The sequence below is a fragment of the Thunnus albacares genome, chromosome 3 (genome assembly GCF_914725855.1).
Source record: "Thunnus albacares chromosome 3, fThuAlb1.1, whole genome shotgun sequence".
In the NCBI taxonomy this organism is placed as follows: domain Eukaryota; kingdom Metazoa; phylum Chordata; class Actinopteri; order Scombriformes; family Scombridae; genus Thunnus; species Thunnus albacares.
In genome coordinates, this window is record NC_058108.1 from 5,448,295 (window position 1) to 5,592,473 (window position 144,179).

At 39.4% G+C, this 144,179-nt stretch overlaps 6 protein-coding genes and 1 long non-coding RNA gene across 12 annotated transcripts; 2 read left to right on the forward strand and 5 right to left on the reverse strand.

Moving 5' to 3' along the window:
• Nucleotides 1-3,875: 3,875 nt before the first annotated feature.
• Nucleotides 3,876-26,371, forward strand: cplx2l (complexin 2, like). The gene is made up of 4 exons (XM_044345963.1): nucleotides 3,876-4,142; nucleotides 5,615-5,699; nucleotides 21,151-21,329; nucleotides 24,623-26,371. The coding sequence occupies exons 2-4, from the start codon at nucleotides 5,669-5,671 to the stop codon at nucleotides 24,812-24,814; spliced, it is 402 nt and encodes a 133-aa protein (XP_044201898.1). The 5' UTR covers nucleotides 3,876-4,142; nucleotides 5,615-5,668; the 3' UTR covers nucleotides 24,815-26,371.
• Nucleotides 26,372-27,721: 1,350 nt separating this feature from the next.
• tmod1 (tropomodulin 1) lies at nucleotides 27,722-50,987 on the reverse strand. 2 transcript variants are annotated; one of them, XM_044345961.1, is made up of 13 exons: nucleotides 50,655-50,987; nucleotides 45,476-45,554; nucleotides 45,194-45,240; nucleotides 44,586-44,722; nucleotides 40,228-40,384; nucleotides 37,911-38,027; nucleotides 35,701-35,790; nucleotides 34,087-34,217; nucleotides 33,601-33,708; nucleotides 32,929-33,072; nucleotides 32,207-32,351; nucleotides 31,015-31,114; nucleotides 27,722-29,816 (listed from the first exon to the last, which is right to left on the reverse strand). In XM_044345961.1, exons 4-13 carry the CDS (start codon nucleotides 44,706-44,708, stop codon nucleotides 29,798-29,800), a joined length of 1,134 nt encoding a protein of 377 aa, XP_044201896.1. In that variant the 5' UTR covers nucleotides 44,709-44,722; nucleotides 45,194-45,240; nucleotides 45,476-45,554; nucleotides 50,655-50,987; the 3' UTR covers nucleotides 27,722-29,797. The 2 variants fall into 2 exon arrangements, with proteins under 2 accessions (XP_044201896.1, XP_044201897.1); XM_044345962.1 differs by lacking the exon at nucleotides 31,015-31,114 and having other exon boundaries at nucleotides 50,655-50,983.
• Nucleotides 46,074-50,387, forward strand: LOC122978896. The gene is made up of 2 exons (XR_006402767.1): nucleotides 46,074-46,366; nucleotides 46,942-50,387. It is a non-coding gene; the product is annotated as an uncharacterized LOC122978896 (long non-coding RNA).
• Nucleotides 50,988-52,240: 1,253 nt separating the features above from the next.
• On the reverse strand, nucleotides 52,241-66,272 carry tdrd7a (tudor domain containing 7 a). 3 transcript variants are annotated; one of them, XM_044346332.1, is made up of 22 exons: nucleotides 66,010-66,272; nucleotides 64,573-64,791; nucleotides 63,825-63,969; nucleotides 63,347-63,461; nucleotides 63,166-63,258; nucleotides 62,689-62,744; nucleotides 62,380-62,420; nucleotides 62,098-62,268; nucleotides 60,855-61,634; nucleotides 60,397-60,593; nucleotides 60,110-60,299; nucleotides 59,571-59,682; nucleotides 59,164-59,375; nucleotides 58,725-58,859; nucleotides 58,128-58,211; nucleotides 57,544-57,678; nucleotides 57,281-57,391; nucleotides 56,979-57,141; nucleotides 56,643-56,809; nucleotides 56,088-56,281; nucleotides 55,570-55,730; nucleotides 52,241-53,281 (listed from the first exon to the last, which is right to left on the reverse strand). In XM_044346332.1, the coding sequence occupies exons 2-22, from the start codon at nucleotides 64,774-64,776 to the stop codon at nucleotides 53,049-53,051; spliced, it is 3,699 nt and encodes a 1,232-aa protein (XP_044202267.1). In that variant the 5' UTR covers nucleotides 64,777-64,791; nucleotides 66,010-66,272; the 3' UTR covers nucleotides 52,241-53,048. The 3 variants fall into 3 exon arrangements, with proteins under 3 accessions (XP_044202267.1, XP_044202265.1, XP_044202266.1); XM_044346330.1 differs by having other exon boundaries at nucleotides 62,689-62,747; XM_044346331.1 differs by lacking the exon at nucleotides 66,010-66,272 and adding an exon at nucleotides 65,474-65,904 and having other exon boundaries at nucleotides 62,689-62,747.
• A 201-nt stretch (nucleotides 66,273-66,473) lies between these two features.
• stra6l (STRA6-like) lies at nucleotides 66,474-75,758 on the reverse strand. The gene is made up of 18 exons (XM_044346333.1): nucleotides 75,610-75,758; nucleotides 75,142-75,214; nucleotides 74,389-74,489; nucleotides 74,064-74,194; nucleotides 73,816-73,936; nucleotides 73,672-73,717; nucleotides 73,340-73,465; nucleotides 72,916-72,986; nucleotides 72,308-72,416; nucleotides 72,050-72,203; nucleotides 71,885-71,960; nucleotides 71,672-71,753; nucleotides 70,422-70,470; nucleotides 69,734-69,851; nucleotides 69,501-69,620; nucleotides 68,912-69,075; nucleotides 68,040-68,183; nucleotides 66,474-67,868 (listed from the first exon to the last, which is right to left on the reverse strand). Exons 1-18 carry the CDS (start codon nucleotides 75,648-75,650, stop codon nucleotides 67,627-67,629), a joined length of 1,968 nt encoding a protein of 655 aa, XP_044202268.1. The 5' UTR covers nucleotides 75,651-75,758; the 3' UTR covers nucleotides 66,474-67,626.
• Nucleotides 75,759-76,255: 497 nt separating this feature from the next.
• Nucleotides 76,256-78,252, reverse strand: spink4 (serine peptidase inhibitor, Kazal type 4). The gene is made up of 4 exons (XM_044346372.1): nucleotides 78,117-78,252; nucleotides 77,455-77,486; nucleotides 77,162-77,274; nucleotides 76,256-76,441 (listed from the first exon to the last, which is right to left on the reverse strand). Exons 1-4 carry the CDS (start codon nucleotides 78,166-78,168, stop codon nucleotides 76,396-76,398), a joined length of 243 nt encoding a protein of 80 aa, XP_044202307.1. The 5' UTR covers nucleotides 78,169-78,252; the 3' UTR covers nucleotides 76,256-76,395.
• A 215-nt stretch (nucleotides 78,253-78,467) lies between these two features.
• On the reverse strand, nucleotides 78,468-121,056 carry LOC122978897 (phospholipid-transporting ATPase ABCA1-like). 3 transcript variants are annotated; one of them, XM_044345965.1, is made up of 49 exons: nucleotides 120,864-121,056; nucleotides 115,871-115,979; nucleotides 114,440-114,533; nucleotides 112,885-113,026; nucleotides 112,496-112,614; nucleotides 107,694-107,815; nucleotides 105,214-105,405; nucleotides 103,202-103,291; nucleotides 97,113-97,356; nucleotides 96,807-96,946; nucleotides 96,598-96,714; nucleotides 94,970-95,164; nucleotides 92,965-93,173; nucleotides 92,671-92,847; nucleotides 92,354-92,576; nucleotides 91,891-92,112; nucleotides 91,481-91,685; nucleotides 91,141-91,254; nucleotides 90,847-91,021; nucleotides 90,585-90,716; nucleotides 90,296-90,435; nucleotides 90,030-90,167; nucleotides 89,677-89,906; nucleotides 89,383-89,455; nucleotides 89,086-89,288; nucleotides 88,850-88,901; nucleotides 88,600-88,713; nucleotides 88,169-88,317; nucleotides 87,915-88,039; nucleotides 87,334-87,432; nucleotides 86,949-87,138; nucleotides 86,730-86,824; nucleotides 86,601-86,633; nucleotides 86,386-86,491; nucleotides 85,977-86,051; nucleotides 85,143-85,312; nucleotides 84,856-85,033; nucleotides 84,613-84,728; nucleotides 84,374-84,518; nucleotides 84,135-84,258; nucleotides 83,900-84,029; nucleotides 83,451-83,634; nucleotides 83,165-83,271; nucleotides 82,802-82,943; nucleotides 82,464-82,598; nucleotides 82,220-82,323; nucleotides 82,010-82,102; nucleotides 81,477-81,720; nucleotides 78,468-81,377 (listed from the first exon to the last, which is right to left on the reverse strand). In XM_044345965.1, exons 2-49 carry the CDS (start codon nucleotides 115,934-115,936, stop codon nucleotides 81,234-81,236), a joined length of 6,816 nt encoding a protein of 2,271 aa, XP_044201900.1. In that variant the 5' UTR covers nucleotides 115,937-115,979; nucleotides 120,864-121,056; the 3' UTR covers nucleotides 78,468-81,233. The 3 variants fall into 3 exon arrangements, with proteins under 3 accessions (XP_044201900.1, XP_044201901.1, XP_044201899.1); XM_044345966.1 differs by having other exon boundaries at nucleotides 88,609-88,713; nucleotides 120,864-121,047; XM_044345964.1 differs by lacking the exon at nucleotides 120,864-121,056 and adding an exon at nucleotides 116,488-116,537.
• Nucleotides 121,057-144,179: the final 23,123 nt, after the last annotated feature.

Genomic DNA, 144,179 nt, shown 5'->3' on the forward strand with positions numbered 1-144,179 from the left:
AATAAGATTAAAAATACCTGAAATATCACTGACAATATAAGCATACAGATGTACAGATCCAGCAGATAGGTCTAATGTTAAGCTTCTAATGGCAGGTAACTATGAATGAATGCACTCAAAAGGATGCTGCAGGATTTCAAAAGGCTATTCACTGGGGATCTACTGATGCAGATACCTAAATTGCTGCCTTTTGCTACATCCTGCCTGAAGAAATGGCACAGCGGCACTAAGTTGCTGTCCTGTGACATAATCTTGCTTTCATTTGACTGCAGCTGTGCCAAAAGGCAGAAGTTCAGCACCCAAATTCTTTGCTGTATTTCATGTACAGTTGCTCTTTGCTGCGGGGTAACAGCTTCACCCGATCAGATGCAGGAAAAGTATTTCCACAGTGATCGTATGCACACATAGAAGCTGATGTATTCTGTATGTTATCAAACTGTTTATCAAATATACCTCTATATATATATTTTATTTTTTTCTTAATACTGATGGTACAATTTATAAGATGTGATTGTGCACTGGTAGCCATCATACTGTTTTCATACTGTTCCTGCTCTTGGCTGAACGTTTGTAGCTGCAAAATATGATGCTTATAATTTTCCAGTGCATGCGCATGTATTTTACGTCAAAGAATATTATGTATTTACTTCAAAATATTCAAAATAACTAAGTGGAAGAGCAAGAAAAACAGCACTGGAGCAGTGTTTTCATGTGACAGCAGCACTATGTTAATTTGCCCTTTTTTGAATGGCATGCAGTCCCCGTGGAGCTCTGCTATACATATTTTGGGAATGAAATGCTAATGAAGTTTTCAAATGGCATTCATTGTATTTTTGTGTGTTTAATAGGTTGCCACAGTGTATTCACAGTTTTCTCAGTCAAAAGTCAGGCATAGATTGGTAACTTTTTTCTCATTTGGCACATACTGTCGTCGTGGTGACTCATTACCTGGACACAGACCACACGCTGATATGTTGAGAATTAAGGAAAATACAACTATTTGAACTCCTGATGTGAGAGTAACAAAGACTCAACCAACAACAATAAAGTAAACATTACTTTACAGAAATAGACTTAACAGTGGCAGGTGCTAGATGACCACCTGGCTGTTTGCATATTGTGTTATTAAAAGTTCAAAGTGTCAACAGAAGCCAAGAATAAAATGCATGCACCCCTATTGAAGTACTTCAATAAATGTATGTGCGTGATATTCTTGGTATCTTGTGCATTGCTACTGAGATGCTTACTGTTACGTTAGATTTATGACAATAAAAGGTGTGAGGATAAGCTAGTGTTTCCCACAAAGGTTACAGTTAAGTCTCATGCTCTGCCTTGAAACAATATTACAGTGGGTATGCATCAGGAGCAAAAGAGCTCACGGTATGATCCTGAAACCAAGAGACTGTAAATCATCGGTACATGAAAAAACAAACAAAACTACACTGCTGTAGTGATGGTGGACAGTCAGAGGACAACAAGTATGTGTGTGTGTGTGTGTGTGTGTGTGTGTGAGCGTTTCTAGGCTATAAACAACGTGATGGATGCTCGTGACGGAGTTTGTTGACTGGACACAGCCTCCAACGTCTTGATTAATTGATGGGAGCTACAGCATGGCCTCGGTCCTCTGTGTGCTCTTTGAATATCTGCCCCACCAAGTGTGTTAAGCGTGGAAATGTTACTGGGAGGGAGAAAAGCAAGGACGTTTTAAGCACTTGCAGGGTCAGAAAAGGCTTATTTTAGAGCTGAAGGTTTAGGCTCACACAGTTAGCCATGTTTGTCCTCTGTCTGCTTGTGTTACTCTGCTTCTGCTGGATGCATAAATAGGTGATTGTTTATCGTATCAGGACTTTATTACTGTGATTTAAACATATTTTTTTGTTATTTTATGCCTCATTTCAAATGGTAATGATAATATTTTACTCACTGAGTGTATTGCTGACATCTGGACAAAGCAGCGACAAGAGGAATTTCACCAAAAATGTGTTATAACTGTTTGTTGGCAGGCTACACCTTCAATTAATCCAAAATCTAACAGTTTAAGCCAGACTTCAGTGTTCACCTTTATTTTCTCTTTCAAATATATAATAAATCTAAGAGCTTTTTGCCACCTCTGTGGTTGCCTGATCACTTGCCCCACTGGATTTCTAGCAATGCCACCACTGTAGATTCCAGTAGTTCACTTGTAATATTTCAATATAACTGATATGAACAACAAATTTAAAAAAAAAAAAAAAAATCTGTGACAAAAGATGGTGCATTCATTTATTAGAACAAGGAATAAGGGGGGAAAATCTAATATTGATTTCAGTGAGTGCTGCTGCAGAGTCTCTTCCATTGTGCCAAGGAAATATTTACAAGGAAACATTGAGACAGGCGACAACAGCTTGACTAGGACTTGATTTTACCTTCCAGATACTTGATCATTGTCCTCATGATGTCATTCATTTATGTTAAGAATTATCCTTGTGATTGCAGTTGTCGATACAAAAACAAAATAAAGGTCTTGCATGAATCAAACAGAGGAGTAGAAGAAAAATGTGAATGAAATGATGAAAAACAAGGCACGTGTCAGCTACTCTCTGGAGTTTTTTTTCCAATCACTTGTTAAAGCCCCAGAAATCAATATCTTTATATTAATAATGCATCATATGACTGCTTAAAAGGAGTCACGTGTAATAATAAACCCACAGAGAATGATCACATGACTCTGCAGTTCCTTTTTAGCTCTTTGTTTTGGTTTAGCGCTTCAACTTTACTATTTTAGTTCATTCTCACCGCTCTCATCAACCTCATTTCCAGATGCAGCAGACAGCTGTTTTCAGTGAAAAGTAAGTGAGTAAGTTGATTTATATTACACCTTTTTAGCAATATGCAAAGTTAACTAACTAGCTGGTGAACATGTTGGCGTATTTAGCCACTAAACAGCCAGATATTTCCCTCAGAGAAGTTGGTGGAGACCAAAACGGAACTAAAAAGATGGCGAATATTGTACTTACATCAGGTGGCCAGAAACACGACTTCAAATGAATGCTAACGTTGCTCTGTGTCTGCTGGATGTGTAAAGTGTTTGCTAACACGTTTTACTTATTTTGTCATAATTCCGTTAGGGCTGCATTATTGATTAATCTGTTGATTATTTTCTCAATTAATGGAATAGCTTTGGTCTAGAAAATGTCAGAAAGTCGTGAAAAATGTTGATCACTGTCTCTCGAAGCCTAAGATGACGCCCTCAAATGTCTTCTTTTGTCCCGACCAACAGTCTGGAACCAAAGAATTTGGACATTTTGTTCTTAAAGAATGACTGGCGATTAATTTAATTGTCAACAACTCAGCGGTTGATCGACTAATCGTTGCAGCTCTAAATTTCATAGGGTGACATAATGTCAATGTTGTGTTTACTTGTTCTTGTTCTGCTGCCCCCAAGTGGCCAAAACAATCTAATACTGCTCCTCTAAATTTCCACATATCAGGGCATTTTATCATCATAATACTTCATGTTTATTGTGAAGACTTCAGTTTAGGGCATGTTTTCAAGTGTCTTTTTGTGACACCATTCTTTAATGCAACAATTCCTTTTACTCCATGATAAATTTGTCCTTTTGGGAAACAATAAAAGCAAGATTTGAATTAAGGAGCAAATGAATTAAGAACTGTGAGGACATGAAGACAAATCTTATGAAAATGCTGATTAGATGTTTTTTCTTGCAGGTTGTCTTGACTACAAGCAGTTGTCTTATAGTGCACACTTGAATCAAGTAGAAGAAACCTTTTTAATGTTCCCTTTTAAACTCAGCAATATAGCTTTTCTGTTGAATCGGTGAAAATGAAACAGCATCTTCACTTGGGTGGTATTAAAATCATGTGCTCCCTCCCTTCCTCTCCCCCTTTCTCCCTCTGCATGCTCTCATCTCGTCCTGCAGGAATAGACTCTCTTCCTCCGCCGCTGCAGCCTGACTCTGACACAACCGGCATGTCTGCAAACTGAGAGCCGCACATTGAGACGGACAGAGAGGCAATATCCCTGCTTTCAGACGCACAACTTGTCTTCTCTCTCCCAGCTGAAGGAAAATTAGCAAGGGGGGTTTTAAAACTGCATCGAGGCTTTTTGGAGAGCTGAAGACACGGAGGAGGATCAAAAGAAGGTAAACGATGTCCGATCAACCAAAGAAAGGGAATGTTGGTGTGTGGCTTTACAGCACGGGACAGGATGGGGAGGATGTTCGTGCACTTGGTAAAAGATGCTGATCGCAGCCTGCTGTGTATATTATGTATTATCTTCTATATATATGTGTGTGTGTGTGTGTTGCAAGCGTGTGTGTGTGCAGAAATAAAATGAACAGGATACTGTAATTGTGCCGAAATGCCGCGTCGCACCAAAGGAGCTGAGAGTTGATACTGTAAAGGGTTCATGTGAGGAGAAAGTGATGCTGATGCTGCTGCAGACGATGATGATGAAGAGGAAGGAAACCAGGAAATGATTTAAAGACGCTCGGCTGCCGCAGATTCGACTTTGGGCGAATGAAAATGACCCGGGGAAGGAGCAGCAATGTAATAATGAGTGCAGCAAGTTTTCAAGGGTATTTTTTTCCCCGCTAGGCTGTACTGCAATGGCAGAGGGATGGTGGAAAATGCAGCAAAACTACCCTTGGGGTTGTTATGGGGTAAAAAAAAAAAAAAAAAAGATGGTTAAAAATAATCTTAAAGTGAAGTAAGGTTCAAATTCAAATTCGGACTTGAGCTTCGCAACTCCCACAGAAATATCACTGGGATATTATAATATCTAACAAAGAACATTTTAAAATTATCATAAAGTATCCATAAGTCTATGAACTTACTATGTGGAGCACAAAATTATAGCAGCAATGTTACAGAAAATGCAATTTTCAATATAAATATCCTATTTGACAGTCCTGAGTCACTCTCAATCCCAAGAGAAATACTATTTGACTATTATAGTGACAATAAAATGTCCCATAGATGCACTGTGGGACCTTGAATTCATAGCATCGTTAAATATTCCCCCTTGTGTGAGGCCCCCGTACTGACACAAACCACTTGCTCATATTTGACCCTTCATCTTTGACCCTGTCTCTGTTCGTCCTTTTATTCTGGGAGTTATTTCCATGAGGATACATCAAAGGCAGCCGAGCAGCGTCAGCACAATTCCACACAAGATGGAGCGTGGTTGTAAATCGAGGGCGCAGGTGCCTCGACAAAACTCAGGATACAGTGTTTTAGTGAAGGGTAAAGCCATCTTAACCCAGTTTTGCTACCTTTTTTGTTCTCGAGTATAAAGTTTGTCACATTTTGAGGAGGTTTAGGGAGCCGATTCATTCTGCACAGGCATTAGAGTATTATTATATGTGAAGGTATTGTATTTTAGTGAAAACAAGCACAAATATTTACTTTTCTTTAAAATATTGGTGGTTATTTGCATGTTGAGGATCCTCGGAGGTTGTTCATCCTTTCTTGTCCGCATCGAGCCTCATCATCATCATCATCCCCCCCCATCCCATCAAACTCTTGTATATGAAACCCACTGGAGTGAATCTGCATGTCCTAACAGTGGTATTCTTGCTGTCATAGCTTGTGTATTCTGTCCCCCCGGCTGCAGGTCTGTCCCTGATAACGTGACGACTGAAGGAAGAGAACACAGAACTGCTTCATCATGAATTTTGTAATGAAAGCTGCGCTGGGAGGTGAGTAGCCTGCCGGGCTAGGGGTTGATTTAACAGCACTGCAGTGTAAAGGATTTAGAGGGATGCTCAGCAGCAGCAGCAGCAGCAGCAGCAGCAGTGGTACAGTACTAGTACTGGCCTGTAAGTTATGGGGACACTGGGGCTGTGATAATCCATCTTGCGCCAAACTGCTGACTTCAAACAACAGCTACGCATTCCCTCTCTCTTTCTTTCTGCATCTAGCTTTTAAAAACCTCTCAGGGCAGGGCATGACTTATTAAAAAATTACATCCTGTTGGCCAAGTCCTTTACAATGTCAGACTGTGCCAACTTGATGATCAGCGTGACAGAAACCTATTTGTGAATTTGTTCTTTATTTCTGCTTTTGTAGAAAAAAAAGTGTCTTTGTTTGACTAGTGATTCCCTAAAAGTCTCTGTAAATGAGGACCGCTGCAGATGAAATAGGACAGCAGCAGCAGGAGTAGTAGTCACATAGTAATAGTGTATCTATCAAGTGAAAACCTCGCATCTCCAAAATGTCACCTTCTCGGGACAGCAGCAGCTTTACTTTTAGCTTGATCCACATGCATTTTTCAGCTCGCCCAATGGAATTTGAAAGAGGATCTAAGCGCAAGGAGGGTTGAATTTTCCTCTCATTATGATGTGATAATGTGAAGATCCCAGAAATATGAGTAATGAGGTTTTCACATGACTTCAGGCAGATTATGCTTTTCAATCCAACTGTTGGCGTCTTTTGAGGCAAGAGAGATAGAGAAGGGCTATTTTGCCAAGAACTATGACTTAACGTTTTTTCCATGAGACTTCTGTCCTTTAAAGCCTTCAGGTATTATCCTTTAGAATATTATCTTAGCTATTATTTGCCCCCTAATTAGTCCTCATTATAGCCCTGTAATTCATCCTTCTCGTCAGCTAGGGCTTCAAGGGGAATGGCAGGAAAGTGGCACCAGTAGTTTTAATGCGGCCGCTGCACACATGCTGGTCAGTCGTGTATGATGCTGAGCTGCTGTCATCTGGGTTACGGAGGTGTTATGCAGTTACAGTTGGGATGAGGAGTTGCTCCTGCTCCTCATTGGGATGCAGAGAATGCCAGCGCTGCCTCACTCTGCATAGCTGCCGTGCCTCGAGTCTGCGCTATGAATTCTTAAATCAACTGCATTGCATTGGATGCTGGCTTTACTCTGCGGGCAGCACTCTGCCTGCGGACTTTGGGAATAGATTTGACAGTGTGGGTGTTTGCCTGTGTGTGTGTGTGTGCGTGTGTGTGTGCGTGTGTATTTGCACTCTGTGTGCTGGGGAGATGTTTTATAGATACGGTAAAGGACAGAGTATGTGTTTACTGCATCTCCAGGCAAGATGAATTATGGAGGCTGCAGAGAACTACTTCAGGGTATAGAGATTTGTGCGCATGAGAGAAAAGTAATAGAGAGGATGGAGGCAAGAAAGAAAAAGTTTAGCAGTGAATGTGTTTCTTACAATCAGTGTGTATGCCTATCTGAGGGTGATTATTCTGCTGTTTGTGCATTTCGACTGTAGTTTGAGCTGTCTTTGGCTCTGGTCCATGTTTACTGACTGAAACACAGTGGCCTCTTTCCACAGAAATGTCTGCAGAAATGCTGACAGTGCACTGAACTACTACAGCTCCCTGTGGGGGGGGGGGGGGGAATCAGATAATGAAACAAACCAATTAGCCAGATAATCAATCAGCAAAGCTATCAATCTAACAGTCACAGCCTGTCAGTCAATACATCAATATTAGTGAAATATTCTTCAATCAATTAAATTACATTATGTGGCGTCCCTATGGATTAGTGGTGTAAGATGCGCAACATGTAATCATAATGTCCCAGGTTTGATTCTGGCCGGGGACCTGTCATCCTTCACTTTCCCTTCCCACATTCCCTGTCTGGCTTTTATGTTAACTATCACAGTATGGCAAAAAGTTCATTTTAATATATGATTTGCTTGTTTCAAACTGGCAAAGCAATTTAGGGACTTTTCATTAGCACATCTGCTGATGAAGATCACATGATATGATAGAAAGCTCCAGAACAGCTACTAAATGGACCTTGTCCCGCCTGTTTCAAAGATCAATAATTAAAGAAATAGTTATAAATTTTGAGAGATAGGCTTATCCGCTTTCTTGCCCAGAGTGGAAACGAGGAGAAACAGCTAACTCGGCTCTGTCCAAAGGTAACAAACTCCGCCTACCGGCAATAAAGCTAATTAATTAATATGTTTTTATCTTCTTTGCTTAATCTGTACAAAAAGCAAAGTAAGCTAAATTAACCATCTCCTGGCTATAGCCTCATCTTTAATGTACAGAAGGAGAGTCAAAAAATATTCTCATGTAACTCGAGGCAAGGAAGAGAAACAAGAATATTTTCATAAAAATGTTGAACAATTACTTTAATCTTTGAATCTCAGTTATTTAAAGTGCTTTTGAAAAACACGTTTTGAAAATTTACATCTCCAGACCACTCAAAAAAATAATTCATACAACGTGCAAAGTCAAGTACATTACTGAGAGAGACTGAATAACTCAGTAAAAACAAAAGTCTGACAAAATATTTCAGAACCTACGAACAGACAGATTTTGGTGCATTGATCAGCTTTGGGCCACATTCCCGTGTTACATGTGTTACACTTGTAACTCTAAAACAGACAGATCTTATGGCCTGTTGTTACCTTGCTATTTTCCATCCTATGATTGTTTTGTTCCAGTTTTGATTTTCCACATTGTCAGTAACAAATACTTTGCTGAGTACATTAGGTGATGACTGTGTGGATGAGAGTCTCTGTGAAAGAGAAGATGCTGCCAGTGCATTAACAAATCCTCCAAGGCTTCTTTGATTACAGATACTTGCATGAAAAACAGAGCAATGTTGAACTGTGATGATTAAGCAGGACTCAGATCCAGAGCCATATCATCTGCAGAGACGGGGGAGTTCGTTGGGTCTACTCCTCTGCGGTAGTTCATAGTCTCATAGTTCATAGTCTTGTTGTATTGTGATACTGGTATTGTTGTGTTGTCATGACAATACAACAAAGTAACTGGCAGGTAGATAAAACAACTGTAGCACTCTATATTTATCGGTATTTAAACAACTGAAAAGCATTGAATATACCGTTTATATGCATTTATATGTAAATAAATGCATGTCAAAAATAATTTAAAAAATATGCAACAATAATAATAATAAACTTTACTTGCATAGCACCTTTCATACATGAAATGCAGCTCATGGTACTTCCCATAAGGACTAAAAAAAACAATAAAACCGAGTAAAAAATAAATAAATGAAATAAAATAAAATATTAATAAAATATTTCAGTGAGATTCAAAAAGTTAACTAGTCTCAAGAGCAATATTAAAAAGGTAGATCATAAGATGTTTCTTAAAGGTATATTATGCAGGATTTGTCGGTTGGTGTTTGTAAACACAGCATTCAAAGTTGGCCCCTCCTCCTCTCAGTGGTGGTCGAGCAAGCTAGAGAGTGAATGAAGAGAGCGAGCAGTGCTGGCGAGATCAAACCTGTGAATCAGGGAAATAAAACGTTATTTTCTGATTGTTTCATGGCGGTTATGTTCTAAAGTAGAAATAAACATGGCCACACATCCGCGCAACCCTGTTGGAAGGTGCCGCATTGTGCGAATGCAGAGCTTCATCCTTCATCCTCTCTGCTCTGCGTGTGTGTAGCTCAGCCCCACCCCTGGTCAAACAGACACACAGACCTGCAGCTCTTTATGACACAGAGACAGAAAGCAGATCAGAGCAGCGGAGAGAGACGGAGACAGCGATGTTACCTGGTCACTAAGCTATTAGTCCTGACCTCACACCTGCGCGCTCCCTTATTGTCTGGGAGCTACACACTCACTGCCCCCCAAGGTTGATGCCCGGAAATGTCCCGAACACAGCAAAATAAGAAAAAAATAAGAAAATAGAGGCACAGGGCAGGGTCTCTGCAGATAAATGTTCCACCACACACTTGTGGGTCATAAGCGATGATTAAGAGGGATTATTTTTGTATGAGTCTATACTTAGTTTTTTGGGGGTTTTTTTTGGAAAATCCTGCATAGTATACCTTTAAATAAATCTGATCTTAGCTGTTTGATTGCAAACTCATGAACCTGCTGGTGGTGGCCATAGGCAAACTATTCTTGGTGCAATATATGGCAAAATGGCTCCTGGACTGTATGCCATCCTGGACCAAAACTTCAGCAAATACATTTAAATGGACATCTTAAAATAAAGTTCCAAAATGCAATGCTGTATAAGAGAAAATAGACCTATGTCAACTTCCTACTAATGAACAGAATATTGTATATTGTATATATAGAGAACTGCTCCAATTGGATGTGTGAGGATCAGATATGTAAAGCAAAAACAAAGGTGTCTTAAACTTGTACTAGTTGTGACCTGAGGCTCTGTGAGCTCAGGACTGTAACCGTGTAGAAGATAGAAAGATAGTCGTGCCTATTTACATTCTTAATCCACACATACTAAACAGTAAGATAAGGGGAACTTCCCTGGACCTTCTTCTTGTATAGACACTATTATTGTAGAGCAGTGGGCATGGAGGAAGTCCAATCCTTGACGAACCTTTCACACTACATCCCAAGAATATTGTTGAAATCAACGGGGAATTCAGAATGGTCGGATAGAAGAGCTCCCTGTTTTTTTTCCATAGCTGCCATTTGTACTTTGTGTTTTGAATGCGAAATATTTTTTGTGCACTTGACGAAGCTTTTTCTGAATTACCCCTAGCACTTTTATACACTTAACATTTTGACCAAAAGGCTAATTTTGTCTCCATAGATGTGATATTTAGGTATCGCTTTATTTTACAGGTTCTTTAATTTTATGCTAATTTCCTGGAAATTTTGCAGGTATTTAATGATTAATTTTTAGGACATTTTACAGAGAGAGTGGTGCACTTTGGTACAAATTAAAAGAAAAAAAACAGAAGAAAGTTGGTTTAGTTGGCAAGTGCTAATTCATTATATTTGGGCTCATATGTAATTATTATTGCAAAACTTAAAACTCTGTAATACTCAGGTATACTACCAAATTACATAACCCTTTCAAAGAAATCAAGGAATTAACTGTGGCACATCAGCTACTTTTAGGAAAAGTATTGAAAAAACCCAATATGCAAATATATCATTTGACATATTATACAATATAATGAGTAGGTACTTACCAACTAAACCAACTTGACATTTTTGTTTCAGTTTTTTATTATCATTTGTACCACCCTCTCAGTAAAATGTCACAACTACAAGAACATTTGTGTATAATTAAGGGACCTGAAATAAAGCGTCACCAATATTTATACCCCAGAATTTTCTCCATGTGATTCATTTTCTGCGATTGTGTGAAAAAGAAATGAAATATCGATGCACCTTTCTATCCTCATTAACAATTCGACTTTTGGTTTGAACAACAGGCATAACGAGCAATACCTCACTAATTGGCCTTTTGTAATAAATCCTATCCAGCCCACAAAAACAGAGGGATTTAGGCTATTAACTGCTGATACAACTAACAACTCTTTTATAGAGTGTGTAGACACAAACTAATATCGAGCAATGTCAACTTGTTGATAAAGTAGTTCTGTACCACTGACTCCCTAGATCACAGTTTGTGAGTCACCAATGTAGCTCACAGGTTCCTAAAATATGGAAGTTGCACTTCATCCTACAGTTCAAGATTGTTAATCATTTAAGCGCTGTTGTTATTTGGGAGCTATGAAACAGGCTCTCGTACGCTTTTTCTCCCAACCTTCAATCCAAGAACCATTGTGGTTTCCTTATGCATTGATTGCTTATGCTTCTGAGTGCTTCAGTGCTGACTCGGCACTTCCCAACTCCCAAAAGTTGAAGTTAATTTGACAGAAAAGGGGGTTGATATGTGAGGTAGACATTAGCCCCAAGGTATGATGCTCAATCACACCCCGCAGGCAAGAGTTTAATTGTCAAATTAGCAAACATTTAACATTTTTATTAAATTTCATTAACACTTGCGTGGCTTGCCAAGGTAAAAATCTGTACAGGCTCTGCTAGAGGAATATAGAGGTTTTTTAGGACATCAATTTGAGACATATGTGTTATCACAGGATAAATATATGCCAAGAAGTCAGTCTGTTTCTGCTTGCATTTATACAGTATTTTACATTTCTGTAGCTCTGTGTCTAGTCTTGGACGGATCTAAAGCACCAAAAAGGAGGATGACTTTTATTGCAATGCCTGAAGCGAAGGTGTTCAAAGGAAATTAGATTTTAACTTTGAGAAACTCTAGTATCAAGAGTTCCACCGCTGTGAGATTAAGACTATCAATCATTTTTTAAAATCTTTATTATAGCAATTATATTCGTGCATCACATTTAATGCTACAGTAATACTGTAAGTATATCTCCAGTCAAGTCAGTTAATTTTATTTATATCGAACATTCCATACAATGTAAGCTCAATGTGCTTTACACACAACAAATATGAACAAAATAAAATAAATCATGAATATATATTTAAATACATATATGTGAAAAAAACATAAACTCAAAATAATTCATCCCCTGCCCACCCACACAAACATACCCACTCACACATACCTGAAGAGAGTAAGTGAGTGAGAGAGAGAGAGAGACAGAGAACAGGTAGGTCCTAAGCTTGCTTTTAAAAGACGACATAGTTGTGACACATCTTATATCATCAGGCACTTTGTTTCAAAAAGTCTCCCATTATTTAGTCATTGAAAAGCTTTTAATATGAAGCAGTAGGAAATGTTGGGTTTGCATCAGTGGTAACTTAATGCCACTCTGATCCCTTGGCAGGCTTCTGGAAAGCTGACCAATCAGAACGGATGAGCTCATCATAAGGGGGGCCTTAAAAAGACAGGAGCTAAAACTGCCTGTTAGAGACAGAGGCTGAACTGAGGGGCTGCATAAAGGGCCAGTATAAGATAAATAAGGAGTTTTTTGATCTGTGAATCATGCAAAGCTACTCTCGTAGAATCCAAAAATAAAATTATGCTGGAAGTGAGCATAATAGGCCCCTTAATAGCTTATGACAGTGAGTGGTCTAGTCTGACCAAAGCTTTGTGACAGACTCAAAGGAAAAACAAAACATATTTAATTTTTAATCCTTTTGGAGGCTACATTGACAACAGAACCTCCCCATACAAACCCATGCCAATGTTTCTTTTCTTTTTTTTCATTTTGCAAAATGATGCAAAAATGATGCGCTTGTAAAAGGAGTTTTTGAAAAGCTTGTCACTGCTGCAGCATGCAGAGGATGAAAGGCAGGAAAGACAAGTGAACTAGAGTACACCCCACCATGCTGGATGTTCAGTGTCCTTTATTTTAATAGCAATAACTGCTTCATGGATTACATAGCAAACAAGCTAAAATTACTTTGTCATGATACTGTACTGCATGGCAGCTGACCGCCCAAAGCATAGCTGTTGAGTCTTCATGACAAGACACTAAAGGATAAAGCCCAGGAAAAAATCAAAATCACTTCTTTAATATGTGTACCTCACTGAGTGGAAGTCATTTCAATCATTTTTATGTAAGGTAAGATAAGGCCAAGCATTGTTGTGTGTTACCCTGATGGAATGAAAGAAACATTACATTTCATAATGAGACTGACAGATAAACTGTATTTAATGTATTCAAAGTGTATCAGATTGACACATCACTAATAAATACCCACTAGCACACAAAATTTGTATTAATCCGTGGCTGAAAATATTCCCCAACAGATGCAACAAATGTCCCAACTACTTTTTAAGGTACCTTCTTTTTAATTGGCTTATGTTCTGCAATGTATTTGTTCTTAGATCTTTCTTAAAAGCTGAGGAGAATCAGTTCATATTGTAAGTTAAACATGACATACTACTGTTCTTGCTAAAATCATACACCTTGTCACCTTGTCATATAACAAAGGTATAACCATTATTTTCTTACATGCAACAACTACAGTTCCCATGTCTTTTGATATACTTGTGTCCAAAACAAAAATTTAAATTCTTTAACCTAACCTCATTATATATTTGATTATATGTCAACCTGTAACAAAGTGTCGACAAGCATACTATTAATGCCCATTAATGGATGGCATGTTCAGTGGTTAAGTGTAACGAAGCAGTGTGATTTGAGGCGAAATGAAAACAGGAGACACCTTGAGATGTTCTTCCCTCACCTCGTCTCCTCAAAGTACAGATAATCACATTTAGCAGCACTCTAACATGATTGGCTGAGGGAATCAGGTCTTCATTGCATATGCACACACGCACGCGCACAGACACGCACGCTTCCCCATCTTCTCCTTGTGTGTTGCTTTAGCAAATCATATTTAATTCATCAAATTGACCTTCAGCTCCTTCCAGAGTGCACAGGATGTGTGTATATATGTGTGTGTTTGACAGTATGTCCAGATGCTATAAACTCTGTAAAATACTGCATCCAACCATCAAAGTCACGAGTGTCGAGAGAGAGCGAGAGAGAGAAAGAGAAAGAGAGGGACAAAGAGCTCTTTGTAACCAGGTTTCTATGATCTTTTTTAGAAATGTTTTCCTTTCAAAATATATAAACTAGCCGCAGGTACTTGAGTGTAGATGATACTGGAAGCAAAATAATATTATCTTATTACGTTTTGCATCTGATAAACACATACTGAATGCCCACTTTTAATTTTTAGTAGCACTGTACTGAACTACTGTACTTGTTTTATATCATAGTAAACTGAATTTCAAGTTTTGATTGTTGGAATTGTTGGACAAAACAAGACATTTAACAACGTCATCATGGACTCTAGGATATAAATGGCCATTTTCACACCTGGGAACACTGAATGTGCTCTGTAACTTTGATGGCAATCTGCCCATTGGGAAATTTTGACCTGACGGTGGAGCTACAAGAGGCAAAAGTTTAGATGGGTCATTGAAATAATTTGAGATCATCAAGGACCAGAATTATCGATACCAAACAGTGCTCTGGATCATGATGTTGCACAAACTATCCAAGAGACATCAATCCTTAAACTCCACCACTAGCAATGCAAAAATGAACAAGACTATATTAAATGACTTACTGTATTAAGATGTACATTGCAGCACTATCGACTTACAGTCAGAAAAATCTGACGAAAACATGCAGCCCATTCCACAAACTGGTACTGAGACCTCATCAGAGCAATCACAAGCGCTGATGGCTGCCAGGTCATTATGCATTTTAAACTGATGGCAGAGCCTGAGACACACAGCGGCTCTTCCGAGCTGCCCTGACAGAAGCTCCCTCCCCTGAGCGCTCTGTGGACAGTTTAGACAGACTGTAACTTATCATTAAGGTGTCAGCGTAAAGCCCTGGACTACAAGAACAAGAAACGTCTGACTGGTTTGACGACAGTGACAGATATTGAACAACTTATTGCCTCCGCGAGGCAGGCGCTGTCAAAAATAGGGTGTCCTGACGGATATAACGCTATGACAGAATGCTGAGAATTTTCCTTGACCAAATGCCAGCAACCATATTCTGCAGCAGCGGTAAATCACAACCTTTTATGCTGGAATATTAGGGTTAATGCATGATTACTCCCACCCTGTTGGTTATCTTTATTAAATATTTATATATACATATCTTCCCCATGTCATTGGTAAAATCATGCCACTTGCTACTCAAATTATGTGCAGATCAGAAGACAGGTTGTTCAGTCTCATCGGATTCAAATCCAAGACAGAAGTTTTCACCACATCCATGATGAAGCTGCGGTGTTCAGATGATAATATCATCTTTGTCCGGTCAGAACCAGATCTGTAGAAGGGATTGATTTGTTAGCATTTTATTGAATCTTTATTTAGCATTGAATCCACTTTTCAGATCCAAATCATTTCAAATCCATCATCAAATCAAATTAGGTTTAGCTTTCAACATGTTCAGGTAATTGCCCTATAAACAACATAGGTGAGATATGATACAAAAATATTCAGTTTAGTTATTAAATGGATCAACAGCTACTGTAACTTTAAACTATAAGAAATTAGCTATTGAGAGTCAAATGTTACTTAAAGAAGATTCTGGCATAAAAACTTCCAAATATAAGCTAAGAGCAGGTGGCAGTTTGACAACCTATATTTCTTAAATTGTGGGTCAAGAGAGCAAGTTTGCATTGGTGAACTTAAGCCCCAGTGTGAAATAAAGCCGTCTCACTCTGACTCCTGCTTTATACATCGTGCAAAGCTGCTCCACCTGAGGGAAATTATAGCTGACTCAAAGCACAACTGCCACCAATTAGCGAATAAAGAGGCAGCAGAACAACAGTGAGCATGCCTTCTCCTCCTTTCCTTCCAGGCCCCCCCCCCCCCCCCCCCCCCCCCCCCCCCCCCGTCCGCTGTAAAAATAAACTGCGTTGAGACAACGGTTTTTGTCCCGAAGGCCAAACCTAGATCTTTATACTCATCCGCTTTCCCACCACACTTTGGATTTAGAGAGGGATTTGCCTGAGAACCTTGAGTGGGAAAAGAAAAGATAAGTACTGTTTATCTGATGCTGTCAAAGGTTCAAGCACTGGGAGAGTTAGCTAAGGTTAGTCTCCTTTTCCCGCTTTCCCTCAAGACTTTGGATTTAACAAAGATTTAGCAGAGAATTTTTAGAAGGAAAGGATTATAAAGATGACACCTTTTATCTAAACTGAAGAAAGTATCGAGAAAAGAATCATCGTATAACTTTATCTCTGCCAGAAAAGTTTGAAGGAGATCAAATTTTAAAAAATATACTTGCACCGGCTTTGCATGATGAAAAATTGCTCTGTGCTCTACTAAATGCTTCTTTGTCTTCATCGATGTCGATTCATCTGTTGTAATGTGGATTATATAAAAATGATGAAAGCAGGCTAAAGGCCAACCTGTCAGCTTTCCATTAAGCTTCTATTAGCTTATATATTGAATGTTGCACAGACTCTTGCAAAAACGTTATACAGAATGAAGGGTTAAAGTGTAGAGACACTTAAATCAAAACACTCAAACATAGCTCGACACAGTTTATGTGATGCCTGACAGTTTAATAGAATTATTCTGGCTTGACAGGACATTGCTGTATCTCTCGCAAATGGCACACAAAGCAAGAGCCGGGATCATGGCTCAATATAACAGGGTTTTGTCACCCAGGATCCTTTTTTGTTTCTTTTTTTTTTTTTTTATATCCGAACAAAGACAATTTGAATGTGCTAATAAGATTTTGTGAAACCAGACTAAGTTTGTTTTGGTTTGGCTTACCGTCGTCAAAAGAAGTACTGTGGGGCTTTCTTTGTGTCGTTGTAAGGGAATTATTTGACAATGAGGCAAAGCTGCTCTACTTAGAGGATTCAATAGCAGTGCTTACATGAGCGCTATTGCAGATATTCAGGTACTGGGCTCATACGCTGATCCTGAATACTGTTTGCAGTATCCAAGGTAAGCTCTTAAACTTGCTCTGAGAAATCTAGATAAGTGTGGGATATTCTGACATTAGCAAGGATACTACCACATGTAAACATGTCATCAAGTTAAACTCAGTGTTTTGATGGTATGATATGTGCATCAATGTATACCACTACTCATTTGCAAATAGGAATTCTTAATGGTTCCAGTTTTATTTCCTGTTGCAGTGTTTACTAATGTCAGTGGCTGATGCACTGTAATTAAGACAAAATGGCGTCTCTAGAGTATGTATGCATGCAGGGCAAGTGGCGATTAAAGTTGCATACAAACAGTCTGGAGTAACACTTTAACTGAGATATGAACTGCTAGCGCAAACACTGTTTGCATGTAAATGTTAGCCATTAACGCAAAGTCACACCAGATATTTTGCATCCATAATATGCATCCACACATGCTTATACACATGAAGAGTAATTGCTCAACCATACTAGAACTCATGCATGTATGCCTAAAATGGAACTAAGCAATTATTTATACCCTTATGTTCATATAGGGACACTTACCGTATATGCACTTTAGCTCCATTTCTCCCCCTTCACACACTTGTAAGAAGCAGAGATAGCGTATCATGACTGGGCAGCCTACTTAAGCCTTCTTGGTGCTATTTGGCTGATACAGCAACACCTTAGTTTACTTTGGATTTCTCTGTCTTTCTCTTTGTATTTCTGTCTAATCTGTCTGTCTCTTTCATTTAATTCCAAGCTCATTAATGTGATTGATCTATTGTTATTTTTAGATTGAGTTCTCATCTTTGATGCTGAGTCCTGAATGCTGTGGTGTGCACTGTAATTCCCCCTACACCTGTCCATCAAACAATGTGTGAACAGCACTGATGTGTTGATGAAGTTTACATGTCATAACTATGGATGAACAGTATTTAAAGTATTAGTTAATTTAGGGAAATATGCTTATTCACTTTCTCGCCGAGACTGAGATGAGAAGATTGATACCACTCTCATCTGTATGCTAAATATGAAGCTACCACCTGCAGCCAGTTTAGCTTAGCTTAGATTAGCTCAGCACAAAAACTCACATACAAAAAACTGTAAACAGGGTAAACAGCTAGCCTGGTTCTGTCTGAAGGTAACAAAATCTACCAGAAGTTACTGCACTCATCCAAGAAATAGTATATTGTTTTTCACATTTTGATTAGTTTAGCTTTATAGATACTTGCGGGCTAGCTGTTTCCCCCTGTTTCCAGTCTTTATGCTAAGCTAAGCTAATCGGCTGCTGTTTCCAGCTTTTTATTTATGGACAGCAGCATCGATCTTCTCATTTAACTTTTGGCAAGGAACTGAACCAGCCTTTTTTCCCAAAAGGTCCAATTTGCTTTTAAAGATTTTTCATGCCTACTAATAACTAGATTAAACAGATTTTGTTCTCTGCTCGGGTCTCTTATAGAAAAAATACATAGAATTGAATGCAGTCATAAATACCCATTTTACACATTTAAACAAGATTGAGATGATGAGCTTGTAGCTGTAGAAATCACTGAAAAGCGTCTCACTCTCTTTTCATAGACTGCAGTTTTATTATTTCCCTTCTTTTTCTCCTTTGTTGCTCATGCACTCATCCCTTCACACTTCATCTTTTTCTGCCTGTCCTCTGCCTCTCCGGTCTTTTATCTCAGCATTTTGGTGCAGTTCGTTTTTTATTATGCTGATGATTCAAAATATTAACAATACCGGGGGCAGCTGCAGAGCACAATGTCTTTCTTTCTTTCTTGGTTGCTTGCTTTCATTCTCTCCTCAGATGCCCTTTGCCTGCCTCTCATCTCTTCCCTCCTCTCCCCCCTTTCTTTCTCTGCCCTTAATTCTTCTCTTTTTTTTTCACCACTCTTGCCTTTACACCCAATTTCTTCTCCACCTTCTCTTTCCCCTCCCTTCAATTTGTCATTCTTCTCGTTGCTCCCTCCATTTTTTTCCTCCCCTCCATCTTTTTAGCTGTCACGCTCTCTCCCTCTCTCTCTGGTCCCACAGAAACTGCTGGGTAATCCCACTAACTGGAACAGCTCAGCTAATTGGATTCAATAGTTTCTGACAGATTCTCTCCCTCTCCTCACGCTCTCCTTGTTTTCTAAATATGTCTTGTTTTGTCACGATATTCAGCAGTATACAGACTCCCTATCTCCCCTGTCTTTCTTTCTTCTTTTTGTTTTTTCCCTCCTCTTTCCTACTTATCTTTTCCAGTCTTTCCCCCCAAATCCTTTAGACCACACCGCCTTTTCTCTTGGTCTTTTTATTTTCTGTTGATGCTTGTTGACAGGTTTTCCTCTTTTCTCTTGTTGTTTTTTTTTCAACACTCAGCATTTTTGTGCTTCGGCATCATGAGGCATTATTTAATGGGATGTATAACTCCTACGGGGACAGTAAGACACACTCCAGGGCTTGTGCCTTGTGGTAAAATAAGCAAAACTCATATTCATACTATGAACTGTGCTTTCTCTCACATCTCGCTCGTTCTTTCTTCCTTCGTCTTGCATTATACTGATTATGCAGCAAGTCTGAAACAGTAAGTCCTGTTCGGTCTGATTATTTTAAATTAGATGCTGATAGTTGGATGCACAGTTACAGCCTGATCCACAGTTCCTTGATGTCGGGGAAGTGGGGACTATTCCTCCCGCTACAGGGCCACCAAAGCTAGTTGTTGTTCTGGTAATCGGGGGTTTTTTTATGACCTGAGAAGGAGTTTACATTCTACAATTACACACAAAACACGATTTCTTTGAGGCTGCATGGCGTAGAGTCAATATTCTTAGAGGTGACTGTTTTTAGGCCAAAAGAAACTGGAATGAGAAGACTTAGACCTTCATATAGGAAGATGCGATTTACAGAAAATATATTTAACAGTTAAATGAATATATAAAATGTGGAAAAATAACGTATTAAGACAATTTTACTGATTTTTTTTTGTTGGGTCGCTGGTATGGTTCTTAATGAGGATTGCACTGCACGAGGAAATTTGGGCTTGTGACTTCAGTATTTCTAAAATCCCTGCTCTAGAAAGCACTGCTTTTCAGGTATGAGTGAAAGGAGCAGCATTAGACCAGTTCATTTCCCAACCATGCTGCTGGTGCTTTACCGGTATGTATGGAGTGTCTCCAATCAGGCTGCAAACAGGGTGGAGACACAGTCAACAACTCAACTGGTCAGTCAGATATTTATGTTTGACACCAGTGACAGAGGCCACTTCTTATTTGACTGCTTATAGGCTCAGTGGGAATATAATTAACGTTAATTTAGAGCATTGAAAAATAATCTAAATCCAACTAAGTACAAATAATACAAACAGAAAATATATTGTATCGTATTACATTACACGTTTCATCTTTTATAATTGAAAAAACTGAAAAAACTGAAACTAATATGTAATATGTAATAAGACTAGAGAACAGAACACATAACATAAATACACACATTTGCAGCCATGATCAAGAGTTAAACAACTTACTGAACCAGTAAATTGACAAGCTGGAATATGTAGCTCATGAGAAAAGGCTGGTATGTTAAAACACATCGTCCATACTCTCTGAAATAAACCACAAAAAAAACGTCTGCCTGATGGTCTAATTGCTATTTCAAAGGTTTCCCCGCCATGACAGGAATACATTTCCACAGGAATAATAAAACTGGAAAGAAAGAAATTGGTCAAAGTAACTGGATTTTGACACAAAATAACAGCTATTGGTAGCTTTCTTCTTTTCTTTATGTCTCTCTAAGGCTTCACCTGAGGAGCTGTCTCTATTTTTGTCAGTCCCAGGAGTTAATTTACCTCTCTGCCTTGATTCTCTGTCACAATTTTTTTCTCTCACTGTCCAACAGACTAATCTGGTAATTTGACATCTCAATCCTGTAGAGGCCTGCTAGAGCTGTCATGGTGTCTCATGTCTTCCTTTATTTGCCTGACTGTCTGTTTCTCTCTCTCTCTCTCTCTCTCTCTCTCTTTTTTGCTCTCTCCCACTCTTTCTCTCTGTCTCAGGAGGCCCTCCTGATGTAGGCAAGATGCTGGGTGGGGAGGAGAAGGAGGAGGACCCAGATGCAGCAAAGAAGGAGGAAGAGCGACAGGAGGCGCTGAGGCAGCAGGAGGAGGAGAGGAAGGCCAAATATGCCAAGATGGAGGCTGAGAGAGAAAGTATGAGACAAGGCATCAGGGATAAGGTATAGTGACAATGACAGACAACTCACTGACTAACTAAAGTACCAAGTCTTTTATCCAACAAAATCAGTCATAGGAGATGAAGGTGGTGAATAAAAACGATGACTATAACACTAATATAAAGAAAAGTGAGACTGAAACAGTGAATCCTATCAGAAAATATCAAGCGCTATAGAAACAAAGAAGACGATGGCTCTGTATGGATTCAATCTCTGTTTACTATAGTGCACTACATTTACCCACTGCTACGTTTATTTGTAGTGCCCTCAAAAATTCCCACAATGGAACAAAAGTAAACTAGACTGAAATGACATTGGCTGTGACAACACAGCAGGTTAACAGCGACAGCAAAGGCAGTTAGAGCTGACAGCTGTGTAAGGCTGTAACTAGACACAGTGGTGCTATGAGTTTTATTATTTCCTATGATTTTAACTACCATTTCTTTGTATCCATTTAATTAGGTTTGTGTATGCAAAGTTATTTTATAACAATTTCATTTTTCATTTAAAAGACATTTCAAATGAAAAATAGAATACTGATGCTTAGCAGGTGTAATGTTTACCATGTTCACCATCTTATTTTGCGTGTTAGCAAGCCATGAGTGATGAGTATGTCATTAATTTTGTAGTATTAATTCTGACCTAATGATGGCACTAGATGAAAGGCATTCCCAAAGTCATTACAATTCATCCTGAGGGAGACATGAATGTGTGTGTACCAAATTTCATGGCAATCCACCCGATACTAATTTGGCCCGGACCAAAGTGGCAAACATCCATAGAGCCATACGGTACTAGCATGGCTAAAGAGAAACAATCCAGATCTGCTACCACAGGTGTACCAGCAAATACGTTTTTGTTACTACTGATGCTTTCAGCAGGAAAATCTTCTTTGATGATTTTTGGATGCTGTCCTCTCTTCTGTTGTCAGCTCAGCTTCTAAAGGCGTCACATCTCGGCTGCCAGAGAAACTCTTTTTTTTTAACAGAACTGTGATGGAAATAGACTATTATGACACTATTTTTTGTTTGCTTTATGTTTCATGTTTTCTTTTAGGCTATTTTTAACTTTCTGAGATGATAAAATACATCAGTGGAGGATCGAGGAAAGAGCTGTACAGAAATAAGAGAAAAATAAAGCAGTTGAGGAACAAAATGAGGAGCCATGATTAATAACAATCAATTAGAATTTTTAGACAGTAATAAATATATTCAGAAATAGCACTGGCCATTGTGCAGGTTTATACATCGTACACTTTTATGCATTTGTATTTCTGTCTTACATAAATGTTTGCGTCCTGCATTAGTTTTATGTGCATTTCATTTTCTAATTTGAGCTCAGCTGTCACTAGCGTTAGCTCATTTTCATTCAGTGTTTGCTTTAAGTTCTCTTCTCGACAGACGTCAGCGTGTGGGGTGTGCTGTGATGGTAATGGCTGCAGTGTAACCACCTCACTGCAGAGGTAGTGTGAAAGACAGGCAGTCTGTGGGTGGGGCAGGTCTGAGGGGAAAACTGTGAATCAGCGGGATGAAAAGCAGCACTGTTCTCCTGGCTCCTCACCTCCTCCTCTATTCTTCTTAAGTTGTCCCAGAGGAGGACAAAGAGCAAGGAACAACTCCCAAAGTGCTTGTTACCAAAAGGTTTCTGTCATTTTCCTCCACAGTTTTATCATGTCGTGCCAGATACCGCCATAAATGTTCATATTACTTTATGCATGTCATACGTCAGCAAAGATGATGAAGCAAATAGTGTCATGATTGTAAAGTAGTTTTGTCTCGATGACGTTGGTAGGTTGACAAATATAATGGTGCAAACTGACAAACCTAATAATTTTCAATAACAAAGTTTGGAGAATGATGTTAGTGTTTCACAGCATACCCTCATACAAACTGAGATAAATATTAATTAAAAACATTATGGATTTCAATCCGTAAAATTTTCTTTTGCTTGCTGTAATAACTTTTTGAATTAAGGTTAAGTTTTGGTTCAAACAGTTTTCAAAGCTGATTTTTGCTCTGTGACGCAACAATAATTTTTTGACATGCACTGTCATGGTGTTAACTCTCAAGAGATTTACTCTGTTTTTAAGATATTCCAAAATATTACTCTGCTCAAACACACAGAAATAAATGAACTGACTCAGAAAGGGACAGATAGAGAGAATGGGATGAATAATGTTCAATTTGCCCCATATTTACAAGTTACAAGCAGACCTGATTACAACTCAGTTCTTGATAGTGATGGGCAAGAATGAACGAACAAATCTTTTTGAACGAATCTTTTTAGTGTCCAGTATGTACCGGGTCAGCCTGTCGAACATGCCAAGTGCTCATGAATCCCACTCATACCGCCCACACCCACTCACTGTTATCGTAGGGTACTTTTCACACTGCCTGCTACGGTGGTGCAGTCACTCAAAACATGAATGAGCACCAATGAATGAGCGGGAATCATTGTCTTGAACGACAACGTCAGCGAGTGACTCGAGTCGAGACAGCCTGGCAGCCACTCACTGAACGAGATCAAATGAACCGTTCTCTGGGACTAGGACGTATGAGTGAACGAGAAACGATTTAATTGGGCTCGAGTCGAGACAGACGGCAGGTTAAATTGAACGAGACTGAACAAACTGCTGCTCTCTCAAACTAGGAGGTCTGCTACCTGCCCCTCAAAAAGACCGACAGATCATTGGTCACATCACATTTCTGTAACATCGTATTGAGCTTATATAGCCTACCTACATACAAGTGGTATACTGAATCAATGCATTTAAATTAATATTATTTATTTTTCTTTATTAATGTAAACTTATACATGATGACTGGTAATGCACTGGCATTAGCTGCACTAACTGTCGAATGCGCATGTACTATAACTGAGTGTCACGGAGAAACTGACAGCACATTTTGCAAAGACGTACTAAAACTCGAAAGGTTCGATAAATTTACACGTATGAACTCGAAGGAACCGATGCTTTGAAAAGAATCCGTCCATTACTAGTTCTTAAAGCTGCAACAGTTGATTTTCTGGCCACTTGGCAGCTGCTGATTGAAGGAAGCATGAAGGACCTCTTCTCCACAACTTTCATTAGATTCAATGGGGCACCATTTTGAAATACTGTATCCACCTGTCTTGTACAGCTATGAAAAACACCTTTGACATAAGATTTTCTTGATATTTGTGTCATTCTAGTGTGATGTGTTTTCCTTTACCTGATTTTTCTTTGCATTGTTTGCCCCGCTTAACTTTCAGAGCAACAGTTTCAACACATGTATATTTCTGTGTTTGACCACCAGTATGGCTTGAAAAAGCGCGAGGAGGCCGAAGCTGAGGCAGCAGCCGCTGCGGAGGAGCCTGCAGCCGGCAGCTTGACTCGACCTAAGAAGGCCGTGCCACCCGGCTGCGGTGATGAGGAGGAAGAGGAAAGCATCATGGACACAGTGATGAAATACCTGCCAGGCCCACTGCAAGACATGCTAAAGAAGTAGTTTAGCTTGCTGGCTAATGCTAATGTTATCTAGCTTAGTTCGTAGGCTAAATTCACGAGGTTGGCCTAAAGCAGGTTTTTTTTCACATGCAAGTACATAAAATGAAGTTAAATACAGTGTTTTGGTGTTCAGACAAAACAAATTAGGTTATGATGTGACATAGGTGGGGAAATTAATAAGATATGAACCAGCAATGTGAATTGCAGCCTGTAGACTAAGCTAGGCTGACCCAATGGCCAGGTAAACGTTAGCGTGGCTCATGTTAAAGTTAGCTATGTTACACTAATGAAGCTAACAGCAAGCAGAGGGGCTAAAGAAACAATGTTAGATGGTTTATCCTCATAATCTGAGAAGTTTTAAACTCCTTTTTCTCTCCTCTGCGATAGCTGCAGAGCTCTCTCGCAGCACTAAAAAAAAAACAATCTCCTAGTCCACCATGCTGTTCACTCAATTTGTATATAAATAAATGAATACATAACAGGCCTCAAGGTGGGCAAACAATCATAAAATATTATATGAAATTATTATACTAACTGTGTGTCTGTCTCTAATAATAATAAAAACATGTGATAACTTGATAAGCCATATTTTAAAAAGGAAATTTAAAGACTTGTGTGCTCCTAAAGCTACTGTTTTGTGTTCGACTGTGTCTAAAATTTATGTAAAACTCTTTTGCACAGTGTTACACATTCTCTGTTAAACCTATTGTCTATCTCCCCTACACACTCCCTAAATGCTCGACATCGAAGTGTGACAACATCCATGTAGTGTAGTGTTAAAAAAATGTTTCTATTCCCCTGTTCAGTGCGTCCGACCTCCTTCTTACAGTATGTGTTGCATGCCATTTGTCTAGAAAAGTCTGTTGTGTGAATATGTACAAACCCACCCTCCCTGTGTTCTTTATCATGCAAAAAATATTAAGGCAATAAATCCTAAGTTTGAGTGTGTTTTCACTATCATGTTGATATAACCGTTAATAATATCAGTAATTAAAAATGATACTGTATGTATGCATTGAGGACATTTAATTTACAGGTTTGCAGGGTTTTCTTTTTTTTATTATTATTGTTGTTGTTGTTTTATTGAAGAATGACCGTGTAGCAGTTCAGACAACAGCCAAAACCTTAAGCTTTTAGCCATAAAACCAGAGTCTACATTATATATACAGTAGTATTACTATCAGGGTGTACTGCCAGGGAGAGAATACTGAATGAATCTGTACGAATAAACAAAAATATGTACTGGTGATTATCTATTAAGCAGTATTAACTTGAAAGTAAATGACAAGTCTGGATTTTGCATCATGTGAAGATATATGAGAAAGAGACCAACTTCTCTCTATACACACATACACACCCACACACACACACACACACATACTGAAGTGACTACTACGACGTGAAATGATGCTTGATTTTGTTCTACTTATTGGTGGTTTAGATGTGAGAATGAGCTGCTGGGGACAACAAAGAATGCCATGAGCAATAAAGGATAATCATGTATGTTTGTGCTTGAGATTCAATAAAAATTTAAAACCTTGTTCACAGACATCAAAAATGTGTTGCCGTCTTTCTCGGGGACGTGGGGTCAAAAAGGACACGAAATAAGCAGGTGAAATTTTGTGACTTCATTCACTCAATGAATGCCTTGAGTCTGCTATCGGCTTTCGTTTTGTCACAGTTCAAGAAGCACGGGTGTAAACAATAAAATGAATGGTGGCTGAATTCCATTTAGCTGCTTTGCCTTCAAGCCCCACATATTAGTGATTTAAGTTACCTGTTTTTTCATGAAACTGTCGTACTAGAATAATCAAAATAGCAGGAACAAGTGTACTCAATATTCATTAAACTGTAATGCTCTTGATACGTCATAGAAGTAGTAGGTTAACTTTTGAGACTGAATGGTAGTAAACTGTATGTGTTCCTCATTTTTGCAGTGAGGTCCCTTCGCACCAAAGAAAATACTGTAACAATAAAATTCCTCACATTTAAAAAAGCAAAATTAAATCGACGCAGTGCAGACAGCTAGCTAAAAATATTTTGTGTGACAAATGCAAGCCTTAGCATGACTGCAGTGATATTATCAAAGGACATGGTACTGAATATGTGAATGTTCCAAAAAAACCTAAAAGAAAAAAACTAAAAGAAAATTCACTTTCATTGAGGAAAACAAACCGTTAATAATGTTGAACGGACTCGGAGTCTCTTCTGAAATGCTGCACTGCAGTGTGATGACTCAAATTGTGACACTCCATTGATTTTCCCGCCTTACAATCACAAACCCTACATCGCTGCTGCATTTTCAACTCTTTGCTTCCATGTATTTTTTTGTTTTTCTGGCCGACACCAGGCACCATCATGTGTCTTCTCAGACTGATTATAGAGTCAAAATGTGGTACCTCTGCATACATTTTCACACAGTGAATCAGCTGACAACTCATTTTTTTTCCATTGAGAATAATACACAGAATATTGTGAGTAGACTTCTGTCTAATAAAATCTGTACACAGAACTGAAGAGGAGGAGTGAATCTGAACAATGGAGGATAAAACCCAATGAAGCACAGTTGTTAGTCTGAAGAGGGCAGTGTAAGGACACGCAGACAGTTCAACTGAACTGACTTGGTGTATTTCTTCCATTTAGCCACAGAGCGCCACTGTTGTCTACATATGAGAAAACGTACTCTGCAAATCCAGCCAAATGTAATAAAGTCTAAGCAGGAGGACATTGTGGACATGTTATTTTCAAGCTTCATTTATTTCATAAACAAAAAAATTCAACCAAAAAAGTAAACTATCTAACAAAACACAGAGTCAAGCGCTAAAATAAAACTAATCAGAAAACGGCAGAACCGGACAGAAATTGACACACACAGGCTGAGTGGCAGAGTCCTCTTTTTCCTTTAGCACTCAAGTATTCATTGTTTTACAAATGTTTACATCCATAATTACCATCTGATGAACAACATCCACAGCATAAAGCGGTGATAAGGAAACATGGACGGCACAGTAGGATCAGTTTCAGTCTGCAACTGGTAGTTTATCTATTCTTTTAGCAGGACCCATTTCTTCTTGAGCCATTAAAAAGTAACGAGTGCAGACCATTTCCTTTGATTTTTACTGGAGCTGTTTTATTTTAAGGCACAAACACATCTAGCTCTACTTCCTGGTTACATAGCAGCTAACTCTTCTTTATCTCATTGTGCTGTTAATCTTAAATTTAGAGGAAATCCCATTAAAATGCTGCAAAATACACAGCAGTGTTTTTCCTTACCAACATATAGTTTGGATGCTGGTAAAAAAGGACATAAACATGGCAACAGTTTGGTGGCACAGCGTTTAAGTTGTATTCACAGACATAATGTTTTGCCTACGATGAGAAGAACATTTGAATGCTCAGGATCAAAGTGTAATACCACATCTCGGATGTTCAGTGGTAGATTTAAGACCCGTCACAGCTAAACATGTTTAACAAGCATTTTTTTTGAAACCTGCAAACAGTGTTAACATTGCTTCATTTAAATAAAACGGATCGGTATGATCTGAAAAGCTGTAAAGACATTCGAGGTTTCCTGCGTTTTTTTTTTTTAAATCTGTGTCTAACATCCGTTACTGAAATACACCAAACCTGGATTGAGGTTAATGTGAACCTGTAATAATCCGTGACGACAGTACCAACCCTCTCATATTAAACCACACATTTTTAGCTCCAGTAAATAAAAATAAACAAAACACAAACAATCAACAAACCAGACCTGGTTGAAAGTGTAACAGAAGTCCATTAAAACACTTTGGGTGATTGCAGCCTGACTTACAGACTAGAAAATAAATTCTATATAACAGGACGGTGTTTGCAGGCCACAGTGGAGAGGCACACGTACTGTACAGGCATCCATTTGACTTTAGATGTTTTAAATGCAAACACACATAGAGACAGGCGATGTAAATGCTGGATACTGTAACAGTATAAAGTGTAATTAGAGTGTGCATTTACATTTACAGCAACATTTATACACAAATTATTACAATATCCAGCAAATCAATCCAGGTGATGTGAAGTCTTTGAATGGCTTGTGACTCTTTCCCAGGTCTGTCACAAATAAATATATTCTATATATATATAGTGACAAGTCTCACAGTAGCCAGGTTTATAAATCTATCAACATATTACTGAACAATTTGAATGATCTAAAAGGACAGTTAGTTACTAAAATACTGTTTAGACCCAACAAAAATAACATTATACATCAGATTTTCACAGCCGGGTGAAAATCCAACATTATGGTATCCCTCATAGGTTTATATAATATCTATCAAATTGAAATGGGATATTGGCTTTGGTGTTTACTGGTCGGAGATACCTTGTATGTCCACCTTGGAGCGACATTTGGGGAACGACAGTAACGACAGCACAACTCATTTACAGCACAATAATAATAATAATAATAATTAGAATTCATTCAAACACAACAATAGAAACAGGGATTGCCAAAAGTGGCCCTTTTAGCTACTCAGATCTGAAACCCTCCTTCAAAACCAGCCCTGCAGCCCCTTTTTATTAAGGACTCTAGACAGTTAAGGAGATATTAAAGGATTCAAGATGACAAAGGAAGCATTTGTTGTCCCAGCCTTCAAACATCAGAGCACAAAAACACTTGTTCTAATCTCACCAGTTTATATGGACACTGCCGATTAATCCTGTTTGATCCTTTAACATCTACTCAAAAAAAGTCTAGGAAGTAGACAGAGTTCAGAGATTTCCTCCAAACCCCTGACAATTGAGTCTGGCATGGTTGCATGTCAGAGACGATGTGTGAGGTCTTCTGGATAGGCCGTCGGAGGGCGTGAGGCTGAAGAGGGTTACCAGACCGGGGGGGGGGGTTTGGAGAGATGGTGGGGATTCGAAGGGGTGGGGGGGACGGAGGGTTGAGGGTAGCCCTGGTTTCTACACATTCGTCCGACACTTGGGGAAGATGGGTCCTCCCTCAAGCCTTCTCTTTCTTACTGTAGATGGAGAGGAGGAGAAGAAGAGAAAAAAAACAAAAGATAAGAGAGATGAAAGGAGGAGAGGGAGGGAGATTTTTTTTGCTTTTTGTTTTGACTTTAACTTTTACTCCTACAACTATTACTTGTTATCATCATCATCTAAAGCAGAGCAAAGTTAGCCTGCCTTATTTGCTTTGCATGAAGCAGGAAGAGAGGAAACTGAAAAAGGGTAAAAGGTTTCAAAAAAGCAAAATGATAACTTCTCTTCAAACGGCTGCAGAAGCGAGTGTTTTTTGCAAAACATTCCCCTTGAGGGAGAAAAAACAGCCAAGACGCTAAGATGCTGTTTCAAAGAGGAAAGGAGAGGAAAGAAGGTTGAAAGCAGAATTCCTCCAGATAATGCAGCAGAGGTAAAAACAAAACAAAAGCACCAGACCAGGAGAAAAGAAAGATCCGACAAGTGAAAAAAGGCAGAGGAGAAAGAAAGACGATGTGGCCAAAGAATAGAATAATACAACAGAGGATTACTGTTGGGAGAATGTTGGAGAAAACAACAGAGATAGACCATTAAGGTTTCTGCAGCTTCACAGTACAGACAAAGATGAAAATTGCTATTGCAAGCAAAAAGGAGCAGTTTCATCCCATCCAATCAGACAGAAAGGGTATTAAGTGATTGAGTGGATGCTGTTGTCCAGTGAGATACTGATTCACTGTCTTGCTCAGGGGACGTAGAGTTCATACCTGTGCAATTTCTTAGTCAAGTTTACTTTCATTATTTTACTTATGTTGAGCATAAGTTGACTGCTCACTGATTTTTTTAAATAGTGGACATTCCTGTTTCCTCGTTTCTGGTCCAGTATGTTTCCTTTTCAGGCAGAGGTTCTTAACACTCTTATATGTTAAGAACTTGTGGCAACAATACAGTATACTCTGAGTATAGTTGGGGTTGAAGAGCAACAACAGCTGCATTTAGGAGGCACTGGCAGTGGCCTTTGAACACCAGAGACAACTAGAGAAAGAGAAGAAAGGAAAGTGATGAAAGGTGCTGTGGAGAAGCAACAGAAACTCTCAGAGGAAGATGACAGGAGGTGGCAGCGGCTCCGGTGGTCTGGAAAAGAATCAGGAGATGTTGGCAGCAGAAAGGCAAGGCTGAGCGGTCAAACAGTGCTGTGTTTGTGTTTCAGTTGTTCGTTTGTTTTTTTTTTGTTTTTTTTACTTAGTCTTGCACTTGAACTTTTTCCCGAAGGCCCTCTCCAGCTCAGGAACAGACAGAGTGAGGGTGAAGGAGCCGTCGGACTCTGATCTTACAACTCGAGCTTGAAGACGACAGGGGAGGAAAACGTTATGACAGGATTATGATGTGCATACTAAACTTCAAGTGGTGGTTTGGAGCATAATACAAGACTATAAAATCATTAGAAACAATATCCATAATCCAAACCCAGATGTAGACATAATTCTGTAACCCTAATCTTTAATCCTCCAAAATGACATTGATTCAAACATTTAAACAACTTAAAAATTAAAATGAAACTTTGTTTAAGACAAACAAAAAAAGCACTGACATTATCTGACATGAGACCAGCGCGCTGCTAAAGTTGTTTGTTGCAACTTGATCTCAGATCTCCTTAAAAGATGTAACATTCACTGACCACCTCTCTTTTTATCTCTGAACTTAGTCCGTCAAGCTACAAGTATGAACAATAAAACTTTTCAGTGTGAGGCAATTACACAGCCCTGAAATATTAACTAACAATATTAACAAATGTTAACTTTATGAAGCCTGTAAGGTTTCGTTTATAGTGAGAGGAGTCGATTTTATGGTAACTTGATGGTGTTTTTGTGGTTTTGCTGTATTTGGTTGTGTTAGAAACAAATGAAAGTTTCAAATGAAATTAATTCATCAAAATAATTGGTGCATAGAAAGAAACATTTCTTCCACCAGCACTATTGAGTCCTCTCTCATGCACGCACTCTTTTCTTGGTACTGATGTCATGACTTAGGAAGGCGGTGTTTTGATTGGCTGGAGCTTTCTGGCCGTACTACTGAGTTACCGGCTCATGATATCACCGATTCTTCTATTTGAGTCTGATTAAAAGTAGAACGCAAGAAGATATAGTGAAGATTAAAGTGTCAGCGCTGACGCACATAACTACTAACACCACCAAATGCAATACTACTGTGTACGAGTTACGTAATCGACTGAAGAATTGTGACAGACATCCAATACAGTATGCACTTGAAATGTTATCGTGAACTTTTGTCATGTTCCCGATTAAGTTTCTCAGAACAGATATAAAAATACATGTCTGTGACTCAAAGCTGTATCTTTGCTAAAATACATGTGGATATGTGTGTGTGTGTGTGTGTGTGTGTGTGTGTGTGTGTGTGTGTGTGTGTAGCCCACCAAGGTCGTTGTTGTTCATCATGGCGTTGGAGCCTCGGAGGCGTGGGCCCTGCTGGGTGAAATGGTAGCCAAACTTCAACAGCGTGGTGTTTTTCTCCAGCATGCTGGCTATCTCCATCTCCACCTTGTTGCCTAACGGCTGGCTCTGGAGACGAGAAGACGCGGAGAGAAGAAGTGGGTTTGGTGTGAAAGCGATATGAGCGTTAAGAGGAAAGGAAGGATGGAGAAACGAAGACAGAGGAGATGAGGAGGAGAGGAAGAAGCTGGAGACACTTTCTTTTCCTCTCTACAAACTGAATAACAGTGCCGCTACGGATATATTGGTGATTGCTGTGGCAACAGAGAATGACGTAGCGGGGATTAAAATGCTGTTTGATTGTCAGTTTTATACCATTTCAATTAATCAATCAAATAATTAGTCAGGCGGTCAAGCCGAAGGGTGAAGGAAGTCAGGAAAAAGAAAAGGGGGCAAGGATGAGAGGAAGTTGAACCAATGACTAAGCAGTGAGTCACGCTTGTACGACCACGCAGTATGACACATCACAATGCAATCTGGGAGCATTAGACTGAAGTGGCAGAGATGGCCTGTGTACACAACCTGACACACACACACACACACACACACACACGAGATCAGAGAGTCTATGTGTGTACTCTATCCAAAGTCAGAAAGCAATTAATGATGTATGTTTGAAAGTGTTTTATGGTGTGTGAGTTGGTACCTGATTGTCTATCTTGAGCTCCTGTAGTGTGGTGTTATTCTGCAGTGACTCTATGAGGGCCAGGATTCCAGTGCCTGTGATGAAGTTGGACTCGACATTCAGACTCTTCAGCGTTGTGTTCACCTTCAGCATCTCTGCCAGGGCCTGAGGAAAAAAAAAAAAAAACACTTCCTGTATGTTGAATTCGCTCATTGCTTTGCAGCCATTTGCAGCAAAATACTACCACTGGTTGCCAAAGTGAGCAATACCATAAAGTTTCTCTGTGAGAGTCACTGATGCACATTTCTTAATAAGATATTTCAAATTCATTATCAAATAAACTTTGCTGCATATCTTGATAAAAATATGTGATGAGTAATCTCAAGTAATCTCAGCTCAATGTTAAGTGACTGAAAGTTCATAAAAATGTAGAAAATAAACCCTGGGTTTAAATTTTGTCAAACTTACTGATTAAAAGGTCAAGAATTAATCTATGTTTTATCTCTTGTGTTGGAAAGGTTATGAAAATAATACTAGCTCTGTCCTAGTCAGACCATAGAGTTTTTGTGTAAAAAGGGACATAAAACCAATATGTTAAACTGCCAAATACATTTATGAAACATGGTCCATGTCTGAAAAGAGCCACTCATTAATAAAACTGTACATTTTAACTCCTCCTGAAATGTAACTTACGAATGCTACGGGGTCGTTGCTTCTGGTTCCTACGATACTGAACCTCTCCACCACAGTGTTCTTCATCAGAGCCTCAGCGTACGCCTTTAGAGTCGGGATGGGGATATTCTGCGTGTAGGAAAACATCATCAGTAAACGTCTTGTGTTTTGGCCTTTAACGCGAGATTACACTTTTATGTTGATGAAGATTGCTTCAGGTTTTTTGTGTTTTCATTCGAGAAGATTTTGCTTATAATAGTTAAAAGGAGCTTATGTCACTTATGCTGAACAGCGGTTGCTGACAACAATAATATAACAAAATCTACAAAAACAATTGGATAATAAAAGTAATAGTAAAAAACAGCCTCTTCAAATTTGTCTAAAAATGTAATTAGACATGGTAAAAGACATGATGGATGAATTAAGGAATAAATGTTTAATGATTAAATACAGAACTTTGCTGTAAAATAGGCTGACCGCGTCAAAAACACACACACACGCCCTTACCCTGATGTTGTTGAGGTTGACCTCCACCAGGTCGGGGTCGTTCCTCTTCACTCTCATCAGAGTGTCCTCTACGTCAGTGGAGTTGGGCTCCTCATCAGGGACTGGTTTATACTGGGTGCACTGGATCACACCTACCATACATTAACAGAGCACACACTCATATATATGTACAATACATTTAATCTAATCAGATTAATCCTACTGTGGGAACAACAATCATTAAAACATGTGTAGTCTTTCCCCCAATTGACACATTTATTGATAGAGTTTAAGACTGCCAACTTCTAAATCTGCTTCATAAAACACTGTAACAGTATTATCTTGCTTAACAAAGCAAGCAGTTTATAGTATTAATGGATGTACAATATTTTCCCACAGTCAGTGATCATGATGAATATTGCTCTAGGTTAGAGGGCTCTGACAGTTCAAAAGTGCACTTTCTCAATCTCCAGAGAAGCATGTCATCCTTTAACTGAAGAGAAAACATCCAAATCACTAAATCATTATATTTTTAAAACTATGCATATAATCTAATACAGGTTTTTATTTGTTTATGACAATAAAAAACTTTTATCAAGGACTTGAAATTTGCTCACATATAATAGGTAATTCATCACAGTGAATGCAGCACAGACCTTTTAATTAATCTGCATACAGTATGTATAGTACGCAGTTTACTCTGATTACTTGGATTACAGAAATCAAGTTTCAGGTCCCCTTTATATTTATTTTGTGGTCATATATGTAGTGAAATGAAGATAAAACGGTACAAGATACGATACTTTGGTAATAGAAGATCTAAAACACACACAAACACACAGTACTTCAGGCTTACTGGAGAAATAAATGTGTGTTTCATGTCAGATAACAAATGGGGTTGTCTGTCTGTCAGATAACTTAAAGTTATCTGACAATAAAGTCAGCTTGGTCAAACTTTTGGGTCAGTACACATAATTTATGTCTATGGTGAGAAATGTGATAAACATCAATATTAGGAAACTAAATTCCTTCTGTTGAATTAACCAATTTGCAGTATTTAATGCTGTATGTGATGAAGGAGAAGCTCTCACTGTTGGCTTACAAGTCTTTATCGTCTTCAAGCACAACAAGGCTCAAACAATGACAGAAAAAAGATTAACTTTAGCTCCTTGTCTAAACACTTTTTTTTTTACACACTGTCCTGTATATCAGTACTGAAAACAAAACAGTTTCAGCAGGTGTTCAGTGTCTGTCGCTACAGAGCTGGAAGAGAATCTATAGGATAAAGTAACCAGAGTTATTTACTTACTGAGGGTTCAGTTTTAACGTGTGTAGCTGTGTTTGTGCGTGCATGGAAAGAAAAAAAAAAAGACAGATTATCTTTGGTAAAATAAACCAACATTCTGCCAACATGAGATCATTTCACTTGACTCTGATCCAACTTGCTTCAACATTTTTCTAGAATGAGGTGATATTTTCTTAAAACTGGTTGAGTGATCTGCTGTATTTCAGGGTCCTGTTACTTATTTTTTTGTAAATTCCTGGAACAAATGTACTGTAGCTTTGTGTGTTATTTCTCTAAATCACAACTCAAACAGAAGTTTTAGTGCGTGTGTGTGTGTGTGTTTTACGTACTGTTGAGGCCTTGCTTGTTGACTATGGTACTGCTGGCCAAAGCTTCATAGTACTGCTGGTTGCTCATCAGGGTGTGCATACCCAGGATGGCTGGAAGACAGCGAGAGGACAAAATGAAGATGGAAAGAACGGAGGGAATGAACGGCGGGTCAGAGGAGGAAAGAAAAAGATGGACATTGAAATGAAAGCAAAGAGAAACAAGAATCACACACACAGTCAAATACAAATGAAAAATTATACATATGTCTTTTTTCAGCCATTCGGTGGACCACCATGCTAATACAGACGGGACAAAGACAGAATCACAAGCAAGTCGAGCTTGGTTTCAGATAGCTGAGCACAGCTGAGCCGTCTTTTGGATGATGCTATATCATCACTATAAAAGGATGTGAAGGTATTGGAATCCAACCCATCAGTGACTTAAAAATCCCTTATGTCCCTGCAGCGGTAAATCTGAAATATGTTTTTTTGACTGAGCAGTTACTCTTTGTACTCGCTATAAAAGCAGCGATTTACAGAGTATTATCACCTCGTCTAGTTGTCAGAGAGACCGAGAGCATGAGAATAAACTGTGTTTGCAAAGACATAAACAGTACGGGAACACAGGCTACCAAGCTGCTCTCAAGTGAAGAAGGGGAGATATGTCACCTTCAACAACAGCAGGGACTCGTGCTCCTAAAATATGCCTCGTTTTCAAACTTCTAGAAGCAGCAACAATGTTTGACAATGCATTTCTGCCATGATAACGCAGGTAGTAGAGTGATGTGGATACAAAGGTTAACACTAAATGTGAAATAAAAGAAAATACCTGAGTAGATAGGGGGTTTTGCTGTCAACACAATTTACTGTAATAAACCTGATTCTGCATTATTGAGAGGTTAAACAAGTTAATTAAGCAAGTTTCATTTATTAAAGTAAAGCTATTCATACATCATTCAAAAGTATTTGTGATTCTTTTATATTTTAAGAAAAAAAATGTCGGCAAAGGTCAAAGGTCAATAAAATCTCTCAACAGCATCTTCAATAATCTTTATAATATATCTTTTAGGGCTGCAACTAATCATTCTTTTCATTATCGATTAATCGATTGATTATTTTCTCGATTACTTGATTAATCGTTTAACATTAATCGAAATGTTAAAAAATACACAACATCACTATTTCTCAGAGGCCACAGTGATGTCTTCAAATTCAAAGCTCAAATATATTCAGTTTGACACAGAAAGGTTTAAAATTCTCATATTTTAGAGGCTGCAAATAGCAAATATTTCACAGTTCTGCTTTAAAAAAAAAGATTAAAACGATTATTTGATTATTAAAATAGTTGCTGATTAATTTCCTGGCGAGTGATTAATTGATTAATCTACTACTCTAAACTGTTGCAGCTCTAATATGTTTTCAGCAACAGATGGAAAGGTTCTATTTCAATTAACCGAGCAATCATTTTTTTTCTCACACAGCTTGGACACAGTTTGGACATGCAGCAAATATTTTGCCACAGTAGTGACATTTTGCATGCATTTAACCGAATTGATGAAAATTCCCGCGTAACGTATCAACAGTTACAGACATCCAACAATCTGACTGCGAGTCAAGCTGCACGGTTTTTGCTAAATGTCTGTTTATAACACGAGACAACAACATCGAACATGACAAAAGACCAGAATTGTTCCATGCAAACACTGTGTGCAGTCTACAGATACCCCGGGTGGTGTTCAGTTAACAGACAGAGGGATCCAGCAGAGATGCAGGAGGTGGAGGAGGAGATGGAGGGATGGAAGGGAAGGGTGGAGGGAAGATGGAAGGAGCACTAGAGGAAATGAAGAAGAGTTAGATTGAGGAAAAGATGATTAACAAGGGCTGGTGATGGTGTTTAAACTGATTAGTGAGAGGAGAGCGTCTGCAGAGGATGAGGATGAAGACTAATCTCTCCAGGATGTGTGAGTGAGTGTGCCTGATTTTTTTTCTGTTTAGTTTCAGAAAACAAGTTAATCTGCGTTTTAAAATATATCGATTAGTTCAAAATGAGATGAAAAGATATCAGTGAAATCTGATGTGAGGGAACATAAAATCCAGGTAAAAAGCAGTTTAAACTGATCTCCAGCTTTACAAAAAAAAATCAGTATATTGTTGGTGAAAACTGAAACAATCTGAAGACAATAAGTATTATGCATACAGTGCATGTGACTGTGAGATGTGTGTTACTATACCTGCGATATCACAGAGTTCGGCATCAGTAGCACTAGCCAGCGCTTCTTCTAGCTCCGGCTCTAGAGTCACATTCTCCATAATAGGGTCCACCATCTTTTTAGGCACAAAGGCTTTCCCTATAAAAAATGATATGAAGATATATTTAATATACAAAAATACAGAACAAGTACTACCACCATGACAACTAACTCCTACTAACACTGTAGTAAACCGAGGTCTAACATTTTGTATAGATTGCAATGTATTTGCTGAGGATAATTGGTGTTACTTTGGAATTTGTGAATTAAAGGCCCTCAAACAGGTGTCTTCACTTACATAATTAGACCTTCTTATGTTAATCATCCCTCATCTGTACACCTACAGAGTCCAGAGAGAAGGTCTAAACAGCCAGAAGAGTGAAAACACCTGTGTGGGAGGGTAATGGGTGTGTAAGGCCAGTGGTGGAAAGTAACTAAGTACATTAACTTAAGTGCTTTACTTAAGTACTATTTTGAAGTACTTGTACTTTACTTGAGTATTTCCATGTTATGCTACTTTATACTTTCACTCCACTAGATTTCAGAGGGCAATATTATACTTCCTACTTCACTATATACAAAGATTAATCATTGTTCATCTATTGTGCGTTTTAATAATGTTTCACTACATTAAAAAAAATCGTAATAAAAAAACTGTTTTATGTTACATTTTCGAACATATCAAAACAGAATAAATAAGCAATAAATATCAAAATCACTGTATTGAAAACTGTTTAATATGCAGGTATTCGCAGCTGACATGACAACTCACTGTTGCTGGTTGTCATAGTAACAAAATATGCTTTCTGACTCAGGAGTTTTGCAGGAGCTCAGCAGTCAAAAAAAAAACGAATTTGAGCCGACTGACAAAACTGCTGCTTAACAGACGGATATCTGTCATTGTCTGTGCGTTCACTGTGGTGTTACACGTTCACACATTCATTCATTCATTTGTGTTATGTGGCTCTCTGATCACTGGTATAAAACAAGACAAGAGACGTCCTGTCAGTGGAGTCAGACCTTGTTTATTTATTTTTTGTCTTGAAGACTACATCTTCATTATAAGCTAACTTTAATTATTAATTATAACCATTTATTTGTAAATCTGCACAGCATCTGTTGGCTTTTATTCTGAGTGACTGAGAATGAGCCTATATTATTTAACTTCATATTGATCAAATATAGCCTGATATTATATCATAATATATTATATTATACTATACTGTTATATGAAACTGTTAAAACCGGTTATATTATGTTGGGTGGCTTGGGGTGCCATGACAAAAAATTTCCTTTCAAGGGGTGCCGTGGTCTAAAAAAAGGTTGGGAACCACCTTCACATCAAACCTGGCTACAGGCTGCCTGCCATCACTATGACTGATTGACTGTGAAGGCTCAGATGTGTGTCTGACAAGTGAAAGTGAACCTGTTTCATGCCCTACAATGGAGAACGCTGGAGTGGACTTTGTCTGAGAGAGCGGAGGGTGAGCAACAAATAGAAAACACAGACTGGCTGCCAGTGGAGTGATGACAGAAAGCTTTGAACAGAGAACAGAGAGTCCGCTCTGCTCACATGGTCCAGTTTGCAGCTAACTGGGTGTTCCACACCAAGAACTGGAAGTTTAGATGCCTTGCTCATTGGGGGGGGAGGAGAGGCAATAACACCAGCACAGAAGACTATGACGAAAGTGACAACAGGGAGACCTTCTAGAGTTTCACATAGACATGTCTGGTATCTCTCACCATCCATCACACACCTCCGTGTCCTCACTCAACTGGTGCTAGTGAGCTGACAGGCCTCCCAAGGGTGGTCTTGTGGAACAAACCACCCTGTAGGAAATAATAAAAATCCTCCAGCTCATGGATACCTGAGGTTTACGATGCAGGCCTCTGAATTATAGGGCATCGTGAGACGCCATGTTTTAGGTGTGTGGCTGTGTTTATGCTGAGATTAATTTGAGAAGTAATTTGAATCTTCTCCCGTGTTTGTGGCTTATTTAAACAGACAGAATTTTCTATATGTTTCTATATGTCTCTATATGTTTACAGATTTTTTTTCCCGTAACATCTACAAAATTGGAGATTCAATCCTCTGTTCAACTCAAATCTCAGATAACTCAGTTATCTTTAATATTAACAGAAAGAATAGTGTTGACCTCTGATGTTCTTGTTATCTGTTTATTTGATAAAAATCTGTGTTTTCAACCAGCAAGAGCCAACTTTCTATCTAATTATGTTTACTATGAGAAGACAACCAGATTATTTACATTAATACTTTACTGGAAGCTCTGGTTCTTACCTCTCTTCTCCCCAGTGAAGGGCACCAAGTCTTCTCTGTCAGGATGTTCTTTGGCCTGTTTCTCCAGATGAGCCAGCAGGTTGTCCCTCTGAAACGTTCCTGTTGGAGCTTTCTTGGTCTGGTCCTTCTGCCGCATCCCAGCTGGCAACAATGCATTCTACACAATACAGGAATTTACATAATTTAAAAGATTGGCACTGCATATTGGAGAAATAACCCATCATTTTAAACCTTGATACCTCCGATATGTGTTGAGGATTGCTGTGGTTTCTTGTTTTGTTTTAGCCAGCGTTGCTCAGCAGTGGATGCAACGTCGATCTATTTACCACTTTGGTCCAGTTTGAAATATTTCTACAATCATTGGATGGATGAAATTTTGCACAGACATAAATGGTCTCCACAGGATGACTCATACTGACTTTGGTGATCCTCTGACTTTTCATTTAGTGCCACCAGCAGGTCAAAACTATAATTTGTCCAACACTTTGGTTTACAACCAAAATATCTAAAAACTAATCACAAAGCCTGCTAGCATGCTAAACTAGGATGATGAGTCAACATTATACCTGCTAAACATCAGCATGTTAGCATTGTGAGCTGTGAGCATGTAAGGATGCTGACATTAGCATTTAGCTCAAAACTGCTGTTATGCTGCTAAATGCAGCCTCACAGAGCTGCTAGCGTAGCTGTAGACTCATAGTCTTCTTCCAACTTGTCCCATCTCCTTCTTCCTAATAGAACCTCGCAGTACTGAATCAGGTTTAGATTTGTAACTGGTATTAATGTTGGAGGAAAGGTGACCCTTAAGAGACACCCTTGTTCTTATTGGGCAATGACAGAAAAAAATGCATCAACTGTGTTAGTATTAATGCAAATATGGAAGAGATATAGCGATGTGGGTATCTTTGCTCTGGTTAATATAACTCCCACATCAGCCCCTATCTCTACTCCAGCACAACACAGGACCAAGAAATCTCCCAGAGCTTTGCTGCTCACCATGTTATTTTCAACCTAAAGCAACATTCAAAACCGAGCTCTTAGAAGTGCTACTTATAGCTTCATATCTAATCTGTCCTCTCAGCACTTTAGAAGCCTCTCTCTCCTTTCTGTCTCACTCACTTTCTCTCTTTCCTCTATTATTCACCTGCCTTCCGCCCCTCTCGTTTAATGCTTCCAAAGTATAAGATTATCAAAGTAGTGACAACTTTCATAAATATACCAAACTGTTTACACAGTCGGACCGAATTTACATTGAATATCTTCGGACATAAAGAAAAATAATCTCTCTCCCTCTCTCACACAGCTTTTCCAGTAGTGGTTCATAAATGTTCACGTGATCAACAGTAGTATTTATAGGAAAGCTGGGAGTATATCTCACCATCACTGCCGAGCTTTTTATGTCTAACAGTTATATCAGCTGTAGATAACACACCTCTTACACTTGGTTATTTTTAACAGTATGAAACTCTGGCTTTCGCTCCTGTCTTCTCTAACTTCCCTCTTTACTTTTGCTTGTCATCCCACTCCTCTACCTCATTTGGTATCTCCCATTCTTCCTCTCAGCTGCCACAGCATGTATCTAAGAGCACATACTGTATGTATTATGCACATGTACTATACATATCTCTATGGACACAAGAATGAGATGCAGGGGCTAACTTCTAAGTAATAAATGAGTAAAAATGGGCATTTTCATTTTAAACCTGCACTAGCTGTTTTTTTTTTGGCCACTTGGGGGCAGCAGAAACAAGCTGTTGACACAACATTCACATATCACCTTATAAAGTTGCTTATATGTACAGCCAACAGATACGGAGCAACAGTAGCATTCAGCTGGAGTTGTGTTTCTGGTTACCTGACGAATAAATCTAATCACTCTTGTTTTAGCTCTATCTTGATTTTCACCACTCCCTGACGAAAATATCTGACTCCTTAGCAGCTAAATGCTCCAGTAAGTTCACTAGCTAGTTGCTGACTGTTTCTATTCAGCGTATAGTGGGTTTATCAGAGCGTTTTTGCCTTAAAACAGCTGCCTGCTATGTCTACAAAAAACTATGACGAGAGCGGTAAGAGTGAACAAAAACAGTAGAGTTGCAGGCCGTAAACAATGAGCCCAAAGATGCTAAAATGCTCTGTAGAGCTGAGAGGAACTGCAGAGTCAGGTCAGTTCTCCGTAAATTTATCTTTACAGGTGACCTGTTTCACATTACACATAGTCATTTGACCCCTTGTTCATATATAAACATTGATTAGTGCAGCATGGTTGAGTGAAAAATGAAAAAACTCAATTGAGGATGAACCTTTTGTGATTTGAAAACTGGTTCTAGTCATGTAAAGTATATGTGATTTGTGTGAAAAGGGTAAAAAAACATGCAAAATCACTAGTACAGCCTTAGTGGTTGTGTCCATAACTCAACACATTTCCAGATTAAAAAGGATGTTACAACAGGAGATATTGTATAAATTTCAGCCACATAGACGTGACTGTGGTATCTCAGAAGAAGTAAACAATATGAACCAGTTCAAATTGCAGTGTGTAAATATATGACGGTGAAGCTGTATGAACTCAAAAAACACAAAATGTTCCCCAGATTGATGACTTATCTCTCTTGAATCAGAGAACAGCTGGTGGACATGTTGTTTTTCTGTCAGACATTATGAGGCTTTCTCTGTGACTTACTGGAACTGATGTGCGCAGCCTTGCTGGGAAGGTTACCGTGTTTCCCTAACTAATTCAGCACTTTACTGTTGGGTAACAGGTTACCCTCATAAACAGGCACAAACATGGTAAGCACACACACACACTGCCTCTTGCTGTTTCTTCTGTTTACATCATGGAGTCCCTCAGGTCACTCAGTGCTGACATTAGTCACCATATCACACAAACACACACACACACACACAAAGGGCCCAGCACATAATACCCTTCCAGTCATCCCCTTGGCATTGAGGGGAAATCCAGTCACTTTATGAGCAGTTAAGACATTCGTCAGAAAGCTATTACAGCTGCTGTCACCACCTCCACCCAAGATACATCACTGACGCCAGAAGCTGGTGATGGATGCATCAAACGCAGGAATAAACATATAAAGAAACAACTGAAACTAAACACGAGTATAACTGATGCACTGTGCCTACTACAGCACAATGACTAACAATATGATACATCGAGTCCCGTAGACTGCACTTAATACAAGAGAAATACTGTAAATGATAAGGAAGATGGCGTTTAAACTGTAGCATGATAGGACCAATTCAGTCACATTAAAGTTATTTTCACCAATTTAATTTTACTTTAGTGCACAGACTAAGTAAATTCATGAAGTAACCATGGAGATTTACAGTATCACTGTCCTCTAAGGTGATTTATCTATTTTAAACATGGTCAAAGTTCCAAAACTTGAGGTGAACGTATGTAAAAATGCTCCCTGCAAGTCAAAAGCCCAAGCTTCAGCCTGCTTTGAAGGTTTCGTTTGCAAAGTTACCTCTGCTTCCTCCTCATAATGACATCAGATTGTTTGTACATGACCCCAAACGGCCGTCTGTTCTATAGTCTTTGTTGCTAAGGTTGTTCACGTTGTCCGCTTGCCTATTACGAATTCAGGTTCGAACATGTACAGATATATTTGAGAAGTTTCCATTTTGAGTAATCTATTACTACTGTTTGTTTACGTAGCTGTCAGAAGTGGAATCTGGCCAATCAGAACAGAGTGGGCTCATCAGGAGGCGGGCCTTAAAGAGACAGGAGCTAAAACTGCCTGTTTCAGACAGAGGCTGAACTGAGGGGCTGCACGAAGGACCAGTATAAGATAAATAATACACAAAGATATTCCAATAGAGCTCCAGAACAAAATAAAGACCTGGAACTATGCATGATACATCCCCTTTAAATTCCAGGTCTTTGTGAGAAAAAAAACAACACTTATCTCACAACCTCCGGTAAAACCTCTATCATTTGGAGAAATCTTTCCCTATAAATGTTATTGCATACACTGCACACTTCAACTGCATTTTGATCGTAACATGAGTATCCAAACAACCAAGTCTAACGGTCTCCATGTGCTGTAACACTAGCTTTACTGATTGTAGGTCTATTAGCTGGTTTTGGCAATACTGTACCTCATCAGCATTCCACCGTACTAATACTGTGGAAACCATTAGAGCATTCAAATGTTTTGCACTCTGGCTAAAGACAGAAATTACTAAGCTAAACGGCCATTCGAATGAAAACACAAGGGGCTGTAGTGTAGTATATTATGGCAGGGTGTTCTATTTAGCCGGCATAAGCCCATAACACTCCACTGACACCAACATACTGACAGAAACTCCTCCTTATGGACTGCATATTATAAACTTACATCAGGATCCAGCTCCTCTAATTCATCTTCTAATCGCTGCAGCTCTTCCTCTGAGAGTTTCTTCAGCAGCTCGTCCTCATCTATGTCCCTGTACTTCTCCATCTCCTTCCTCATCACAGACATGATGGACAGCACACCTGGGGACAAAAAAATGACAAACTCTTACAAATAGACACAAAATTGGAGCGCTTGGTTGGATTTTTCTGTTACAGAAGATAACAGGACATTAAATATCAGTAATACTGACGCATGTGCTTTAGGTAAGAAATGATTTTTGGATTTTTGGTAATCAACTTTTGGATTTAAACCGTATATTTCAGCAAGCTAGCTTCAGATTTCTGGCAATGAGAGTTTGCTTTCACAGTATGTCACTACACTAATCTTTCATCCGTCATGCATTTTTTGTACTTCCAAATTGCTTGAGGTGATAAAATTACAAATTGAGCCAGACTTTTTACTTCAATCATCATGATCTCTTATCTTGCATTCTCTGTGTAAGGTTTGGATTTAGTGAGATGATTCAGCAGTAGGGTCAGTGCTGCCAAAGTAAGGTTATACTGCACAAACACACACATGTGATCTGAGAGGCATTAAAACAGTTCCCTCACCTCAGTGACCCCTCCAAACGAGAAAAACAAGACGTAAGATCAGGAGCCTGTGATTAAAAAAAAGAAAAAAAGATATCTGTAGATGGGAGCAGAAATCTAAATTATCAGTGTTTATTGTTTGAAGGATTAGATCAAAGCAAAGCTGACTTTGACAGTCAAATGCCAAAAAGTCAACCCATGACACATGCTTTGGCATTACTTTAAGGCAGATATGATATGGTCATTGATTTTGATGTTGCCCCTTGCTGTAAAAAAAAAAAAAAAAAAACAGACTGTACTCACCTCAATGACCTCCAGCTCAGGAGTAAAATAACAGCAAAGGCAGCCAAGTGCCCGTAGCGCTCCTGGCAAAGAGAGAGACCTGGAAGAGGCAGAAGTACAGAGTGAAGTGATTAATAGCTTTCAAAATTAGAAAGGAGTAAGTCATCTTTGGAGAAAAAGAATTTTTATTATAGATCTGCTTGTTTTCCTTTTTCTTCTTGTTCTTCCCTCTCTAGTTCTTCATTGAGCAACTGACAGGATAGCAGCTACAGAATTCTTGGGAAATAAAATCTTTGGTTTGAACATTTTTGTATCATGTCATAAAATGTTTTTGATAGTGCCTCATTGAACTGCCATGTCTGAAATGCTCGAGTAAGAATGTAACCTTTACAGACCAGATGATGTTCTGCAGATGAAGATGCACTGAAGAGGATTCATTCCATTTCACATTCCTCTACTATTCATATTGCATGTGGAAGTATTCGGCGTGCTGGTAGAAGATTCATTTCAAGTGCCAAGTTTCCTGATAAGGCAACTTGTGTCATTTTACATTTATTAGCTGGATTTTTTTATATATATATTTTTTTTAAGTTTCAATCCTCATTTGCTTTCTAGTGGTGAGTTAGATGAGAAGATTGATACCATTCTCATATACATATAGCTTAGCTAAGCTTATCATGAAGACTGGAACCAGGGGGAAACAGCTAGCCTTGCACTGTCTAAAGTTAACACAGTCCGCCTACCAGGGTTATGTGGCGGACTATTTCTTGGCTGCAAACAGTAACTTCCTGGGATATCCGCTGGTTGCCTGGCAACTGCTCCCAGCCAACAAATAGTCCAGTACATAACTCCTTGTAAAACAGCAAATTGTTGTTTTGAGGCTTTTTTTTTTGTACGGATTGAACAAACACGGTATAACATGTTATTAAGTGAGCTAAAAAGGTGCTAGTAGGCAGATTTTGTTACCTTTGTACAGAGTCTTTGTGCTAAGCTAAGCTAACTGGCAGCTAGCTGTAGCCTCAATGGAAATATATGAGAGTGGTATCGATCTTCTTCTCTAACTCTTGTCGAGAAAGCAAATAGGCTTATTTCCCAAAATGCTATTCCTTAAATTCTTTAATTGCTGTTTAATTCTGTGTTGTACAAACCAATTGCTACCAGCAACAGAATAATGTTGGATGGGCTACTAACATAAAAAATATTTAACATGTTCACCTTAGTTCAGCCACAGTCTACAGAGGTGTAACTTGTTACAGGTGCTTGATAGAAACTTTCCCTTTCTTTTCTGTGTATCTAACAACGTCTTCAGTTAGCATTACAATTTTTCACTTGACGTTTTGTCTGTCTAAACTAACGCTCCATTTCTGCCATGAAACTGTGTAAAAAATGTAGTTCTGCATTTCTTCTCAAAGTACTCTGCCAAAAAGTCTAAAAATTAACTCTGGATAAACCAAAAATCTTGTCTCTCTTGGTTTCTTTCTCAACAGGCAGTGATGATGGATTGGAGATCTTTTTCCTCTCTCAAATTCTCTACATGGCAGGCCGGGGTCTTGGCTGTGGGACCAGATGACTGATGATGGATGAGCTGCAGCAGAGCATTTGTGGGTCACAACACCAAATGTTCAGCATAACTGCCGTCTACGAGCCCCGGTTCCTTAAAACTAGGGGTCAGACTTTGAAATGTGTTGCCGTTAGACGTCCACATGACAAGACTAATAATAAACCTAATGAGCCTGCATACAAGGATGAGAATGAGGTCAAACTAGGCAGAAAAATGTTGAGATATAGCTCAAAAACCAACCAACGTGCGGAAAAAAGCTGCATTCAAGGAGCACAAAATGTGAGTGCAAAACTTTTCCTTTGAAGTATGTCAGCAAGTGTGTTTTGGCCAACCTCCTAAAAGGTGCCTCAAGCGTGCCATTGTTTTGTTCTGCTTTCTCTAAGCTCCATGACAAGACAAGTTTCCAAAGCCAAAGATGAAGAACTGGGCTGAACTCCAAATAACGTTGCAAGTCTGCTGGAAGAGGCTGACCTTCTCTGATGATATCAAACAGACCTGCTGCTCTGTTTACAACATTTCTACAAGCTTCTGCTTTATTAGAGGACATTCAGTGGGCAGGAAAGGAAAGAAAGCTAGAGATTAACTGAGCTTGAGAGTATCCTTTAAAGTCCTAAAACACTAGACTTGATCCTTGGCCTCTAGACCTCAAGCCTCTGAGAATAGCAGCACTGATACAAGATCATTAATCAACTCAGATCTGTGTAAAACCTTAAAACTGATGTAAACTGGCAACTGGGCTTGCATCTTTGCCCCAGAATCACACAATTCAGCTACTCCTGCAGAGCAAAGTGTTATACTAATATGCTTTAACAGCAAATTTCTTCAAATTGTAAATCTTTTGGTTTTATTTTAAACATAAACCCTGGAGGAGCTGGGAGTTTTTCGCCTGTGAAATACACATAAATCTCTGTAAAGCTCACACACGCTCTCAGAGTGGCCAAAAACTCTTTACAGCAAATAAATCAGCACATAAAACAGAGCAGGCAATGGGACCCCAGCTCTGGACTTTTAGATGCTTTAGCTGACTACTTCCTGTTAAATGTCTTCTAACAGTTTACACCGTCATTAAAAACATGACCCTCACTGTAAATTACGTGTAAGTGCAGTATGAACATTATGTTACAGTCGTCTCTAAACTCAAACACAGGAGCATGAGGTGGCCTGACACTATACTTCACAGAGTTGTGAATAAAAACATAATTAATGCTACAAACTCCACATCCTTTGTTTTTTTAAATGGCAAAGAAGAACGCAATTGGCAAATTTGACTCTAAACTATTTTAAATGTCCTAATGCTAACTGCAGGTTTGAAGGTGGATCTGTTTAAGAATCAATTATCTCCTGGGAAGAAAAAATACCAACATTGCTACAGGGATAAGTTTGTGTCACTCAGAAGTGCATTAACAGACTCCATAATACTTAATACTGTTTATCTTCTGTGGTATTAGAGTTTTATTGTGACATTTGTTTGCTGTCTTCCTAAAATATTTTTGCATGGTTACAGTTCTTTGAATTGTACACATCTCTGAAATGGCCCAGCAGAAAGCAGCTGAGAGACAACTGTCATGAAGCATGTGGCACAGATAAGCTAATAAACTAAAGGATAGCAAGTGTGTGTTTTCTGCTGTGACAGTAATGAGTGTTTATTAAGCTTTATGTTTAGCACTGAAATAACGCATAGATTCTTATCAAATTAGATTATTAAAGTACATTAAAGGGAAAATTCACCACTGTGAATATGATATATATATTATGATTTCTTAAAACTAGGTCACATATGTAGTAGAGATGTGAAATTATCTTTGAAATTTGTGCCCTATGACTAGAGAAAACTGAGAAAAAGGCTGCAGATTTCCCATATCACTTTTAAGGGGAAATCCTACAACAACCAGAATGCATTGTGCGCATAACAGCGGCGCCACGTCTCTGCTCCGACATTATATTGTAAAGCAAGTTGTTTGTGTTTGTGTTAGTGTTCTTCATGGAGAAACTCAGCAGCTGAAGTTTGTGTATCAGGCTGAGGCTGTTGCTTATCTCTAGTGGTCACTTTCTCCTCCAGTCCACACTCTGTTGTGTGTGATTCAACAGCGCGATATTCATCCTCATATCATGAAACTAGTTTTCTTCCAAATATACTGATATTTTGAAGTATTTAGTAGTATGATATTTTAGTGTCTGCTTTTCCCTATCTCTAGCGTAACATGGTAGATGGAGTGTTTTGGGAGACCCACATTTGGCCGTCCTTGAAGGCACCACTACAGAAAACGAGGAAACTTAGTTTGTAGTGTAATGCAGATCTCCAAAGTCCACCAGATGATGTGAAACGTGACGTGATGCACGACTTTTGTCTGCAAATGAGCGGGGAACTCTGGGTGCAAGTAACATGGAGGGAGGTTAAACATTGTTCATTTGCATGTACTACCCACACTGTAATGATACAATGCTGGTTGAAGTTTCCCTTTAAGTTGTTAAATGTATTTTATAGCTGTAAGTAAAGCTGACATAACAATAAAGTCATGGAAACCATGATCACAGAATCATTTTTAGACATTCTGTCTATGCTAAAATTTAATGAGGACACTAAACCATCACTGCTGTGTCTCCATCTCCACTTTGGGGACCAGTATGGAGTCATATATCATGATCGGTATAATGAGGAGCCAAGCTCACTTGCTGCCTTGGACCTGAGGTCAGGCCATCTGTGCATTCTGCAGAGGTCAAAATGTCATGCACACCTGTGTCACTTTGCTAATCTGAGTGTTGTTTTAGTGTAGTTTGCTACTAAGATACATTACAAAGCCAAGAGATCAAGAACAGACTTGTCTGTGCATGTTTTAAATAGGGAAGAACTGTGCAACACAAAGTTAATTAGATCAGCACATGCAAGCTCCTGTAGGAAAATCACAAAGGATGCTGTTTTTTCTCTCAGGTCTACCACAGTGAACAACAGAGCATGCAGGGATAAACAAAACTGAGAGGAAAACTGTAACCTCCTGAGCAACAAAGGTTATATGGCTCCATTAACTCTACAGTGATGTATGTAGGTCACAGAAGAACTGACAACCAACATGTCAGCATCTCACAGCACTTGTTGACTGTAATCCTGATTATGCAAGATGGTGATACTTTATTCTTAAATTTAAACAAGAATACCAAAAGGTGACAAACTTGAGGTCAGGGGCCCCAACTTACCACAAGTATATAGAACTATTCTGTTCATTAGTTCGTACAAAAGCAGTAAAACATGTGGATTTGAATAAAATTATTATGCGTCCCCCAACAGCATCACTGGTATCAAATGAATCAGAGTAGAATATATCACACATTGCACTGCCGAGGGCCCCCAACAAGCTACAAGACAGTATCATAAAATCCCTATCTGAGAAGTTTTAGTGACTTTCAGAGGGAAACCTACAACATCTATTAAAACTACTAAAAAATATTCCCAAACAAGAAGGAAACTTTTACCACGGAATTAAAAACTATTCCCCAGTTTTCCTAAAGAAGTGCCCTTTATTCTCACTGACCACATGCAAACTATAAGAGCTGTGCTGGACATTGTCTTAACCTAGATATGCGTTCTTCACTAATTTGACTGTTTTACAGCGTGCAGTATAATTTTTGCATTTATTTCCGTACCTCCTCCAGCGCTATTTATAGCCGGACAGTCCCGCTGGGTGACAGCAACGAATACTTTGACCAGATATGGTTTCCTTCAGAGCCGCCTGGAGTCGCACTGCGCGGTCCGCTCTGCAGCAGGCAGGGGCACAAACCGGGAATCCGCAAAAAACTCCTCTAGACAAAACCGTCCATGACCCGCAGATAATCCTGAATTCAGCAGATTTCAGCGTGCTCGCAAGAGTTTCCTCCCCCGTCCCTGGTAGTCTCTCAGCGGGTTCGCGGAGGCTCAATCTCATCTCCCGCAAAGGGCAAAGTAAAGTTATGGGGAAGAGATCCTCCTCCCCCCTCCTCCCCCCACACGGCTGCCCTGTCACTCCAGTGATGTCATGAAGTGGGAGCCGCGTCCATTATCGGACACTTCTCAAGCACTGTAACGTATGACACACGAGCCATTTTCTAACTTATATCTAACTTATATTTAAGTTTGATCCGCTCGGAAATGCTTAAATGTTCGCGGTTTGACAACATGTAGTGGTGAAAGTACTCATTCTTAAAGCGCCGACTACAGTCAATATTGTATTTATATGGATCAGGTCTTGCCAGTCTATCGTTTCAATGGCAGGAAAATTAAAAGATAGGTTCATAATTTTCCAAGTCAGTCTTAAAACAATAGCCCATATTAACACTGAAACATGTGTTGCTGGCTGTAATCATTCCTCCTGTTCATACTGACCTTTAAGATCCTAAATGCACTTATGTTAGTGATGGGGGACAAAATCCTCGTTTTTTGAGCAAAAATGTATTTTAAAGTTCAACTGAATGAGTCAAAGAAAGTGGATCTCTTCCACAGTTAGTCTTTTTAGTTAAGAAAAATCCCCCTCTGTGTCTTCACAGTGTTTTCCTGTTCAGCTGCAGTGGGAAGATACTAACAGTAGCTTTTAAAGATTTTGACTTGATTTGACTCATTTGTACGGCTAAAGCCTAACATTAGCTTCAAATATTATAAATACATTTTGCACAGAAGGAAGACTGTGGAGTTTGGTCCCCATCACTTACATTGAAAGTACATTATGAAGGGATCTTCTAATGGTCAGTATGAACAGGAGGAATGATTACACAAAGAAAAACATGAGTCAGTGTTCATTTGGGCATCTTAATATTGTTTTAGGACAGACTACGGAATTGTGAACCAATCCTTTAAGCTTAAAAGCTTTAAATACACACTCATGACCACAAACCCAGCACAGAATGGTAAACAAAGTTAGTTACTATAGTGAACCTAATTCAACATTTAGCAGTGGAAGAGCTGGATATCTTCCTCAGGAGTTGGTGAGGAGCAACAGTTGCCAACAGTTAGTCATATCCACTCATGGAGATAATACGGCAGGAGTTGTGTTTACAGCTTATTTCCACTACACCAAGTGACTGAAAAAAAAACTGTTATGGCGGGTTGAAGTAAAAGTACACCTGCAGAAATGAAGCCCATGTAACCGATTATATATTGGATGTATATATTACATTATTGGATAAGATCTGAAATGTAGTGGAGTAGTATTAAGTGTCATTTTTAAAAGTTATTGGCTTTCAGTGAAAGTGCACCGTCCTTCAGCTGCATGTTTTAATAGAACTCGTCAACAGCTTTACATGTCAAAACAACACTAGAAATATTACAAATTATTATTTTGCCCGAGTAACACAGAAAAATATATAAGGAGGCGTTTCCATCGGTGAAGTTTGAACTATGTAGATTAATGCAGTTCTGCCATTTCAGTTGGATTCATGTAAAACATGTAGTATAAATACACAAATGAGCCACAACACTGCACGCATAAGTCACAGCAAACAAAAAAACAAGCTAGATGTGGAAATAAGATTCATAAATAATACAAATACAAAACATGCAACACACAGATGACTTCAAATGAAAGAACAGAAAAAGTGCTGATGAATTAAAGTGAGTTAGTTTGTTTCAAAAAGATCACTTGAATGACTGACAAGAGTAACATTTAATAGTGTGTAATGTTTTTCCATCTTTCTTCCTCAAATTTTGAGGAAAACTGCATTCAATTGTGTCAGTCCTCAAATGTAACTGTCCATAAATTCAGAAAAAATAACCCCTCAACAAAACAATATCTATATACATGTATATATACACAAGACCCATGCCTGCAGCCTGTAAATTAAGAGGGCTTCTTTTCAGTCTTTGAATGGGAGAAAGATCCAGAACGTTGAAAACGAACAACAAAGGTCAGGGAAAGTGACACAAAAAGTTCACTGAGCACTTTCACTATGTTTAGAGAATGAGAAGAACCAGGAAAAGAACAGTTGCTGGTTCAGAAGACGTTTTGGGAGGTGGACTAAGTCACAGAGTCTGCTTGCTGGTTAGTTCCCCGCCATGCCAGACCACATGTCCTAGGCAGCAGAAGACAGCTCACCACCGATGTCGGCCATGATGCTGTGAATCCAAAGGTCCCTGTCCTCTAATCCGGTGTCCACCAGGTAGACCGTCAACCTGCGCTCCCACACCTCACCTTTGACCTCTGACCCGTCCTGCACGCTCTCCACCTGGGCTACGAGCGCTCGCTTCTCCACGTGGTTCCTGAATAACATGGAGGCCTCCTCTGACCACTGGTGCTGCGTCACACCTGCAGGACGGACAAGACAAACAGCTGACATGTTGACAGATATGGAGTTGAATGTTGGGTGATCAAACTGATTAACATTCTCTTCAATTCTGCTTAAGAGCCCGAGAACATCTCAAAATTCAAAACTTCCCTCCCATCTCACTGCTGTTTGAAATTCACTGTTATGTGGCATTGTGAGAAAATACAGTATATAAGAGTACACCCCTGTGCAATATCACTAAAATGTTAAATGATTCAAAATTGCATCATCTTACAATAATTGCAGTGATTTAGTGTGAAGTGTAGGGTATTTGATCTTATTTATAATTAAAAACAAACAGGTTAGATAGACTAAATTGAAAATACAGGCCCCAAAGTACAACCTCAGTGCAACAAAAGTGATTACACTTGACTTCCATTTAAGACTAATTGCCTGAACAAGGTTATAAAAGAACCTGTGAACTCTCTCAGTTTTGGCCTGGTTGTGTCTCATGCAACATGGCTCCACATGGTAAAGAAACCAGATTGTGAGACTTCATAAAGATGGGAGAGGGTACAAGATCATCAGTAGGCTACTGGACAGAAGCCAGAGCACAGTTGCAGCAGTGGTTAGGAGGTACAGGAGGACCCATAATACCAATAACACACTATTTATGCAACCTTGCATTGAAAAACAGACGGGCAAATGCTTCTGACTTGGCACGAGGATTATCTGTGGAAACTGGTGTTTCAGTGACTGCTCAGACAGTGTGAAGGACATTGCAGGAAGTCAACCTCTACGGATGATGCTGCAAAAAACTGCAAGATTAAACTCTGCCAAAGAACATGAAAAGAAGCCTGGTGAATACTGGTGGCACATTCTTTGGTCAGATGAAATCAAAATAAATTGGTTTGGATCAGATGGGGTCTGGCATGTTTGGCTTGGACCTGGTCAGGAATACCGCAGTGACAGCACAGTACCGACTGTGAAACATGGAGGTGGGAGCGTGCTGATGTGGGACTGCATGAGTGTGATAGATGTAGGGGAGATGACATTTATAGATGGCACTATGAATCAAGTTTGTATACCCAAATACTGAATGAAAAGATAAGTAGTATTCTCAAGAAGGTTGGTGGGACAGAAATTTTACCAACATGACAATGATCCCAAACACACTGCAAAAAATCACATTAAAGTTTTTAAAGAAGAAAAAAAAAAAGAAAAAAAGTGAAAACTATGACCTGGCAAATATGTCCCTGGACCTGAATCCAATCATACACCTTTAGAGTATTTTAAAGAGGAAGGTAGAGAAACAAAACCCCTCCAGCAAAGAGCTGAACAGAGTTATGTTAGTATTATATACTGTAACTGCTGACTATGTAAATGATGTGCTCAACTCTAGGCTCAGGCTCGCGAGGGACAAGAAAGCTCCCGCCACTTTGTATATAAATGCATAAACACACTTCCATACACATACAGTCAACCTTAAATCAGTCCCTCCAGGATTTCGTGGAGTTTTTTTGTGATTATTGCAGCCAAAAATACTTGACTTTGCAGTGGCTTTTCTATAAAAAATGCAATACAATTGGCAATGTTTTATATGCTCTGCAGGAACTGGGAAAAATTGCTACCATTGAAGTCATATGTCATCACTTCCTTCAATAAAAAGCATACTGCATATCACTGAAACAACTATATTTCAGTGCTAATTTTTAAATGTATTTTCTGAACATGAGAACTGTGGGCTCAAAGTTATACAAAAAAGAAAATACTGTACTTGAGTTCAATTAAACCTTAAGTAAATAAACTTTCACCTCAACGTTACAACCAAATAAAAGCAGTCAATAATACCGTTAAAATAAATGCATGAACATAAAAGTTTAGTTTCATTTCCAAAGTGTGTCCATCTTTGCTGTCTGAGCAACATTATCAACTCGTATTCTTCTGACTAACTGAATGCAAACCTCATCTTCTGCTTGAATGCGCGCCTGACTCCTTGCTGAATACGAGCTGCCATGACGCCACGATGAAGTTACCACAACACGAAAGGAGACAATCGGTCAAAAGCACAACCTGTCTGTTGATTTGGCCGTTTCATGTGGAAAAGTTGCAAGCTCTCATTAATACTGCAGAGATTAATTATTGCAATCACAAAATCGCAATTTCCTGGAAGGACTATTATATCAACACAACATTAAAACAAGCTTGGAATGAGAATGGTGTTTTTAAGCAACAAACCAACACAGAAGGATCCAGCTCATTGAATATTGACAAATAAATTACACAAATAATTTGTTTAATTGATTTGAAAAATGATCCTCAAACTCACCTGCCAGTTGTGCCGTCATGGCCTGGAAGGGCAGCTGTCTGAATTCCTCTATCAGGGGCCGGAGGAGAGTACTGCGGACCAGTTCATGTTTGCCGTGGTCCAACTCGTAGACAGAAATCAGCCCATTGGCCAGAACGCCTTTCACCAGTACGCGGTGCCAGCTAGATAGAGGGAGGTACTGGTTATACTGACTGGAGCACTGTGTGATTCACAAAAGCAGCACTATCCTCACATAAGAGAAGAGTGCTACTAATATGAACTCCATACACTAAAGCATAACATTAAAATTCTCCTCATATGTAAAAATATACAGCCAAGTGTCCCAAGATCTAATGACATCATCTACTTTTTAACTATGAAGTTTCTATAATGTCATTCTTGACTTATTATGGTCATCATAATGAGTCTGCAGACATGTAACCATGACAACATGAAGTCCATAATGGAGGATAAGTCTAATGTAGCTGATGTTTGTTTCAGGGATCGAGCACGCTGCTGCAGTAGTCGTGTGTTCTTACTTCTTGTCTATTTTGGCAGCGTAGACGTCTCCTTTCTGAATGTGTTTGGCTGTGGTGGTCTTCAACATCTGGTTATAGTAGAGCATCATCTCCCCCATCAACACCACCAGCTTATGCAGGTCCTGCCACTGCTGCAGCACAAAGTAACCAGGGTGGCAGGCAGCTGGCACAAACACATCTATATTCTCACCAGGCTAAAAGTAGAGGAGAAGGAGTGTATCATCATTCATGTCCACACTTCAGTAGATACTGCTGTCAGAATTAACTGTGTCAAGGCTTATTGTATATAGTATCAAATACACCTGTTTTATTGTCCTGTTAATTTTACTGTGTGTATTTTGTAAAATAATACAAGATAAACTGTTTATTGTTAGCTCAAGGCCTAAAAGAAGGATGATGGTGGGAAAAATGAAATGTATTATAATTACCCTTCTTGCATTTGCTACATGCACTGTTTGTTAGGGACTGTCATTCACCAAAGAATAAAATACATGCAAAATGATTTCTTTACATGAATCGTAAGCCCTTAGAGAGAGTGTGTCCCTCTCCACATACCAGGGGAAGCTCCAGTGGAGGAGGCAGTGGAAGTGGCTGCATCGCAGTTTTGGTGGTTGTATCTTGGACGGGTGATTCATCTGCTCTGTGATGAGTCTGAGTTGAGTCTTTGATAGCGGCGTTCCGAACAGGACTGAGAGTCAACTTCTCCACTAGAGCGCTGAGACCTAGAATTTGAAAACAAACAAACAAAAAAACAGTACAATGAAAACACCCTCAAATTAAAGCTTTAACCTCATAGTCAGTGTTTCATGTCTCTGTCAATGTGTCAAGATTGGACAGACTTGATCATGTGTGCTAACTTTGTGTTTGGTTGCTGGTCTTGTGCTGTATTACCTGTATCCACACTAGTGTTTTTGTTTTGAGCTGTGAGTTTCTGCCACAGCTCTGACTGGGCCAGCTGATGGTTGATGCTCTTGTCCAGCTCCTGACTGTCAGCACCGATGAAAAGGTACATGTGGACCAGTCTGTCCCCTTTGTGCTGGTCTAATTTCAAGATCTAAAAATGATTTGATAACCTGTGTCATTAAAACAACTGCAAACACCTCATCTATCAGGCAGCTCTCTAACAAGACTCCATTTGTAGGGATAAACATAACTTAGTTGTGTGCTTAACTTAATGGTATGGCAGATGCTACCTTCATTTTACAATTTTCAGCTCCCAGGACAGCCTCCTTCACCCACAGTACGGCCTCTGGACGCCAATCTCCCTCTGGAACTGTGAGGTCAGCCAGATGACATTTGATAGCCTGAGGAAAGCAAGAACACATGAGAAACTGTAAACCTTTACATGTGTTACAAACAGCTACTTTATCAGACAACTGCTGTTAGATAGTTTCACAAAATGTATCAAAAATCCTTGGTTTCCATCGTCTCACACACACACACACAAACAACTGACCTGTGGTGGGATGATGGTGAAGTCTTTGAGGAAAAGAGGGGGGATCTCTCGAAGCTCAGTGACCTCTACAGTTGCTGAGACGCCCAAGTCGATGAAGAGGATCTCCATCACTCTGTTGCCGTACAGGTTGGTGATCTATACACGAGGGCAGCAACACACAGGAGGGGGTATTAAACAGAAATGACCTGAAACTGTTTGGTTAACAGTGCAAAAGCTTTAATGCAAGTGGCTGGTAGATTTACTTCACTAGTGAATTTGAACATTTACTAGCCATTTGGCCAGTGGACAAAAAAGTTAATTTTGCACCCTGACTATCTAAGGACAATTCACAAAGTATATCTCTTCTCTTTAATTTAAACATAGAAATTATGTCCCTGAGGGAAGCGTGAGCCAAGTAGAATCAAGTCAGTATCTCTGCTATAGTCATTATCAAGCTGTGAATCCTCCCTCAGGTTTTTTTTTTTAACAACCTGCACAGATTTGCTCTAGTGTTCTTCTATTGTGCTGTGAGTGTACTTCAAATTGACAATAAAAACATGGTTTACAAAGCTGAGAAAGAGTGGTCATCCCAGCTCTGTTCCTACCTCCACTCTGGACCATTTTCCTTTGTAGCGAGCCAGACAGAACTTGCCAGTGAAGGGTCTAGAAACCAAGGACTCAGGCGTCATCTGTTAGGAACAATTACAGGCACGATTCCATCAGCCGTATAAAGAGAGATACCTAGTCTGACATCACAGATTGCAGTGTGGCAAAAATGTGTGAGATGTGCAGCACTAATATTCTTTGTGATATAGTTATGGCTTGCTCTTTCCAAAAACATCTGGATGAAGATATCTCTGCTTTTATCACATCACTTTTCAACTACCACTTGCTAAGTGGTATACAATTAAGTGAACTTACTGTAATTATGATAACATCAAATGAGTCAAAATGGTAAATTCAAACAAACCTAGAATGTTCTACAGCACTGTTAAAGGTCCAGTGTGTGGGATTTAGTGGCATCTAGCAGAACAGACTTGGCAGAAATGGAATATAATATTCATAAGTATGTTTTAATTAGTATACAATCCCATGAAAATAAGCATTGCAATCTGCAACTTCACTGCTAGATGCCACTAAAATCATACACACTGGACCTTTAAGTGCTAGGGTAAATGGAGATACTTGAAAGTCTTGTCTACCTGTGAGATGAAGAAGGCCTCTGTTTCTTCCAGTAACTTGCTGAGTCTGGCAATTCCTCTGGAGGGCAGCTGGCAGTGGATGATGCCATCTACACACACATTTGTGACACACACGTCCTGATAGGTAACATTTACCTACAGGCAACAGACAGATTAACGTTGCATAACACAGGGAAAATTGATAACACAGAGGACCTGGCAAGCTGCTTCTCATCCAAATGAATGAAAAACCTGCACATTCTTAAGTTTTCATAAAACTTGATTGGCTGCTGTTGGGACAGGACAGACTAATATGAGAACAGTACAACAGCACCACTCACTGGTACAGATGATGTCAAGAAAAATGAAAAAACATGAAAAACTGTCTCTATATGCATAAAAGGGCTCTGCTTGGTCTCATGCATCACACTATGCATGTAGTTAATGACACTACACTTACAGTGAGAGGGTTGTTCATGGTCTCGTCCTGTAGAGCCTTGAGGCAGGTGGAGTTGATGTTGAGATCATCATCCTGCGAGGTGTCGTACAGCACTGCCACAGGCATCTCATTCTGTTGACAAGCCTCTAATGTCTCCATTAGCAAAATCTTCCCAACTGCCAACTTGTCCAAAGAGGACAGCACCAACGGATGGGAGCTGAACGCCTCTAGACCTAGGGAGGAGGAAGATGAATGATGGGAAGAGGAGGGAGATAAAGGGGAAGAGATGCAGGGCTATTAGTGCCCACTGACCGATCAAACTAAACATTTTCTCCCTTAGTTACAGAATATGTTTGTTGTGTTGTGGAGAATTTGTGCTTTCAGTGACATCAGATGAGTAAAAAAAAACACTTTTCCTTCTCATATACCTGCAAGCCTGACATTAGTAGCCTGGAAGGGCAGAGAGAGGAAGTCCTGGTGCAGCTCCAGCAGATTGGTTGCACCGGTGTCCACAGAAACGCCATGGTCCACATAGTATACCTGGCAGAATCAAGGACAGCAGAAACACTGACCCATGCTGAAAACTGTCATAAGCTGTGTGCCAGCTCATGGGCCGAGTCTATATTTCTAAACCAAATTCACCATAACATGCCTATAAAAAGTATTCACACCCTTTGAAAAAGAATGTAGAAGTGTTAACCCCATTCAAGTCATCAATCTTTAGACACTTTTGGTAGCAATTACAACTTTCTGTCTATGAGGATTTGTCAAGAAACATTCCTGATTCAAAAGTACACAAATCTTTACTTTATCTGACAGAATGACTTTAGCAGCTCATGTCAATGAGATCTATGTGAAGTGGTCTGTATCGCCTTTACACATTTCAACACAGATGCCAACCATTTGGCAAATAATCACATAATCATACAGATTATCAACCTAATAATCGACTAAATGGACGAGTTACCTTGACGTTGATAGGGGTGATCTCAGTGACCTGAGCTCTGGCCATCTCATCTCCGTCCTCCCCTCTAACTGCTACCAGCTGACCAACAAGAGGGTTAGATAGAGGATGGTGGGAGGAGCCTTGGCTATAGAAGGAGCGCATGGCGTCTTCCATGGCTTCCTGGGCATGGGAATAGTTCTCACCTACATACCTGAATACAGAGACCACTTTTATTTTTTAAGCATTTCTCAATCTGTGCACACTCAAGTGTAACATTGTTTTGAGTGAGCAAGGGTGATGTGTCCTACCGTATAGTAACAGTGTTGCTGCTTTTGGCTTCAGTAATCAGCACAGAGGGGTACTGCTCCGAGGGAAGAACTAGACAGGGAGGAATCACAAGGTTCAGAACCTCGAGACCAGAGGGAAGGGGATGGTTCCTGCACTGCTGGCTGTCTTGGCTGTCTGCGGCCTCCACATCGGCTCTGCTGGAGTTATACAGGATGGCCTGACCACAGCAAAGTACATCACCGACAAGCACATTAATAGTTGGAGTATTCCCTGTTTTCTCTACACCAATCATCATTCCAACCTATCACTTATCCGAGAGCAAGGTTCACTTGTTACCGGCAAGTATGAGTGTTAGTGTTGAGCCAAGTGAGCCATGAGGGTAAGAAAAGATGTACTCTCCGTGGTGCCTTCACACTGCTGTTGATGACTAGCTTAATTTGCAGGTTGTGTTATCTCTGGTACAGGCACACTCACTTACCTTCTTCTTGTCATGTGCCAAAGGGTACTCCACAGTGCATATATCCAGCAAAAGAGATAAGTTGTCCAGAACATGTTCAGGGAATGGCGTCTTGTACGTGTCCATAAAGAGTTTGGGCAGAGCGTGGACCCACAGACCATGATTGTACTTGACCAGAAGCTCCTTTAGTCTTAGACGCACATCAGCTGACACGACAGCAGCAGAAGATTTTAAGGGAGGAGAAGGGGAAGATTTGGAGGTAGGGGAGAAAGTGACCTTCAAAAGCGGTAAAATGTCAGGGCCAGGTTGGAGGGAGGAAGCTAACGCTAGAGGGCTGGTTGCTGCAGGGGAAGTCCAGGTAGGGGCTGACGGCTGAGGGTTTTGGTTGACGGTCGTTGTAGGAGAGTGATGATTATCTTTACATCCGCTGTTGGCATTGAGTGCAAGATTGACACATGGGGCCAGCTGGGGAACAAGAGCTGGGTTGTGGACAGGGCTGCGTGACGAGACTGGAGACAACAGTTTGCCTGAAGAGGAAGCAACAGGTTGTGGAGGGAAAATGAACGTGGGCTTAGCCAAGGGGCTTACGGGGGAAACTCTAGGTTTAGGAACAGGGGGAGAGGAGAGGGAGGAGGGAGGTTGCTCGGGTGTTGAGGGAGGTGAAGAAATGAGTGAGGTGATGGTGCTTGAATCGGTGGGTGATTTTGGAGGGTTGCTGTTTCTAGGGACAGTCGAGAGCTTGGGAGGTATAGGAGGGTAAATCAGGCGATCAGCTCGGTTTGTGCTGGAAGGTTGCTCCACCTGTGTAGGCCAGATGAGCAAGAAACAGAGAGAAGAGATTTCAAATCTTTTCAATTCCTGTAAAGGCTGGGAGGAAAAAAATCATTTAATTACTTAACTACTCTAATTAACTACTTTTTAGATAGAAAAGTATCTCTTGTTGGTCAATCACAATTATATTCTATATTTTAATTATATTCTAAGGTAAGGAGCTTCAGTCCAGTATTTAAGTAAATGGCCTGAACCCTGAGGTAAAAGGGTGCATACATTCTGATTACCCTATTAAAATGCTCTCCAGACAGGTACTGGAGAAAACCTTTGATGGAACCATCAACACCTACTTTGTTTACATATAAGATAAAACACAGCCCCTCAGTGACAAGAAATATAAAAAGAGCCACTCTAAAGAATATGAGGTGGCCGCCATAGTTATAATGTCTTAAAACCATGTTGAGGGCTGCGTTTCTACAACTGACAGACTCACCATACAAGTGTCTGCCCATTTTTCCAGATCTATGAGCACCTGAGGATGCAGCATCTCATTGAACATATCACTGTAGACCCCTGGTAGTTTTGACATCCAGAGTCCACTGCAGAACTTCTTCAATAGCTGAGTTATTCTGCTCTGTTCCAGCTGCACGTCATACACACCAGACTGCATGGAGGAATTTCACATGATTGATCACTGAAGCACAGCTCATGATAGGAATGTAATTCATGATAGGAATGTAATTATGACGACACAAAATGCACTGTTTTTCTGTACCTGAGAGCAGTTGGGTTTGGAGACTTGTTCAGGGGGCTCCTCTGTGAAGGTTAACAAGTGCAGATATCAGTAAAACAGCGCACAGCAGGTTATAGAGTGGTTTTTAGTTGATCGGATTCTCATATTTCAATATATCTTCTGACTGTCACTGAGCAGAGGCAGTGTCAAAGTGTCAAACACACTGACACATTAAATGAGAAGTGGGTCAAACATTCTAAAATATGCCATTCAGAATAGTTCTAACGTTTTAACAACCCACCCCCCCTCAAAGGGAATCCAAAAAGTTGAAACACTGATGAGGATACAAACCTAGAAGGTGTCTCATACCCCTAGGCTTCTGGTAATTTGCCAAGCTCTTCTCTTCCCTGCTGGCAACATAACAATCCTTTAGGCATAATGTGTTTTTCACAGTAACACACTGTCATTCATTGCACACTTACAAAAAAACAATAATACGCTAATCAGGTTGGTCTATTCCAGACTGTCCAAACATTTTGTGCTCCTTTATATTGATCTCAAAACACCCAACTAATAGCTTGCCGGATTTTGAAACACATGTCTCAAGTGTCCTCTTTTTCAATTCATACGCGAGTGAAAAATGTGGACACATTCCTGATTATGATAAATAATATCCCATGGATAAATATCTAAGACCTGAGAATCATAAAATAATTGTTAGCATGGTAATATTTATATTTGACTCAAACAATACAATTACTGCTGGATATAGAACAACCAGGTTTAGGTTCAGCTACGTTTGGGGTTTGTCCACATGGTTATGTTCACCTGTCAGGGATGATGCATCGTTTCACAGCTTGTTGAGCAGCTGGTTGTCTGTGTTCAACAGGGGTGACGGAGCTTAATCTTTGGTCCAACTGCCTGATATTTGGGGAACACAAGCATTCGTTTTAGAGTTTAGAGAGTGCTGCTACTGCTCATCATTTTAGCAGATACTTATAATATCTACCTGTAATCTCCTGAGGCACTGAATCCTCTGTAGCCACCATGGGATCGAGGGTGGCTTGCTGGCCAGTTCGAAGCACCACTAGCTGAAGGTTGGCGCAGAGAGGACCTCGGCCTCACTGAAACCACAAAAGGAAGGATAATAGGTCAGGTAATTCCCCTCTCTTAATCACCCATGCACAGTTTACATTTCTCTCTCTCTCTTTGGCTGGTCTGTTAAATGAATTTTAAACATCAGTATCATTCACCAAATCTGACAGTGTCCAACTCTGGCTGAGAGGAGGGCCAGCTGGTTTATGCCTCTTAATCCTACAACAGAAACCCTACTTGCTCTAAGAGTTATCGCCCTATGAGGAGGGGAATAAACACAAAAATAAATCTGAGACTTTCTCAAACAATCTGTGACAGCCTGGGATACACCTCTTTAAAAGTTATGATTTAAGAGACAAAGCTGTGTGTTCCAAGTGATAAGTGTGTCCTACCATTGAGCATGTACGGGTTGGAGGGTTTGAATCTCATCCTGCAGTTGACGACTTGGGAGCGACCAGATTTCTTGGAACTCTTCTGCTTGGCCACCAGTTCAGCGATGTGGGCCGTTTCCTGACACACTGCAGCGAAGCATTTCAACTGCAGAGCAGATTCAGATAAATTTGCGATTACCACGTACAAGTCTCAACACTGCTTAGATAAATAAACTGATTTCTTTTCATGCACTTTACACCAGGGCTGGGCAACATGTTAATCTTATATCAATATCATGATATGAGACATAGATATCATCTTAGATTTTGGATATCGTTATATCATGACATGGCGTAAGTGTTTCCTGGTTTTAAAGGGCTGCATTACAGTAGAGATATAATTTTCTGAACTGAACTTGACTGTTCTAACTTTTCTATTATTTGCCTTCACCCACTTAGTCATTATATCCACATTAATGGTGATTATTTATCAAAAATCTCATTGTGTACATATTTTGTGAAAGCACCAACAGTTATCCCCCAAATACTGTCAGATTATCAATATAGGAGGTTAGAAATACTGATATTTGATTTTGTCCATATCACCCTACTTTACACATTTTTTTAATAATATACTTAAGTAATAATGTTCAGATATATGAAACATCAGGTGTGCAAAAGCAATCACACCAAGTCAGACTATGTAAATTACTTACTAGGTGCGCCGGTGGCCTTAATAATAAGGCTTAGTAATAAAACCAGCCCTTACCTCACCCATGCGGTACTCCAGGCGGACCACAGAAGGGATGCTTCGGAGATAGTCCTCCAACTTTAGGTAGCCCAGCTTCTTCAGAGGGATGATCTCTCCACACAGTGACCGGTACTCTGACTGGAGGCTGTTAATAGACACGCCAGCCTTACTAGACTGGAGTACAGACCGTAACATTTTCTTGATAGACTCGCTGTCCGACATCCTGGTAAATACACGCTGTAACAGAAACAATACAGAAATAAAAATCAGTGGATACAGAAATGCAACAGTGCATCAGAATCACCCGAGGAAGTGACCAGCCTTGTCAAATCATAAAGGTGCTATTTGTTGTAAAATATCACCCCTGTGAAAAGTGTGTTTCCAGAGAAGTGTGTTTTTGTTTTACTGTCATTGAGTTTTGTTGTATTTCAGTTATAGGCACACCCAGCCTATCTGAGCCACATTTCTCTTTACTTTACCTTTGAAACACCAAGATATACAGTAAAATGCTGCCGCTTTCATTGGGTCTTTGTGGTGGTATTTTACAGTTTGGAGAGTTCAAAAAAGTAATACTTAAACATTGTTTAGTGACTTTAAAAACTTGTAAAAAGGTACAACCCAATTCTGGAAAATACTGCTGCATTTATGAGTTGTTTTCTGCACTGACCAAATTACTAAGAAAGAAAAAGTTTTTTTGGGTGACAGGCTCTGGCCTCCACTTCATTTCGATCAGTATCGTTTCACGTTAACGTTAGTTACTATCCTGTTCAGAAGACAAACCAAAAAGAGTTTCCAAATGAGATATTTTAATTCAAATCCTTTTTGCTGGATTAAATATTTGCCGAAAGAAACAGTTAATCCTCCACCACAATCACTTAATCGAATTTAAGGAAATATTTTGAAGGTAACATTAACTTACCTTAGCTTGAGTTCGTGTCAAGTTCGCTGACAAAATGCAACGGTGCTAACTGCTAACGTTACATTTTTAACGTTACCCGCCACAGCATCCAATTAGCCTTAACGTTTCTCTGTCTCAAGCAATATCAGACTCTTACACAAACAACGTAACTAATGGATATAGGCGGTGTAAAATGAGACACACGTGAATAAGTGTGCCTAAAACCATATATTTTGGTTTTTGTACGTCTACCTCCCATGTGATAAAACGTTAAGATGTTGCTACGTAGCGTGGAATCTGACTGAAGGGCTTGTCCGATAATGGACTTCTACCTACTAAATTGGCTGTTGGCTGTCCGACAGATGGGTAATGTGGGAGTTGGCTAACGGCTAACGTTAGCTAACTGTTAGTCCACGGTGGTTCAATTGCAGATAAAGCAAAGTTTAATATTTCGCCCCACAATTGACCTTTTACAAACCAGCCAACATTATCTACGATGTGCAATTGTGTTGGCTCAAATTTAATGACAGATTATTGCATTTCCATGAGTGACTTACCTATATTAGCTAGCCAATCTGTCGAGAGTGGATCTCCGTCCGCTGCATTCAAACTCATGAACACGTTCACGCCCACAAATTCACACTCACTACCGGTTACCTGTTATTCTGGCATATAATTTATGTATTTAGCATGAATGTGAATTATTATGAATTTATATGCTCCTCACATATATCAAATAAACGTTTCGCTTGCAAAATGCATCACTTCTAAGGGATCGACGAGTCAATCTAGTTGAAACCAGACATGGATTATCTTTATTTGACGTGCGGCCAAATTGCGAACATATGCTGCTTTTATGTGCAGTCGGAAATCTTAGAGTTCAAATTAAGCACACCTAATTGACCTTATAAACCGGGCAAATAAGTATGGGGAACCACATAATAAGAATATACGGTGATTTTTGCAATCAATTTAGCTAGCTATAAAATATTTAAAACAGGAATTAAAATCCCCTCTACACTTTTTAAGTCAGTCACACCAATTTAGCTTTGACCATTGTGTTTTAATGTCTAACTGAAAGCATTTGATTGTGCAGCAAAGCCATATTTACAACTTCCTACTATGAAGTACAGTTTCTCTTTTGCTTGCACAGGCCTAATACATATGTAGAGTTCTTCTTATTAGACCTACAGGACCACTATGATCCACCAACAAAGGTTTCATGAGAATATACAACAGCTTTGCATAAAGTCACATATTAACAGTTACATTTTAACAACCCAAGAATGACAACTATTGTCACATAATTCTGATAAAATTAAAATAAACATTATTGGTACTGAAAATGGCCAGTGGTAATGCACCATATCCATTTCTAGAATAGATGTTAATGAGGTAAATGTGATTATACAAAGGTTCATAGTTAACATTGACTGTGTCTACATACTGCACAGAAGTTCACATTTTACTTTAAATGAAATTATGCATTTTTACAACAAATCAAAATACAAAAGACAAGTTATAACAAGAAACCAAATGCTTTGATCTCCCTCAAATCACAGCCGCATATAACCACAAACAATTTGTCAAATAGAAAAGCTTTTTTTTTTTTTGAGAAGCCACTTGATCACCTCCTGGTTGTTAGTCAGACTCTTGTCTATTTAGAAGAATCTGATATGTAGAAGTGTCACCAACTGGTAAATGTACTGTATGTTGCTGGTATTTGTGAGTGCTGCAACACACCCTGATACTTTTGTTCAGATCGTTCAGCGACAGACAGAACATGTACTGATGTCTGAACACTAGATGAGAGTGAATAAAATCCTACTCCAGACAACAACACAAATTCTTTAAAATACATACAATCAATCTGTGATAGAGGTTCTCACAATATCTTAAAGTAAAATTCCAAAAGAGGAACTTACTAAGGATGAACGCTGCCTCTGAGGTCAGAGACTGTTGACCCATCAACTACATTATATCTTGTCAGTTTGACGTTAGTGCTGCTTTTCCTCAGAAATGTTGGCAGTTGAAATAGATTTTTGGGACAAATAACATCATTTTCACTCACTTTTCAATTTCACACCAAACATTTGTGAAATTACAGCCCTTGAAACAGACTCACTGAAAACCTCACAGTGTCCAACCCATATTTTTAAAAGGATCCAAATCTTTTAAAAGCCTTCTGCTGGTGTGATTATGATTTCCGGCAGTGACTGTGATGTTGCTCGGGGGCTCTGCATTTGTGAGGCCATGACACAAGCCCGCACCACTATGTCTGACTGAGGAGATGATGATGTCTGTAATGACGAAGATGAGGAGAGGTGGTGCTTTCTGAGCAGGATCAGTTTTGGGTTCCTCAGTAAGGTGTAAAGCAACACCCAATGTCTCCTGGCCCGGCCATTCACAGCTGATTCTGGAAAAAGTAGAGTAGTAGGGTTAAACATAAGTGCGTAAATGCAAAAATGTCATTTAATAGAGGATATTACTTTGGTCACGAGCCTGTGGTATATTTAATAGATGACAGGTGGAAGCAGACGACGATTGTTCATGTCAGTGCCACAAATACACACACATATATACATACCAGATGGTGTGTTGCTGAATGTGGAGTATGCAGACGCCGTGTCTCTCGCCAGTGTGTTGGAGACCAGCAGCTGGCAGAAACACACCATGACTGGATTGTTATGATAGTGGTCAGCGAAGATCATCCCAATCCATGTAGTGTAACCTGGAATGTGCAGGAAATACTGTTAGATACACACATCATACACGAGAAAGAGCGCTGCATTGATAGTGTTAAACAATCTGCATTTGAGAAGCAGAGAAGCTGATTAACTTAAGCAGCATGTGAATTAAAAGTTTCAGCCCAAAGCTCTACACACATACTTGACAAAAGCAACAAACGGTTACAAGTCCTGGTGATTAGGAAGTGAACAAATATGTAACACTAACACATTTATGAATGCTGGGTGTTTGCTGACATTTATCCATCATGTCTTTGGGAAAGATAATGATAAAGTTGTCACAGTGCTTGCTCTCTTTGTCTTTCTGTCTTTTCCCCTTTCTTTCTAGTATTAATGATTGACTGACATTCATGGCTGACATATTCCTAAACCCAGTGTTCCAGTTATATATAAAGCTATTTATCCAAAATATATAATTTTGGATAAATACAAAATGACATTTTGTCTTGAGAAACACGGCCTGTGGATGTGAAATACTGCCATCTCCTGGAAGATGCTGTGGATGCGAGCACCTCAAGGAGGAATGAAATGTATGAATATAATATGACCAAACCTTATAGTAATCAAACCTACCACCATCAAATAATGGTAACAATAAAATAATCCCTTATCTACCACTATTTCAAGTTAGAATTGATGTTTGGCTAGCACTTGTTAATTAAAAAATAATTCACTTTTGTTTAGTTAATTTTTCAGTTCAAGTTAAGCTTACCAGTATCCAGGCTTTCATATCCTCTCTGCATAATGGTTCGGTCTATGCGAGACACCAGCCATGTTCCCACCACAATGCTGCACAGCAGTCTAAATATGCAGTTTCCGATCCCCATCACCACGTTGTAGAAAAAGAAGAAGTAGCTGAAGCAGTGGAATGCTTTCCTGAAGACGAGAGGGAGAGCGAGCTATGATTTCAAGATACTGTACAGAGCAGTTTTACTCTGAATCATGTTCACTTGTTCTAGTAATATTTGACATATTGGTATAAAGGGTTTTTTTCCAAAATGTAAAACACCATCACATGTTTTTTTTTCTGTATCTGCATGTTTCAGCAAGTCACTGAAGCTACTTTGCACTGTTGATTAAGTGAGGAAGTTCATGTTATATGGCAGCACCATTACATCAAATGATTTACACATAATATCCTCAAACAGTCCTCAGCTAATCATTTAATACTATCTGTGCTTCGCCTTTTTCAACAACCACTTCCCTTTTCAAGTTAGTGTTTGCTGACAAATAGAGGACCTGATTTTAAGTGTGACGTCCCAGGGATGGTTTTATGGTCCACACTTAATATCTGTATTGACCTGTTATTCAGAGCCAGTGGTTTGCCTTTATCAGTAGGAGATATTTTATCCTGAAGGAAGAAAATCTGGACCAGAACTATCTGCAGAATCACCAGGACTATCATGAGGCCGATGGTCAGACTGAGAGACAGAGGAGGAAAGACAAAAAATCAATCAATACAACCATCTACCATTAGTCCATCCATCATCTATTGATCTACACACACACACACACACACAGAAAGCAGCCTTACATTATGATGCCAAGGTTGGCGAGCATGTGCAGTACAATTCCATCCTTTACAGGAAGAATGAGCAAATATGTCAACAGCAGGGCAAACACGAACTGAACAAAGTGGACTATCAGGTAACCTAACGAGACAAAAAAAAAAAAAGAAAGATGAGACACTCTTGCAATTATCTCACATAATCTATTCATGTTGTAATCCTTTACTGACACTAATGGGCTGACTGTACATTGTGTTTCATAATCTTACATTTTTATAATGCAGAAATCAAAATGTACAATTATATTATGTGTGACAGTTCAACTGTGCAGATGCAGGTTTGGAAGTTTCACTGACATCGTAACATGAGCACTTACAACTGTTGTAATTGTTCAATAAAACTTTTATTGCAAACACATTTAACAATATTGTAGTGAAGGTTTCCAATGTTTTTTTTGTCAAGGATGGAAAACAAACACTGAAACACACTCAGACCATTGGACACTAACACTCTCCACTGAGATCCTTTGAGAAAAATTTGTGATGTGAAGCAGTTTTCACATCATGCGGCTGGTGTTTGAGTGGTGATTCTGTCACCTTATATAATGTAGGATGTCCTGATGCACATTATTTTGCTCAGCTGCTGTATGTGTTTTGAAAGCATACAGTACAGAATAGTCAGTTGTTCATATTTTTCAGGAGATGAAACACTTACCCCACAGTGTAAACGCTATTTGCCATCCAGAGTATCTTGTAATGGAAGCCTGCAGAGATCAATACAGAGTTGAGCATTTCTAGTTTTTGGTGACAAGTGTGTGTGTGAACCTAATGTATGCAATAATATGAGAGGCCAAATAGAATGAGATGCAAACTTTCACACCCACCACATATGCACACAAATGTTCACATGCATAGAGTACCCACATGCTCTGCATATTTGAAGCACTTACAATTTTCCACTGTGGTGCTTTATCAAGAAGGCTGAGAGCCAGTACCAAATTCGGATAATCATGTAATATTTTGCATTTTGCAGCTGGTGGGGTACAGTTATCATGTGGTTTACAATATGTGGCCAAACATTTTCAGGAAATCTGTACATCGTACACTGTGACACACATCATGACCTGACCTGGAAACACAGTTAAACTGGGAGCCAGTGTCACACTGGTGAATGCTGATTCAGAGTATTTAGTGCCAAATTGAAATCAGATTTTTCCTGGGTTTGTCTGCCATCTGTTGCGTGTGTGTGTGTGTGTGTGTGTGTGTGTGTGTGTGTGTGTGTGTGTGTGTGTGTGTGTGTGTGTGTGTGTGTGTGTGTGGGTCTGTCATAGGCTACTTTCAGGGACAAATTTCTGACTTCAAACCAGTTAATTGGGGATGGCTTGTCCAACTGGGGACAAAAGTCATGTCCCCAATTGGTAAAATGTTATTTTTTGGGTCAGTGGTTAAGGTTAGGGTTAGGTTTAGGCAAGTACTGGTTATAGTTAGGGTTAAGTCTCCAGGAAATTAATGTAAGTCTATTGAAGAAGCAAATAAACATTTGGGTAGAGACTTGATAATCAAGTGACATCTGGGAACAACCCATTGATCAACAAAATGCCAACTGTGTGTCTTTCCTGCCTTTGACCCCTGCTGATTTGACCTTTTGGATCCTGTCTGAATGCAGCACCCCCTCCTGTTCCTGCCCCTTGATTTCATCTGTCTGGGTGCCCCTTCCCTTCCCCCCACCCCCACCCCCTTACTATGTTGACCCTTGATCTTGACTGTGTCACACTGTAAGGTCTGAATGCAAATGCCCTCCCTTCCTACCTTTTGTTTACCATTTGTTGATCACTGCTGTGATCTTACAGTATAAAATGTTTCCATTTTTTGGAGTGTGTGTGTGTGTGTGTGTGTGTGTGTGTGTGTGTGTGTGTGTGTGTGTGTGTGTGTGTGTGTGTGTGTGTGTGTGTGTGTGTCCTTTACCACACTGGCAGCAGAGCGAGGGTTGTGAAACTTCTCAGGAAGAAAACCCTTCTGTCCTTTCCACAGCCTCTTCAAGTGTTTCCTGTGGCATCAGTACACCATGTGACTCATTTATGTTTTTGTTTTTTTAGATAACTTATTGAGAAATTTAATCTAACATGTTTGAGTTTAAACTTCAATACAATTTTGATACTTATTTTTTAGGGCTTTTACCTGTAACATGCCAATACGTGCAAGGTGTAGGCGACAGAGTTGAGACTAGCAAAGATGGTGGTAGCTAGCCAAGTCTCTGGAAGGAAAGAAACTAAGACAATTATGTGTCTGGTGGACACATAATATCATCAATAGCATCAAAAATAGTCTGGTAGACCAACTCACCCCTGGACACATATATGAAATTTTCCAGCTGTGGTATCATGGCTGCCAGAGCTCCAGTGTTATTACAGGAGGTAACCAGGTTTTTCAGTGTGTCCTTCCACTCCTCTGCTTTGTCAAAAACCACTTTACTGAGAGTGTAGTCGGCCAGAGTCACCTAAAGGGATGATGGACAGACAAATACCAGAACAAAGTGGGTAGATAAGACAAAGTGGGTAGATAAGACATTTGATCACACATAAACACACACTTTGTTTTTACCGTATATAGGCAGATAAGGGATATGATGGCAGTGCCGATGATCCTGTTGGGGAACTTGAAGTAGGGATCCCACTCATACACTCTGCTCTGGAACCAGCTGAGGGGCTTACTGCAACACAGACAGTTCAAAGCATTGTGTGTGTGTGTGCATCTTTGACTACATTTTTATGCTTTTAAATGCTTTTTGTTCGAGGTTTTGCGGCAGCTGTGTGACATAAATCGTTTAAAATTCTGCCATGCAAAATTTAAAGTTGAGGAGCGGATTCACAACACCTTGGATCATGGAATTTACCAGCAACAGCTGAACACACCACCTTGGACTTCAAGTCAGACTTTATAGCACTGCATTACCACACAACAATAATGTAAATTTCGCAATAAACATATAGAGCATAACATCTGACAAATGACATTTTCACTGTGATGAATCTTACACTCAGTCCCTATAAATGTTGTACACATCTCACTCATATAATCTCAAGGTTCAAAGTGCACATGATTTGTGGGAAACTTGCAGAATCAGAGAACAATAGAACTGAAAATCCTCAGTTAAACAAGGAACACTTGAAAGCAGCATTGGTGCGCATGTGTGTGAGTGTGTATTCTACCTGTATGCCGGTGCTTTCTTCAGTAGTCTCTTAACATGCTGAACCTGGTGTTCAATCAGCTCCTCGGGGTTCTGGTGGCAGATTGAGCATATTAATCCTCACACAGTTCTTTTTTTTTTTTTGAAAAACTGTCAAACACTTACAGAGTAAAAATGTAAACTCTTTCACTGATGCTTAGCATGTTGTGCATATATTGTGTACAGCAAAAATAACAAAACATTAAAGAAAAGAAATTAAACACAAAAGTAACATTAAAAAACAGTCGAAACAAAGCACAAAAGTAGAGTAAAATTAATAGAAAACTGTTCTATAAGTTTCTTAATATATGAGAAATTAAATCTCATATTGTCTTATTGTATTGCTTAGTAGGTTTTACTTTCGGAGCAATACAAAGCCAGTGATTTTATACATTAGGCATGCTGACCTCCTGCTCCAACTGCAGATGTATTCGGACACCTTTGACCAGTATGTAGATAAATCGTCCCAAGAGGAAGATGAGGGAGATGATGCAGGGCCACTGGACAATCACCTTCTGATATTCACCCAAAATCTAGCATAATAAAGTCATTAATTTATTCATTTTTAATTAATATTCATACTAAACACCAACAAGCAACTCTTCATAATATCTTTGTAAATTTTTTGTAGAACCTAATTTATTTAGGTGCAGACTGAGACCCATAGATAGTTGCTAGGTGGAAGCCACAATGCATTATTTTTCTGCTAGCTTTCATGATATGTTTAGTACCCACCTACCTTACCACCTGGACAGGTGAATGTATCCCAGGCTGTGATGATGATCCTAGAAACAATCACACAGACATTTATATATATATATATGTCTGCATATTTCAGAAGTGTTTATGTTACTTTTAGTGAAGTAACTATTATAATATTTACCAGAACAAAGAGTAGAGTATTCCCAGCACAGCCCCAGTCATTCTGAAAGGTGTGGACAGACAGGCAAAGAGAGGGAAATTCACCAGGCCCACCTCTAAAGCGCCAATCAGGTACACGAGTGCTGAAGAGAACAGTCAGGAAACATCTCATCAGTCAATGTGTTTGTTTCTTGTATCTGTAAGGTTATTATGTTTGAATATAGAGCCGACAGCATACAGTAACATAACAATGGTAACCAGTTAGAGCACCTCTGGCCCAGTTTGGGAAGTTGAAGGGGATGTAATGTTCAGAGAAGAGCAGCAGGACACTGGTGGACACTGCACCGAACGCAAACCCATAGGACCAACGATTACTGAGGCCGCCTACGGTGTCCAAAGGCCTGGTGAACAATAATGACATCATGACATGAACAACAACTCAGGTTAATGTGGCTGCTTATAGTAGCCTGATATACAGTAAAAAAAACCTAGACAGTTCAGATACATAGTTGCATATTACAACATTTGTACTGAATTAAAATGTTCATAGAAGAAATTTCTATACAGTAACAATTTATTCCTGTTATTGACTTACACCACAATGGCAAAACGTCCCCTCAGGAACGGCAGTTTGTGGTCAATGGTCAGTCTCTGTGCTCTTTTCTGGAGGAATGAAAGCACCCCTGCAATCAGCACCTGGAAGACGACCAATCAATTTATTACATAGAAACATGTACTGCAACAACACTATCACATTGTGTGCAATAACAGCCATGTAAGTGTGCTTCAACAGTATTCTTGATCAGGCCACCGTAACTACCTGCTCATTCATTGTAATTGTACTACCACTGTGCATGTATTCATTTTGCTACTAGTGTTACTTTAGATGTCCTGGTTGTACTGTATTCTGATGTAGTATTGCATATTTTGTCCTTCCTCTGTCACTCTTCTTTAAGTGTACTCCCACTTGTTTTATTAATAAAAAGTCTGTTGTGGAGATGTTTTATTAGGATCGGAGGCACGACATGATTTAGCCAAGTACGACATGTTCCTGGACCAACATTGGTCCATTGTTGTTCCAGGAACACGTTGGTCCAACATTGTGGTCCAGGAACATGTCGTACTTGGCTAAGGAACATATCCTACCTGGCTAAATCATGTTGCGCAAGATCGGAGGGTGTCATATGTTATATGACCCTATCTATCATTATGTATCGTTAATAGTGAACTTACAAATAAAGCCACTTCCCTGCATGTATGAGTAAATATATGTTGCTGATATAAAAAAAAGCAAGTATTGTTCCAAGCCTTGTTGTCATATTGCAGGTTAATTGGATGTACTACTTACCGCTGGAATGAGTGAAAAGTGAAAGAAGAGGTCTACCGAGATTCCATTTTGACAGTCTTGGACTGTGGAGTCCCTGCAGAGACAGTGACGATATGAACACAATGTAATATGATGTATTTTAACTGGTCTGAAGTGAAAGGACACAAAACAAGATAGAATAGAGGGGAACCAAATTAAACTGAATTAAAATCGATGAGATGGACCAGATAGACCTGAGTAGGCTTAGACTAAACTGAACTAATCAAAAAAGGTTAAAAAACGTACATTTAATAATAATATGAGTTCATAATGCATCAGTAAGCTCTTGTTTACTGTTGTTTACTTGTTAACTGTCTTGAATCAAAACTATTCGAATCAATCCTACAATCTTACACTACAGGTAACATTACCATAATCACCCAACAGCTGATACTAACAAGGTGAAGAGCAGGATCGTAATGTCATCGTAAATTAACAGTCTGTACTTACACTTGTTCCATCTGGTTTCTTATCATCCTTGATGAGTCCATTCATTGAAGTCTGGGAAGCTTTGTTTCTGCTGCACTGTAAGGAGAAAGGAAGGGACTGTGAACTGTGACAGAAACCACTTCTGCGTTTCCGGGTTTCAACCACGTGACTCACGCACTTGACCTTTGACCTCAGGATTCAACACTTTATTTCCCTCTGTTTTTTTTTATTTTTTATGTCCACTCTCCCCGCGTGTTGCTCTGTGCTTCTGTGTCATCTTCCTACCTTCCTTCTTTTGCCAACTGCTCAGTTTGGCTTTGTCACACACACACACACACACACACACATGCCCCCTGAGCATTATTGATCACTGTGTTACTCAGTATAAGGAGTTTAAACATTAGAGCTCCCACGGAGATGACCAACCGATCATTCACCTCCTGCCTTCACTTTACAAAGGAATGCTGATGGCGTTACATTAATCCATGTCCTTTGTTTCTTTTAGCTTTCTCTGTATCAGCTCCATTGGAAAACTTACATTTAATGGCTCGCTTTTCTTGAATTTTCACTTTCTAGTATCTGTTTTGCTTTTAGTACATACACCATCCAGACATATTAACATCAGACTCAGTGAGAGTTGGATTTTATTCATAAAAAAAAGAAAATATCAGATGGTTTACTGCTGATTTTTATTGTTCATGGCAATGAGACATGTAGGAGAGTCGGGATCCATTTCAAAGATCCGTGTTGGACTGATTATCAGATTCCAACTGGTCACCTTGGCGACAACATCACCACCTGCGCAGATCAGCAGCTCTCCTCCTTGGCAACCAAAATGTCCATCTTGGTTTCTCTGCAAAGAGAAGCATGACATGACATTCTGTGTTTCACTCAGCTTTAACTTTATATCAGTGTAGGTGAACAGTACGGAGCGCCCCCAAGAGTCTGTAGAGCAGAGTGAAAATGAGGCCACTCAAAAAGACTCTTCAGTTGGAGATTAGGTGTTCAAAGCCATCAGTGAAAATTCTTAATAAAGCAAACTATTTGTTACAGGATTATGAGACAGAATATCAACAGAAAGTGAGATAGAAAAAGGGAACAGGTTGTCATATTGTTCCTGTTCATCTTCTGTGTGGTTTGGACGAGGGTTGGCGATGACATCAGCAAGAGCTGTGCTTCATGAAATAAAATTAATTTCTCCAGATCATCCATCAGTAGATTTAATTAAAAAAAATCTGTCAACTTGTCTTGCTAGTGTTTTTGTCTCTCTGGAATGAAAACACCAATGCAGAAGGACCTCCTGAAATCTAGTGCTTTTTTTCAAAAACAATACATATGTGAATAGTATTTGGTCACCAGAGATGTAACTGTCATTTTCCAGTAAACACTAGTGACCCCATGAAACACAAATAAACAGTCATTTGAATTGGCTGCGGCTGTCAGCCAGAGTTCAGTATTGTGTCTTCTAATTCTTTCACCACCAGGTGGCGACACTTTTTCCCTCCATAAAGTCAACTTGGGTGATATGAACTTGTGTGAGTGCCATGAGAGAGGAACAGCTGTGTGTACTCACTGTCTCTGGGCACACAGGATACACTCATTGGCATAGGTGTTTCCATCACTGCCACACACAGGGGCGAGATTCAGAGGACACGCCACGATCTCCTCTAAGTTAGGACAAGACGGCTGCCATAACATAAAACACACGGGGTCTGGTGTCATATTCTTTCTTTCATTACTTCAAAGGAAAGTTCATTCACCATAAAATTCCCTTATTAACACATTTTCTACACATACACAGTGATACATAAAACACTTTCCTATGCACCCGCAGTACTTTGCGAGTCAAATGCTTCCATGTGTCACCTTTCTCATGAGTCCAGAGTTCCCCTCCACATCTGCAAATAGAGCAGATTACTTCTGAAACCATAAATACATAAATAATTAACTCCACACCACATAAAATCCAGCTTACATGCAAATACAGAGGCAACTCACCTGATACAGAAAGAAATATTATAGGCAGGCAGAACTGACTATACACCCACAGATATGAATTAATAAAAGTATACTGGGATGAGAACATGAGAAGCCAAAACTGCCTGTCACACATTTTAACATAGTCTATGTTATTGATATAGTTGATCTATTACTTTTAATGCACTATAAATACAGGTAGAGCATATATGATTTTACATATGTGTGTATATAACGCTCTACAGTGCCTGTAAAAAGTGTGCAAACGAGTATGTTGTATTTTTTGTGAGTTGTTTTCACTTTGACATTAAAAGATTAGTGTTAAAAAAACACATTTAGTCTACTTTGCTTCAATGGTGTAAGACAATAAAACATAAAAACTCCTAGTAAATATAGGCACTGTATGTTAGATACTATGCATCTAAACAGGTAATTGCGCAAAACTGCTCCATAGACTGAAATCTCTATAACAGCCACCAAACTAGAAAGCAAATACCTCAAATAAAGTTTGGTGATTGTTCATGTGAAGCTTCTATTTTTGTCTTTCTTACCTGCGGCCACACAAAAGAGCAGGAATGCGAGAAGAACAACTCTTCCAGTCATGATGGATGTCGGTGGATGAATAACCTACAGTGACAGAAACCTCTGAGTTGTGTTTCTGTTTTGTGTACGTGGGAGTGTGTGTGCGCGTGTGTGTGGGAACGCAGCAGGTGAAAATAGACACACAAACTCATGCTCACTCTAGAAACTCACAGTCACCAGCGCACATTATCACACATTTCAACACACACATATCTACTCAACTCACTGTATCTGCTGTTCAGTCAGTAGCTTGGTTGAGAGAATACACTTTATGAATAAAAGGATCTAAATTGACAAAAAAAATGCATCAAAGAGGCAACTTTTTTTTTCAAAATGTATGAATTTTATTTATTAATGTAAAGAGTAACTATACAGAATGGGTAACAGACTCAAACAGCTGTTGTTTAATACTTAAAAATGTAAACAAATAATAATATTGAGCACGAGAGGAGAAAATCACCACATTAGTACTGTCCTGCGTTTCTCTCTATATCTCACTATTGTCTCAACTTTTCACAATTCCACTCTGTTCTGTCAATCACATGAAAGCCTTCATTCACTATTTCAAGTTTCAGACAAATGTATTTAATGCAGTGGTGAAGTCATGTCTGTTTTCCAGTGCAGAGATTTGCTTTTAAATGTTTAATTTGCCATAATCAAATCCCTACTTCTACATCGTGGAAACAAATAGTTACTAAGTCTTTAAAGTGCTCATATTTAGGAGAGGGGGTTTGGTGGGTTGAGGCTTGTGAGCCCGAAGGCCCACAGCAGTTATTACATCCCCGAGGTAACGGAAACCCCTTCCAAAATTTTATATGACACAGAGCACCCGTAATGACAATCTGTCATCAATTTGAACCCTGGATATAATTTTCAGACTATAAAGCATTACAAGCACATATTTTAATTAAAGTGGTCCCTGTTTCTGTTTAGTCTGGCTTCTTGACTAACTCTAGAAACATAATTTAATGTGAAGTATCTCAGTATCTCTTTGGGTCTAAAAGTTTCTGACGGTAGATAACTCCAGTGCGGTAGCTTATTAATGTGTACCAACTGATTCGAATTTGGCAACGTCACTAGAAGATAGAAAGAACTTGTAGTCAGATGGAGACTGAATGAGATCACACATGTTCATGTTTTTGAGCTGCTGACGACGACGACAGAGGAGAATTTCTGTCGATTTAAACTGACCTGATGGATAAAGAACTGAAATCAAAGCACAACAGTTGCCTCCTCAAGATTATGCTGGTTGATCAAAGATACATATTTAGCTCAATTTTGGCACAGATACTCCACTTTGTTCACTCCACTGGTAACATCACATAACTGCTACTGTACATAATATCCACAGCAATGCTGGCTCAGCTCTAATCTGCTCCTGTCGTGCCCTCACACATTGGTATAAAAGCATGTGTTGCTGGAACAGGTACCATCTTTAGATCCCATACAAGCAGAAACTGTCTTCTCCGTGTATGGGTGCTACAGTTTTACCCGCAGGAACATCTCATTCATCTCATGGCCAAAAAAAAAAAAAAAAAAAAAAAAAATCACATTTTGACATGTTTTCTTCTTTTTTTTTACAACATAATTCAGATTTAGACCCCACATGTACATATGTGCCAGTAATCCAACAACAACGAAGCAGAATTAAGTCCTCTCCAGTCCTTTACACGCTCATCTGATGGCATACTTTGACGCGCACACACTCACACACACACACAAGTGCTGATAGTCCAGGTGCGTGGCCCAGTGGAAAGCATGCAATATATATTTCTACATAACTTTCAAAAACCAGTCCAAATTGTTCATCACTCTTCATCTTTCACTTGAAGTCACAACTGCCAGTTCGTGACGATCCTCTTGTGTCCTTTCTGATTTGATTTAAAGAGAGCAGGGCGAGTACAACAAGCCGTTATAGCAGACTGCACATCCTGTACAGACATCAAGCAACCACAAGATTTTTTTTTTTTTGACAATGAAAAGACATTTCTTTAAAAAAAAAAAAAAAAACAGGTTAGTTTCATTCATCATCTCCACAAAAACCTGCTTTTTGTGCTTTGATGCATGTTGGTGTTGATCTTATACATTCCTTGGCAGCCTACATACGCTGTTGTTTTTAATGGAGTGCTCAGATTTCTCTCTCCACCATCATACAGTATAGGCACTGTGCTGGACAATGTAAAGGACATCATGAACAACAAATAAAAATGGACAACTTGGTTATCTGAATTTGTTGTCCAAACAAAGATAAACAAAACTCCAAAGAGGTTATGTTTGTCTAGTAGAATTAAATTATTAAAAAAAAAATCTAATTAGTAAAAATTAATATGTTGAATGATTGCATGTTTCTGTTTGAAATCAGTTGGATTGTAAATGCTTTTAACCATCACCTGCATTATAAAACAACTTGGTAATGAAGAGATTGAGAGGTTTCACCCTGAATAAAAAAAGTAGTCAGTCCATCCTTTATCAGTTGGCAGTGAATGATACAAATTTTTTTTTTTGTTTTGTTTTACACTGTCGTGATTTCACGATACAGAGTAGCACATACACAGTCCCACTGACTACCGCTAACTACTTTTAGGAATGGGGATTAAAAACTAGAGATATTTCCTTCTATCATCCCCGATGCCTTGTCCATTGAGTCAGTAGCAGAGCTACAAGGTTTCCAGTCGAACACAGCAGTATGATCCTGCTGTCGCTTCAAGTGTTCTGAGTCTTTTCTTTCTGTCTGTCTGTCTGTCTAGTGAAGGAGAAGCACCAGTCTCCAACCCTCACAGGAATATCCTCTCATCTTAAATATATATATAATTCTTGCATTGATTTGCATTGAGTTTTCATTGTTTCAGTGTCTGTCACGATACCTGCAGTCTCTGCCTCGACTTTTTTCGAGAGGCTGTGCGCTTAGGTGCAGGTCCACTGAGAAATGATAACAATTAAAAAAGACTAAAAAATAAAAATAAAAAATGAACATAGTCTGTCTCCCCCTCTGATTAGTGGTCCATATTTTCTGGCGTTGTGGGGGAGGGAGGAGGGGGGGAGAGTGTGTGAAGCATAGCAACTCCCACTAGTGGTGTGTTGTGGAATCACACGCAGCTCTCCCTGGTCTTGTTGTCACTGAGGAAAGAGTTCAGCTGGGAAATGTCCACTACCACAGCGTCTCGCTTGTTCAGATGGACGTCTTTCAAATGGTCCTCGTCACTTTGGTCCTTGGCAAAATTTACAAACACCTTGATGGGGGGAAGGAAGAGAAAAGACAAATTAGACTTTGCTTAAACTAAAGTCGCCATCTAGTTTTTTTTTAATGAGCCTTTGGTAAACTGCATTACTTGGTCTAGAGTGGTCTGAGAGACGGAGTAGTCCTCTATGCTGAGCGCCTCCTTGTTCTTGGAGAGCAGGGAGAAGATGCGGGCGAGGGAAGTGAGGGAGGAGGGCAGCTGGTACTGCAGCATGTTGCGGTGTTTCTCCTTCAGCGTGCTGCCTGGCAGCTCCTGCTCAATGAACTTCATCACCGGATGAAGGTCTGGGTCTGGCCCTGCCACCCGCAGGATGATGGTGTAGCCATCACCAAACCTGATATGAAGTTAACAAAGAAATATATTACACTGAACTGAAGTTTTAAGCAATAATCTGTCATTTAAGTGGTACTTTTAAACTTAAATTACATTTTTTGGTGCTTGACAGTCATTCTATCCAGGAACGGCCTATCAGCCATCACGTGTTTACAACAATAATTTAAAAAGATCTGCCCTTCAATGGTCATAATATGCAACTTTTTCAGTGTAGTTCTACCAGGCTATGTTAGGAGCTTTGTGTATGTCTGTCAGCTGTTGTGAAATGCTATTCTGGTGTGTATTCCTACCTGTTTTTAAGATGTTGCACACTGCCCAGACAGCGGAACCTGCCGTTGACCATGATGGCCATTCTGGTGCAAAGTGCTTCACACTCCTCCATACTGCCAAAAAACAAACAAAAAAACACCAGAATGAGGTAAGTCAAAAAATATCATGATTATATACTAACACAAACAGAATCATAACTTAATATATGTAATTCTGTTGTGTAGTCTAACCTGTGAGAGGTCAGGACTACAGATCGTCCCTCTTTGATGATGCTCAGTATGGCGTTCCACAGGGCACGACGTGCCTTAGGGTCCATGCCTGTTGTAGGTTCATCCTGTTGACAGAAAACAACAGATACTCAGCTGATGCTGCAATGTAATGTTGAATACACAACCCACTGCCTTCAGGAACTTTTGGGTCACTTCATACTTTATGCAAAAAAAGAAACGTTTGTGTGTGTTTGTTTCCACTCACCAGAAATACAACAGGTGGTCCTCCTATGAGAGCGATGGCAGTGGACAGTTTCCTCATGTTTCCTCCGCTGTAGCTGCCTGCTGCTTTGTCTACATATTTGACCAACCCCAGCTTCCGGATGCCCCACTCTGCCACCTAGTGGATGAGATCAAGTTTTCAGTGTTAGGCATCTTTTCAGAAACTTAAGACTTTGTTTATTTGTATTGACCAAAATCTGATATCATGTATCACTGGATTATAAGTCTAAATAAAAAAAACAAGACCAATACCAAAGGTCCAATAAAATAAGTCATAGGCAGTACACTGGGCACATGCATGTGTGTTTGTTTGTTACTGACCTCACAGACTTCCTTCTCAGGCACTCCTCTCAGGATGGCGTAAAACTCAAGGTGCTCTCTGCCAGTCAGCAGGTCGTTGATGGCATCAAACTGGGGACAGTAGCCCATGTTCTGATGCACCTCGTCTATTTCTGTAGTTACACTGGAATGAGAGAATTAAGTTTTCATTTGATATTTATTCCAAATACCTTTAATCATCTCACTGATGAAAATATATTATTGTAAATGCTACAGAAATAATTTTAGCAGCCATATTTTTCAGCTTTAAAGTGTCTCCTACATCTTACCAGTCAGGCTGAATAAAGAACCATTTATTCTAAATTACTGGATGTATTGTATATTTTCCGGTATGACATGTCTTACCTCTTGCCAGCCAGGTAGGCTTCTCCACCGGTGACCACAGAGTCTCCTGTCAGCATTTTAAAGGTGCTGGTTTTCCCGGCTCCGTTTACACCAAGCAAGCCAAAGCACTGCAGGGAAAAAGAAACAGTTTCACTCTCAGGATTTAGCTGGTAAAGAAACCTGCTCATCCACTTACAGACACAACACTCATATTCTACTGTTTATTTGTATTAAAGGAACCCTGTCTGTTCCTGGCAGTCTGGTGTAGAATCAAGTGTGAAACAGGTGTAAGATATCAGTATCGTACCTCGCCAGGGGGAATGCCAACACACAGCCGGTCCACTGCCGGCTTCTGTTTCCGCTTGTAAATCTTGGTGAGCTGTTTAAGCTCCAAGATGTCAGATTGTCCTGTTCCGGTCAGGATCCTCTGTCGCTCTCTGGCAACGTCCTCGTCTTCTTCTCCTATAGGCTTCAGATGACTGGTGGATGACCTGGAAAGTCACAGGCACCACAATTAGGAGAGGTTACACTCAGAAGGACTTATAGGATGGGCTTTAGTCAAATCCTTCACACAAAGGGAATTCAAATCTGCTAATTGTTTTCAGCTGCAAGGTCTTATCAGGGATACTGTGTTATGAGAAGAAGAGGCCCTAGAATAGAGAGGATGTCTTTGTCTATTTTAAGTTGTACTGGATTAGAACAGTGTAAAGCTAACTGATCACACATGTATCTAACCACAAGTCAGGTTTCACTCACCTGGCCTTGAAGCAAAAGCGGTACTGAATGAGGACGGTGATGCAGAAGAAGATGACGCCCTCAATGGCCATTGCAAACAGGTTTTTTCCCACCATGTCCCAGGCCAGAGGGGAACGGAACCGGTTTTCACCTGAAAAGATGCAACCAGAGAACAATGAGTGCCTTGTGAAAACCAGCATGTATGTATTCATGTTTGTTGTTAAAAGAGGGAGTTTAAGGAGTCGGGTGCGCTTACCGAATCTCTCCAGAGCATCGGCCATTGCCTGATTCTTCACCATATCGATCAGTCCTCTGCCCAGACAGAAGTGAGGGAAGATGAGGAAAACGTTCTTCAGGATGTCGTTGATGCCACCGATCTCCTGAAATAAGAGGGAAGTCAATTTTTAAGGTTAGAGCATTTAATCTAAATAATTTCTCAGCATAATCTACTGCTTCTCTATATAACTGAACGAATGACTTGGAGACAGTATTTACATTGCTTCCAAAAAGCTCCAGGACGAATGTGGACACACTGCCGTTGATTCCTATCAGTATGTTGACGCTGGTCAGAACCACGTAGGCTGTGCTGGGGATCTTAAAGAAAAATGAGGCTGGGTACATCAGCGGGGTGATAGACCATCTGGAAGAAGACACAAAGAGCATTTCAGACGTTAGAGAAAAAGAGACAATAATGAAAGGAAGAGCCAAACATATTGAATGTCTGTCAAACTCACCCATAAAGCAACAGCAGCAGGGCAAGCACAGGCAGATTGGTGGAGGAGACGTAGGCGTCTTGTTGGAAACACACAAAAATAATGATGACCAGCGTGGCCGGGACGATGTAGTTACACTGCAGGAGAGGAAGGGAAAAAGGATAAAAATTGGTATGTTTTTAGTTTAACACAGCATTATGTCCTGAATTTTAATACAACATGGAGAAGAATCAGTGTGTTAGGGTCCAGCTGAAGTGGTCTTACCATGTCCCAGACAAAGTTGGCCAGCCAGTAGAGGAAGGGCTGCACCCCGCTGATAAACTGCATGTGTTTGGCCTTGTTCACTCGCTCCTGAATAAGGAAGACCACAAAACTGGCAGGGACAAAGGACATGGCGAAGATCACACAGATGGATACCAGCACATCCACTGATGTCGTCATCCTGGAGGAGAGAAGATAAGAGAAGGAAGATGAGAAACGATGAGAAATCAGCAGAAGGTCACAGAGATGTTTTAAATGTACTGTGAGTCTACATCGACAGTAATGCTCACAATGCGACTTGAGACAGCTGCTCCTTGGTCAGGTTGAGTGGATGATTGTAGGCAGTGATGCCAAACTCTGCGGGGTCTTTGTCGGCTGGCAGACTTGCCCGCAGGATGCCATTGTTCATCACATTGAGGAAGGAGCCGATGCTGTGCCAACCCTTGTTGTTGAACCAGATCTGCAGATTAAGAAGCAGATGAGAGATTTTACTTTCTGTAACATCAGAGAGCAAATAAAGCAGCTTGAAAGTAAATTAGTTGTAAAGTAGTTTTTAATGAAGACATAGTGAGTAAGTCTTTGTAAAGAACCTAATATAACTCTCTTTTGATAATATGATTTCCCCTTTTTTGTTTCTTTGCTCAGTCTTCATAAGCTCCTTCTGTTATCCCAAGAATTCTGCATAAGCACTTAGATTTTTACCTTTTCATTCATTTTTGATTGCTTTTCATTTTTGTGGTCAAGCTGAGGAATTGAGGCTTATGCTGCAGTTAGTTGTTCTTGTGTTAGCAGATACATATCAAGAGAAAAATATAGTATATGTAAGTTAGCAATAAGAGGGTGAAAAACTAAAACTAAGAGCATGAAATCTATGGGCATGTGTGCTGTAGAGCTGAAGCTGTGAAAGCTTTTAATCTGCAACAAAGCAGAAATCAATTATTACGCAATCAAATTACACAATATGAATAGAGTGAGTCAAGTGTTTAGTCTCTAAATGGGCGCAGTGGTGTGCTACACCCCTGCATTGGCGGAACAGCTGCATTGTTGAAGGCATTGGTGAGGAAAGCTTGACGGTAACCTGCAGAGCAATGTGCTGTTGTATAACCATGCATGTGAGTGCTAACCTTGACGTTATTCTTGGTGTCCAGTCCTTGGACGAAACTGGAGAGACTGCGAAAGAAACGATCCGCTGCAGTTCCCTAGAGGGTTGGTGAGGCAGAGAGAGAAGAAGGAGAGAGAGAGAGTCTCATTTAGTGCTTGTTTAAACCAACAATATCAGCCAGAGTTTATCAAGTCTAGTTTCTGTCAAGTGCCATCTTGTATTTGCAACAACAATGTTCAACAATATAACATAGTTTTCATGTTACTTATACAACACTACGTAACTAATAAATCCATGACTGTTTCTTCTAAAGTGCAGCAATTAGTGTCCCCTGACCTCACTGAAACCACGACAGTAATCTTTCCTTGCGTCATAGTCTTTTGACCGGTTTAGTGCGATATGTAGAGCAATGATGTAATAAAATCTCTTACTCTCTCCAGACGGAAGCGTATCCGCAGCTGCGTAATCGCATCATCAATTTCATCTTTCTGGGACAGAAACTGAGAATTCCTGGCGCCGAGTGAGAATCCACCATATCTGTATAGAGAATGATTATTTCAATACCAGTGAAGGACACATCAGATAAAGACACTCTATACTATTGACACACCAACAAGCTCAAGATGGATCATGTCAGATGATGTACCTGAACTCGTTGACCCAGATCTTGTTCTTCAGGCTGTGAGAAGAGGAAAAAAAAAAACACAGTAAGGCAAGAATTGACATTAAAAATGTGAATGAAAACTAAACGCTGATAAAATGAGACGAGTGTCACCTCTTGCCGATGATCTGAGCGTAGGTTTTAACCAGATAGTCTGAGATATTTCTGCCGGTCAAATTCTGAAGAGTGTCTTTGTCACTGATCATCATCTGGATACAAAAACAGACAATTAACATGTTTATTTGTGTATATTGTGTGTATATTTCTTTGCATACAGTCCTCGTTGTGTGGTATTGATTTACACTTTATTTTTTGTTGTCTTGCATCACTAACCTGTGGCGGTGGAAGTCCCCCAGCACCAGCAGGACACTCTGGCAGCATCCTTTTGCGCCCTCCGCAGCTGCACTCACACAGGGGAGAGGGATTCTCCATGGACCAATTGCCTTTGTCGAACATGTCCTTCACACTTTGAGACACTTGCGGGACCGACCAATCATCCTCCACTGCTGTACAGGGAGTGTCCCTGGAGCACAGAGAGAGAAAAGTTTATTAAATTACTAAACTGAATGTCTGACAGAAAGGAAAAGCAAGTTACACTTTAACCAAAAGCTAAATTGAGGTAAAGATTGTAGATTACGATTGCTTGTAGATCTAATATAGATCTATAGATGTTCATTTTTATTCTCTTTTACAGAGAGATAGAAAAACAAATACTCACGGTATGGGTTCTTCTTTCATGCAGCGTGTTCCAAATCCTGGTTTTTCTGTCAGAGCTCCCAGTAGTTTGTTGATGTGAGGGTCCTCAGGTATGTCATTACTGTAAAGACACAGAGAACCCATTACCTTTAAATGTTACATTTGACTGTAATTATTAACTGCCTTAAGTGGAAATTCACAAACAAATGACTTTTTCACAGGTACCTCACAATAGTTCATAAATCATAAATTCCTTTAATAACTGTATAGTGCAGTGGTCAGCACTTCTTCATAGCTAAGCCAGTGAGTTTAAAATACATCATTTAAGTAACATACAGACGTTAGTACAGTTAGGTAACCTTTTACATTTTTAATGGGTTGTGCACTTTAGATTGTGAATACAACATTTCTTCAGGAAAACGTGCTCTTTCGAGTCTTTTTCTTGACAAGAAGTCAAGAGTTCAACTGACTAATAATTGTCAGGCTGGTGTGATTTAAATAATATATAGACTGAGCAAAGACATTTCTGTGCAAGGATTAGAGATAAAGAAGATACAAAGAAGGAAAATGAAAATGGTCAAAGAAGATAGAAAAACATCTGACCTGATGAAGGAAAACTGCTCGCCATACATGCTGGGATGCAGAGCCAGACTGGGATACTTTCCAAACGGAGGAACAATCAGGCTGAACACCAGGGCAATACACACAAACACTGCTGGAAGAACAATCTGAAAAAATAACACAGTGAAGAGGAAATATTAGGCCCAGCATGTTCGATGCAAGGTAGAAAAACTCCTACAGTGGCTACCTCTATACGCACTGTATATGTATATGTATATAAAATAACATCAGTATACCTGTGCAAAGAAGCCTTTCCTGGAGCGCCGAGCGTAGAGGAATCGTTTCCACAGTAATGCCACAAACTGCTGTCTCTTCAGACTCCAGCCTTTAACCTGGTATGAACCTTTACCATCTGTTCCACTGAGCCAGTCAGTCTCACGGGATTCTGCAAACAGATAAGAGGAGACACATAAGCAAATATATAATATGACAAGTGTGTGTCCTGCTTCTCTAATAGTACTAAATAACTGTTAGCAACAACTTGATTGTCTACAATTACAATTTTACAGCCTCAAAGACACATATCTGTATGCTTTGTACCACAAATCTATGTTTATTTATGGTGAAACGCTCCTTTTATAATAAACGCTAAGTGAAAGAATTCTACAAATGACAGCAACAAGACTGTTGCTGTCATTGCACTGCATGCTGGGTAGTGCAGTTCTACCTGGGTCACCTTCAGAGTCGTTGAAATCAAAGTCATCCTCAGTGAAGGGCTTCAGGCAGCTCTGGTGGTCTCCAAACGCATGATGGCGACGAATCCTTGTCGGCACCACTCCATCTGCAGCCACGAGACGGGAGACAGGTTAATTTAACTTTGCTTAATTTAAGACACCTCCTGCCTCCTGTGGCTACAATTCATTAGTGATTTTTAATAAAAAAGATGTTAGGTCTGGAAAACACATCTTATATCTCACCTGAAAGCTCAACAGCATCCACTCCACTGTCCTCAGCCACTTTCAGGAAAATCTGAAAGTTGGAAGACACATGATTGAAAAATTGTCAGAAGCTTATAAACAATAAATTAAACTGATATTATAAAAATCTGTCAACACAAAATATGTATATTATATCAGTTTCATTCCACTTTGTTAACTATGAAAGGCTAACTTAGACCAGAAAAAAGATGGGTGAGCTCTTTCCTGCTCCTTACCTCCTCCAGAGTGGTATCAGATATTCCATAGCTTGATATTCCCAGGTCGGTCAGTCGGTCATCAAGCTCATGGAAGAGCTCTACAAAGGCTCCGTCTTTAGCTGACTGGTAGGGTAAGACATATGTGAGTTCATGGCCAAGGTCCTCCACCATGCGAGCCTCTGGGACATGCTTGAAAATCACGTTGGAGATGAGGGACACATCTGTAGGTAAGAAAAGGCAGAAAGTTTAAGAGGTTGGTTAGAGAAAATAAAAAAAACATCAACATCTTATAACTTGTCTGTCTTCAGTTCTTACCAATAGTGGTGGTTTCACTCTCTGGTTCGCTGCCAAGACCTGCATCTGAACTGCTCTCTGATACACTGTCCTCCTGAACCAAAGACAAAGAAGGTTAACAGTTAGTAAAACAAGATTAAATGAACATTTCCTTCCTTCCTGATAATGAACTCTCATTGGCTGAGACAAAGCAACTTTTTATCCTGCTTGAAGGAAAGCTTATATATGAAATCTGTCACATGAAACAACAACTTTCACAACACTGGAAGTGAGATGATTTATTTTTTATCTTTTAAAAACACATGCTCCCTCTACCTTCTCTGTTTTCTTGCTGTAGGAGACAGTGCTGGCAGAATTCCTGCAGGACTGAAGTGTCAAGTCGTAGTCTCTCTTGACCAGGGTCAGGTAGTAGCCTGTTCCCAGCTGGGTCTTCAGGAAGAGCGAGGAGCCTACGCAGCACAGCTTGCCGTGGGAAATGATGGCGATACGGTCACCCAGGATGTCGGCCTCATCCATGTGATGGGTGGACAGGATGATGGTGCGGCCTGACAGGGGGGAAAACAGGTTCAGATTAATTTGCTATAATTTGCGATTTCTGAGGATAATGCTATGTAAAACTGCACAATTAAATATAACAAAAATTAACTATGACTAAGAGTTGTATTTACCTTGTCTGTATTTGAGCAGCAGGTCCCAGATGCCCCTGCGAGCGTATGGATCAACACCAGCAGTGGGTTCATCCAAGATCACAACCTTTGAGCCCCCAACAAAAGCCAGAGCCACTGAGAGCTTCCTCTGCATCCCACCTGCAAAGACAACAAGAAGAAAAGGTCAAAAAAATGGTTTCTAAAACTTATATTGATATGGAAAATCCCTCTGAGATACATATACAATTTTAACTTTGAAAAAAAAAGATAAAAAAAATCAAACTGACCGGACAGCGTGCTGGTGCGTGACTGTCGTTTGTGAGGCAGTCCGATGTCGTTCACAATATGCTCCATCTCGGCCTTCACCTTCTCCTCAGGCAGTCCCTTCAGACGGGCGTAGAACCAGATGTGTTCCTCCACTGTCAGCCTGGATTCAAGTAAACCAACAAATCGACAGTCAACAAACGGTCCGAGAGCTTCTCCGAACAAGATCTAATCATATTGTTAAAGCTCAGTTGTAAGTATAATCCAACATCTACAGTTTTGTTCTATGATAGCGTCATACTGTATACATACATGCTGAAAAGTACATTGTGCTGGGGACAGACGCCCAGATTCTGCCGTATGGTGCTGAGTTCGGTGCGGATGTCCTTGCCGAGGATGTAGGCTGTACCAGAGGTGGGTGGGAACAATCCTGTTAGGATTGACCTATCAGAAACCAGGGGGGGACACAACAGTCAAAAACCATCTCAACAGAAGATTTCAAATCATTCAACTAATTTTATCTGCTCAGCTCAGTTAAAATTAGGAGTACTGTAGATGATGTGTGTTATCTTACATAGTTGTGGTCTTGCCAGCTCCGTTGTGGCCGAGGAAGGAGGTGATCTGTCCTTCATAGAATCTCAGGGACAGTCCATCCACAGCCAGCTTGTTTCCATGGCTGTAGACCTTCACCAGATTCTCGATGTAAACACCTGGATCAATGTGGTTTGGCTCCTCCTCAATACACACAGCTGTAGATACGATAAAAACAAGAGCAGCGTCTCAGCAATGACACAAAATAAGGTTTAAAAAGATATGAAGGGAGGTATCATCTATCTGCACTTCAAACAGACATAAAAAAAAATTGTACCATCAGCGTTGCCCTTCTTTGACAGAGGAGTTGAGAGGTTCTTGTTTTCTTTCTCTCCACACCAGTATGTTCTAGTGAACGGGAAATACCAAGGCCTGGGGATCCCATACTGACCTGAAATAGAAAGAAGTGTTTTGTTTTTCAGTACCTTTCAGTTTATGAACATTAAATGTATTCATAGACTGTAGTTAGGGAATGTAGAGGTAAGGCCAAGCACTTCTGTTTTCCATATAATCAATTCATCTTACAGTTATCTGGTGTATTAGTTTTTTGCACATCGACTGATTCAGCAATTACTGGTTACTGTAATGTGTAATCATAAACATTGTACATGACTCACCAGGGAATACAGCTTCGATGTACCATGTCATTATTCCATAGAGAACGGCGTCAAACAACATGAGGCAGATAGAGGTGGTGAGGTTGTAGCTGTCTTCCTCCAGAGGGCTGGCCAGCAAGTTGGACCACTGGATTCCCACTCCTTGCTCCTCAAACAGGGCAAAGTACTCACAGCCAAAACCAAACGCTACAGGAGACAGCAGACTCTGAAAGAAGAACAGAGAAGCCAGAGTTTAGTGGAGAGAAAAAAAATAACTGCACATGCTTATTTGAACCTTTTTATTTCACTATTATTTGTTGACATTTGAGGGATGAGGTTTCTAGACATATATTTATGAGTTTGAACTCTCATCTCTTCAATGACAACACCTCAGCACAACATATGTGTTTTATTAAATTCCTTCCACACACCACAACGACTTTTGCTCCAAATCCCACGTAGTCTTGCCAGGCGACACACAGCACATAGGGCAGGTAGAGGGTGAAGTAGATGATCCCACCGCAGGCAGCGGCCAAGTTGGCACGAGAGAACAAAGTGCTGATGAGGAAACACTGCATGATGGTCACTACGCCAAAGGATCCCAGGAAAAGAAACACCACGCCTGGGTCACTGTAAGGCAGCAGGTTGCCCATCTGAGAGGGGGTGTTAGAAGAAAAAAAGAGAGAGTTTAATACTTTCCTAGTTGCGCCATTATGATATCACTTGTATTTCACAATCTAATACATTTTTAGACAATAAAGCATTGTGATCATGGGAAAACAGGGTGATGACTAAGTTAAACACATCAGCAATGATCAGTGTGAGTATATTAACTCGTTTTGTACAATTTGCTGACATTCCTGCATGATGAGGCAAAGTGCGTGGATCACTAACCTTCAATAACATCACCAACAAGCCAGCGCTAATCAGCAGCGGGATTAAACTGCTGATGAACCAGCTGAGCCACAGGATGCCATTATTCAGTCCCATGATCCTCATGGTCTCCTTGAGCCGCGCCTCCTTCTCGTACACCACTCCCTTGATGATGATGGCCACTGAGTACATCCATGCCAAAGTCATGAAGAGAGGCATTGACCGACTCATCACCCGCAAGAAACTATTAAAAAAGAAGTGAGAAAAATGAGTCATGCTCTCTTTAAAGTACATGTACAAGATAGATATTAGTTTTTCTTCCCACAGTGGTCACTTACATGTCATCAACATAGCAGGGGTAGGGCATCTGCTGAATGTAGATGCCCGTCTTTTCCTTGGTGCCGGTGACAGCTCTGATGATTCCCTGTTCAATCACGTCCTGCAAGTAGGAAAACCCGCCCCAGATGTAACGAAGGTCCTCGAAGGGGTCTGCCCTGGGGCCGGGGTCCCAGTAGCTGCAAGGCAAAGTGACAATCAATAAACTCATGGTGACATAATAAGAATCTACATTGCCTGAATAGTATTTTCAAAAATGATTACAAAATAGTTTCTTGGCTGACGTAGACCCTTACCCATCTTTAATCTTGTTCGTCCTCTCTACATTATCAATGTCCATGCGGATTTTGTAGTTGACATTGGGAGGCAGGTCAGTGCTGTTGCTATGGGTGATGTCGGGAAACACAATTCCTGCCCAGAACTTCTGGTTGTTGAGAAGACCCATGGACTTGTTGACTAATCGCTCCTCATTAGCTACTGGCTCCAGCTTGTCCAGGTTCACACACTGTGAGGGAAAGAGCAGGGTTATGGCACATTTTTCATCAGAGTCTGAGTCTGAGTCTGAGATTAGGAAAGAAGCATGAAGCAACTGTTGTAAGATCTAAATGATGTCTCAAGGGAGAGTGCCACCCAGTTAAAGAAGGATGGAGCATGTTTCCAGAAGTAAAAGAGTATCCCACAACAGCTGAACCAGCTTGCTTATGGTAGATCAAGTTGTTCTGAAAAAGAGCTACTTAATCAGGTTATGTAAAGTGGTCTTAATGGTAACCATCTAATTATATTACTGTTTAATTTGAAGCTGTCGTGCTTTATGGAGTCATCAGCCTGCAGCTTGTTTGGGTGATCTTTAACAGCCCCACATCAACTATCACCTCTTAAACACATATCCTAAACGCTCCTGCTCAAACAAATCACATGCTTTCCTCACAGCTATTGCTCAGAAGCTGATAACAGCTATGAACTCTACACCCGATTACACAAACTCATGTTCCTGAGTAACCACACCAGAGTTGTTAGAATAATTTGCTGAGACCTCCTACAGATTAGCCTCTTACATACTTAGCTGATATAAGCTGACTTGTACCTCATCCCTGAATACCGAGTGTGTGAGAAGGCAACGAGTTCAAAAGCATAATGAAAATACAGCGTGAGCCCTTCTAATGCTATAGGCATGATAAACCTTTATGGTTGTATCAGGCCTTGACATAGTTTTTGGTGTGAGAAATGTCAGTTTACACGCATTATACGATCTTCTTAAAGGGTGAAATGCAGTCAGTAGGTCAGTGGATTGTTTACAGCGGTGCTCGACCTACACATTGCCAAGGAAATTTCACTTGGAAATGTTTTTGTGGCAATACCTAATTGATATGAAGTCATGGTTTAACATGTCCCCTTTTTAAATGATTATAATTGTGTTTGTGTATTTGATGACATAGTCTGAGGTCACAAAGTGGATTAAAACACAATAGCAATCAGTTACAGTTAGAAGATCATCAGACATCTGTGTCAGCAGTCTATGGAGTGGAAAACCTAGGTATTTATTTAGGTAATTTGATCATTACTTCATATTAAAGGTGTATCACTGGGCAATTACTCACATTTACCACTGAACCATGATGTTTATTTTAGAGACATCTCAATGAAGAAATTCCCTGACACAGATAAATAAGACAACAATTACCCATTCGCTGGGGCATGAATATTGATTAACATTTGGCAGGAGTTTAGGAGCGGTTGTTTATAGCTAAGCCTTGGCTCTGACACACTGACCCAATAGGCAGATACATGGAGCAGTGACACAACCAGCACGGGTATAATTCAATTCAATTTGATGAGGAGAAGGAAAGGAAAAGAACATTTGATTTCAAGGCTTTTAAAAGCCATGCAGTGATCTAACCGCAGTTGAAATTGCATTAAAAAACAATGGGACATACTAGAAGATTTCATTTGTGATGACCTAAATGGGCAATTACCATTCAGCCTATTTCCTCACTAGGATTTCTTTGCATCTTGACCTACATGTGAGATACTAGATAGCGGCTATTTTACAGACACAACTTAATACTCGTATAAATGTGGGTTTATTGATATTGTCCTTGAAAACAAGGATGGCTACATAGTAATTTCACACGTCTGTGTATGCAGACTGAGCAAGTCATGTGAAAACACCATAACATACTCTACATCCTTTTAAGTCATAATTGATATGAAATTTTATGTCCTGATATATTTGATTGAAAAAATCTATCATTGCAATATGTGTTTTCTTTTTGGTCCTACATCTTTCACTAACACACTGACCTCCATGAAGCGTGAGATGGTCTGGATGGCCTGGTCTGTTTCATTGAAGACATCTCTCCAGGTATAGGCTGATCCTGCAGGTCTTTTGTCCTCTGAGGCCTTGGACAGGAAGTTTGACACATCTGACACCCGCCACTCAATCTCACTGAGCTGGGTGTTAAAGAATGCAGCGCTGGCATTATTTTGGAGCAGGGTCTGCAAAAAGGAACGATTATGTTATTTATTATAGAGAGTCAATTGTGTCATTACCTTTTGTGAAGAACAATACCCAAAATATAAAAGAGGAAGATAGAGATTAACAAAATATTCCACATTTAGTGGCTCAGTTAGTTTCTTGCGGTCATAAATCTTTCTTTACTTCCTCTTACCTCCTCTTCTTCCTCTTCAGCAGTAAAATGTATGTCAAACAACAGCGTGAAAAACAAACTGTTGAATAATCTGTATGCCTTTAGGCTTGCTGGGTTTTGTGACCTTCATTGCCGCCCCACTCTGTCTGACTTTCTGTGTACATTTCTTGTGTGGCTTGTGACCCACTTTCCTGTCATTTAATTTTCTGATGTCCCTGTTCAAGGCTCTTTTCAAGTTCATCATCTGTGTTATCTCAGCCATTTTCCTGTTTCCCAGATGAAAAAAACGATGTCATGACAGACAGCATTGACAGCCATTTCCTCATATTTTAAACTACAAATTTGTGGTTATGCACTTATAACCCATACATGAATACATTTAACAGCCTTACAGGAAGGCTCATCTCTGGCAGACACACATTTTTTGTCTTTTCCATCTTTTCAAAATGCCTTTAATTATCATTCAGCAAATACAAAGGGAAGTTAATTTACAATACCACCATTCACCACTAGGTGGAGGTGGTGCTTATGTGATCCACAGAAGGGAAGCTAAGTTGTGTGGAAAAAAAAACAACCACTGTAGCCATGAAGAGCCATGTTATGAAATATATGCAATCTGATTGAGATTGATCTCTAAAGAACCTGATGGTAAATGGCTGATCCTGGTAGGATGACTGTAACTGTACAGCCATTAATCCAGCCCAAACAAGTAGTCCCGTGTGTAAGTTAGAACACCAATGCCTTGTGTGTCTATGCTTTAATGTGATCAAACTGAGAGCAAACGGTTTAAATGAAGGCAGGTCTTGTTTTCAGACTGATGTCAGACCAACGTTTTAATGCCAAAGTGATAATTCAGAAACTCTGTCCCTTTCAACTGAATTATCTGTCAGTGTTAGTCTCTGATGTTTATCTCTTTTGTGTTCACCCGAAAAGACACCAGCCAGTATGAAAAAAACAGTTTTTGCCTTCGTCCTCTTTCTCCACAGTTTCAAGTACTTTCATCAGCCTGAGAAATATCACAAGCGCATAAACAACTTTTGTGACATTCAAGGCCAGTTGTTGATATAGTCCCTATTTGGACCCATACCGAAGCAGTATGGGTGGTGACTTCTGCAGTAGCTTTGAATGGTCCTTCCTTTGTAAGTCACATCAGACACATAATTACACTTTAGTCACAGTGATGCCCAGATTACTATCTTTAAACTCCCATGTAAACAGGAAGAACACTGAGAACACAAATCTGATATGTGTACGTGTGTCTTGTCAGTGCCGCCCACTCACCCTGACCATGTCCATTTCCTCGCTAGTCTCCATGAAGTTCCAGATTTTGGGCCTCATCTCCTCCCACATCCCTCCAAGGTCCCTCAGCACACCAAGTTCCTGGAAGGTCTTATTCACCTGGAACACAGACACACATACTCAGTCTCATTTAATAGGGCTACCCTCAGGGTTTCCATGGGCTTATTAGACATGACGGGGGCCTATTTTACCTCATGGATGATCCTCTGTGTTGCTGGAGTATCTGGAGTGTACAGGATCTTTCCCATGAGCAGAGGCTTCAGAGCTCTCCAGATCATCCTGGAAATGGGGCTGGACTCCAGGCTCCGCATCATGTTGTTACAATAGGGAGCTTGGAAATAAATACAAAGCACTTTTAATGTCCTGACCCTTGTTTCTCTTCTATGGTGAAACATTTAAAGCATTAACCTTTCCCATTACTGTCTACCATTTCATTTTTTTTCATTGAATGAGACTTAGAATCATGGAAAGACTGCTAAAACACTTTGAACACTTACTCGAAGAGTTGTCGTAAGCGGAGAGAGGCTCACTGTCACTGTCATTGCCATGGTTTCCGAACAGTGCCTTGTAGTTGTTGTCTTCGTACCAGTTGAGAGACTTGATTTTGAGGCCACCTCCCTCTGGGTGTCCGCAGACGATACGTGACACGGCCTGGTACATCTGGTTTGGAGAGCCTGTGGCATTCGCAGTAAGATACAGGATCTCCTTTCGCATATCCTTCCAACTCTTCATACTGGAAAGCTGGGGGGAGAGACACATGCAGAAATGTTAGCATAATGATGACTGGCCAATAGCCGCGAGTATATTATTCCAAGTCCAAATGATGACGAGGGAATACAAATACACAACTCTCAGATCTGTAAACATGCAAACAAACATTTAAATCTGTTTTCACTGGAAAAAAAACCCTCAAGGTTTAAACATTTGATGATTAACAGCTCAATAGGAAAATAAAAAGAGATTTTTGAGATGTTCTTCATGTACTGCATTTTTTAATGTTTGTTGGCCACACTCAGTGTCCAACAGTAAAGCTTCTTGCACACACAAAAACAGACATCATCAAGTCATCATCACTCACTATCAACAGTTTGCCACACTCAGACATCAACACTCATCTGTACGAGTGTTGATGTCTCCTTCTGCAGCACATTTCAGATGCTAAATATTGTCTTTAGACACACATGATCTAATATTTAAATCATTAATAGTCTCATTCTGGGATATTTGAGCTGTAAGGTGTTTGTTATCATTATGCCTTAAATTGATTTAAAGTACAAGGATTATGAAAAGTTGTATTTTACTAAGAGCTCTGTAAAAAAACTATTTTAGTCAGGATACATGTCTGTGAAATTAGTCCAACATGAATAAAACAAGGTCTCTCTGCACTATTTATGAGTTTGCTGAACGTGCTGCATGTTATATCTGCTCCATGTGTCACCATGTCTGTGTTAAAACTTGCTCTGTACATGCTTTTTCCTTTAGGGGAATCTCACATGTCTCGAATACTGTAACTCACAGTGACAGAAGTAAAAATAATATGTCTGCAACTACATATGTAAGGTTATCATCTGTCACAACAGATGTAGCTTATATGAATCCCGTGCACGTGTGTGTGTGTGTGTGTGAGAGAGACACAGTAGGATTGAAGTTACTAAAGGTTATCATCTTCACTATGAGTGGTATTCTAGACATGGAAGTCAAGTGTTGCGCTGTGGGGTGGAGACACTTAGCACTTAGCCGTCTGCCAGACTGAGATAAATTTAACTACGGCTACCAGTCCTGTCTCTCTCTCTCTCTCTCTCTCTCTCTCTCTCTCTACCTCTCTCTCTACCTCTCTCTCTCTGTGTGCACGTGCGTTTATTTGCATGTCCCTCTACTGGTGAGGTCAGATAACTTAAAACATGTAGGTCGATGTGTTACTTAACATGTTATCACACTGTTACTTACGTACTGTAAAAAGAAACCATGATGTTGCATGTTCACGGAGCTTCTTACCGTGTATACGTATTCACAGCTGTCAAACCATATCTAATGCTGAAGGCTTGGGGGCAGTGCAGTGCTGTTGCCTTGTTGCTTATCACAACACAATCTTGTAGCACTGCTCCTCAGCCTATTATAGTTCCGTATTATTGGCAATGTCAGAAATTAAAGCCCAATTTCTCATGTGTGTTTTGATTTTGGTGAACAGTCGATGGATCTAATATTTGTTCAACTTTCTTGTGACATTTAAAGTTTGTGGAAAACTGGTTGGCAGGACATAAAATTCTGTGGCTGTGTTCATCATAACAACAAAACAACAGAGCTCTTTGTCGTATTCCTTTTGTCTCCAGAGAAACTGTCCTTAATTTCCTATCGACAGTCGAACGCTGTGTTTCGTGAGGCTGAAGGGAGCAGGGAGTTCATTTTGGCTCACGCAGAGGTTGCTACAGGTCAAAAGACAAGTCCCCACAAGTTCCCCATTAATGGCTCCAAACTGGTCAACTACACATGCAATTATGTCACCAACTCGTGATGAGGAAGGAATGAAAGGACGGGGGTTTATGTTTTTCATGGAAGTAAAACAAAGAAAGGGGCGGAAAGAAGAAGTGAAGCCTTTGTTTCCTACGTGTGAACCGGAGGAGGTTTCTTGGGCTTACGGTACGCTCAGGCTCTGTGTGTGTGAGCGTGGAAATGAGACCTTTTCCTGAAGTGAAAATATGAATAAATATGAGGAGGTCAGATGTAGATGCTAGAGAATGAAAGACAAATCAAAAAGAGAGAAAGAAAGAAAGAAAGAAAGAAAGAATGACACATCATATGAGGTGTGTTGCTCATCTGTATGTGAGTGAGGTTTCAGCAGAGCAGGAGGTGGAAATGAGCACAGAAAGCAGGAGTGGAAGGCGCTAGAACAAAGAGAGGTTACTATCGGTCGTTCTCCTAATAAGCAAAAACTCTGCAGGCTCCGCGGTACAGCGCAATTATTATACTGACAATTGTTACTGAGTACACACTGACTGACATACAAACACACACACACACAAGATCCTCGCATACCACGCAGAGCAAATAACACTGTTTTCTCTGTCCTCTGTGTTATTTCAAAACCGACTGTTGTTTAGAGCGCAGCGTGTAATTCTTATTCTGCCCTTATTCTATCCATCAACACTGTTTTCCAACAAAAAGAAAGTGAGACTGAGGGAACTGTTGCATCTCAGATCACTGACGCACATATGCACACACAGACACGCACTCCCTGAGATCGTTCTGTACTCGCTTGCTTTGCAGCTGAGCCGACAGCCACATCAAACCGTCACATGCTTTCCTGCTCTCTCATGCACAAAGAACTGTGTGTGTGTGTGTGTGTGTGTGCATTGTGTTAAACTGGTTGCGTATCTGGGCCTCCGTGTGAGTGTTTTATTTGTGCGGCTGTCTAATTCGGACATTTAAAAAGGTCTAAGAGTGCGCATGTGTGTGTTGCATATGTTCGTGCGAATATGTGTCCTCCTGCCCTCGTTGTCAGAGGCTGCAGTAGCTGCAAAAACGGAGCAGCGACTGACAGAAAACTCCCCCCTTTTGCTCTGGTGTCAAACGCTGGCACACACACGCATATCAATATCTTGTAAACTAGTTTGTTTTGACTGCTGTGTGTGTGTATGTGTGAGAGAGAGAGACCCTGCCTGCCAAATGTGAGTGTGAGTCTCTCAGTGTGACTGAGCATTAATTTGTCTCTTCTGAAAGCATTTTTTTGGGTGACTGAATATATGTGTCATTTCCCTGGAGGGATGATGTCCATGTTAACTTGGGTGACTAGGTGAGTAACACACACTCACACATGCGCCAACAGGCAGGCAGCAGAAGAGGAGCGTCCCGGAGTAACCTCGCAGCGGAGCCTGTATGAGGTTACTTAAGTTCAATTTTCTATTCTGCACACAGCTATTAAACCAGAGAAGCTGTGGTCCAATTGTGAATTAATTGTTCATATTGAAATAATACATTTTAATTACATCTAGGTTGTGACTTATAATGAATTGATTGTGATTAGGTTAAAATGACTCGTCTTTGTATTATGTCCATGTAAACTCTGATTAAAACTAAACTAAGAGGTATAAGAAGTTCAAGTCACTCTAATTGATATTCTGTCCAGGTATCAGGTTGTAGATTTCGCCACGATGATAGTGATCAGGTTTTGGAGCAGAGGTTACTAGAGTTTATTCACTCACTCCCAACGCTTTGCTTAGCAACGACTTAAGCTACTTAAGGCCAACAATGCAAAGTAGATAAATGTCACTAATGTTTCTGAGAGGCATGTTGATTAAAATTAGAATAAATGATTCAAAAAAAGTATATGTTCGCTTTGTAACTGTTTGTCAGGAAATTAATGACCTCTTTAGTATAAAAGGCTTTAGTATAAATTGCTGGGAATAGCCTGGGAAGGAGTGGGAATCCAGATTATTAGAGGTCACTGTTATCTTCCTGAGCTAAATGAAAATAATTACTGACAAACAGAGAAAAAGGTTAAACAGAATGCTGCAAACAAGTGTAATTTAACAATAAATGTGGGTGGCTGTTGAGTTGAGTCTCAACTAATTTCATTCATTTTTAATTATTTTCTTTTAACATTATTTTCTACATGGCTATGAATGCTGGCTATGCTGGTTGACTTCACCAGGCTCACACCTATTCTTTATCAGCAGGCAATGCTATGCAAGAAAGCTTAGACAAACAGTATGCAGAATGGACAAATGTTAACTTTTCTGCTTCTGATAAGGTCATGAGGTGACTAAAATTTAGCACTAAAAAAGTTCTGTATAAAAATGTTGGTTTATCTTGACCCTTCCTAATATATTCTGATAAATTCAGCTGGTCATAATTTTACAGTGAATGTGTCATTTTCACGTGGCCCTCGTGTCACATGGCCGACAATGTGAAAATGAGATTTTTCTTGGCTCCTGAAAAAGACATTATGCCCATAGTTCCTTTTGCCTTCCAGCAGTGACAATCCAGGGATTGAAGCACAGGCTGCAGATGATTACTGGTTAGGAAGTAGAGGTTACATGAGTGCAGCTCTCCTTTCCGCCAGCCTCATATCTCATCTACCAACAGGCTAAGCAGACGCACATCATCTGCTTCAAACTAAATAATAAGCGTCGAAAAGGAAATTACTTAATCGGTGGCCATCCGTAGAATAATCGTTGATTACTGTAAATAGATGCTCTTTCTGTGAGGGTGTCACTGCGTGTTAAAATGTTACACCTGAAGTACCGGCAGTCTAAAATAGCACAGTATGAAACAATCAACACCAGCTGGCTCAGACACAAACCAAAACATGGTGAAACCTGGGAGGAAGTTGAGCAAGAGCGGTTTCAAGTCGACACTCATCCACTTTTGTCTTTCACATTCTTCATTCAGTTCATGTGTGTGTTGATCATTGCCCTCTCACTCAACGCTTGGTATGGGTGGAAAAGAGATAAAAAAGATTGCTGATGGTTGCAACATTAGTGGTTGAGGACACAAGAAAAGGCCAGCTCATTGATATTCTTACAGCTGATTAGACAGGAAACACTATCACACCCACACTTGTACATACAGCTGGGTCTTTATGTTATGCCGACTCAGCAGAGCAGGAGCCTGAGAGAAAGGGGGTTGTGTGTGTGTGTGTGTGTGTGTGTGTGTGTGGGTGTGTGTGTGTGTGTGTGTGTGTGTGTGTGTGTGTGTGTGTGTGTGTTTGCACTACTGACTGCTGCTGCTCTCCTTTCTCACTACATTCCAGCAGCTCAGACTGGGTTACATTAGACCAGACGTGTGTATTCTGTGTACGGGTGCGTGCCAGTGTGTGTGCGCATGTGTTCCTATAGCCTGCTTGTGTTTTTGCGTGCGAGACAGTGAAGACAGCGCACACCTCGATGTCGGCTGAGTAAGACACTTCCACTACTACTTAAACAAAGTCTATTTATTCTTATCTAAACTTACGAAGGAGAATTCTTCTTATGCACATTTGGGTGGAAGCTGGTTATAAAAAAAAAGGAGAACTGGATCACCAGAAAAATCAAAGTGCACTGTGTCGTTATGGTGCAACAAGAGTATTTCAACACACAACAGTTGGTTGACCTTGAGGATGGCTACTATTTGGTGGATATGTGCCAGTCGTGTTTTATAATTATGCAACAGTGGCAATAGGAGCTTTTTTTAAATGTATTTCTACATAGAATAAATCAGTTTGTCGTGACTCTAAAGGAATCTGCCTTTTCCCTTTTTGTTAATATTATTCACTTGTGCATCAGAAAAATCTATTTTGCTCTTTAATCTTTGACCCACGTAGCATTTCACAAAGCAAGTTTCATTTTCAAGCACCAATCACAACTCCACACATGAGTGTGTGTAAGTGTTAATATTGTCAGTACAGCCCTGATGCCAACATGTCTCCACTTCTACATGTGATCCGTGTGTACAGTAAAGCATATGACTTCATAAAGAGCTGTTTCTTGGTAGGAATTGATTTTATTCACAAACATTACTACTTAAAACTGAACTTTGGAAACAAATATGTCAGCAGTCTTGTTTGCACTTGTACCAACATGCGTATGTTGTGTGCTCTGTGTGTATCTACCTCCACGGCCAGCGCTCCCAGGCTCTCCAGAAGATTGTCGGTTGCAGCTGAGACTTCCTGAACGACTTTGGGGTCTGACCTCACATCCTTCTGTTAGAGAGAAGACAGGGGATTGTTACAATGTTGCAGATATTTTACACTGTGTTTTTGGTTTGTTCGCAAAAGTACAACATCTTGGTTAAAGACAATACAATAGTGAAAGTGCAAGTGACGGAGGAAGCCAAATGGACTTATAAAAGGTGCCCTGCTATATGAAAACAATCTCTAATTCAGAAAAATGAGAGAAATAAAAATGTAACCTTTGTTGAAATTCATGTGCTTTATTCATGACAGTTATGTGCCTATTGTATTTTGTGATTTTGTTACTCATTACGTTTATTCACTTATTTGTATGTTTTTCATTTAATAACAATTTTGTATTTTCACTAATTTTGTAACTTTTCTACAAGAATTATTAGTCTTATAATGGACAAGCAACGCTCATTACAGAGACAGAGAAAGGTGAGAAGAAAAAAAAAAAGCTGTGGTGAAGGAGAAGTGGGGGAGAAAGAAGAAAAGACAGGATTAGGGTCAAAGGTGAGGGAAGAGGGGAGCTGAGAAAGAACAACAGGTCAGTGCGGCTTTGACCTCTAATGTTCCCGTCTGTCAAACTGCTCCGTGTGTGTGATTGTGTATGTGTGTGTGTGTGTGTGTGTGTGTGTGTGTGCGTGTGTGTGCGTGTGTGTGTGTGCTCTCGTCTATCACGCTAAGCGGTCAGCTGCTGGAATGTCTGACACTTGATAAAGCACAGGTGCTGCTGAAGACAGAATAGCCGTCGAGGAGAAGTGAATAGCTTCCTAGGACGTTCTCTCTCTCTCTCCCATTTTCTCTTCTTTCTCTAATGATTACTCTCCCTTTCTCCTATATACACACACCCACACATAAAGTAACTAATGGGAAAAAGTTCAGTTTAGAAAGAGTTCTTGACCTCACTTTTTACACAATTTTGTTACTTTTGGAAGGGAATTTCCACAATTGCATCAAAGTTCAGACACTGAAAGAACAGTGGGGTGAATTTGGGGGTGAATCATGTCCGCAGTCAACCAGGAAATGATTTTATTCTCAGATTTAAGAGTCATGTGGTGAGTTTCTCTACTCTGTTTAACAGCACAATAACTGAGTGTTACTTGCTTAATTTTATTTCTAAAGCAGTCATGATATTCTCTGTCCCTCATCCTTTGTCTCTATTTAAACATCAGCTCTGCAGAATGTTTTGTTCACCTCTTGCCACCCTTCACCATCATGACTCACATCAGTGTGACGGGTTTTATGGGAAAGGGGCAGGCTTATCAGGGAAAATATGGGGAAGGGGGGGGAGAGGTGATGCTAGAGGGAGAAAGGAGAGGAGAGGTTGAGAGGAGGAGGGAGTAAAGAAAACACAAAGTTTTGTAGTAAGCGGAAAAGACGAGGGATCAGGGATTTACTTCAGAGCTGAACAAACAGTGATTCCTCTTGTCACGTAATATCAAGAGTCAAACTCGATGGCTCCCATTTAGCGCTCACAATAAAATGACCTCAAAAGGCGATGACAAGTGTAGAGGGGAAACATAAACCGTTCGGATGTGTTTGCATTTTTCTCTTGTATGTTTATGTGGATGCACTTGTTCATGTCCCAGCTCTTATTCTGTAAACAACCAAGTTGCTGAAAGGAAAACATTGTTTCACAGAAATAAACAGCGATGACTCCCAGATATTTCAAGCTGTAAAGACTGAAGAGACTTTCTGTTGTTTCTAAACAATATATTTTCTCCAAGTAACTGACAAATATTGCATTATCCAACCATGTAGTGACAGGTCAATACATGGCAAGGATATCCTCATCTTCCTTACGCTGGAGGACACCTGATTATCTGGCAGTGAAGCAACAGAGGTCGATGACACTACAGTGAACTTTCTGGTAAAAAACGGGGTGGGGAGGTACTTGCCAATGACTATCAGACTTAACGAGGATATGATTTGTTGGGTGGTCTTACCCGAACGGGTTTGAAGAAGTCCAAGTTAGAGAGGAAGTGGCTCTGGGCCTTGTCCAGCCAATCACTGGAAGACTTGCAGATGATTTCTTGCGTCAGACGGGAGACGTTGCGGTCTGCGATATGGACAAACTCTTCCAGGGGCGTAGTATTACAGAGGTCTCTGAGATGGAAGCCAAAACCTTTAGTCAGCACCTAGACAGAGGAGAAAAAAAGAAGAAAAGTGATTGACTTAAAGTAGATGAACACTGTATTATCATGCTTGACTAAATACTAACACAACATAAAACAAACCAGCTTTGATGAAGTTGTAATACTTGCAGATGGAGCATTTACTGCACCTTGCAGAAAATATTTTAAAAAATGATCCAGTCAATATTACTCTACCTTCATTTCAACAGTATTGAAACTCATCAGAAGCAGCATAGAAGAGTATTTTGAAATAATGCTTGGGTCAATGTCCTCAAAAGTAATGTTGCATAAATATGTGGTGAGTACCGGTGTTTGCATTTCAACACAGAGGTTAGTTATTACTCTTCACTCTTTATGTATCAAAAGTTACATTCCTTAATCCTGATCATGAGAACAAAACAATGATGCTCAGATAAAGATATCACTGAAATAAATATGATGAAAGTCAGTCTTCAGTAAAGCTTTCTGACAAACACTCTGATCCTAATAAAACTCTTCTCCAAGAGACTTATCTAGTGATAAGAAATTGCCATTTGTCATTTTTTTTTCTTTTGTTGTTTTAAAAATGATCCTCTCTCCCTTTCTTTTTTTGTAACACATTACACACACAGCTATGTCCATGTATGTGGAGTAACAAAATGTCCCTTTTCTGAGACATCAGAGCGTTCAAAGACTGGACAGAAGCTCTGTTTCCTCAGACAGAGTCAAGATGTTCCGGTTTTTGTGTTTACGCGTGTATGTGTGTGTTTATGTGTGAGACTGAGAGAGATATATAGAGAGAGAGACAGCGTGAGAAAGAGAAGGGGGGTTGGGGGGGGCCACACTGACTTGTCTTCTAAATGTCCTTGACTGGCCGCCTGTGTTACCACATCACGTCTGTGAGACTACATACTGTGTGTACACACACACACACACACACACACACACACACACACACATATACATGCAGCCACAGTTGGTAATCTTTTCATTGGAAAAACATCAGAGCTTACAGCAGTGAGTTTGGCGGATTGGGAATCATACTAATAATAAAAAAGAAAATTCAAAACACATTTTTCCTTTGAGAGATGCTCATCTATTTCTGTTTGCTCTCATGCATCTCAATTCTGCAAAAAAATAAATAAATAAAAGATCATATAAAAAAAGGAAACCTTCCCTTAATTGTAACTCCTCTCCTTGAATAATGTTCCTAATGACCTTTCTAGACTAATAGATGCTCATCCTTTCTGATCAATAGACGTCCGAGTGACACGAGATAGGTGGAACCCAATCAGATGGTGTAACGTGAATATTTGTCTTTGAGCCCCTGTCTCTGCACGTGAGGAGAAACGGTGGGGGAGCGGAGGGAAGAGGAGCGGGCATGTGACTCCAGCCCACCAACCGCAAAGCAGGAAGGATGTGAGGGGCTGGGTAGGGAGCTGTTGTTGATGGTGGACCTGTCTAGCTGAACAAGTCAATGTATGTATGTGATATTTGGTTATACGAATAAACTCGATTTGAACGGGAGAAGAGGAGTGTGCGTATTTGTGTTAATGTGTGTACGGGCAAGATGCTGTGAAATAGATCATCTCATAGCTAGAAAAAACTGATGCACGGTAAAGGTTAAGAAATGAATAATAAGAATAATAATAAGAAAAGGAGTACAGGATATAACAATAATATGAAGAAAGAGGAGATTTCAGCGAGTAATATGAAAACAGGACAAGGGAGACAAAAAAAATGAATCAAGTTTTGGAGTTGAAAGGATTAGATTAGATTTTCTTTTTTTGTGGGGGAAAAAAGGAAGGAAAAGACAGATGGGGGGGCGGGGGGGGGGGGGGGGGGGGGGGGGCTTTTGGTGCCCACCAGTCTTTGCACCCACCTACCCCCACCCACAGTGATTTTTCTGCCGGGTATTAAGGGCTTAGCTGTGCCATAGCAGAATCCTGCGGCCTAACAGATGCTGTCAAGCCAAGGTCACTGGATTTATGCAGCGCTGTGGCCAGGGGTGTATGATTATCTCATATGTGAAAATGACTAAACAAAAAGGCTGCATGGTGTGTAACACTGGACATGCTGTTTGCCAGCAGTTCATAGGGATGGAGGCCTATAACATGTCACAATCTCATTTGGTTTAATTGTTTTAATTTACACATTTTACAGATTTTGAAGTTAGAAATCAACAGGTTGATATCATTCAGAGAAGGGAAAATGTGAAAGAAGGGTTTAATTGAAGTATTTATGGCTGAACTTTAGAATGAAGAGCATTTCAGTATTAAATAAAATAAATACATTTAATTGTAATACTCTACCTTCTCCAGATTGACGTCAGCCTCCACTATCTGCTTCAGCGCGTGATGAGGAAGTGATGCATTGTGATGCAGGAAGTGGGAAAGGGTCTCGTTGTCTCTTAAAAAGTCTTTCAGCTTGTAAGCTAGACAAAACAAACAGAGAACATTAAGTCAACCAACTTTGACACACAATCCCCCCCTTTGATAAAAAAAAAAAAAAAAATAAGGAGTCTTTGTTTGGTTGTTGATCTAAATATGCAGTTGAGTTCCCAGAATGAGCTGCAAACCATGAAGTCTCATAAAATGTGTGTTATAAGTTATAAAATATATCCTGGCATGATATGACTACTGAGAATTCATAACATCTCTCAATATACTGACTTGCCCAGAAAATATATCAAATTCTCTGATTATTCCCATCTGGAAATTGTATAACCAGTGAAAACCCGAGTGCAAGAACTATGTAAAACATCAGTAATTAGTGGACTCGAACTCAGAACACAAACATTTATCACCGAATTACAATTTATTTATTTGAATGCCGACAACTTCACAAACACAGACGCATACTGTCGACTTTGTTCTCGGAGAGTTTTTTGTGCTTCTGTTGCATTCCAGAGAAGTCAAATCGTTTAGCTGAATCTGGCTTGAGTCAGCTCTGCGGTTACACACACACACACACACACACACACACACACACACACACACACACACACACACACACACACACACTTCACTCTTCTCCTCAGCTCAAGTTTTGCACTCAACTGGGGTTACTACAGGACGTTCCACTTTGGTCTAGATACTGCCCGACAGTCTTCCTCTCTTACTCTCTTCCTTCCTACCCTTCTCTTCCTCTTTCACCTCCTTCCCTGTACCGTAGGCGACTTCTTACACAAGTTCTCTCTATACATTCGCTTCTTGTCCTGAGACTAATCCTAAATGTCGGGTGAAACTAGTTAAGCGGAATCATGAACAGGAATAGCTCCTGCAGCACACAAGCTGCTGGTGTACGACAGACTGTTATTTTGGTTATTAAGAGAGCTCTCTCTCTCTAACTGTTGCATAACTGCATGTTTTTATGTTTGTGCGGCTTGATGCATCAAACTTAACTGATTATTTCTTAGCCTAAAGAGGTCCCTGTGCTCTTTTACTGCCCTAGATTATTAAGATGAATACATTTTACAGAGAAAGACTGCTCATTGCTCTACTCTACTCTGCCCTCCCACAGTCTGTTTACAAATGAATAATGTTAAATTAAATTTGGATTGCGTATCTTAAGATGTCATCCTTCTTTTCCCTTCCTTCCCTCTCCAGTAAATCTTAATCTGCTCTCTTGTCTTTTATGGTTATCAGACGACAGACACACAGACACACAAACACACGGGATATACATTACTGCCACAGAGCTGAACATCTCTTGGGAGGAAGTGAAAGAGAACAGAGTGTTTCAGTGTGTTGGGGGGGGGGGGGGGGGGGGGGGTGTCATGCGGTGTCGCTCGACTTTACTGCCTCTGTGACTGAGCACTAGTGTGTGTGTGCTATTTGTGAGTTTGAGGTGTGAGTGTGTGTTACACATACACCCCTACAATCGCTGCTTTCTATGAGCCTCTGTGCATGTGTGTTTATAATTGTGCACCTGTGTCTGTGTGTGCATGTGTGTGACTTCAGGTCTCATGGGTGAACAACAAGGGAGTGCTAATAAGGTCTAATCACTGTCCCATTAGGAAATCACAGCTCCCATGGTGCACTGCATCCAAAAGGTCCTTGAGGACAGACCACACTGCGTGGTTCAACCTTGTTAAAATGGAAAGTCTAGCGGTTGTGTAGTCAGCAGCGGTGCGTGTGTGTATTTCATTTCCTTCTTTTATCTTATCTGTGTGTTTGTCTTAATTTGCACTGCCTAAGTGGTTTAAATCCTGTGTTATCACGAACAGCAAGGTTTTTAGAAGTAAGACAACATAAGAAGTAACTGACCTTATCGTGACCTTATCTCATGTTATATCATGTTTGTTTGTGTGTGTGTGTGTTTTTCCAATGTTGGTGCCAGCTGGCTACAAGGGCGAGCCTTACAGTAACACTTATATGTCTGCACATGTTTCTGCTGGTGCCTATCTTATTTCAAATTAAACAATTATAACACACACCTTAGAAATCAAGTCTCATCACTGGTCAAACTGGTCCATAAACAGGCTAAGATGACTGTGGACTGTGGAACCACATTTAACACAGCTTTGTTAACGAGCATAAAGTCACATTCCTGATTGATAATTGTCTTCATACAGTAAGGTCAACAAAAGACGGCTGCTGTGCAACTTTGTCAGCAGTGAAATCAACTCATAGAATGACAAGAATCAAATGGAGTCTTTTAAACCAGACAGCCAAAAGAAAGATGGGAAGATAGGAAAAACCTGTGAAAAGCTCAGTGTTGACAGACTATCAGACTATATTAATCTCTCATCTATTCATCTATTTTGTGTTAAGACAACCTTTTTCATCTAAGAAACGTTGTATGACCCTCCTGTTCTTTAAATGTTCAAATGTCTGTTGATCTTCCTTTCATCTATCCGCCAAGCCGTTCCTAAAGGAACCATATATCCTCTGTGATTTATCATCCCTCTACCTGACCCTTCCCAAACTCCCTTTGTTTTCAATGTAAATCTGACCCTGTCAGCTGCTGAATTATTAACCAACACGTGAGGACTTCCACTCTCAGCTCTTTGATCCATGCTGTTATTCCTATAGAGTCAGTCTGCAGCAATGCTCTGTTTGCTTTCTCCTGCATCATACATGACTACTGTCCGTGCTCCACGTCAGTGATTCTCTCACGTGGATTAGAGATAAATGCAGAGTGGTACATGGGATTGAGCACCACCAGATCCATGTGCATTTAGAAATCAATTGTGATGAAATGCACAGATGTACCAAAGCTTCCTTAAAATAATAAGAGTCTGAATAGACCACTGACCCCCGGTCTCTGTTCATTCCAATTAATATGTAATGACCCACTGATAGTAGATAAGATGACGATCTATTACAGTGCTCTACTCTATACTGCTAACAAGATGGACAGGAAAGACACAATAAGAGAACACACCAGACAATCAACATTCAGAAATATTAACAATTAAAAATGAAAAACCAAAATTTCCTTTCATTTCCTCTTAGGTGTAATGGCTCTCCTTTTTCAGGCCATGCTACGCTTCGTAGGATCATTGCATAATGTAATGTACCTTTGGGCTAACTGGGCAGACGGTAGCCACAACAACAAGGACCTTGATTGTTCTGTTTAGTTGCATAATTTCTGATGGTGGGCTCTGCTCAATGCACCCTTACATTAGGGTCTGATGTAAAACCAAGCTAATATTCCTTTATTTATAGAAACTTAATGGACTGATCACATGTGTATCAGAGAAATATTGCTGTAGCAAAGCAACACTAATGGAATAAACAAAAGTGCCGCCAGTCTAATTAGACTCTCTCATTTCACTATAGCAATTAACTGAGGTCAGTAGTTACATCACTGCTGTTTGTTGTTCCTGCGCTCTATCCTGTAGTGCCCTTCCTTGTGTTATTATCCCCCATTTTATACAGTATTAGTGTTTTCTTTTTCATAACATCAGTACATGTTTTCTACTTTCTTTTTGTCTGGGTTGTCACATGGCTGGCTGGAAAACAGAGATTGCTCCCAGCATGCCTCCCATGCCAGGAAAAAAAAGGGGAACTGAATTTAAATGAAAAAATATTTTTTACCGAGCAAAGTTCATGTGTTTGTGAAGTAAACTAAGTACTGAGCTCAACACTTCCCTCTTCCTATTTTCAGTTTGCTTTGACCGAGTCAGCGCAGTGGAGTCATCAACAAGCTGTTATTTTAGAAAGATGACCTTTCTCTGCTCCGCAGCAGCCAAGGTCATGATGACGAATCTCCTTCTCTCTTTCAAGGTGCTCTAACAACATAATACTAAAATTTAAAATAATTCTTGAGCATGTTATGAAAATTGATGGCAGAAATTGCATAACTCTATGCATTTTTATCAGTGCTGCATCCTTGATCTGTCAACGTAGACAGGAAGCAGCGACATTCCAGTTGGGACCACTTGACATTTTACTACCAGATCAGTGCTGTGATTGTACAATGATTGTCAGGGTGGTGCACAAGTTTCTGTTTTTCCTGTTCTGTACCAACAGTGGGGCAAGGAAGTGCAACACCCACTGGCTTTTAGGAGATGGGCCCACCATGGCTGGCGGGCAGTGATAAGGACGGTACAAGTTACACCCTCAACACTGCTCTGTAGACTCTAACAGCTGTTACGTCAGCTGCTCTGCAAAAGTGACTGTGACAAATCAGTTTATCTTGGTTCTACTATGTCCCTGATCAGTTTTTCGTTAATTTATTCATCTGCTAAGCTAAGCTTCATTCACGTTGTACAAATTAAGAGATCAAAATAACATTGGAAACAAGTATCTTTCACTTAACTTGTTAAGATCGGCATTTATGCAGTGGTGACAGTTGAGGATTTTTGGGAGACTAATGTTTCAATAAAAGGATTAAAAAGCAAATACCTAGGAAACAATACGCGTTCTTGAATCAAACTTTTCATGAAGGTGAAGCTCAGAAACGATGTGTGAATAAACTGTAGATGTGACTCATTGACACAGTTAGTTCACGTGTGCATGTGAAGCTGTGTAGGAGTTTCTCTTTATCTTTGAATGAGCATACAGGCAAGAAAAAAATGGATAAGTGGGTGATCAATATGATCAGTTGGTCATTCAGAAACTTAATACAACACAAAACAAGCAGATAATCAAACTTATGTTCTTACGAGCAGTGTTCTTCTGCAGCTTCCTGAGGGCCCTCAGCAGTCCTTTGTAGCCCTCGTAGCTCTTATCATTCTGAGTGTAAAGCAGGATCTTCTTGGCATCAATGAACAGACGGGAGATTCTGATGATGATGATGAGACAAGAAAGAGACACAATTAGAAAGACTGTTTCACTCATGTGGAGTATTCAACATCTGAGAGGATCTTTTCGCAGTTCTCGTAAAATAATACATTTTGTGAATGTACCAAAATGATTAAATATAAAAAGATTTAAAAGTATTAATACAAAATTGCACCTAACTCATTTTTCTTTGCAATAAGTGAATACTTTGAATCAATCAAAGCAGCGCATCGATTGAACTATGAATCAGCAAGAGGGCCGTGTTACTCACATAGAATCATTGAAGTTTCCCACCATCCCAGGACTTTCTCCAGGGGTAGGATTGCGGAAGCAGGGGTTGTTAGCATTACAGATGATTCCTTGTACCCAGGGCAGGGTGCCGGCTGAGGGCATGGCCTTGTTAGGGAAATGGCCTGGAAAGATATGCATTAATAATGGAATTAATATCAGTAAAACAGAGGGGAGATTGTTAAAATGTACAGACATCATAAGGCCTCATTGGAGAATAATGATGACCAGTAACATTAGTCATTCTTGCAAATCAGGTAAATCCTTCCATTTTAATTGCCTTGCCCTCTAACTAGGCCTTCTGTTATTCTACTGTTCTCTGCACCAAACAAACCTAAACCCTGAAAGAGATTATTTATACTTTGTGTAAATAATCATCTGAGCTGTTTTAATGACAGTCAAGAGACCCTTTGGCTAAACCATTGTTAAACCATTGTTAAACCAATTACCAACCCTTGACAACAAACTCGCTACAGCCCAACAAAAAGGACTGAAATCAAAACTGTGTGAAATATTTCCACAGAACTGGGAATCACCCAGAAGAGTTGTTACATTACAAAAACAGGATTTTCAAGTCATTTGGAAACTAACACGCAGACTTTAATCGTTGCCACTACCGTCTTTTGGGAAAGCTTTTAAAAAGCGTGACTTTATCTTTACAATTGAACGGTCTCTTATCAGCAGACTTTACTGCTACTGCTGCAGTTTACTGAGGTTTACCAGCAATTATCCTGAAACGATAAGTATTCAAGACAAGAAGGGGGTCAGGGAGTTAACCCATTTCTACTGAGTTCACTGGGTCAACTGGGCATAAACATGGGTATAAACTATCATTTGTCTTCAGTGCTTTTGTCTCCGGTGTGTGTGTGTGTGTAGCTTCGAATGAGTTTATTAAAAATGAAAATGTTTTTAAGAACTTCACTGAATAAATAACTGGAAAAAGATCTCTTGAGAAACTCAGGTGTCCTTCTCACAAGAGAAATACCTATATTTTAAAATGCTGATAGGATTTTTTGTGCTTTCAACCAGTCATAATCTTGAGTTGAAACGTGGTCAGAGTTGTGAAACCAGCTCTGCTGGCGAATGACATTGTAATTCCCTGAAGGTCCTATCACATGGTCAAATAGTGCAAGCAAATATTGACAAATCCAATAGATCCTTCTGTGACAACAACATGTAAACCTTGGACGACTAACTTCATGATTTTACCAAGAAACTCAAAGAGACAAACACTTTGTCTAAAATTAGATTTCACCCTTTTGTTTGAGTGAGATAATGGCAATAAATGAACACATTTTTGGATTAATACATTAAAAAAACACCAGACGCTTGTCTTAACAACAACATTATTATTTTGAGACTTTTAATATTGGGTGCATTGTCTATTTCAATTAAAAAAGAGGAAAACAGCGGTCAACGTCTTTCCCTTCAAACACGAAGAAAGAAAAGGAAAACCCTTCTTATTCTATTCTTGATTCTTTCAATGTGTGTCCTGAAGTAAACCAGAACCACCCCTCCCTCCCTCCCTGCCAACTTACATTCATGTTGCTCATAGGGTGGATAATGTATTCGCACTGAGATTAGGATGAAGAAAATGAACAAGGGCCAGATGATCTCAATCAGCAGCTGGATCTAAAAAAAGGAAGACAAAAAGGATGATGACAGAAGTTAATTAAACACGGCTTTGCACTCTTGAAACACAAAACACATGCGAGAGATGAGTTAATCACCCCAAAACAGTGACAAGTCATCCTTTGTGCTTAATCATTTTTGTCTCTCTACAGTTAAACTACAGTAATCTTTACTGCTTTAGAAGAAAAAAACACGTCCTCATGAGTAGTATATGAGTGTGGATGGGTGGGTGGAGGGGGGGCTGTCAGCTGTCGTTCATTGTAAACAATAATCCCACCGTGAGTCTGAGTACAGTATATGGGTTAATAAGGGGAGACAGAAAGAGAGGTCTGTGAGGTTTAGAGGATGGGTTTGCCCATCTGGTCCATATGGCTTCTGTTCTTCAGCTGTCTGTGTCTCAGCCGTACCCAGCATGGCAGACATGCAGTGTGGGGATAAAGAATAAAGACACCCTCTTAGAGAATGTACTCTATCCCTTTGTTGGGAATAACTGGACTGAAAGTCAAGCAGCCGCAGCCGTCACTTTGATGAGAGCTTTCTGCTTGATGGACAAATGGCTTAATTGTTTGCAAATGAGACTCCTCATTCAAACACAAAGAAACACTATACTACAGCCCTGAACTGAATTTGATTTACATAACTGTGAGTGTGTGGGCATCAACCAGCACAAGATGGTAACTGGATAATGGATCTGTCATGTAAATGTATCATCATCACATCTTTAACTGAGTCACAACACTCAGTAAAGCCACTTGGACTGTTTCTCCTTCCGAGTGGCTGGGGAAGAGAATGACATCATCTCCATTGTTGGGGGTTGCGTATGCGTTAGAGCCATGCATTTTAAATGAGGAAACACATCAACTTCTTTGTAAAGCATTTATGACCACGGCATGGATTTTTCCAGTACCGATGTCATGTCGTGCTGGAAAAAATCATCTCTGATTCAAAGTTGACCCACAGAAAATGTGACTGAGACAAAGGATTTACAGGAAATCCTACAAGAGAAAAGACACCCCTCCATTTTCATTTTTAGTCTTTTTTTTTTGTTGACTGACCTAAAAAAAATAATTGCAGCTAACTTCAAACAAGAGGACAAAGCAGCCAAAGCTAAAGGGTCTGCCTAGCAGCATACAAAACTGAATATATTTGAGACTTGTAGAAGAAAATGAAATATAGGCTGTATGTGATATCTTCAGCATTCAATAGTGGAAACCACCAATGTTTTGAGAAAGTGCTGAGAAACATTTGTAAGGGATAGGAAGAAATGTAAAAAAACAAACAATGAAAAAGCAATACATATATAAAACAGCACAAATAAATAATTTACTGTTACTTACAGTCTGTCTCCGTCGGTAGGTGAAGTTCTTCCAAAGCAGTAAACCCAGTTGAGTGGAGACTGCCATTTTGCCGTCTTCCCAACCTCACTGAGCACGCTTCAGCTCCTCACTGTCGACCCAACAAGACAAAGAGAAGACAGTCAAGCTACTGCAACTTCTTACATGAGCAAAAGGTAAACCAAGAGTTCAAAAAGCCACCGAATAAAAAAACCTTTCTCATGGTAAAGTAGCCGCAGATTAGACAGCGTCAGACAACTAACCCTCTAAATCCTGCTTTGTTCCCTTTAGAAAAAAGATGTGGTTTCCAAAAAAATGAAACTTCCAAATACAGTGATGTCAAAACATGATGTGAAAAAAGAACAGAAAGTCATTGCATCAACAAACCATAAACCGTAGACATCCGATTGTACCACATATGGCTCGTGATCATGTAACGCTACGGTATGAAAATCAATACAGAGTCACACAAACTAAAAGAAACCTTTTCATAAACAGGATAATGTAACAAAAAGCAACACAACAAGCATTGTCAGGCTGGTTATTAACAACACTTCACCTCAAAACTAGGAAAAGAAGGAATAATTAGGGACAAAAAACAATCAGGACGACAGATTCACCTATCAATCAAGTTATGTTCCGCTCTCAAACGCAGACCAGCCAAATGAACGGCAAAACTCAGCAAATGAAGTGGACTGATGACTGAGGAAGGCTGATAACAACTGAAGATTTGCAGATATTTTCAGGTCCACTTGATGTAGACTCATCTGTCCAAAGGTCAAGCTTCAGTTAAACTGGGGGGGGGGGGGGGGGGGGGGGGGGGGGGGGGAATGAGTGGGTGGTGGCCTGTTTGAATGTGGTGAAAGTTATCATCACAATTTTCACCTTGTTAACACCTCAGTGTCTCAAACACACACACACACGCACGCAATACTACATTTGATGTTAAATGTTAAAGGGAAACATCTCTCCAGCTTCACATTATCTAAACAAAAAAGCAACTGATTTAACAGCCTTAAAGGGTTAACGTGAAGTAACGTGATACACTTTTATACTCTTCTTTTTACTAGACAATTACTAAAATGACATGAGATTCATTCAAAACAGTGTTGGGAGTATAAAATATTTCATGGCTATTTGCTTTTTTTCTATTTGTAGATTCAAAAGTCATTGGCCTTGTACTCAGACCTGTTTTATGCAACACACTTACTGATCAGACCACCAGGTCAATCCTTTAGACAACAAACTTTAGGGGAGAAGACCAAAATACACTGATACGTATTGCAGTTTTTTAATTTATTTAAAGTTTCTTTGTTCACAAGGCTTACTTTGTTATCTGGATAACAAGTAAAACTAAGAGAGTTAAATCTGAGATGTCAATATTCTAAGTTTAACTCGGCTAATTTTGTAATCCTGTTTTATGAGACAGTCACCTGCTAAAATCAGGTCAACCAGCCAAGACTGAGATACTTAACTCCTCTATTAAGGTCACTGTGGTTTACAAGACTTGAGGAAAACATACAGTAAGCTACCGGTAAAAAGTTTGGACACACTTTCCCACTCAAGGAAACGGGAAGGTGTGTCCAAACTTTTGACTGGTACTGTAACTCTGTCCTTGAGAGAAACATATGTAATCAAAGCGCTGCAATGCAAACATTTACTTAGCTTTACAGCAGGTCGTGATTACCATAATAGCCCTTATCATAGTCAAAAAGAGCATGATTAGTCTATGTGTACGTCCTTAACTAAATTACACGCAATATTTTTGAGGTTTTAAGGTTGATTGTTAACTCGGAAGTTAAATTTAGACTTTCTTAACTGGGACGATCAAGGCTATTTTGTGTTTATATCCTTTATACAGAGAAATACAGAGTTTAACGACAGGATGTCAAGGACACAACGATGTGCAAATAGTTGTCTCTCCACTGGTACAAAAAAACGGGTTGTTGATCATTTGCTTGTGGGCTGGAAAAATCTCCGGCCTAATCAAATCATTAATCCACTTTTCTATGGTTTTACACCAAATTTTCTCTGATGCAATCATAAAGACACAGTTGTTGCATCTGACCATTTCCTCAGCAGTCTCCACCTACTCGCAGACCGAAACTAATTTCTACAATCAATGCCAGAATGTATGCCTTCTAGCGTTGATTGTGTTTTCTCTCTGACAGTGAGGATGACTATGATTATTACTAGACTAGATAAATTACTTGTTTTAAAATTCACAGAAGACTAGCATTACTCCTGAAATACTGACTTACTTATCACAGACTTTATCCAAAGTTACATACAATTGGCTGTATTAAGTAAATCCGCTGGAATGTATGATATGTTGCAATAAAAACAAACAGGAACATCAGGATCCACAAAGAACACCGTGACCCCTGTACAATATCTGTTGTGCTGGTGCATCTGTTTTCTCTCTGAGTCATTTAATGGCAGCACTAACTGCACTGCATATTTAACCGTTTCATTGAGAAACAATGTAAAATACCTGCTGTAAAACACATAGTTAAAACAGATACTCACTGATAGCAGTAAATTCAATTCAACATTGCACAAGCAGATAAGGTGATTTAACAAGGACCCTTGAAATCACAACAACGCCATTATTGCTGTGAGCTTAAAGACAAAAACATCGTCGGTACAAGCTTTTTCTTACAAATCAACACATTTCTACTTAAAAATCCCCTCCAGACATGCTACTTTGAATAATAATTTGTGTCTGATATAGTTTTTCCACAAAAAAAAAAGTTAAATTATCTTGTTAAAATCCTTAAAATGACATATGTTCCTTCTGCCTCATTAAAAATCGCAGAATCAAGACATATTGAAACATATTTCATCACAAAAGTTTCAACTGCTGGACACAAGATATCTCCTACGTTAATACAAAGTCCATTCTCAGTGTTTGTGCACTGCAGACATCAAGTTTGCACATCACACTCGTGTAAGTTCAATATTAGACCACAATTGGCTTCCAAAGTATTTGTGATGTCAGAAATCATGCTTGTAGACCCGCTCGTAAAATCAGATTTTAAGCTCAGCACGGAGAAACTTTCCACTTTCAGCAGATGAATGTGAAAACAGCTTTCTAGTGTCAAACTCTGCACATAAATCATTCTGCACAGTGAAGCTAAAACAACTCTAGGAACAAGAAGCAAAACACATTTTTCAGTGGAGAGGGACTTTAAATTCATGTATTCACCATACTACTGCAGAAATCCTATGAAGGAAAAACACCTACATTTCAATACCTTGGTCTGCAATGTTGCTGTATATGTGTGGGTGGACTAATGTATATGATTTACACCTTTGCTTCATCTGGCAGACATTAAATGGATTTTCCCCTCTCTCTTTCTCATTATCCTCTACACTACAGGCCATCAATTTTGATTTCTGACAGACATTTTGTCTCTATAACTCTCCCACCTTCGTGTGGGGATCAACAATAACACCGTGTTTATTTCCCATTAAAAGACTTGGATCTTCATCTAAACCGCATCAGTTTTATTGTACTTTTCTGTGGTCATAAAATCATAAAGATAAGCCCAATATGACGGCTCGAGACACTTTTAAAGCGTTTATCCTCCATTAACTGTATCGTTTTGATAAAACCTGAGATGAAAATACATCCTATGTTGAGATCGGAGGGGTTCTGTTAATTCCTGAGCAGCCCAAATGGTGCAGAGCCAGGGCGCCTCTAGTGGTGCTCACAAATATCTTCATTTTTATACTTGTTTACCATCAATCCTCGCTCACGTGTTATATTCACACTCATACAGGATCCCCCCCCCCCCAACTCTATTGTCTCCGATTTTATCTGAATGCACTTGAAATGCACGGAAAACAATCAAGTTAAGACCAGTTTGTTTTTTGCTAGAACGAGAAAAGACGACATGATAGAAATATCGTCGTTGCTCTGCACAAGAGAGATTTTTTTTTTCTTCTTCAAACCACGAATGAAACCAGAAAGCAAACGCATGTCGTCGACGTTGCACCATCACGGCAGGCATGCACATTATTAAAAATATCAAAAACAAAACATATTATTGCACTGACCACACACACTTTTCTAAAAAAACCAAAAAAAAAAACAGTGGAAACCCATAAGAATGACGGACAGACTACAGCCAGTTGTTATTATAGAGCAGAATGTTTTGCATTGAAACAAATGTCAACATTATGACAGACTGACAAAATTAATCGTCTGTCTGATTGACTGACTTTTTGTTTCATTGTTCTATTGAACTGAGGTTACTGTCGGTCATTCTGCTCCGCGATGCTGACCCACAAACACGTCAAGCTACCAGAAGTTAGCCACAGGTACAGTGAAAAGACTTTCAGCATTAAGCTCCAACCATACGACATGTGGAAAATACATGCTTACAGCTACCAAAATATCAGTTTATAACCTTTAAAATCATAATACTTTGGACTTAAACGGAAGAAAAAAAGATATTCCCTCTCTTTATCTTATTTTAAATTGATATTTTGTATCACAGACAAACGTTGTGACAAAGAGGTTTTTATTTTTTGGAAAGATAACCGGAAGCTCCTCGTTTCATTGAGGCTAACTTAACAAAAGTGCGACTCATCACAGCAGACGGTCGGAGAGGATACTGTTATACACAACAGAGAAAAAAAACAGCAGCCACAATTATTGTCATTTTACCAAATAATCAATATTATCTTGAACATATCACGACCATTCAGCACATTGCAATTCCTGTTAAATTGTTCGACGGTAAAATGAGACAACTTAACTAACAATTGCCAGACAGCAATTAACATTCAAAAACGACAATTATTTGTTTTTTTGTACCGTTAATCACAGAAAGCCTGCATGAAAACATTAAGTTGAGAAAATATGAAGAGAAAATGACACATAAAAAATGTTTTAACTGTTACACGGTGCCATAAATCTCTTAGAAGACCCAACAAAGAAACTCGCAAATCCCCCCCAAAAAAACTCAAAACAAAACTCCAAACTCACCAACCGTTATCCTGAAAACTGTGAATATCCACTCTTTCTCTTCTCATAAATCGAAATTACTCTTCCAGAATTAAAAAAGAAAAAGACACAATTAAACTGTACTCCTCTACAGTTGCGATCCTCCGCTGCACTGTCTCTCTGTGTCTGACAAAAGTGTTTTTTTTTTCACCAGCAGGGTTTTATAGCGCTGCTTGATGCGGAGCAGAGCAGAGGAGAGGAGAAGCAGAGGTTACTAACGGTCACCGTTTGTTGCTGCTCCCATATAAGGCAAGCACGTGCGGAGTCAAAACATCTCTTAAAGGGCCAGAGACACCTCACCAGCACATCCATTCACCGGGCTGCTGGTCAATTACTGTATCAAGAAATATGTAGGAACATATAATACATAGAAAACTACTACTAATACTACCACTATAACAACAACAACAACAATAACAACAACAATAATAATACACTTTATTTATACTTTATTTTATAAAACAAGTTACAAAGTGCTTCATTGTTATTGTTAAAACATTTAAGTACTACAATTAGGAATATAAAATCAGACAATTGAAATAAAACAAAATAAAACAGAATAATATTGCTTCTAGTATATCTAGTAAGATAAAAACAACAACAATAAAAACAACAATAGTGATAAAACAGATAAGACACGTTGGATATAAAACATTAAAGCAGAAAAGTTTTGACAAGTGATTTAAAAGATATCACTGATCCTGCAAGCTACTACTATTACTACTACTTCACAAAGCAGGAAAGCAGCAGGAAATAGTATTATATTATATTGTTATAAGCCAGTTCCAAGAGGTACTTAGCATCTAAAACCAAACAATCTGAAACACAGGATGTATTTTCTGTATACATTTTTAAAAAACCATAAGCAATCTGGCAAGGATTATGGATTTTCACACAACAAACTGTAAAACTCTATCAGATCAATCAGTGAGTCAAACTTTATTTGTATAGCACCTTTCGTACAGGTTAGTGCAATTCAAAGAGCTTTCCAGATGACTGACTAGCCAATAATAAGACAGTACAAACAAAGTCTAATGCACACATGAAAAAAGAAAAAACATCTCAATTAACATGAAATAAGAATTCGATAAAACCAATAAAATCTCTATTAGGCTTGTGTCTCTATGCAAAACTTTCTGGAATAAATCATCACCTTAGCATCATCCTCTTCCTCTTCCTGAAAAGTGTGACCACAGGTCAGTGTGGATGTGGTTGTCTGTCTGGCTGTATGTGTTAATGTTTGCACTGTGACAGTCAACATGTCACAGTGTACCCTGTGACATGTTGTGTACCCTGCCTCTCGGTCAGTGCGTGCTGGGATAGGCTCCAGCCCTCCATTACCCTGAACAGCAGAAACAGCTTAGAAAATAGATGGATGGATGTTAACTTGCCATTGCTTCATTTGCACTTGCTGCTTTCATCCATCATATCTAGACTGAGTGCACACTGGGTTAAGTGCAGTGATGCTTGTAGCAACAACAACAGCGAAATGCCTGCAGTACAGCAGCACATAATGTGCAACATGGACTGATTTGGATAACATTTTTCTGTTGAAGTTGTTACCAAGATTCACCAGATAAGTTGTTGTTCCTTCTGTCTGCAGTGAAAGATACATTTTTCCATTTCACATGTTTGGACAGGTTTCTTGGCAAGTTGAAAGTCTCTATTTCCAAAATTTCTCGCAAATGTATTTTGCAAGAAACTGGCAAGCTTGTTTTTGTTTTGTTTTTGTTTTTCAGTTTTCTACAGTGTCCATCAGACAGAAAAGAGATGAGATTGATTGGATTTTTGTTGTCACTGATGTTGTGTCTATAATTTTACTGCAAACTTGTCTTCACGGATATAAAAGCAGTGGTGAGAGTGAAAGTGGAACATATGGTTTGAATTAGTTCTCAGCACTGTTATTTTTAACCCTCACCCACCTTTTTCTTGCTACCGCTGTGACTCGCGTTAGTCCTCTTGTTGTAATGCTCATGTTTCATAACCCTGGTGCCCTGCTGCTGATTGACTGATTCATGAAATAACTAATATCCTCTTGAGGATAATGAAAAACTTCTCCAACTGAGGTTATTTCTTTTGAAACATTTCTCAGTTGGTCAGAAACCAATAACCAAGTAAATATGCTGAGAATTGTGACTGGTTTTAGCCATTTATGTGGCACAATTTGACAATAACTCTCATTAAATGTCCTACAGAAAAACTACTTTTTCATTTTCTATTTATGTATCTTCTCATCTCTACTTTACTTTCTATGAAAGACATGCACCACCATAAAGAAATTTAAACACACGCGCATACAGAGTTGATTTACTAAATGACAAACACCAGTCTTCAACAAAAGTTTCCAGGAATAAACTGTTTCCAAGAACTGTCTTACAGTGTCAGTGTGTTGTCCTGCATAAAGTTCAAATCCTCTCCGTGTCCCACTGTCTTAATTAACCCCCCCCCCCCTCCTCCCTTCCCCCACTGAGTGTGGTTAAACAATGGCAGACTGTTTTGAGCATGGCCGCTGGGTAACTACTGCTCCGCCGTCCGATGACAGTCTGTTCAAGAACAACTGTAAAAACTTCACTTGTCACCAGACACCAGAGTCTGGCTGCTTTATTTGTCTTCCTGCACAGCTGACAAACAAACTAAAAGCTGGTCTGAGGGAGGACCCTGTTAGCAGGAATTACAAGAGACTTTTCCCTTTCAAAATGATAAACGTGGGGTCAAGAGGTGCCTGCTGATTATTCTACATGCTTTAAAGTCTCCCTCCACTCTGTTTAAACTTCACTCTGCAGAATGATGTATGAGTTTGACGCTAGAAGGTTGTTTTCAGCTGAAAGTGGAAAGTTTCTGTGTGTGTACTGAAAATCTGTGTGTGACATCACAACTTGTTTGGAAGATAATTACGGTCCAATATGCAACTTACGCAAGTGTGATGTGGAAACTTGAAGCCTCCGATCCACATACACTGACAATGGACTCTTCAGTAAAATAGGTGACAGCAGTGTCCAGCAGTTAAACTTCTGAAATGAAATATATTTGCATATTGATATAATCTGGATTTTTAATGACAGGGAAGGAGGTGATGTCATTCGAAAGACTTTTAAGGATGCATCTGATCTTTTCTATGGATAAACCACACCAGACATAAATGACATGAATAGTCAAAGCAGAGTATTATTTATATGACTTAAAACATGTCCGGAGGGGTCTTTAAGTCAATATAATCAATATTTCTCCATCACTCTAATCCTATTTGTTTACTGGTTAGCTTTTGATGAGGCTGCAGGAGCCTGGTGTAGCCTACAGTCCAGGCTCACAAATGTACAAAGACTATGACAACCATCTGGCAGTGATTATCTGCCTCCACTGTCTTTTTTATTCTGCTCTCTTAGCTTGAGGGAGCAATTACTTTAAATATAACACAGGAGACGGTGGACAGCTAAATCGTTCTTTTCCCTGTCCTTTTCCACTTGAATCTGTAGATACATAAAAAACCTCAATGCTTCTACTCTCTTATAGTTTGTTCTTCTAACACACTGTGTATGATCCTGTCCATCCAGTGACATGATGCACATAAATGTTTCCCTGCCTTGTTTTTCCTCAAACATAGTCAGACTAAAATGATTCTAACAAGAGTATTAATTGTCCCACCCGAGTACCATATAGCACATTGTCTCTGATATATTGCAACAAGTCTTGATTGAGACTGCGGGATGTGTCATTACTCTTTGATCCACGAAGTTTCAACTGACTTTGTTTTAGAACATAAGTGAACACAGTGACCCCCCCCCCCCCCCCCATCTAACTATGTTTGGCACAGTAAGTCTGGCGGCTGAAACAAGATAAAACAAAGTGTACGGCGAGGTCTCTCGGCACGGGGTCTCATTAAAGCAGGATCCTCAATCACAGAGATTAGTCATTTAATCCATCAAAGAAGCTCCTGAATGGTCTGCGTGGATGAAGATGGATGATAATCATTCAAGATGACTGAGTTATACATTAACTCATTTTTCATCTAAAGAATTCAGGGTAACTGAGGACAATTAAAGCTGTTGTCATTTTCAAGGTGCTGAAATGCATGAACTTTTCAAGAATGACTGATGTAGAAATGGTTATTGTGAGTGAAATTTACTTGAATTTGTATATGAAGACAAAAAATTCACAATGAAGTGAAACAAATTTCTGAGAGGTTACATGTTTTATAATTATAAAATAGCATGTTGTATTATTCAATATATGAGTTCACTAGAATAACTATAGATTACTATAGATCTTCAGTAGTGAATCTAATCAATTATTATCATTCTGTCTTTTTGACATCAAATAACATTAGTAAATTAATTTTTTTTTAGTGACTAAAGATCAAATCAGAACAATGCGATACTTCATCAAATCCTGGAAGAAAGCTTTTTTCTTGTATTGCCTTTTCCTTCAGAAGGTCAGAGGTCAGTGTCAGCTACAGAACAGCTTACTGGAAATAACAGCCAATCATTGTCTTGTTCTGGGACATTTCAGAACATTGGAATGCAAAAATACCAAAAATCACATGACAAATTCTGAATATTGTGCACATGAGAAGACCTCCACCCTTGACCAGTTCATAACAAAAATTGGAGATCGAGCACAAGTGCAACAAAAGTCCATTTTCATCAAATTACACTTGAGGAATTAAGAAAATGTGTGGCTATAAAGTGAGTTGTGTTTAAAAGGACAAAAATCTCTCTTTTTTTGCAGAGAGTTCAGCAGTTCACATCTCATTCATTGCAATTCTGCATAGTGAGCTGTCAGATACAATTATTCCCACCGGCTGGAAACAATGCTCTGTTATGGCTGTAACAGCATGAGGCAGCTTACACACTCTGGGCTGGTGGGATCATTAGACTATAACAAACTTAGGGTGTTAAAATGCACTTGGATTGGAGTTGTAAGGATATGTCAGTGAAGACCTCTTGGTATAAATTACTGCAGCAGCACATGAAGTTAGAACATGTTCAACCGAGTGAGCTGAACATCTCTGAGGGAGAAGAAACTACTTTTATACAAGAAAACAAAAAGAATAAGAAGAATAAAATATAAAACTAAGATCTTGACTGTTAAACTGCATGTGGTACAGACGATTTGAAGAGAGGGTGATGAGCCAAGAGCGTTTTTTTTTCTAAAACTATTGCACATAATGTTATTTCTCAATCTAAAAATAAGTTCAGCAACACAACAGTCATCACAAGGTAAAAAGGGGAATGAGGGAGTATTATCGATCACTGAGGTAGAATACTGAAAGTACTAATCATCAAGCCAAGAAACACTGAACAACGCCTTGATACTAAGATTACAAACTGTAGCTTGGCCAAAAGCAACAAATAATTGTCGTCTTTGAGTCTGTTGTTGCTGTTCAGCCCTGACTGAGCCAACAAACCGGTGTGTGATACCTTTAACCATTAACACTTTACATAACCCAGAGTCGGTCCTGCATTCTGTAAACTGACAAAAAGTAGACACGCTAGAAAGGCCAACATGGTCAGTCATGTTTATGATCCTAAACTTTTTGAACATAAACATGAGCCCGATCCTATGAGCTGTGTGAATCCTGACCTGATTACTATATTATAATAACTACAGGGTTAAATTAAGGTAACAGTAGCCTAATCCTCATTTTTCTGAAGGACTCACTGGAGCCAGGAGGAAACCCTGGAGAATTACAAAGGCTTTCTTTTAGAGACTTTTCTGTCAACAATCAAAGGGAACAAAAAAAAAAAAAAAAAAGGAGCACAGCAGGACTCAGGTTTTCTGCTCAGGTTTGAGCAAAGAGGATAAGGTGAAGCATTTGTAATCTCTTTCTAAGACACAGGTCTTCCAGGTATTTTAGCTATACTAGATCTTTGGCTATTTACAACACAATTTGTATTTTGGATTTGTTCAAGTCAAGTACAATTTTTTGCATTGAACTTTAACAACCTGTTGATTTTCTTGTCTTTTTTGGTTACTGGGAATCTGTCTACTGATCATTGCATCATTTATTTTTGGTTGTTGTAGGAACATATTCTACAGTGACTTCATTTCATGTTCAAAAGCGAGCACAAGCAGACAAGTGTACTAGCTTCCTAATTTCCACTTTGACCGGCATTAACCTCACACAGAAGTGGTGCGCAGAGTATACAACGTAAGAATGAATGAAGCTGCGACATGTCTCGGTTTTCTTTCCTGTTGTCGAGCTCATGAAGCTGCGTGCAGCAGGAATGCGCCGTCCTGGCTGTGGTAAAACACACACACACGCATGTCGGCGTGATGCGGGTGCAGACAAGTAGGATGAAAAGGAGAAGAGGAAGAGGAGGATGGAAGGTTTGTCCGATAGTAACCTCAGCAAAGAGAATGAAGGAGGAGGGGAAGTTTGTCCGATAGTAACCCCGGCACAGAGTGTGATGAAGGAAAGCAGGATAGGAGGGGGATGGTGTACATATGGGCTATATTTAACTCTGCACTGCAAAAATGTGACACATCTGTTTCGCACAATGAAAAAAATACTTATTATCATCAAGGTGCATCTGTTTTCCAGAATCATGTCAATGCCATGTCAGCATTTCGGACGGAGCGATAGGCTATGCTAAAAGAAACACAGGCGACACAAGATTTTATTAATATATATATATATATGTATATTCAACGTTAAAGCTAACACCACGATGGGGAACATTTCTCTAAAAATGAGATGATACTGACACACAAACCCCACATCAGCTGCCTGATTTCTGTGTTAGATAAACACTGGTTCATCTTTTCTCCTCCTGCTTGCAACGTCGGCACTTATGTGGCCTTCAGGTGCCGTCGGAAATATTGGAGGAGCTAATGAACGACTATTGATCACGAACAGTCAATCAATCAGCTACGTATTGAGAGAAATGATTAGTTTACACTTCATTATCTTAATCCCAATAGCATCACGTTATACTTAATTTGAACTCTTTGGCTTAAATGGGCGGGGTAAGTAGGCTATTTCATTATGAAGCATTTATGTAAACTGTTGATCAGGGCTTTTGTTGTTTGTTATTTCTATTTTTAATTAAATGTAGTAAGATAACATTTCAGTTACATTCCTGGTGCACTTCACTCTTCCAGCAGCAATAGGAGGGTGGACACAACTACATTTAGTTTAGTCTTCTCCACCTGTTTTATATTAGTGAAATGTAACTGCCATTTTCAGCTGGCACACACCCTTATGACACACATAAGCAAAACTAATACATGTTAAAAAGTTTTTTTGTTCTTAAAACATGGTTAATTTTGATGTGGTTGTACATATGGTATTCAACACTAAATCACTGTCAAGTTACCTCTGTATCATTTATTCGTGCTTTAAAGATACAGTTACTAAAAAATAAATAGTCCTATTATACATCTATTATTTTCATTATGAATTCCGACCATAATATATATGTATAACCATGACATTTCGGATGTAGAAGCTGTGGAATAGTCCGTGAATGCATCGTGGTTTGACCGCTGGTTACCTCGCACTGCAGCCAGCAGAGAACTGGGTGAAAGGGGAATGATGTCACTGCCTGGCTGAGGACGACTGAGGAGAACAATGAGGGTTTCCAAGTACTTGGAAATGGTTACTGGGCAGAAATACAGGAGCGAAGAAAATGATCATTGAAGGTTTATCTTCAAATGAATGTTTGTCTGTAAACAGAACAAGAGTGTTTACACCACAATTTCCTCCGATGAAGATAAAAGGTGCATCATACCAGATTTTTGTATATGATATCACCATAAGAATCTGAGATGAGTGTATCTTCTATCTAATTCAGTTGATTTGTTTTCAATCTTTCCTGATATCACAGTGATATAACTATACTGTAATATTTGTTGATCATTCTTAAACCTGTGTGACCGGAGTTCAGGCCAGCAAATGAAAGAGTTACGCAGGGACATTGGAAACGCTGTTTGAATGATTGCCAGCAAGATTTCCAATGGTATTTAGTGATGATTTTCTGTAAAACATGGATTATGTTACTCTTGTTATTGAGGCTCAGGGGATTTTTCTTCATCAGAACTGAATGACGAGGTCAACCTGTGCTTCAAGAAATAAATCAGCCTTTACTTGTTCTGACATGTCAAGACATTCTCAGAGGTCTGAGACATTCTTTACCCAGAAAAAAAGCATTGCTTTGCATTCCTGACCTTATTACAGAGTGCTGGCCAATAAGATATATAGCCTCTATGCATTACGATGTGTGTTTTTTTTATTTCTAAGAGGAAATTTCTATCAGTGACCTTAAAGTAGCAATGTTTAATTAGGCCAATGTACAGCAATGGATTATAGTCACAGTCGCTGGGCAGCATTCTTGTTACATCATCTATATAAGCTGTGTGTTTGTGTTTGTAATCTTTCAACCTGCCATTGCAACTCCAGCATTAGTTACAGCATTATTATAAATTATAACATTAGTGTGTCTCTGTATTCTTTACACATACATGTGATCATATGACACATTACATTAGTATAGTGTGATATGTATAGTTTTTGCGCATACAGCACTCGTGTGACCTATAGATCCAGATTGAAAAATGATTTCCCATGTAGCAATTACAGAGCTCCTTAGCTCCTCTAGAAGTGTCCTACTTCTGCACAGTTGGTGAATGAGGCCATTGTTGCAGCACTGGGTTTCAGATATATTTTTCTGACCCTAACTAATGCGCGTGCTGTTATGTGTGTCCTATGTACTGTTGGGACTTTTGAGGATGAAATGTTCTAATGTCGGTGAGAGACGACACAAACAAGCCTGTACAAAATAACAAAAAGTATACATACACTGCGTCACCAGTTAATTTAGTGTGACTAACAGCTATGCTAATGTTCAGTCTTTCTTTAAACTTTGTTAGCACACATCCCGATTTGCTCCCAATTTTTTTCATATTTATTTAGCATCTTTTTGTCTATGTGTGTGTTGAAATAATGACTCTAAGGTCTTTTTGAGGTCATAGTCAGTAGCGGTGTTGAGCATGAAAGATCATTCCTGACCAGGGAAACAAGTAGTTTTCTGACAAAAACAGCAGAAAACAAAACAAAATATTTTAACTCAAGGTCTTCTTTGTAGCTTATTTCAAGCTTTTAACCACATCTCATGGTCATACTCGGTAGATGAAGTTTGCTCAGTTGTCATGGAGATAGCTCAGTTTTAATGACGTTGACTTTTATTTATTTATTTTTTTGTGAAAGTAGTGGTTCCCAGTCATTTAGAGGTTTGTATTGAACACTGATTTGAATATTCTGTCCCCTTTTTGTATGTAAATTCAGATGGTGTATTATACCCACTGGTATCAGTAAATTCAGCTATTTTATCTCTGAGATTCAAACAAATAATAAAAAACGTAAAAAAGAACACACTGTGTCTCCCATGAACATGCTGAAGAAACTGGCTGAGCCTATATTGCTGACCTCTGGTCTAGGATGTCTAGAACTTTCCCTCTTGCATATAGTCTTCATTTCATGGGTGACTTTGAAGATAATACCAATAGCAGATCACATTACCCAGGCGTCTATATGTAAAACAATCTCATTCGGCGTGCCTTAAGGGAAAACCCACATTTTTCATGGACATACTGAATTTTACAGTTGATTAAATTAAATAGATATAACATTTGTAGTGGCTCATTCGTTCTGTGGATTCACGCTGTTTTGATGGGACACATTGTGCTCTGAATATTTCACCGGGTACATTTAGTTTATTGTCAACACTGTAAAATGCACAAAGGACACAAAGGACCATAGCCACAGTGGTGAAAATGTAACTGCAATGAACGATCCCCCGTGACCCATCAGCCCCCGAAGTACTCCGTGTTCACAGTCGATATATTAACTGTAACTAGCAGTAGTTTAGCATGACCTGCGAGTGCACATCAAGCACTCTCGAAAATTGATGCGGCCAGCAATTCGCTTCAATTTTCTGTGGACACAGTGAAACATATGAACACTCTTTTCCTCTAAACGTACACTCACATGTTGCTTTCTCTTGCATGAGTCTGAAAACAGGTATGACTCATGAGGGTGTGTGTGTGTGTGTGCAAGCACTTTACTGTTGCCTGTTGACAGATTGTCCCAAGTTCTTGACCGCAGGCAGAGTCGACAAACATCCTCTTTCCTCTGACAATTTGTGTCGAAGTGCAAAGTCTTTCGAGAAAGTCATGTGCTGTGTGTTTATGCTAAATTACAGGTCCAAATGAGTATAGTTTTGTAACATTTACTGTAGGAATTTGGTTAATGTTCTCTTAAAGTTTTATTTCATCATTTACAGTAATTACTGTCTAACATGGACATAAAACTATCAGAGGATGACCCTTTAAGTTGTTTCAAGGAATATCAACAACATATTACATTAGTTTAAATTACATTAATAGACCTTTTTCACCACAGACTATATGACTTGTCAGTGAAAGCCCAGGTGGAATAACTATAATTAAAAACGGCCCAGTTCCATTTGTATCCCAGGAAGCTATTATCAACGAGCCCTACAGCAGCAGGGCCCTGAGATGGGATACAGCCCTTGTTATATGTAAGCAAATCATTGCCATAATAATTTGAATTATATCAGCAACTGAAAACCAAATTTTGGAATTTAATCACTACTGAATACTTAATGAAGAGAAATTCCACAGAAAACAACTTTGTGAATTTATGTGGTCTGAATTTCACTTTGTGATATATTTATATTCAGGTTCTCAGTAGCTATATATAGCCCAAAAGCTATATTCAAGTTGCTTTATTTCAATTAATTCACTTCAGATCTAAAAATTCAAGTCAAGTCTAATTTTTTTTTTTAATTGCACAACCTGAAAGTGACTATTGAGAATTCCATCAGGTTCACAAAAATTCAGAAAAATGGTTTTCAATCAGATATTTCAGTTTATGTATTTCAATAAATTCAGTGTTAATTTAAATGTAAAAACCGGGTATTCAGTTGCTAATATAATTCAAATGATGATAGATCTGCTTCCTTTGTTTTTTCCTGCTATGACATTTCAAGATATGTGCTGTGAAAACGGTTGTTAGTCCCCGCTGCTGTTACTGTGTCACCGCAGCACTAATTAATATAACACAGCTAAGAAAAGGAAGAAAGAAAACACCAGTAGAATGTACAGACAAAGAAAATAAGGGAAAACATTATTCCGAGACCTTAAAAATGTCAGAATGTAAGCATGTTTCTGTTAACAACCTATTTAACAGACCATAAATATGTATTTAAGGACTCAAGAGTTACATATAATGCAGAATATATTGTAGATGAAAGTTGTTTGTTGTTGTGTGTTGCGTAATGTGTTCAAACTATGCTTTCAGTGGGCGACCATGGTGAACTTACTGTTGACCTGACCACTTTGTGTGTGTGTGTGTGTGTGAGAGAGAGCGATAAAGCATCTGTCAGTGTTTGCTTCTGAGTGCATTTGAGGCTGAGTGTGTTTGCATTAGCTCACATATTTGTGTGTAAGTTGATTCTGTTTTTCCCCCAAAAAATCCGTGATTAAGAGCTGTGATGTGTGGATAATTTATAGCACAGAGACTGTTTGAGGTAAAACCTGTTTTTCTACACTTAAACAAGGATTATCTATAATAGAGTCTCTCTCATCTGTTAGAGACACAGGAAGTCATTATGCAGTCTCCTGTCCTTATTTTGTCTCCATCACTTGTCATATATGGGTGGTGTCTAAAATCATCACTTCTTGTATTTTATTCCCCAAACAACCTACACACGTAAATTCATTGCTTGCTGAGCATTAAAAGATTTTGAAGTCTATCAGACCTTGAGTAGAAATGTAAAATGGACCTTTATTTACAGTGAAATATCACTGATTTGTATTTCAATGTCCTTACCCTTCTCTCTAGATTATTACATTATTTTTTTCTATTGTTTTCTATTGTTTTCCTCACTTGAGTGTAGCCTTTTCAAATTTTTGCTACATGTGTGAGTGAGTGTTAGCGGTACATGCGTGTGCTGACTAACCATCTGCTGGCCTCTGTTCTACATAATGGCCTATTCATCTCAAACAGCTGGCAGCCACACTGACCCCTGTCTATTCTCTCTCTATCAGTCTGTCTGCTGTTCCTTTCTCAGTTTGATTATTCAGGTCTCCCACTGCTTGTGAAATCCCTGGAATAACACAGAATCACTTGAGGTGTTTATCTACATTGGGAAAATCAGGAAATTTGATAAACCTTGTGGGGGTTTCAGAGGAAGGTTTTCAGTCCAGCTGTAGAGGAAACGAACGTTCGGAAGAAAACATTAAACCTTGTGAATCAATCATTAATAAAGCTTAAAGGTCAGTCTTGTCATAGTATAAACTCATACAATATTTAATTCCCAGATGTGTAGTTTACCATAAAAACAACTTCTCAACTATTGCTGAGAAACGCAAATTTAACCAAAAGAGTCATATGTCGTTTTTCCTGTGAGACCACTTTTTTTGCCAAATGCAGAACATCAAAGCACATGAACATTACTCATCCATATATCTCGCTGTCTCATTGAACAGAGTCAGCGATCTCTTCAATTTGCACATAAATAACAATATGAGTTTTAGCGTGTTCCGCTTCTCCGACAGTCTTCTCTCATTGTTTATCGGAAGTGTTGCAAATAGATGTTTGTGTGTGTTTTCAACCAACTAAAAGAAGTGAAACAATGTAGAGAGTGGTGTCCTTGATGCGGGAATGAATAGAAGATATGCTGTGGGAGTGTTACAACAACAAAAAAACTCGATTCAAATACCAAACATACCTAAACAATAGCAGGATAGAGTTGGGCTGAGTGACATTAGCTCATATAATGTATCAGGTTTATTTAAAGACCCTCAACTCTGCCCTCCAGGATCCAGTAGGGAGTGACTGTTATCCCAGTGTACATACCAGAGGATAGTTGTACATTGTTGCCATTCTGGACAAAATCTGACCCCAAACAGTAACTTTGTACAGACTTAATAAAAGCATTACGTTGATCATCATGATATCAATAGGTGTCATAATTAAAAACAGAAAACATTTAAGGGTGTTTTGGTGATGTTTATATCTTAATTGAGATGCAAATTGTCCTGATCATAAAATGAAGGTTAACAAACCAGGAAGGAAAATGTTTGAGAAGTTGAGCGGTCTCTCTCCGTGGCTATCTCTCTTTCTCAGGTCATTTGTCTATCAAACTGTGTCTATTTTTTTGTATTTATGTCTCTTTTTGTCTCCTGCATTTTGCTCCTGTCTCTTTGGAGAGAAGTAATGTTGTGTTATTGAGTTTTACTCTCCCTCTCTCCCCCTCTCTACCCCTCTCTCTCTCTCTGTTTTCTGTCTCTCTCGCCCCACCATCTGGAATTGTTGTCCCATATTTTTCTATCTCTCTTTCTGCTGCCGTCGTTGTTTTCCCCGTCAGGGCCTCTGTCTGACTCTGCTGATAAAGCAACATTTTACACCCCATAGAAGTTATTCATGTACATACGCCCTCACCCCCCCCCCAACACACACACACACAATAGTGCTTATACATTATATTGACACACACAACAAGGGTAATGCTCAGAAATCTGATGAAATTAATTGTTTCATAACAGGTTCCAGTCGCAGCTCTGAAACTTCTTCTACTGTCAATGAAACTCTGCCAACACTTTCTTTTTTAACCTGAATGTACCAAATGTCTAATACGTCTCTGGATGTTGAAACTAGAGCACTGTGCCTTTCACAAAAGAGGAATCAAGCTAGCGTTTTGTGATAAAACAGGATATATGAAGGAATAAAACATGCATATGTATGCATGCTAATGAGAGCAGCTTTGTCCTTGTAGACATGGACTTTTGATGTACACACACACACGCACACACACAGATTATTACAGCAAAGCTCTGCAGTAGTTCCCAAAGGAGAATCTGTGGCTATTTTGGGCAGTCTGGAGGATTTAATACTGTGTGTGTGAGAGAGAGAGGGAGGGTTGGTAAAAAGGATTGAATAACATAGGCGATGCTCTCTAGCCTGCAGGAAAGTCAGGATTATTGCTGGTATGTTCATTGGCATGATGACATGGCAGCGACAAATCAGACATTTAAGTTTGGAAGTATGAGATGTTATAGTGCATAACATTGCTCTGCTCATCGACATTTGTCCCGCTTTAAATTAAATTCAAGAGTTCATGGTTCTCTTCCCAGCTCAGCTTAAAGAAAGAGATCTGCTGGCAAGCATTTTTTTCTAAATTTCAAACCACAAAATTCAGTTTTATTGTAGCCTGTGCTTCTGTGAAATAATATGTTTCAGCAGCTGCTGCAATGTTAATGCAAAAAAGGGCTTTAATTTTGTCCAGTAGCTTTGTCCAGTGGTGTGCAGCTGGATCTATTATTGGACTGTGCATTTAAAGAGAAACAATTTATCTCGAAGTTGAAAGGGAGCTCTTTGCAACAGCATTCACAAACACGCACAAAGCTAAAGGTGTACGTCTGTCTGACTTTTCTTCCGATGACCTTGAAGGCAATGCCGAGAAGCAGGAAGATGAAAAGAAGATATGATGAAGAAAAATGATGGAGAAGCACAGGAGTGTAGCAGAAGGGGGGGATGCAGTAAGATAAAACAAATTAGGTCAAAAAAGAAACACACAGGAGAAAAGACAAAAGAAACCTGACAAAATTAGGAGGAAGAAGAGGAGGGGGTGAAGAAGTGCAGAATAAGTGAGACAGGAGGAAAGAAAGAGGGTACAGCATAGCAAAGCAGCACAGCTGCCCCAGCACAGAACAGATGAGCCTCTTTTTTTCATTCACCCTCATGCCTCTCTCGCCGCATCCACGTGAGAGAGGAGGGGGGGAAGGAGGGAGACGGCAGGGAAGTTGGGAGGAGGAAAAGGAAGAGGATCAGGACTGCTGAACACTGCTGCATGGCAATCCTCCTCTGTCCTTTGCCAAAAAACAACAAAAAAAACATCTTTGCAAATAGTTGAAGATTTAGTTGTGTTGTCTTTTTCTCAAGACAAGTGAAAGAAGAGGATGGAAAAAAGTTGACTTTGATACAAAATGAAAAATGGATACAAAAAACTAAAATAAAATAAGAAAACACAGTTTAACAAGCGGTTGCAATGTGGAAGGAAACTAGCAAGTTGTATATAAGTTAAAAAATATCACATTAGAATCAAGGGAAGTGCTATGTTTTGTTTCTAGAAATAAGTTACGTTGACAAATTTGAAAGACGATTGCAAGAATTAACACCTTTTAATCAATCAACACATCAGTCTTAGTCTAAATAATAATAATAATAATAATAATAATAATTCTAAATATTGGTTTGGCCTGTTTTTGCCTTCGATAGTTGAAAGTACAGAGAGACAGGAAATATGAGTAAGGAGAGGGGTATGACGTGCAATAAAGTGTGGATGATGCGGTCTGTGTCTCAACCCATAGGCTACTGATGCAACCTAATAGATATATGAAAGTGATTATGTTTTTATAACCTTCCTCCATTGCCCCGTGGTAACAATGAACATTACCCACTCTCCTGTAATAAAACTACACAACAAACACACACACACACACACACACAGGCACATACACAAATGCACACACAACCAACACGTGCTTCTTGGACTCAGGGTTTTATTGAGAACCAGAGTAAGCTGGTTTGGTGATTTTCTGGTCTAATGAGTTGGGGATAGAAATAAATCTGTTATGTGACGGTTTTGGCCGGGGGAATGAGGAATCAAGCTACAGTATTCAATCATCATTTACTCAGCCATGTTGAGTCTCAATAATTCTGGAGGGATCATTCATCCTTGTGAATAATCCGCCCACGTCATGTCAGATCATCTAAAAAAAAAAAAAAAAAGGATGTGGATGAGTATGGTATTTAATAAATTGTGTGTCTAGACCAAAAGAAAAGTTGTTGTGAATTTATTCTCTTAGTATATCATGTGCTGGAATGTGACCCACATGTTTCTCTCATTGGAAATAAAACTTGAGAAGTGTGAGCAGCAGCCTTACAATGACTCATAACATCGATAGTTATGTTGGGAGTTATTTTTGAGGGAGTAAAGCTTTTTCTTCATGTCTCATTTGGGAAATTTTCATGTTCAGCCTCAAAGCAGAACATTGTTTCCGGTATGATACAGAAAAATGAGGAAATCCTTAATTTTTTCAAGTATTCCGTGTCTGTTCGGATGTGATTCATAAGGTGCCGGTTAACCACAGATGCTTCTCAGAAAGACACGCTTGAAATACATGTAACTGTCATTTTTTTTTATCATAGCTGTCAGCACATATATCTGTGTTGAAAGCAAAACAGAAAAGACTATAGCCTGTCACTTATCTATAGCTCCACCACCTGCAGTTACCATCACTAGTATCTGTTTTTACAAAACTTCAGTCTTTCAATATTTTTACCCTGCAGTGCTACGCTTTCATTTAACCTTCAACCAAACAAAACTGAAACTAGGCTAGTGTTTTATTAAAGCATTTTAGCGAATGTCCTATTTTATGTCGTTGTCTGTTGGGGGAGTGGGCTTAAGCTCAGAGGACAGAAACAAGATCAATAAACTAATCAGGAAGGCAAGATACGTTATTGGCTTGACTCCTGACTCACTAGAAATGATCATAGAGCACAGAACGGGTAGGAAGCTCACGAGTATTATGAAAAATGAGGATCATCCAATGAACTATGTTTTTAGTTAGCTGAAGAGCTCTTTTAGCGACAGGCTCGTTATACCCACGTGCTCTTCAGACAGCTTCAGGGAGTCCTTTGTACCTGCTGCGATGAGGTTTGTTTAATCAACATTGTTGTTGAATGTCACTGTTGATGATGATGATCTGATGTTGATGAATAGGATGGTAGATGTATTGAGGATTGTTGTAATGTTGGCGTCCATGTCCATATAACCACTAACATACTAGTACAGTTACATTGATGTTCACACTATTTATTATGGTGCTGTGCTTTCTCCTTATTTTGTACTGCTTTGAGATGTGTGTGCCTTTTTTCTATTGTACTACCTATTGTTTGTCCTATATGTATGGTGGCACTCAATTTCCCCCCTGAGGGATTAATAAAGTATTTCGTATCGTATCGTATCGTATCGTATCGCATTCAATTGTATTGTATTGCCTTGTAGGCTATATATATATACAAGAAAACAAGAGCAAATTAGAGAAGAAGAACAAAACACTTACAATTTGAACTTTCTGGTGTTGCTCAATGCACTTGACAGCCTGATGTCAGAGCTTATTAAACTTGACTTTTGCTGTAAAATCAGAGTTTGTTGATTAAGAGTGTTTTTCCTTTTTGGCTGGACCCGCAACAGCAGGGCCAGCCCTGTAATTGTGAAAGTCTGTGACTGACTCAGTGACTGACTTCATCACTCAGTCATCAGTCACCTCTAAGTAAGTCTATCTGTGGACGCACAGTACTCTACATGACGCACACACTTAGGTTAGGTTAGGTTTAGACATGAGGAGTGAGATGGTTAGAGTTAGGTTAAGAATATCAGGGGGATTATTGGAGTTTTGACTTGACTTAGTCTTGTTTATAAATCAAATCACTATATTCGTTGAATTATATTTTTTGCCAATGTTGATAACACGTTTTCATTGCATTTAATTGGCCTTTTTCACAATGGACATTTTGAGCAACAGTAAGCAGCTAAATGGAATTCAGCAATAATGAACTTTTTCAATTACACCTGTGCTTTTCCTACTGTGACATGTCAAAATGTCTGCTGTGAAAGATATGTCCAACTCTATGCTTTGTCAGTAGTCTGATGATTCACTGTTGCATTACACAAAACGTGGGTGTGCCGTCACTGTTAAAATATCCATCCAAACAAATCAAGCATTTTTCAGTTTTAGCTTCAGATTTTCTGAATCTCTCGGGAAGTTGAGACATTCAACTATGTATCTAATGCGAATCAACTTGTTTCAAGACATTTCTTGATTTTTAAATTTTTTTTTTTACAGTACATTGATTCTACATTGATTGAAGATATTTACTTGCTTCCAGCAAAATTCTTGAAAACAAGGGAAACTTCATTGGAAACAAAGTGGCTGCCAGTCTGATTTTATGATGTCTGGCAGGATATCCATCTTAGTCTACTATATCTCTTTCTTATTTTAGCTGTGTCAATCTGTGATAATTGATTCTTAGTTTCCTATTTCTCCTGCTCACCTCTTCTGTTTTTCTCCCTCTCTCTATCTCTCTCCATCGCACTGTGTCTTATTCCTGGTAATGCCTCACTAGCAGCGTTTCCCGTCAGTGCTGTTTACGTATGAAGGCCACAGTATCTTCATCTTGTCTGGTCTGTCTTAAGTATTTCAGGCTCAGAGCAGCGTTATGTCCTCTCTCTCTCTGAGGGACAACGTTACAGTGTAATGTGTTTTAGTCTGTGTCTCCATGTGAGCCAGCATTCTGTGTCTGTGTCCTTTCTTTCATTTGTGGGTGTACACCAGTATGGGTGCCTGTGTCCATGGCTGTTGCATAATCACATTTGTCCCAAAGTCACCATGAAGGTCTGAATCATGGATGCAGGTCTGCATCTGCGGGTGACTCATCCTCTTGTCCTTAGACAGCAACAGCAACAGCAACAACATAGGACTCTAACGCCATCTACTGTGCTGTTTGTAGAAAAGCAATTATCCAAGACAAAACACTTCTGTATTTAGTTTTTTTGTTGTCATTTTACTTCTTTTGTCATTTACTTATTATACGTTTCACAACTTATTTTGCACTTTCTCCTCCTGCATATATGTCTCTCCATATATATCAAGATATGAGGGGCAGTTCTTACTGCATGGCCACTGGATTGAAATATAGGAAACCTCATTGGGAAAAGTGGATGTGTAATAAGTAATAACTCTGCTCTCCTTGGAAAACCTAATGGTGGGTAAAGTGACCAATGGTATTAGTCAAAATTAACCAGAATTACAGGAATATTTAACCTCTTTGTTCAACAATTTTCCCTCAAGTTTCTTTAAATGTATGCCAATATCACATAGACAGTATATTGTAACGCTTAAAGGTCAGATTTACAAGCTTGTCTCAAAACAATACCGACAGGTCTATTTTTTCATTAAACCCGTTTTTAGTTGCTGTAATTGTGGAAATCCCTTCAAAATGAGATTTCATTGTAAGTGATGGGGAACAAACTCTCCGGTCCTTGTTCTGTGTAAAAATACATTCTTAAGTTCATCTGAAGGTAATATGAGGCTTTAGCAGTCTGTGTTAAACAAATCAAGTTAAATAGCAGCCTTTCATTGTGACATATTCTCTTTGTCTCCACCACACACAACTTAGCAAGGAAACATGGTCCAGGGAAATTCAAAGATTTGTACCATAAAGCCTTATATTAGCTTTATATTATATTAGCATTTTTTACATTGAAATTGGAAGGGACCAAGAACTGTTTGAATGTACATTTGAACATGTGAGCATTGTTCTGAGACAGACTTGAAAAAATATGAACCTGTCCTTTAAAGCTATGACGTTTACACTGAGATAAATATGTACAGTAAACCCATAAATACTGTGGCTGCACCAACATCCACTGGAAATATATCTTGTCTGGCATAATATTCTTATGTTGCTAAAATTCAGGCTGAAATATTTTGTATGCTTTAAAACTCCTTACTAGAGCTTAGTTTGAACAATGCTTGGTCACCCCGCTTGAGTTTGTAAAAATCGACCCTTTAGCAGGTCTGACAGAGTTTATGGGATTAAAGGGAACAAATGTGGGTCATAGAAAGTCTCCATTTTATCAGGTATATTAGACTGCATGCACTAACTTGCAATCGAATGCAATCCAGCACAATAGCCCTGCAAAACTCTGATCTTTGTCAAGCCTATAATGTTGAGTTTATGTTGACTCAGGGGTATTAATTCACACAGTGCCAACAATAACTTAACATTATAGGGTTCATAAAGATAGTATTAACTGCAGGGCTGTTACAGGGCAAATAAAGGATTTTCAATTACATCACCTACAAAGATAGAAATTAGTTTCCTCGCAGCTCTTGAAAATACTGTGTATTTAAAAGCTTTCACTTTGCTAACGTAGATACAATTTCAATAATGACCAAATAAATGGTAATAAAACTGATGATGATGTGTTATACTGTGTTTTATACTATGCTGTGCAAACTATCAAGAAGAAAGACAAAGGCGTCTAATGTGTCTTCTTTTGCTGATTTCCTTATATCAGTAGTGATATTTGCTTCTTATAATTTGTTAACATTTGATGTGAATCAGGGGAACTGATTTAGCCACTGAGTTTTTGGTTTGTGTGTGTGTGTGTGTGTGTGTGTGTGTGTGTGTATGTGTGTGTGTGTGTGTGTGTGTGTGTGTGCTTATCCAACCTACAATAGATACAATTTTTTTAAATTGAAAATTTGGATCTTTGACTTAAAGACAAAGAAGGAAGGGTTGTTTTAGAGAATTATTATGGCACATGTGCACATAAATTCACACATACAGTATATTACCTACATACTGTAAATTACCATAATTACTGTATGTTACCTACAAAAATATTGTTGGCTTGATATAAATAGAGAAGTAGAGCAGTTTCGTGTCCAAGGGCACCTAGCAGTGAAGTAAGGGTGGGGGTTGGGAGACAAACTGCTCTTGCACTTTGCCCTCCCTGATTTATCCCAAGAGTATGGTCAAGACCTGCTCCATGTGAAAAGTGCCCTGAGATTACTTTTGTTGTGATTTGGCGCTACATAAATAAAATTGAATTGAATTGAACAGACCAGAAACCAGTGACCTTCTGGCCACAATCCCACTTTTCTAACTTATTGGCCCCTGCTGCTAACTAGTCCCTTTCCCTTAAAAAAATACTTGATTTTCCTACTTAATTTAGTTAGTTAGTCCGGCTTTAACATACAGATTATATAAAATGATAATTAGCATTAGTCACAAAGAAAATAATGAAGGTTACGATATTGTAACCCTAGCTCTATAAGCACAGGTTCCACCCTCTACTGGAGATATGGTAGGCAGAAGCAATGAGTGTGTGATTTCTTTGCCAGACAGCATGAAAAAGAAACTTGAGGCTGCATGTATATCTAAGAATGTCACCACTAAATTACAATCACAGACACAAATGTGGGTTGGATGCATTTGTCCAGACTCAAATGAAATATCACAGACTGGAAAAAAAAAACAATCACTATTACTTGCCTGTAGAAAACTGGATAATTTAGTTTGGACCTGGTTTCAGGAGTTTTTTTTACCAATGACATTGTGTATTCTTTTTAATCTCAGCCAGACTGCAATAAATACATTATAGTGGTATAATAGGTAAATAACACAACACAGCCATATTCATTCAATTTTCAGTTTTCATTCAAGAGCTCATTCAACACTTGTCTCTCATGTGTCTCGTCACCAGTTGGTGATATCCCTTACACAGCCCCACAGCTTAGTGATCCATAGGTTAACCTGCGGTACAATTACTGGAGGCTTTGTTTACATTTTTGTTCAAGTTGTATCCCACGATACAATGCTTCCCCGCATCGACAGAATGACCTCCTTCAATGCAGATCTCCACCATCTCTGCGTTCCTCCTCCTGAGCTCTGCCACATCCTCTGCCGTGCACTTTCTCCTATACACCTCCACCTCCTCCCTGAAAGAAAGTTCAAATGTTTGTAAAGCTTCCAGTCAATGTCAATGAAAGGGAGACAAAGGACAGACAACCTTTCTGACCCTTCTGAAGAAATTGTCTGGGAGAGCGATGAAGTTGAAAGGGTGATGAAAGTCTACCAATACTTTTTTGCTGACAGTTATGTAAATAACACATATGAGAAACACTGACATGTTGTGAGATGATGCAAACATACTAAAACTCACTACATAGTTATAGCAAAACAGCACAGTATATTGCATTACATAATGTATCTTTTGCTCATTTGAACTGCAAGAATAAATCTGTTGGAACTGTCATACATATTCATTTCTTTTCTAATGAATCATTTTTGTGACTTCATTTAAAAACAAAATACAAAACATCAACTTGCATGTAACAATTTTGAGTCCACAAGTGATAATCAAAACATTATATTAGATCTGTAGAATAAAAGGGCTAAACATTTACATGGTATGTCAGTCGCTGGAGTCTTACATTGAATTTCCTTCTGCCCTGGCAGGTATTTCATATCTTACCTTTTTATGGCCTTGTTAACCTTATTGTTGCCTGGATGATATTGTGAGCACAAATTTGGTCATCTCCACAGTAACCGGATCAGATTGGATATAAAAACCTGTCTTGGTGTCAGATTCTGTGTCCCAGGTGTGGAGGAGTATTCCCAGCTGTCACGCCTCACTACAATAACCTTTCCTCACACTATTTTACCACTATGACTAGGAGTCCACTATGACCTGGAAATAGATCACATTTAATACATTTAATGAATCGATTTTACAATAACAGAACATTTATCCTCACTTGCATCCCGGTTCATGAATGGACAGGGTGTTTGGGTTCACCCCTCTTCTTCATAAAACACACTGGAAAGATCAAGCAACACAATTGACACTGAAACCTGCTTCTCTATGTTTTCTCCTTAATAATTTGGTGTTCAGTATGCTTCAAATAGTATGTTATAGAAGTATAGAAACAAATTTATGCTCTAGATAATATTTTTACATTCAGACTTTGTTCATTTCTAGCATAGTTTACTACTGCATGTTTGACTATACAAAAGAAATTTGCATTTTATCAGAAAATCTTTCTGATTTGTTTTGTATTTCTATAAAACATACATTTAATACTCCCTCTGAAAGTTTTGATGAAGAAAGAACTTTGTGGTGAATATAGACTGTCGGTCATTATTTCTCTTGTGAAGTATTTTGCACCGCTTTATTTAAAATGACATAACAGCACACCTTATTCAAAATTACTCACACATTTTTATGACACTGCAGATGCAAATATGAATAAGAGTATTTCCCAATAACATCAGCACCTATCTCGGCAGCTCTATTTCTGTAATTAATACAGAATAAACTGGTAAAACTAGACTAATAGTGTAATGATTTGTGACATTTTACTTTTATTAATACATCATGGGAGTACTGATGTACTGTATGCCTGTGTGTTCAAGCTGTACAGCAGAGACGTAGCAGGTGGGTAACAGTGACCTCTAGTGAATTAATGGAGTAATAACATGATTATGGATTATAAATAACAGACTTTTGAGTCATAGGCAGTTTAATATGAAAAGCCTGGAAAAAGGCTGAGATGGGATCACAGAGAAAGGTGCAGAGCAAAAGGCTCTAAAACAGATTATTGTGTTGCAGTTTCAACTTTTAAAATGTACAACGATTT

Bases quoted from the DNA above. Each gene is read 5' to 3' on its own strand.
- cplx2l (XM_044345963.1), top strand. From the start codon at position 5,669: ATGAATTTTGTAATGAAAGCTGCGCTGGGAG. The intron at 5,700-21,150 runs GTGAGTAGCCTG...TCTCTGTCTCAG, and splicing joins AATGAAAGCTGCGCTGGGAG to GAGGCCCTCCTGATGTAGGC. The intron at 21,330-24,622 runs GTATAGTGACAA...TTTGACCACCAG, and splicing joins GACAAGGCATCAGGGATAAG to TATGGCTTGAAAAAGCGCGA.
- tmod1 (XM_044345961.1), bottom strand. From the start codon at position 44,708: ATGTCTGTGATGAGGAAGGAGATGGAGAAGTACAGGGACATAGATGAG. The intron at 35,791-37,910 runs GTATAGTAACAC...GCTGTCTTCCAG, and splicing joins CGAACTCTGTGATATCGCAG to CCATCCTGGGTATGCACACC. The intron at 31,115-32,206 runs GTGGGCTACACA...GTCGTCTTCAAG, and splicing joins GATGAACAACAACGACCTTG to CTCGAGTTGTAAGATCAGAG.
- tdrd7a (XM_044346330.1), bottom strand. From the start codon at position 64,776: ATGTCGGACAGCGAGTCTATCAAGAAAATGTTACGGTCTGTACTCCAG. The intron at 60,594-60,854 runs GTAAGTGAGTGT...TGCTGTGGTCAG, and splicing joins TGGCACATGACAAGAAGAAG to GCCATCCTGTATAACTCCAG. The intron at 57,679-58,127 runs GTAGGAACAGAG...CCTCGTGTATAG, and splicing joins GAAAATGGTCCAGAGTGGAG to ATCACCAACCTGTACGGCAA.
- stra6l (XM_044346333.1), bottom strand. From the start codon at position 75,650: ATGGACTCATCAAGGATGATAAGAAACCAGATGGAACAAGT. The intron at 72,987-73,339 runs GTCAGCATGCCT...ATCTGCCACCAG, and splicing joins ATCTGCAGTTGGAGCAGGAG to AACCCCGAGGAGCTGATTGA. The intron at 69,076-69,500 runs GTCAATACAGAT...TCTCGTCTTCAG, and splicing joins CCACTGGCTCTGAATAACAG to GAAAGCATTCCACTGCTTCA.
- spink4 (XM_044346372.1), bottom strand. From the start codon at position 78,168: ATGACTGGAAGAGTTGTTCTTCTCGCATTCCTGCTCTTTTGTGTGGCC. The intron at 77,487-78,116 runs GTAAGAAAGACA...CTCTATTTGCAG, and splicing joins GCTCTTTTGTGTGGCCGCAG to ATGTGGAGGGGAACTCTGGA. The intron at 76,442-77,161 runs GTGAGTACACAC...TTCTCTTTGCAG, and splicing joins ATCCTGTGTGCCCAGAGACA to AGAAACCAAGATGGACATTT.
- LOC122978897 (XM_044345965.1), bottom strand. From the start codon at position 115,936: ATGGCAGTCTCCACTCAACTGGGTTTACTGCTTTGGAAGAACTTCACC. The intron at 86,052-86,385 runs GTAAGAGATTTT...CCAACCCTCTAG, and splicing joins TACGCTTCCGTCTGGAGAGA to GGAACTGCAGCGGATCGTTT. The intron at 83,272-83,450 runs GTACGATACTGA...TTTTCCCTGCAG, and splicing joins TTGGCATTCCCCCTGGCGAG to TGCTTTGGCTTGCTTGGTGT.